Below are 113,507 nucleotides of genomic sequence, written 5' to 3'. Positions count from 1 at the left end.
AGAGTTTAAGAGATTTTTGAATGACCCCGATGTAATCAGTTGCTAACAGTGAAGCTTTTAAGCTTTAACCTTTTTACCTCAAGATGTATAACGTCTGTGGTTTGCTTCACTCCGATCGTTTGTCTTTGCATGCATCACTCCGACTTACCCTCAGTGGCCTCACACAGGCTGTGGTTATGGCCATGTGGGTGTCAGGTCGTAAAGTACGTGAGCAAGAAGATCCGAGCTAGCAAGTGTTAATCAATATCACTCTTGAGTCTTAAGGTCTAAAAGAATCAGATCGAAATGAACAGATACGCATCTTTAAGACACTTCTACTGAAAATGATTACTCACTGTGTTTGTTGAAACAGCATATCTTCAACATACAGTACATGTTGAGATTAGCCAGTGAAGCAACACTCAAGATGGCTCCTGTGTCCTCTCAGTCTCTCCAGCTGTGATGCTTCTTCCACAAAATGAGAAATCAAACTACTTAGGATCCACCTGAAATGCTTAACAAACGTTGTCAGTGTTATCAGTGGCCCTTATTTAAGCACCGGTGTCTCATTAACTGTAAGGAGACTGTTTGACTGTAACTATTTGAGTGTTGTTTTCAAGGCTCGAGTCAGCATATTATCATCTCAGTGAGGTCATATAACAAACAAAACATGTTCAAAAAGGCCTCTCTCATCCGTGGTCTCTTTTATTTTAGATCAACAAGCACCGCACTCTTGACCTACATATATGACTATGATTAAATCCTAATTCTCATTTCTCAGGGTAATGACTCAAAATGATTCAAATCAAGTTGCAGCAACTGAGTCACCGCAGCTGTGTTATTTGACTGAATGAAAGTTGTGATGTGGGAAATGGATTGCCTCTCAAATGACACTGCTCTAGCTGCAAATGCAATATGGAGTATGCTGGGCCAATTGGACTGATTGCAATGTTTTCCCGCTTTGGTATCATGCACTGCACCCTGTTATCTAGCTAAAAATCATACTGCCTTTCTCATCCTACACTGGTGACTAATCCATAGCATCTTGACCTTTTCTCAACAGTTTCAGGCCTTGATATTCTAATTACTTTGGCAGTAAGAGAGCGGTCAAATTGCATATGTGAATCTAAGTATTGCATGTAAATGCATGTGGATTTTGTCCCGCATCATTTACATTGTAAGTGCATTTGGAGGAGATCTTCTAATGGTCAGTATGAACAGGAGGAATGATTACAGCAAGCAAAACCAGTTTCACTGTTCATATGGGCACCTGACTGTTGTTTTAAGGCAAACTTGATAAATTGTGAGCCTATCCTTTAAGTTTCTATCTACCTGTAGCTGCTTAGTGATGGACTGTGATGTCCAGTTGTTTCCCTGCTTTCTACCCAGTTCAGCCCTCCAACACTTCAACTTAAACAGAATGAGCATGTGGGTTTAGTCTTTGTCACAGCTTCTTTGTGAAATATGCTGCCACTGTTTCAAGATCACAGGTTAATGCACACTTTCGCTACATTGCTTTGCTGATTTACAGTCGCGGGGAGAGAGAGTTTTACATAGTTTTGTTCTGTTTTCTGCTGAGAGGCATGTGACCTGTGGTTAAAGAGAAACCATAGAAGCAAAAATGAATCTGTTACAGAATCAGCATGTTAAGGTAATGAACAGACCTTTTGTCTGTTGAAAAAATAGTAATATGCCTCATGCGAGAAGCATCGTAAGAGAAGCAGCAGTAGACATGAAACCGCGTGAAATGCCAGAATAATCTTCTGCATGGACAGTGTTCATAAAGGTGAGTTTCTCATTGTGTATACTGTATCTGTATCTGTATTCTTGAACCTGGGGGCCTGAGAAGGTTTGCGCTCTGTTTTATGCCTGCAGATCAGAACAACACAGCTGGTTATTCACACTCGTCAGTTAGTGGTGTCTCAATCTGCCACTTTTGTTCAGCAGCTTGTTCTCAGAAGAAGATGATCGTCTGATCATGACACAGTCGTTTCCTTGGGCCTCACTGTGGTGCAAACCGAGAAATTGGTAGAAATCTAAAAAGCTGTTGGCTCACACACTCTTCCTCCTGCATTATACATAATTTGCTGAGAATGAAAAATGTTAAATTAGGCCAGGAGGTGAAACCATGAAGTGAAGTGACAAAAACAGCCCTCTGGGCCCACTCTGTCTGCTACAGGGGCCAATATAAACCCAGTTGCAAATGACACCCTCTCACAGGAAACAACAACACTTCCTTTACTCTGGTCATACTTTCAAATCATGTCAATGTTTGCTTTGTAAACTGTTTCGTTGATAAGAATTCATCTCATAATGTATACTCATAATGAGTTTACGTGTTTGTCACAATCAGTTTTGTTTGGGCTTCGAGTGAGACTGCTGGAATGACAGGGACTTTCTTCTATGCCATGTTTTGTGCCACTGTGGTTAGCTATGTGACTTTTATTAATTTCCCTTTACAAAGGGCAGTACCCATGACCTCTGCACTTCCCTGTTTAGGCATGGGTTCTTATTTTTCATGACATATCACATGAATGACCTTCATCTTGGAAGCAATTGGCACTGGAATATGTGCGTTGTTGTTCATAGTGCGGTGCTCATGCATGTATGTATGAACAGGGGTAAAACTCGACTTGAAATATGAAATATGAATCTGGAGCAGTGAAAACAAGGAGACACAGGAAGCTTGGCTCTGTCCACATGTGAAAAGAATCTGCCTACCAGCACCTCTAAAACTGAATCATATCTTGTTTCTTTAATTCATACAAAAACAGTGTTTTTACTAAGCTAAGCTAACTTAGTCTAGCTCCATATTTAGCACACAGACACGAGAGTGGGAGTGACTTCCTTGACTAAATTTCAGCAAGTAAGCAAAGAGGCACACTTCTTAAAATGCCAAACTGATTCTTTTACTGAACTTTTTTTTTTTTTTTTTTTTATAAAAAAGGGGATGTTATTTTTCCTAATAAATATGAGGCATGTTTCGTCACTGCTTGCATGAAAAATAAATTCTCAGAAATTTCACAAACAGACTTCCTTATCACTGTTGACACGCTTAGCTTTTAGCCATTTAGCTGACAATAAGAGAAGGCTCAATAACATTTCATAACTGGGTATGTTGTAAAACGAGACAGAAAAGCTTACAACACCCTAACATCGACTACCTGTTCCACCGCTGGTCTTTAATCACACCTCTCAGGTTTTCAGTTTCAACTATGGTAAGTGCTCCACCTGTGTACACAAAGTGTGACAAAAATGAGCTTCGACTCAGTGAAACTTAATCGACTGTAGAGTGTATGTGGGTGTATTCTCTCTGGTTTGAGCTTGATCGCCGTGGTTCAGTGGGTTTACTCTTTGTCACAGCCCCTTCGTGAAAGGTTCTGTCACAGATTAGTGCGTATTTTGGCCACATTGCTGTGCTGCTGCACAGTTACGGAGAGAAATCTTTAGGTTGTGCACTGTTTCCATCGAGAGGCACGTGACCTGTGGTTAAAGGGAGGTATAAAACTGAGATGAGGCTGTTAACCAGCTGTACTTCCCAAACGAGCAGAGCTGTGCCTGAGAAGTTGATTTCAGCATCAGGTAAGTGATTAATTGCAACGCCACAAAACTGTAGAAAATTTACAGTGCATTCACTATGGAACTTTTAAGCCTAATTTTCACCATTTCATTCATATTTTATCCCTGTTTTACAAGATTAAAATGTCTTTTGGTCTGTTGTTTTATATCGATATATTTTGATTCCTTGTAGATAACATGGGCGATACAACAACATCTACGCCCTTTGTGAGTATTACTTTGGATAATTATGTTTTGCCATTATGTGTGAAAACCACTGAACCGATAACAAGTGCTGTTAAAGAACAGGTCTTTATTCTTTTTTATGTTCTGTATAATTGAATAGGTTTAAAAAGTTGGAATTACCATATAATCACAGAAAGAGACAAAACTCTTCAAATACTGTGTTTTTAGTGCATGTCTGTCCCAGTGAAAAAAGTATGATTTTCAAGAGTGGTGAAATTTAAATCTCAGGACAGTGTGTGACGAAAAAAAAATCAGTCTGTTCAACGCAACACACGCTGACATGATATATTTCATATTTCCGGTATGTCATTAAATGTTTCTAATGAATGTGAAAAAAATTGGATTTCACACTCCAGGTACGGTAGATTTATCTCAAGCAGACATCTGTAAGATACTCAAATGCTACAGTCAGACTTGTATCTGCATCAAATTTTCCATTGTTTTGTGAAAAGCTGAGCCCCAGTTTCACCTCGCTGTTTATCTCTGCCCTACATCTAAACTTGATGTTTCTGGGGTACTAAGTTTGGCTGCAGGCCCCTTTCTGGAGCCCCTCGGGATCGTTTACCCCTCTCAGGCTTGGAAACAGCAGGAAGCAGTATTGTGCAGTAATGTGGTGTGGTTTCTCTGGCACAGACACAACACCTGCACAGTATGGTTAGCTTGTACGTCACCAGCGTTTAATGTCATATCACTTTATCCCCACTAGAAGCATTATTGTTATGAAGCGCTGACAGCAGTTAGTGAGTTGAAAGGAAATGAGAACTGAGAAGAAGAAAAAAAAGACCAGGCACTGTATCTGTTGCACGCAACCCTCTTAAATATCATATAAGATCATTTCATTTTTCTGCTTTTCATTGCAGACCACCCCCCTTGATTTCTCAGACTATGACATTGAGTCTGCTGAAAACGCAGACATGTGTAACAGAAGCTGGGTCAGGGAGTTTCGAGGCCAGTACGAACCACCGCTCTTCGTGATCATCTTCATCCTGGGTGCCATAGGTAACCTGTTGGTGGTTTGGATCTACACCACTCTGAAAAACCGCCAAACAATGACCGACGTGTACCTGCTAAACCTGGCTGTGGCTGACCTCCTCTTCCTGTCCACGCTGCCCTTCTGGGCTGTCGATGCCATCAAGGGATGGGACTTTGGCGTCTTTATGTGCAAAATTGTGTCCGCTGTTTACAAGATCAATTTCTTCAGCAGCATGTTGCTACTCACCTGCATTAGTGTTGACCGCTACATTGCTATTGTACAAGTCACCAAGGCTCAAAACTGTAAGAAAAAGAGGTTTTTCTATGGTAAACTTGCCTGTCTAGGTGTCTGGTTTGTCTCCTTTCTTCTGGCCCTCCCTGAGTTTATCTTTGCCAAAGTGAAGAAAGACCAAAACGATCAGTCTTTCTGTGTTCTGGTGTACTCGAACAATGAAGACAACCAGACTAAGATCCTGGTGCTGTCCCTGCAGATCTGCATGGGCTTCTGCCTTCCTCTACTTGTAATGTTCTTTTGTTACCCTGTCATTATTCACACACTTCTCCAGACCAGGAGCTTCCAGAAGCATAAGGCCCTGCGTGTCATCTTTGCTGTGGTGTTTGTGTTTATTCTCTCTCAGCTGCCTCACAACAGTCTATTGATACTGGAGGCCTCTCAGGCAGCTAATACTACCATCACTGCATGTGACACTGTGAAACGTTTTGATATAGCTGGACAGATAGCCAAGAGTCTGGCGTACACTCATGCCTGCCTGAACCCAATCCTATATGTCTTCATCGGAGTCCGCTTCAGACAAAACCTCCGGCGGAAGATGGAGATGTGTGCAGGCAGGGGCGAAGAAAGGCAAAATTCAATGCAGTTAGCTTACAAAGGTCCTTCTGTCATGTCAGAAACTGACACTTCTGCCGCTGTTTTCTAATAAATCACCATTTTCCTAAAATCCTACTCCTGAGACCTGAACCTGCAGTTCCCCATGATTATCTTTTACATGTTGGGAGTAAAATAGTCTACATTCTGGGAGTGCGGATATCGATGCTTTGTATAAAATGTATATTACTATAAAAACTTTTTTATTTTGTGTTATACTATACTATACTTTTTTTGAGTGTTTGTGTTGTTACAGTCTTTCCATCATGTATTTGTCGTGTGCCGCTGTAAATAAATAAAAAGTCTTAAAATCTTAAGAAGTCTGCAATTTTTTGCCATACCCCCATGAAGACAATGTGTCTCATAGCACAAAAAATGAATGTGAAGAGGATGCAGCTGAGGTTTAAGTACACAGGCTACTATAAATCTATAAATGAATCCAGTGATGAAGTCAGCAGTTTACTACTACACATGGGAAAATAGAGTGCCCTCACTGGTGTAACGTACATAGTGTGGTATGAAACACAGTTGTGAATGTGGCTAATCGAATCCACAGTGTTTTCGGTCTGACTAGATGTCCTGTTGACAGTCTGTGCCATCGTCTGTGCCGACATGCTTAACTGTTGAATGTGGTCTGTGTCGGGCAATGACTTGGCAGTTTCGTAGTGAGTGCTGACGGATGCCCATTCAAACTGGCATGAAAGAAGTTTCTCACATTGACTTCACAGCGGCTGTAGCTCAGACAGGTGATAGACAGACAGACAGGCAGGCAGACAGACAGACAGACACAACTTTACCTGGAGGCACAGGACTCTAGTTTCACCAACTTCAAAAACCAACACACTGCTTGAGTGCATAGTGTTCTTTGCACAAACCTTCACAATCTGCGTGAAATTCAATACACACTCCGGCGGAAGAGAAGCTGTCTGTACTTGTCTGGCCTATGCCACCATCATCTAAGAAGATCAAAGTCATGTAAAACTAATGGTGGGCTGGTGGCCTGCTTTCCGTTCCTCTCTGTTGGGTGAAATGTGGGCCATGAGCTCTGTGTCACATAATCACAGTTTCATGACACCGCGAAACAGAAATTGCTGTATGAATGTGATATAGGTACAGCATTTCAAAATACTGACAGAGATGCAGAGCTGAGGTTAACATCACAGCTTGTTTGGATTGTGTTAGATTCATAACGCAAAAGAAACACACACGCTTGTACTTTAAAAGATCAAGTATGCAAATATAAAAGTGTTGCAGGGTGCTCATTACGTTTGGTTGCTCGGTTGGAGTGTGAAGGTTGGTGACCTGGCAAATAAAGTAAAGACTTGTGAATTAAATCTCAGTCTTTATTTGACTCAGAAAGACAAAAAAAAGAGACAGATGAAGGAAGAAAAAAAGAGGGTACATCACAAAGTACATGTTCGCTACAGTCTGGCACACCGTCTGTAAATAACATCCTGGTGTGTTATTGTGGTCACAGAGGTTGGCCCCAGACAACTGCAGCCTACCTGCTCAATCAGGTGAGACCACAGACATATTTTTTTATTTTCCTCCTTCTTTTCTCTCACGACAGGAACCCATCAAAAACAACATGCTCCTGCTTAACCGCAGAGATGAGGTCTTTCCAGGGCTCACTATGGATGTCCTCAGGGACCCCAGCAGATGTCTTGAATTGGTTTCAACTGACAAACACTGAGGACAATTTAAGCACTTATCTGAGCGAGAGCACAGCTTCAGAGTAATTTGAATTAGTTTGTTTGTTAAATCTTAATCTACAAACCTTGCTTTGGTTTTAACTATGCAAAGTTAACGTAATACAAAATGTATCTTCTTCAATATACTGTTTGGTTTCACAGAGTCAATTCCCTTGTGATCTAATGTGCACTAGAAGGAAGTGCTTCTCACACTTCTTTAAAAAAAAAAAAAGAAACTGCAAAATTGTGTCATATTATATTTTTACGAGCATGGGAATTTATATCATAAGGATAAACCAGATCATCAGAGGGCTTTATTTGACCCCAAGTCATCAGTCTTTGTTAACATCATCAAAGTTAAACGCCTGACGCTTTGATAGCTGTCTGTATTGAATAGGGGGTGAACAGAAAAAAAACAAAACAGGAACAACTCATTATACAATATAATTCAGCACTACCTCACATCAGTTTCTCTTTTTTGCTGAGAACTGATGCTGAGTGTTGCTTCCTTGGCTGCACATTAGGTTTAACGTCCTTTTTCGTTTCCTCAGTAGTTGGTCAAGATTGTATTCATACTTTTTCATACATACTTTTTTAATCTTTTTGTTGGCTTTTTGCTAAAAACTTTTCAGGCTCTCTCAGTCAGTCTTATGCAGTCAGACTACCAAAGTTGGCAGGTTATTGTAAAAATAAATATGAAACTAAAGACATTAGAGTCCCACCACATAGGATTACAAACTGGTGTGATTCTGTAGATGCAGATGAATTATTATCAAATTGTAATTTCTAATGACTGTACATACCGAAGACAAAAATGTATATATATCTACATGTACGGTATGTACTGTACATAACCAACTGTATACACTGAAAGTAACTTATTGTATTAACTGTACTATTTGCGCTACTGTATATAGTTTACAGTGACAGTTTAACCTGTATATAGACATTATACATATGTTGTTGTCCATTGTTGTGTGTGTATATACTTTTTATTTTATTTTATTTTATTTATGTTATATATACAGTACCAGTCAAAAGTTTTTCTTTTACACTTTCTCATTAAAGGGAATGGGAAGGTATGTCCAAACTCTTGACGGGTACTGCATATGTATTTATTTTTTATTCTATAGCCTGCTGTACTTGTGTAGCTGATGTACTGTATGTCTTCTGTATGTGTCTTTTGGTACATTGTATGTGTGTCTGGAAACCAGACTCTAATTCTTTGTGTCTTCAGGCATACTTGGCCAATAAAGCCGATTCTGGTTCTATTTATATATTTTTTCGAATTAGCTTAACTACTCTTCAATCTCTCCTTGTACCCCCTGTAGTAGAAGTACCCCTGTTTGGGAAACACTGCCTTATATTGTAGGGTGTTTCTGTTATTTTGTCCACCCCACTGCATACCACTGTCTGTATAAAAAGCATCAACCAGGCTGTGTTAGAACATACTGTACAGTGTATGCTTTCCTTTATTTTATTATAAAGGCCACTGGTAATGTCAACCACAAGGTGGCGTAGCTTGCACAGCAGATTGAGTTTATGGTTACAGCTTCAGTGAGCAACATACTAACTCCATCTAGTGGTGGTCTGGATGAGAGGCCTGTGTCGGGGAGCAGTATTGGACATCAAGTTTCAAATTCATGTGGTTTGTCTTGTTCTTGCGAAAGAGTCTCATTCCCAAAGAGCAGCAAATAGACAGGCAGATTGATCGTACGCTGCATTACTAATATTCCACGTACCTCATTATCCCACAACTCTGAAGAACTGTAAGTAATCACCACTGGGGAAAACAGTAAAAAATAAAAACTGAGCAGATCTGGACTGTGTGCTGAAGAATGCGAAAGACTCACAAGTAGAGCAGCACCTGTGGTTTGGGAACATCCCATCCATCTTTCTGCACAGGGGGAATTGTGTGTGTGTGTGCACGAAGGAGATGTGAGAGAGGGAGAAAGAAAAAGAGGGATAGAGGGAGGACATGGTGGAGTCTATGACTAATAGGAGAGACAGAGAAAGCATATGTGACCCATTGACATTGAGCAGGCTGCATTCTGGTTTCAACTGGCCTATGGTCTAGTTCTTGTGGCCCATAGAAATCCTCAGGGACAATGGCTTATGTATCAAGAATGACCCACTGGCGTCAAAGACCATTTACTGCTGTAACAAGTCACAAATAGCTCCTCGTGAAAGTTTGGGTCTGGCTCATCTGCAAATTTGAAGCATATTGTGAAAAAAAAACCCAGTAAAATGATGAGCCTAAGAAAGGAAATAGAAAAAGAATGCCATCCTTTATCCAAGCAAACAGGATCTTCATACTACGCCTCGGCGTAAAAAGAAATGTAATAGAACTTGGACCCCCACAATTTCAGCCCAAACAGGGAGCCTCTTATCATCCGCCATCTCTCCCACAGCTAATATTTCACTTCAGCTCCCAGGCCCACAGAATGAGAGACGTTTCCATTTCATGTCAGTCATTTCCAGGCCTGTGTGTTACCTGTGTGGTGATAAGTGTTTGACTGACTGGGAGTGTCGTTAGTCACTGTCCGGCTCCGAGTGACAGCTACAGATTGACGCCGATGATGAGAGGAGAGGCCTGGTGTGTTCAGGGACAGCAGTAATGCACGGTTGATGTAGGGGGAAGGAAACACATTTACACAAACATACCTATATACGTATTTGTCAAAGGGAATTAAAAAAACAAGACATTGTAACAAAAGGGACGACATACTTCCTCATTTGTAAAAATCTGTTCAGTTCCTCTTATATATCATATCTATATCATATTTTAAAGGTGAATTATCTCCATGCTGTATGAATAAACAATACTTTTGTCCAAGAGCTTCCTCGAAAAACTATGAATATGAGATAATACAGATATGAAGGCCTATTAAGGTATAGTTAAAAGACAAAATGATGGATCTGGTGGTGAAAAAAGTATTTTTTTTGTGTGGATAAAAGGTGCAGCATAATGTCATTGAACATATTAGATGCTTCTAATCAACAGTGTAGGCAAATATCGGCTCGTCGGCCAAATCTGGCCCCCTGATGAAAGCTTTTTTCCTTTCATACATCTGCAGATAACAGCAACAGTATGGCAACTGTGCCTCCAAGATATATGAGAGCGCATATTGCTGAAATTAGGTCTAATAAAGTTACCAGATGAATAAAACAAATAGACAACACAAACAAACTACATGAAACAAGGACTCCACAAATTCAAACACAGATTTAATTCCACAGGTTTAGCTTGTTTGACCACAACAGATTAGTGTCAACACTACTTTCATAAGCTGCTGTAACTCTGTTAGCCTTCACTTACAAATGGGAAAAAATGACATCTGCCCACAGATACAATCCTAAAACAGACATCAAAGTTTTTTTTAATAAATTAATTTTACACTTGAATGAATCAAAGTAAATAAACAAATAAAGTCTGCATTCATCTTATGCAGCAGTGATGATGATGTTTGCTATGTTATTTCAGTGTTTCAGAGAGAAATTACAACACACTCAGTTTGCTTTCACCATTAGTCTCACTATGAGCCGACCTGGAAAAAAAAAACAACAACAACAAAACAACAGAAAATAATACAGCACAACAAGGCCAAGAAGTTCAATCTCTGGACATCTCTGGAACACGTTTTCACCCCTCACTCCTCTTCCAAAAGCGAGACAGTAAACCGTGAGAGATGGATGGGGCTGAGCGTTGCAAGGTTTCCAAAAGCGAACAGAGTCTGACTGCTGCTCTACCTGAGGAGCAAAAACAAAAGAGCCATCTCTACCTGTAGGACTGTGGGAGTCGAGGCTTTGATCTGGACCAGAAAGAGAGAGTAGTTTGATGAAATATTGATGCTTTTTTTTAACTGTGTCCTGTGGGAGCTCAGTCTGCTCTCAGGATGTGTGCGCTGATCTACAATACGGCTCTGTGCTTCGCTAGATGAGAATGGACTTGACTATTCGGCTCAAGGAGTCTTATTGGTCCTAATGGGCCTAATGATGACCCCCCACATGGGCTCGAATCGGTCAGGGACTTTTTTTTTTCTGTTGATCAAAAGGAGAATTACTTTTAATCAGTCAACACCCATTACAAAACACACACACAAGTGATGTGTGTCTGACAACATCTTAACAGAGTCTCCACAGTGAAGCCTGCACATGACTTAAATCTTTATTTGGTGTTGGATGGGTAATTGTTGAAACAAAGGTGCAACAGCTTTAAAGGATAGGTTCACAATTTCTTTACGTCTATCCTAAAATAATAATCAGGTGCCCAATTGAACACTGACATGTGATTTTCTTGCTGTAATGATTCCCCCTTGTTCATACCAGCCATTAAGAGATCCCTTCATAGTGCACTTTTAATGGATGTGAAGGAGGCGAAAAATCAGCCCTCCTATTAATTTAGCTTGAACACATGAACCAGGGTTAATGTGACGCATACTTTTTAGCAAACAGGTCAAAACTGATCATCTTAAAATAGCTATTAACACAGTATGTGGTTAAAGAGACTGAGGGTTCTTCACAGTTATACTTTCTTGGCCCAGTATTTAAAACACTAAGGCCTTGTTAAGCCCAGCATCACCATGTAATATGATTTCAACTGGGTGCTCAGAAAGTTTGATTTGAGTTTGTATGAAAGTGACCCACATTCTTCAAGCAACAATGATCTTCGTGCAAGAAGAAAAAAAAAAAATCTGAATATTGATAATTGCCTAGAGTGCTTTTGTCTGAAAGTTAAGAGGCCAACATACTCCAATCAGACCGGAAAAGAGGGTAAAAAAAAAAAAAAAACGAGGGGGGATTTATCACTCTCCCATGCTCACGTTCATACACAGAGATAGACGGCGGGCATAATGACTTCTGTGGCAAAAAAGCAGAGCGATTATTTAAACTTAAAGGACAGAGAGAGGCAAAGAAACGGGTCGAGGGGGAGAGGAAGGAGGGGTCTTAGGAGGAGCCAGGGGCAGGAGATAGTCTGGGAAAGGTCTCGCGTTAAAGTGGAATTAACATGCCTTTCCATTGGAGTCCATTAGATAATCATATTCATACCACACAAGGCTCCAAACCCTCTCTGTTTCATTATTCCCTTTTAATCCACCCTGATAAGGGGGTGCAGGCGTCGTGGTTTTTATTATGTCGTCATTTGGAATCCACATGAAATCCCCACGGGATGTTATCACGGGGAAATTGCTTAAATTGCCCAAGTGGATATAGTTTTGCGTTTATTATTTCTGACGGATTCAAAAATACTGCAAATATCCTTTTCTGATTATTGGGGGCAGAGAGTCTTATCAGTCATTCTCACTAATGGCCCACTCAAGCCATTCGATACCTCCGGCAGTGGGGGGGGTGGCGGGGTTTTGTGTGTGATAGTGTCCTGAATGTACAAGTGTGTACAGGTACAGTACGTGTGAGAAAAGGGGAAGAGAAGGAGAAGGAATCAACACAGACAGAGAAAAAAGAGGTAGAAGGAAAGTGTGTTTTATGGAGGGCACTTAATGAACCCTGAGGATCGATAACACTCTAATACACTCCTGACAGTAGACTAGAGGTCACTGAAGCTCTGCTTTTGTCGTGTGTTTGTTTGGCCCCCAAATCAGGTCCCCTGGAAAACAGGCCCAGTGTCAGGTGACTGTAGTAATTTGGTGGTCGACACACTTGCAATTATTAGAACTGTAAAATTAAACATTAGGAGCAAGCAAACACACAAAAAGTATTAAAATAAATAGTTACAGAATTTTATCTAGGACTATTCTGAAATTGTGTTTCAATGTAATAATGATATAATCATTTGATTTCCCATCTGCACTGAAAATGTCACTTAATTGAAGTATGTAAGTATTATTATATATAAATGTACCAAAAGTAAAACTACTCATAATGTAGAATGCACTGTTATGTATTATATGATATTATTGGATTACTATCACTAATGCATCAATGTATGAGTAGTGTTTTACTGTTGTAGTTGGAGGTGGAGCTAATTTGATCCATTTTATATACTGTTTGGTAATTTAATATATCTCACATTTTATAAACTGATCATATGTTTTGTTTGTAAAATCTTCACCTGTTAAGTAACTAGAAACTCAAACTGTCAAATAAATGTAGTGCAGTAAAAAATACACTATGTTCCCCAGAAATGTAGCGGAGTAGATGTATAAAGTAGCATGAAATAGAAATACTCATGTAAAGTATAAATACCTCGTATTTGTACATAATGTAAATGTACTTAGTTACATTCCACTGCACCGCAGGCAGGTTTGGAGATATCTGTTTCTGATATTTCTGCTTTCACCCCAGTACAACGAAGGTGAGTGGATTTTTTTTTTTGGCACTCACTGCACTGAAACAATTACCTTCAATTTCTCAACATCAACATCTCGTATCAGAATTAGTGTCCCTTTCATTCAGGATAATCCACACACCAAACTATCAACAGTTTTAAGCATTATTTCTTAAGTAGAAAGAAAATATGTTCTTCTTTTTTTGGGGGTGAACAGATCCAGTCAAATGTTTTTTAAAAGAATTACTAGTAATTAAAGTATAAATTCAATCAGATTACTGTATGTGTTACTAGTGGTGGGAAGAAACTACTGTAGTGCTGCTCAATTACTGTACTTATGTACAATTTTGAGATACTTGTTCTTTACTTGAGTATTCCCATTTTATGTTACTCTTTATTTCTTTTTCACTACATTTCAGAAGCTAATATTACACTTTTAACACTCCGCTACGTCTGTCTGACAGCTGCAGTTACTTTGCAGGTCTGAATGTTACATATAAGACGTACGATCATCTTATTAAATAAAATATAATACGTTGTAGTAGAATAAACTACCCAACAGTATATAAGCAGTTATAATTAGCTCCACAATGACAGCATTAAAATCCTACTTATACATGAATGCATCAACGATAATATTCCAATAATATCCTATATGTTAAATATAACACTGAATGGTGACATTCTGCATTACAAGTACGTTTGATACTTAAAGAACATTTTGCGGCTGTGAATGCAAGACTTTTACTTGCAATGTAAAAGTATTTTTACAACGTTACTACTTCTCTACTTAAGTAAAAGGTCTCAATACATCTTCCATCAGCATGTGCTGATAACTGAAGACACTTGAGATATTCCTTTATGTTAAAATACTGCCTCTGTGCTGTGAAAAACACAGGAGCCTCTGTCATTCCTCTGTTCATGCAGCCAGTGCGTTTCCAGCGGCCACATCTGTGTGGATATAATATGCTTATTCTGCCGTATCCATTTCACAGTGACATCTGTCCAGCGGCAAAGAATTAAAGGCAAAAATCCAAATGCCTACACAACATTCTGCCAAGTATTGATTTACTGTTACGCGTGTAACATACACACTACAGCACTACATATCATTTCAGTGAGATCACGGCTGAAACTGGGAACATGCTCTGTCAGTTGGTCATTGACACAGATGCTGATCTTGAAAGCGCAGCATTTATTTCAGATTGTGGTTGTGAGGAAAAGTGACGATATATGAGTGTGTGCATGCTCTTGATTGGTTATTGTGTGTGTGTGTGTGTGTGTGTGTGTGTGTCTGTGTGTTTGTGAGGATGCCTGAGTATCTACCTTAGTGAGTGCACCTCCCTGTCTGTAGATCTCAGGGTCTGGAACAAACAGTAGTTCCTTCTTAATTGGGGTGAGATCTGGGGCTTAGAGGGGGCCAAGAAGGGACCCCGAACCCCTTTCTTTCTCCTCCAGAATCGCTTTGGCTACAGAGGTGCTTTTGATGTGTGCTTTGGCTCTGTGAGTCCTACTTTGGAATATGTTCTTGGGAGACCATTGGTTACTTGCCTCCAGGCAGAATCTCAATCCCCAGGATCCTGGCCCTCTTTGATGAAATACTTTCGGGAGCCGCTAACCCTACTGATGCCCATGTGCAACCCACCCCTCCCTCCTTTACCCTCTTGTTCTCCCCCCCCCCCCCCCCCCCCCCACCGCCCCCACTCCTAACCCACCCACCCGCCCACCCTCCACCTCCACGTTCCTCGGATTCTCTTTGAGAGATTCATAACAAGGACTTTATCTCTGTGTAGTCCAGGCCAGATGAGCACCGCCTGACAAACTGACAGGAGAATTAGTCGTGTCTTACAGAGCACCTTTGACTGTCTCCTCTCTCTGCCCAACTTCCTGTCGTCACGGACACGAGAATTTTCATTGTATTGACACTGATTTATATCACAGCTCATATTCCATCATTGTGCATTTGTACCATTGCTGTATTTATTATACACTTTATTTATAATGTCTGTATTTGGATTTAAAATCATCACATGTAATTTGAATTAACTGCCACGTTTTATGGATAAAAGGGGGAAAAAAATATTAGTATCTGTAGATTTTGTTGATGAAAGCCATTTAATTTTAAAAATAGTTGTTTACAAATCATCATAGTTTGCCTAACTTTGACAACCAAACTCGTCCACATATTCTGACACAATCAGAATCAAATGTTTAAGGAGTTTATTGATGATAAAGATGTTGACAGTTGTGACAGAAGATCATAGGCTCTGACTGATTAAGGCGATAATTAGTCAATGTAGACTTTATCGCTATAATAAGCATCTGGAAAGTGATTATAAAACATGAAAATCTTCTTTATCAAAGAGAAAATTCACTTGAAGGACAGATTTCTGTATTCGCCAACGATATCTGATCGGTTGAGTGTTAAAACTCAGGATAAATACACAAACTGTGACTTGATGGACTTGACCTCTTGGCCACACACACACATTCAAATCCTGGTTAAACGATTAACCGGTGATTTTCCTCTCCAAACTCCCACCTCTTCATTGATTGAAACAGCACCCTAAAGACCTCTCTTACCACATAATTTCCCTGTATATTGATTATGTATATTGATTACACCTAACCCTACAGGAAGACTTCTCTCTGCCTTACCGTTGCATTAGGTATCACTCTGAAGGCTGAGCCCAGGAGACTATTTTAGCGCTCATAAATCGACAGATCCCAGTATGTGAGTAAGATTGCTCTATAATGTTAATTGGAGTTTTTTTTTTTTTTTTTAGGTACATAATTGAGAGAGAGAGGCCAGTGTGGAATGATCAAAATGTACAAAGAATTCACTTATACCTCACTGATAAAGTTCATAACCATCATCATGTCATAATTGAGAAATTAATCAATGTATTTACCTGTATTTTCTTACAGGTAATTTAATTTAAGCAGTTGTTATTTATAAATATATATTCTAATGGGTGAGAATGGGTTTATATCTTTTTCTATGGACTGGCATTACTACTGAATGTAATGATGTCACATACTGTATGTCATATAGGTATTTATGTAACTGTACTCATATTTCTTGCTGTTCTTTAAACTTTTGTGAAAAGTGAGTGACGGCTCTAAATAATAACACAGTTTGGTTCCTGTGTGGATCAAGAAGGTGAAAACATCATGTCTGTTACAAAGCAGAGCCTATGATAATATACACTGCCTGCCCAGGTCCATTAAAACACTCATTACCAAATAAAGAAAGAAAAAAAGAAAGAGGAATATAATGTCAAACATCATTAAAATCCAACTTTCTTCTCAATTTCGCATAAAACATCAATTTATTAAAGGTTTTCTTAAAAAACACCCAATTCTTTCCCAAACCTGAGTCAGTTTTAGACTTATTCATGTGCTTCAAAGACATATCAAGGAAAGGAAGTAAACTGACTTTAAAGTTATGCTCAGATAGTAATAATTTTAGGACTACCCCGGATCAAAGTTTCCAAAAATGTTGGCTCAAAGAAAGGAAGAAGGAAAGAAAGGGGGTACACAAAATAAAAAAAAAAAGAGGGAGGCAGTGAGTAAAGGAGGGAGCCGAAGGGAGGAGTCAAACGAGGGAAGGAGCAGCTGGAGTCCCACACTTCGCCCTCTCTTCTCCTCGAAAAAGCGCACTAAATGTAATAACTCTCCATGCGCTTCTCTGACGCTTATGTTATTTTTACGCACATCTGCGGTCTGCTATCGGCAGATATTATCGGCAGGCTGATGGTGTTAGTCCGGCGGTGGTTGAACACAGCAAACTGTGAGGAGGAGAAAGACAAGCAAGAGGAAAAACTCTGGCAGCGCCGTTTTGGAGTTGGAGTTGCAGCGTAAAAAAAAAAAAAAAAAAAAAAAAAAAAAGTCCCAGGCAACTCTAGAGGCACATCTGCAAGTTAGGAAGAGGAGAAGAAGAAAGAAGACAAATCTTTTTTTTTTCTGAGAAGATCAAAAAAAAAAAAGTCAAGAATTACAGGGGAAATCACCCAGAAAGAAGTAAGTAATCTATTAAAAAAATCACACACACACACATGCGGAATAGACTTTGAACATTGTTGCGCTTATTTGTCTACTTTTAAAGTTTGGGAAAGCCAATCAGACTGTGAAGCAGCAGAGATTTCACTATTTCAAATCCGTGGAATTTCATACAAGTTTAGATGTAGACGTGAAGTGGATTAACTGCGAGAACACTGGTATGAAACACCAGCTTTTTAAAACAACGATGAAAGCTCGGATCTGGATGGCAAAAACAGCTCCTAAAAAACGCAACACAGACTGTGTTACAGTTGGCCTGGGTATGATTTATTCTGTGTGAAATAAGTGTTGGTTGTTAGAAAACCCGGATGGCACACTTAACAAGTATCCGACAGACAGATGTGCATTTTAAAACAAGTTTGAAGTTGCATGAAGTTTGGTATTAATGGAAAAACTTGTTTCTCGAGCTTTGATGTGTTATAAGACAGGAGGAAAAACACATGTTAGTCTGCTGGGAGTTGTGAACTGAAACTTAATGAACTTCTGTAGACATGAAACTTATTGGACCTATGCCTAAAGAAACGCGCGTGGGGGTGGAGGGGGAGGGAAGGGGGAGGGAGGGGGGTGTATGGGAGGAGGGGGGGGGGGGGGGGCATATTTATGTGCATGCGTGATCATATTTCAGTGTCTGTTATTGATTCGGTTTATCCTTTTAGACTTCGGTAGGATTGTTGAAACAGTTAATGAGAAGATACACGAGCATGTTCAGACACTATCTGATTTTTTTTAAAGCATCCGAGGTTGTGGCTGACCCTCGCCTTGACCTTTAACATGAAGACATATTTAGTTTTATAGCCATTATACCACTCAAACATTTATACATCACTTGTCTGGTTTTATAATGTTTGTCCAACTCAAAACCTGAAAGTGAATTTGAGGCCTTTTTTTTTGTTTTGGCAAGAGTAGTGTAATAAATATTTCCTCTGCAAAAATGTCCTTTTTAATATCTCATTTAGTTTAACTTTTGGCATTGAGTTGGTATTTTTAAAATGTAGAAATTATGTAATTGTTTCCAGTGAACTTTATATTTTTCTGCAGAAGCACTGGTCAGTATCTGGAAACCTGACAGAGTCAAAGCAAGTCATCCAGGAGCATGAAATCACTCAACCACAGTACTGCTTGTACAGTTTGACTGGCATAGGAACGTTTTTAAAATTATCTGCTTTATTCTGTCACATAAAAAAAAAAGAATATTTTAGGAGACATCACAGCATGTTTGAAGGCATGTGCATGTGTTCAGAGAAATTTAAGCCCATTACAGTGGGGTCTGTGGCTCTGCAGGGGTCCATGTGGGGAGTTTTATGGGGCCCTGAGCAAAATGGGAAATAGTATAAATTCCCTTTAATTTAGTTTACCTCAATTAATTAGAATGATCATAATTAAAAATGGATATGAATGACTAATACAATCATAGGTTTTCCCTTTCATAGACAGTAATTCATTTAGAATCAACACTGAAAAAAACTCAAAACTCTCACATGAGTGTGTACATGGTGAAAAAAAAATCTCTCTCTAACAGAAGTTTGTGTGTTCATTTGGGGGTTACGGGACACGAAAACGCTTGAGAGCCCCGAGCTTCCACATGTGCAGATATTTGTTTGAAACTTTCCCTCCTGTCCTCGCCAGCTGTTCCACATTTTATCTGCTTGTCTGCTCTCGGGTTTCACACAGACGACGAGGGTCCAAGGTGCTCAGCCATGCGGTGCAGCTCAAATCCTCCTTTTTTTGACACTTGGCAAATTATTAACGGAGGTCTGGCTGCCTTGAGACGGAGCAGTGAATGAACACACCAAATAAGATGTTTAACAGCACAAGTTCACACAGATAAAAAATCTCCTTTTAGCTTTTTTTTTTTTTTTTTTTTTATGAGGTTGTTCCATCATTCATCTTGGCTGAGCATTTGGCTTTGAGCAGAGTTTTTGCAGCTCTTGGTTACATTTGTCTAATAAAATAAAGAAGGGACTGTCACATAAACTGTCATTTAATATTTTCCCTTTTTTATTTATAATAACAAAATAACATTTCACAGGGCATACGAGTGGAAAATTAATCAGTGTCAAAATGATTAAGCTCAGTTAAAAAAATAATAAACAGACAGACAAGGACAGATTTTAGACCAAATATAGTTAAATCTAACAAGACAATCATTTTGTTATTATAATCGTATTTATAGAGATGAAACAAATAGCTCTGTACTTTTTTCCCTTATATGTTCTGCTTTTCATGACTTGTGAATTCAGCATTTTTAAATATTAATGCAAATGAAAAATACCACATAATTGCCATTGCATTCCATAATTGGAGGCCAAAATTATGACGGCGTACGATATTATTTTCAACATATAAGTACTGTATTTTTTCCAACAGTGTTTAATTAAGTGTGATGAATCTAAATTTCAGTGATTGACTGATGACAGAGAAATATATCATGTATTTGAATATTACACACAAGCTGATCACTTTAATTTTAGTTTTTACACCACAATGTAGATGTTAGTCAAATTTCCAAATATTTGTTATATAATGAAACATATAAAACAGCTTCACAATATAAAGAAAATCTCTTTCCACTCTCAAAATACATGTTAATATTCAATGTGTAGACCTAATATTGTTTTTGCTACTATTAAATTGGTTGATACTGACGTCAAACAGGTGCACCTTTACCAAAAAAAAAAAAAAAGGACTTTGTCTCATTATGATGCAGCAGCAGTGATGAATGCAGCAGTGTTTAAGATGCTAATCTGCTGGAATGAGATGCACAACACAGAGCCATTCGCTTACTGTAGCCAGCAAAGATGTATCACTGCCGCTCTCTGCTTCTTCGGCTCCATGCGTGAGGAACAGGCGGATAACGTTTTTTTTCCTCTGCATGAGTCAGTCCGTCAGATAGCAACAGCGTACTGTTTTATCTCAACTTTTAAGCGCTCCTTAAGGTAAAATTATGCATAGCGACACTTGCCCAATACACCCGTGACCTGGCGACCTGGCAGAATAGGGGCTGTCATGTTAATGCAGGGAGATGACATGCTATTAGCTTTTGAGGTATGGCCCTCTTCTCTCTTTTTAAGGGCCTCGGCATTCACAGAAGGCAGGTTCTGTCCTCAGGCCTTTTACACCCTGCAGGAAGAATACCTGTTATCAAGTTTGTATGCAAGAGGCCCTAATGAGCTGTGTTGTTGTGCTAATGCCCTGATCGGGAGCCCTCAAAGAGGTGGCAAATGTTTTGTTAAAACAGGGGTAATGTGAGGGAAGTTGATTTTCCTCAAGATAATGAGGACTAGGGTGTATTTTTTAGTGTTAGCTTGCTTGTTTTGCAGGTTTTTCTGTAGCTTGTGGTTGATTGTGTGTTTTTCCAGCTTTGTGTTTTTTCTAAATTTACTTATAGGGAGTTTACAGGTTATAATAATAGGTACAATTCTTATAACCTTTCATTGTTGGTAGTAAATAAATATCCACTAGCCACTTGACCAATGAAAGTTTGGAGTAATTCCCTGTGTAATTTGATTAGCTGTTGCTTCTCTTGCATATAACTGCTATAGTTGAATAGATGGCCCCCAAAAGAAATCTCTCTCTCACTTTGATGATTTGGTACTTTGATATGTTGACATCAAGTGAAACAGACACAGTGGGGAAAGAAAGAGGACAAGTCAGACAGAGGTAGTGATTGAGGAAAAAAAAAAAGGCTGTGCATGAGAGCGGGCGCTGGTGTGGTTTGTGAGGAAGGAGGAGTGCTATGAAAAGTTGGGCTGAGATGGCAAACCTGAGGAGCGTCAAAACGTCTGGATGCATTTGCGTGCGAGCAGAGACAAGAAGGGGTCTTCGGGTGCGCGAGGGCTTCTCCTTGGCCTCCTAATCCCCAGGCCCAGCCATCCCTTCAGGGCATGCCTCAGATCTGGCTCTCTGGCTCTCCGCGCGGACGACCCAGCTCCGCCAGCAGATTTAATATGCTATGTGTTCCTGCTCCCCCGGCTCCCCTCCACCTCAACCATCATTGTCCCAGAGCGGGACCCCCGCTCCCTGCTTCAAGGAGCCTGCTAAAGGCACCTTTCAAGCTGGGTGATGTCTTTGGATAAGGCATACGGTGGGGGGAAAGTGGCGATGACGGGGGTGTGAGACTCATGATATCATACTGTAATTTCAGATATGTATATTACACACATTCGTTGAATCTTAATACACTCGGGGCGTTTGCAAACAGCATACTGACACAACAGTCATACACCTCATCACACTTGCATGCATGTACATGCATTCTGCTGCTCCTCCACACTTCTCTCTCTCTCTCCTTTTTTTTTTTCCTCCTTCTCTCACTTATACATAAACACACATTTAGTTTTTATTTGGTCTCATTTCTCTTTGTCTGTTTCTCTTTTTCTCTCTCTCTCTCTTGTGGAAGCAACTTTTTTTCATTTGTCTGAAGAAATAGGAAATGGGAGGAAAAAAAAAAAGTGGGAGCTCAAGTTGCCTTAGCAGGGGCTGAGAGAGGGCTGGTTTGTTTTCCATGGCTTTGGCCTTCTGGAAACTCCAACTGGACCTGACAATTAGTCTGGTCAACTGCTCTCCCAGAGTGAGGCACCGAAGAAGCAATAAAAAAGGAAAAAAAAAAAAGAGGAAAAACAGTCAATAAATAAATATGAATCAAGTGATTTGAATTTACGATGGATGAAGTTGTGTTTGACAGCTTTACATAAGCGCAGTTGTGGGTCATTGTAAATTTTATTGCAAAATATGCAGGTTTGCGTGTGAGAATTCAGAGTGTGCCAGCTAGCGGCTGCGTTTTCTTTTCTCACAGACTTGAGGAGAAACAGGACAGGTCGCGCCTGCATGAGGGCGCCGTTCATCCCCTCCTCTGTTTGCTATAGCTGCCGTAAAAATGTCTTTAAGTCTGCGGTGTGAAGTATAGCAGCAAGAGGTGAAGTGCCTTGGTTAGGGGCCCATTTGCTTGCGGGCTGTGTGTAAAGTTGAGCGCCTAAAGACACAGTTTCCCGGGGCTGGGGGTATTATTGCAGATGTGGCATTGTGTCAGCTTTGATGGGAGCCGGTTGTGGCATCCGTGAGGGGGTCTGTGCTTTCTCGTCCGGGGTGGTGATTGGGGGACAGATGAGCCAGCCGCTTGCTGTGAACAATGATCTGTCACTTACCCCTGCTTCTTGATGTGTGAAGCCATGAGTCAGGCTGTGTCTCCTCCCGGACGCCAGTATATGCTCACACATTTTTTCCCTCTGCCAAATCATTTGAACTCAGGAAGGAAAAACCATAGTGTTAACTGTGCATCTTCTGTTCCTACACTACTAATTAAGTTATTTATTGTCATGCAATAACACACAATGTGAACCCCATGTGTTTGCAATCCCATGCTGCTTGTAGTTGTCTTTCAGCTGGAGTTATCCTTGAGTCTTGCTGCATCCTGGAGTGGAGGTCAAGGAGGGGTCTATTGTTTGAATGTCAAATGTAAATCCCAAGGTTAATACCTGAAAGAAGCAGAGGCCCAGACATTCTCTCTGCTCTCCAAACATGTTTAGATGAGTACCTCTTCCCCCACTCTGCTTCTTCATTTCCGTCTACTGCGGACTTGGGGCAAGTTGGAAAAGGAGGGAGAGGGGGGGGCGGGCATCCCGTATAAACCCCTCTAGTGTGTTCTTCTCAGCAATGAATGCTAACAGACCCTGGCTCTAATAATGCCTCATCTTAGAAAAACAAAAGGGGAACTCTACTATCTGAGCAAATTTCTGCCCCAACCTGACAGAGCCCTCCTTTGACAGCGCAGCATTTGAAGACTAATCGTTTTTTCTCATGCAAAGCACACTGTTTTAAGAGCCCGGGCCACGGAAAGAGAGGGGGCTGTGTTTTAACAATACTCCACAGGGAGTGAGGAACAGGGTTTGGGGAGGGGAGGTGGTGGTGAGGGGGTGGTGGGTGGTGGGGGGGATTCCTCTCTCCTTTGCTCCTCAGACAAAGCCCAGTTCCTTTCAGGGTTGCATGGGGGGTAGTGTGCATGGGGAAGAGGAGGGAGCATCCAAGAGTTTGAGTTCCTTGAAAGAGAGGGACTCCAGCCGTTTTTAATGACAGTTTGTCATCATGGCTCCTCTACCTTCCAGGGAAAACGTAGGGCTGGCCTTGCACTGACAGGCCTGGAAAGAAGTGGGCTCGAGAAAAATTTATAGAGAAACAGAAATATTAACGTGTACATGGGGCCCTAAAACGGCTTTGGCTATTCCTGCCAGACGGGTGTTTTTATTAAGAGGGGTCGACATGCTTTGGAAATATATCTTATTCATGAAGAAAGCCAGGTTAGACTTCCCAAAGAATTCATTATATTCCCCCAGATGCGGCTTTGCGGGTTGCAGCCGTCCCTCGGAGGACGTGGAGCGTGGAGCGCGACATTGTAAAGCCTCCCTTAGTGGGCACGGGAGTGCGAAGGGTTCCATTTGTCAAAGGTGCTGGAGTCTTTTTCCCTCCTCAACACTTTCCCGGCTCAGTCTCAAACTCATTGTCTGAGCAAAGGCAGGACATTAGTCACCGCAACACCACGGGAGCCTGCAGGGCTAAGGACCAGTGCTCTGGAGCCCGGGCTGGGACAGAGGGGAGGAGAGAGGGGAGAAGGAAGAATGGAAGGAGGGAGGGACGGGAAAGGTGAGAGGAGGGCAAGAGAGGAGGAGGAAATGTGGGGTACCGTAGGTGGAAAGTGAGGAAGAGAGAAGACGAGAGTGCAGAGTATGTGTGTGGGAGAGGGAAAAGGACCGTGGGGGGGTTAGAGGGAGTGGAGTCTGTAGCTCTACCTCAGGGCTCAGTATGTAAGCCCCTGTCTACCCCCCAAAGCTGCTTTCACAAAGAGATTTACAAGACAGGTCTCCGGTGTGCTTTGCTGCCCTGCATTATGAGTGAGTGAGTGTGTGAGTGTGTAAATGTGTGTGTGTGTGTGTGTTTCTTGCAAAAATGGACCTTTCTGTTTTTTTTTTTTTTTCAGAACTTCTTCTCTTTTTTGCATCATCTATGCAAGAAAGATATTCACCCAAATTTGCCAATCCAAGCAGGTCAGACTCACGACAGCCCCAGTGGAGCAGTGTGAATAACCTATTCCCCCTGGTGGCAGGGTGTGTGTGTGTGTGTGTGTGTGTGTGCATTCATGTGTGAATGTATTTCACAGATTCACACATACAAGGGATCCTGTTAGCTTTTGGAATTATTTATAAAGCCTGGCTTTTGTGTGGCGCTCTAAGTCCCTGTCTCCTCCCATTACTGCCTATGACTCTACCTGGGCTTTTTTCAGCCCCCAAATGCTCCCTCAGCCACCCTCCCAGCACAAGGAACTGAGTTTAGTGTTATATGTGAACCCTTTACAGCTACTAGTTTCCACAGAGAATCTCTTTCTCTTTTTATATGCACTGTATACTGGCTAAATGTCCTGGAAAAGTAGTTTTCTCATTTAGAAAGTCACAATCTGTGGACACAAACACAATCTATACACTTGAGAAAGACACAAAAAGTTACAGCGACCCATCCCATATGGCCCTGATTACCCTATAATCCATGTATGTTTTTTTCCCCTTTTACTTGCACGGACCGAGCGGGGGTGAAGGTTTTAGTGTGTTTGAGATGGTTTATGTTAATGTTGCCTTTATTGAAACAAGCTGGGATGTGATTATAGTCCTGCTCGGTACATATGAGCAGCAAACTGCTCTAGTTTCCCCATCTCCCTCTGGCATAGAGATCAATGCAAACCAGCTAACGCAGGGTAATAAGCCATTAGTACACACATTGTTGGAGAGATTTACATACATCGACCGGCAAACTGATAAACTAGGTTCCGTGTCCTAGAGGTAAGAATGATTGTGTGCGCGAGTGATTAGCTGAATGAACGCCGGGTTATGTGTGTGTGTGTGTGTGTGTGTGTCTGTGTGTGTGAACCATTGCTGGGTGATCTCTTCCCTGTGACTGCCAGTCCTGTGTGATAGGTGCCAGATTGTGTAGCTGGGAGCCAGGTTGTCTCTGCTTGTCAGGAGAACCGGGTGGAGGAGGGGAGATGTGAGGATGATTACAGTACACTGTTCCTCTGATCTGATTCATCACTAACTGTCTCTCTTGCAAAGGGTGAACTTATTATCCCTGTCTCAACTTCCACCGTGGAGCCAGCTGCTCTCCATGCTTCCCAATTAACCCCAGGCACCCGTCAACCGCTCCAATTAAGGCCTACTCCTCCTCCTCACAAATTTATTTGCCCGCGTTAGCCGGCCCGGCTCTGGTCGAGATGCTCGAGTGCGAGGAGGTGAGTGAGTGAGCCGGCAAAGCGTTGAGCGTGTTTGTTTAGGAGCTGTCCTAAGGAATGGCGTTACAGCTCCTAGATTTATTTGAGGCGGGGTTGCAAACAGCTGAAACGAGTAAATACACCCAGATGTTTGGCTTCTTCACGATCAAGTCGGTGGGCCTGAGGGGGCTGCCGGTCTAATGACAGTCTTGTTCTTCGCTCTTTATGTTGGGGATTTTTAGGGGGCCATTTTGTGACTGTGCTCTTTAGAGAGTTTATGGGAAGTTTTTTGTTGAACACTTGGCAGCGCTGTGAGGTTTATAGCATCTCATTCCAGTGTTGTGTGGTGTGATATTGTCTTGGTATTTGACTTGCGTGAGTTTTTTTTCACTGGGCTGAGCGTTTCCTCCCAACTCAGCCTTTCAAATCCGAAATATTCAGCTGTGTGTTTTTGATGCATTGGTTTCTGATGAGCAACAGCATGTGTGTGTTTGTGTGTGTGTGTGTGTGTGTGTGTGTGTGTGTGTGTGTATCTGTACTGGAGTGTTGCTGTAGATGGGATACAGGTTTGGCAGCACTGCCAAATCCTCTGAGACTGCATGTGTGTGAGTGTGTGACTGTGTGTGTGTGTGTGTCTGTGTGTGTGTGTGCGCGTGTGGAGTCTACAAGCCGGCGCAGAGGGATGGGGGGGCTCTGTGGCTGATATGAAAGTGAAGGGAGAGAGTTGTCTCCCGACGCTGCCGTAGGGAGAGCCGTCAGGGAGCTAGAAGTCTCTGGGACTCCCTCTGAGCTTCACTTGTCTTTGATCTCACACCTCCGCTGCGGTATACTCAATAATACTCCATAGAACTCTCTCTCACCTGCCGCCAATCCTGCAACACAGACCCACAGTTCACATCGATGAGAGTCTCAACTTTACTTACAGACCTGCACAAGGGCCAGTGAGCCCGTTCACTGTGTTTACAACTACCAGAGAGGGAAACTTTGAAGACTACAACTGCTAGAAAACATAATGAAAAGACTGAATCACCCTTTTGACTAATCAATCAATTAATGAAGTTCATAAAATGTCAGAAAAATAGTAAAAAAAATGCCCATCAGAAGTTTCCAGAGCCAAAGAAATGTCTTGACTTGTTTGACCAAAAGTCCAACATCCAAAGATATTCTATTAGCAATGATATAAATTGGAGAATAAACAGCAACTTCTCACTTTTGAGTAATTGACAAGAGCATATTTTGGCATTTTTTCTTGATAAATGACTAATCTAATCATTCAACTAATAAACTAATGATTTCAGCATAAAATATGCAGCTCTAATTAATAGGTATTTTGACTAAGCTGATGAAAATGAGCCCATTTTGTCACTATTTTTTATAAGTTTAAGAGCAACTCGACTGCTTTATTAAGTGCATGTACTTTGTATTTAGTACACTCACTCCTCTTTTTACCCCTGTCGCTGACATGTTGAATTAAGGATGGAGTGCTGATAGGATGACCTTATTTTAAGGTATTTTTCAGCCCGTCTGATGAAAGATAAGAAAAATGTGAAGATGCAACAGAATTATCCGTCTCTGCATCTGTGGAATGTGTGACCCACTGTTACCCTTTTGGATATGTTCCCATCCACACAGGAAGTCTAGCATTAAAGCAATGCCATTTTCTTCATTTTCGCTTCCTTGTTTCCCCTTTCTCCCTGCATTCCTTTGACTGACTGTGGCACATTTCAGGACAGCCTCATTCAGCATTCCTTTACATCCCGATTTGTTTGCCCTCCCCTCTCATTTCTTTCAAGTCTCTCTCTGTTTAGGTCCGGCTTTATCATGCGAGAGCCAAACACCAAGACAACTTCATCTCATCCAATTTTCAACCCTTTAATACGGTTTAAATGGCATGGCCGCGAGGGCCAGGACGGGAATTAATAAGAGCCAATAAAGCTCGCCGCTGGGGCATCGGGGCCAGTCTTTAAGTAAACATTATGACTTCTTGAGGGGGGAATCGGGGGCAGCACTTGATGAATTGTGGCGGAGCTTGGGAAGGGCTAATTTCTCACTTAGCCGTCCTGATGGGGCTAGCTAATAGGCCTTGCTTTGCCTGGCTGATTGTCTGCTGGCTTTATTATTGTGCATTATCGCGCTGCCCCCTGGCTGTTGTTAGGGTTCGGCCCCGGAGACGCCAGCGCCCGTCATTAATCACATAGCAGCACTGACTCACTCCACTCCAACACTTATCCCAATGACACAGAGGAATGAAGGGAAGGAAAGAGAGATAGGGAAAGAATAAGTTAGGGAGGGAGTGAAACTGAACTGAAGAGGACAAGAACTTTCAAGTGCAAGAAGTGAGTGTTTCACAATGACTTCATAACCTGTAGCTCACTCATGCCGTGCAGCCAAATAGCACCTCTCTTTGTTATACATGTCTGTCTAAGGCACGGAGGATAAGAGGAGTATGTTCTACAGTCCCGCAGGCTAAGTGTGAAGACCTTGTGTCAAAGCCATACCTGCTGCCACTACACACACACACACACACACACACACACACACACGCACACACAGGACCATCTATCTGCTTGATCCTTCTCTGAGTGCACGTATGAGGAGGAGGAGGAGGAAGAGAGAGATGTGTGTGTGTGTGTGTGAGGTTTTCATCAGTACAGGAATTTCTCTTCCTCCATTCATCCCCTCCCTGGGGTCCCCTCTCTTATTTATGTTCTGCACACAGTGATCGCACTTGCATACTGAGAGGCGTACAGAGCACCTGGTGCATCCACTCCTATACACACTGTCAGGTGCGCACACTTTAAAACACAAACCAAAGAGGCCCTCTTTCTCCCCGTGCCATGTTCACACACACACACACACACATGAGTAACATAGGAACTGCGCTCTCAAACATCGCAGCGTAACATGTTCTCTTTCGCTGCAAAGGATGTTGTCGTACTCTGGTTGTGGCATCGTGCAGAGCGCCTTTCTAAAGCTTCATATGAAGAATGCCTCCACAAACACAAGACTGTTTTCACTGGAGATGAGAGGCCCACTGACAGGATACAGACCTCACTCCCCTTTGCATTACAGTGTATGCCATATGCAGGGGCCACTCGAGGAGAAACCTTAGAGTATATGGTGGCTGCTGCAACAGGCGGGGATTTTTTTTTTTCCTTTGATAAGCTGAATACTGAATGTCAAGTGGCTGTTCAGATGCATAACGAGTTTGTAAATCATTCTTATCTTAATCTCGGCCATTTGAAAGCAGAAACCTTTTGCATATAGGAAAATGTTTTTCTTTTCTTTCCAAGGACTTTCATGATATTTGCCGAAGTAATAATCTGCATTGTTTGCTTTGGCCTCCAGTAAAAGGCTGAACAAGCATCTTTTGCTTCTTTTCAAGAATCAGGAAAAGTGTCTGATCAAACAAATGCTGTATGTTTTAGCATGGGAAGAAAATGAATAAAGCGGGGAGCAGGGGAAACCAATACCGCATAACTGGGCCACCACAGCAACAAAGCTGCCTGCATTATCCATTGTCTCAGTCCTCACAGCCCCACATGCCCTGACACAAGTGGCTCACGAACAAATGCAAAGTCAAAATATATAAATAAACAATCTAATAAGCAGGGGGCTGTGGGGAAAACGCGCAAGATTTCCATTGTGGTGCGTGCTTTATTTGCCCCTTATCTACTGGGTAGCGAGCGCAAAAGAGGCATCGTGTAAGCATTACGATTACATCGTGTGGGTTTGTTACCCAGGAATGTAAGATGCACTCAGCTCATTCTGCTGTGCGGCACATAGGGTCCCTCACCAGCCCTCCAAAGCATCTTAAGTGGAGAGGTCTGAGGGACCAAGACGCACGCGAGGATAATCTTATTAGCTCCGCTGAAAGCTACTGACGGGCTGTGTTGTTGCACTGTTTGTCCTTGACAAAAATATAAACATCCCTCATTTGCACAGGCTTTCTGCTTTCAAAATGTACGCAGCACATTTGTGATAGCAGCTCAAATTGTTTGTTGATTGAAAGCTGTTATGACGCTGTACTTTTAAAGTGATGATACATTATAGGCAGGTAGGCCTTCTGTAAACTTTTGAAGCCAATAAACTACAATATATGCATTCATTTATCTATGCACTAGTCATGAGATGATTTACTTCCTCAACACATGAGCCAATAAATCATCTCAATAAATGTATCAACTTTCATTTTTACAACCTAGTTGTCAGAAGTGGGACTCACACATCGAGGTACAATAATATAGAAACATGTAAATGACTAACAACCTGAATAGCTCAACCATGTCGCACTACACAAAAGGGTGAGAAGGCCTCGCACTAAACCAGTTTGCATGTGCATATCTGGGATTTGATATGTGTGTGTGTGGCAGAGTGTGACTAATTCCTGCTAAATGGCCCTTACTTGAGGGGCTGGTCCCCATCAGCTGTAGGCCAGACTTAGTGCCATCTGGGCACAATGTTAAGTTTCACTTGTGAATGGGAGCCACAACCACCAAATCCCCAATCTTCCCCCTTCCCCTTCCTCTTTGCCTTGCAGGGCCAAGGGGAAGCCATAAGTGCAGTGTTGAACACAGCATGGAAACCTAAGTATGTGGTTTCCTCGGAGAGCCAATGAGTTTGGGAACACCTCCTCAGTAGGGATTTTGAACCCATGACAGGTCCTTTAACCACTAGCAAGCACTTCCACTGTCTCCTTAAGGGGCCTCATCCCCTCACTGACCTTATCCAATGCAAACACATGCAGCCCAAGCCAGCATTCTGTTTTATTGCTAGATTCAGCTAATCTTGCTGAAGGGCTTACTCCTCCTCCCTCTTCGCCCCTCAGTGTTTTAGTTATTCCAGCTGTGCAGGAGCCCTTAATGTTGTTGGCATAGCTGCGAAATGTGCAAAAACACACAAGGTACACACAGGAAAACATGTGCAGGCATGTAGGGGCACTGTGAGGTGCACACACATGCATGCAAACATGAACACACACACACACACGCACACACACACACACATAGTCTCACGCTCCTCCCTTTCTCCATTCATTTTCTCCCCCTCTCATCCCACTTTTGCTCACAATCTCCCTCAATCGTCTCCATCTCCCATCTCTCCCCTCCCCTCTAACTTGCTGCGCTGCGGTGCGTTTGTGCAGTGTTGATAAGCCTAAGATAGCAGATCTCGGTGGTCGCTGATGTAATGATGATGAATGCTGCGCCGCTGCCAGTCTCCCCCCTCAGGGGGCCCTCGACTCTGAACAGTTGCCCTAATGAAATGAACACAAATACAGTACCCCGTCTGTGAGGGGGGGGGTGCCAAATCTAAGAAGACACTTCAAGAGTTTATATAGAAATGTCCCCCAGTTTCTGATTGTGTGTGCAAGTGTGTGTGTGTGTGTGTCATGCATTTGCAAATATGTTCCCAAGCACAGAGTGCAGTGGAATTAGAGTTACACCTTAAGCAGCTTCATAAAATTAGGCTTGTAAAGACGCAGCCTTTAAATAACAAGAGGCAGTCATTTAAGCTTGCATGAAGAAAAAAAAAAAGAAAGACTGATTTTTTTTTTTTATCAAAGGCAAAAGTTTATTTTAGTGTTTCACTTTGATGTGTACAATTTGCAGATGACTTTCAACTCAGTGCCTTTGTCACCAAGGCGTATAATTTATGTTAAATTGATTTGCTTAATGTGCTTATAAAATAAGAATGTTTTTTTTTCTGAGGGAACAGTCTGAATTGTGGTATTTTAAACCTGTTTAATCGCCTCCCTTTCTGTGTGGAAGGATTACAGTTGAGCACAAATAAAGATACACCCTCTTTCTCTCTCCTCTAATTGGGTGTAGGACAGTCATTTCATGGAAAAGACATTAATATGAAATTAACATTTATTTTGCGTAACAACAGCAACCGATGCCTAGTTAATTCCATCTTTTGTGCCAGGCCTCTGTGACACACCACTGAAAAAAAGTCTGTAAGGTATTCCCCATACAGATGGTTATTTCTGTGCTGTCGCATGTAAATGTATATAAAAAATCTGATTTCTGCCTGTAAATAGATCATTTTTTTTGTTTTTAGTGAAGGTTTAAACTACAAACAACAACTTCAAATGACATGACACTAACTAATTTTGTAGGGAATAGGATCTCTGCTCTCAGATTAAAGGAAAAACTTTTTTCTCACACCAAGTCACGTAGTTTTCTTCCTGTACTTCAAACATCACCATGGAAGTGTCTTTGTGTTGATGGATATCTGAATGTTTCTGAGGAGTTGGACGGGGTGAAAATGAGCAACACCAAACGTGAAAGCAGAGACAGGAACATCTGCAGGATTGGGTGTGGGCGTCCAGGTCAGAGGGATTATGGGTGAAAAGGTCCTGCTTTTAATTGCTGCTTTGGAACTGTGGCCTGCCTTGTGGAACACAAAAGACTGGTCAGACACGCTTCAGTGGCTTGGACTTGTGAATATTTCCCCGTCCACTGGAATGCCCCGCTTTCTCCTCACCTCCCCTACAAACCCCGGTCCTGACCCTCATATTCAGCACTACGCTTCCAGCTCTTTCTGCTTGGGTCTGACTCACCTGGGGGCGTCAGCCAGGCGCACACATGCACGTATCCTCCCATACAGAGAGCACAGCCGGGATCTCTCCCTTTTCTTTTCCTCTTTGCTCAAGTTCAGTCATTAGGATGATGTAATGATGGAAAAGGGAAAGAGTTTTCTCTGATCACGCTCTCGGTTCTGCCGATGAAAGGGAAAGGGTGGCACCTATGATCAGTTATCAGCGTAGGAACTTACAAATACGCACGTGCAGACAGACATGCGCCGCACATATTCTAACGATTAATTCGCTCTCGCTGCAAAGACCCCCAGAAATGAAAGCATCCACTCTATCAAACGCGTGCAGCAGTGATTTGAGATGATATCTGTGCAAGTAGGACAAAAATGTCTTTGGTTGGGGATGACGGCTACACATGTATTCATGTTGGAGTGATTAGAGGACGAGCTCTTGTTTAATTCTGTTTTGATTGGTAGGGGTGTAATTGCATTGTGTTTTTTTTTCCTTTCTTTTTTTTTTTTTTTTTTTTTTTTGTAAGCCAGCAATTGCTTACAGATGTTGTTGTCGGGTCAGAATAGATGACAGACTCTGGTTTTTCAGGGGGTTGGGAAAAAAAACAAACAAAGCGCACAGTGTTTGTCTGAAGTTTACCCCTCACCACTTCCCCCTCGCCTTCCCTCCTTGGGGAGTTGGTAAAAATCAGCTCCCCCCCCTCCCTTCTCTTGTAGTTTCAGCAGCACTCCTCTGTTTGCATTATAGCTGACTTTACTGCTGGCCTTTGTATCCATGCATGTTTATAGAGTTGAGTACAATTAAATAGTACAGTTGGGTAATTAGCTGGTCTTTATTGGAAAGAAAATGCTAGTCAGACTAAATATTTCCAGTAATTATCCATGAATTATGGAGTCTAAGTAAAGGCTTTGTATTGGACCAAATGAAGCTGTCCTGTACTTTTGTGTAAATGAGTGACTGTGGTGTATCACCGCGTTGTCTCCATAATCAGAGACCTCCATGACCTAGATAGAGTTGAGTTTGTAGACGGCTGAGGTAGACAGCTCAGTTCAGCTCTGAGGTGCTGAACTGAGCAGCATGTCTGCTAGACTGTTGGCTGAACCCCTTCTAAACCCACAGACAGTATTAACTTGAACCACCTTTATTCTTTGAAAGAAAAATTGCCCGGCACCATGATATTCCCAAAAGGGCCTTCAAACAACCCTTGTTTTTTCAGCACTGTGAATGTTTCTCTCTCTGTGGTATCCCCTTAAGGTTTCTCCTTTCTCTCTGGAAAGACTGCTAGAGCAGGATTATCAGTATATCCACAAGCTGCCTTTACTTCTATTCTGAGATATAAAATATCATCAGGATGTCCTGCCTCGCTATGTTTATAGAGTTGTCGTGCTTTTTTTTTTTTTTTTTTTGACAAGAAGTCAGAAGTTTAGTGTGGCATAGTTCAAAATAAGGTAAGTTAATTTTTGGTTTGGGATATTTAACCAGCAAGAGAAGCAGATCAGACCCTCACAAGCAGATCAGAGCCCAGCAGGTTTGAGTTAAAATAAATCAGGGTGAGCTGGTGGATTGACCTGTGGTCTGCTCTGGGCATCATGAAAAGGGAGGATTGGATCTGAAGTTTTCCTCACATGGTTCTCAGTGTTGAAGTCTTTTCTTGAGGCGTTCTATTGATAAAATGTTTAACTTATATCAAGAAAGAAAAACGTGATTTTTAAACTTAATGTGAAAATCAAACTGATTTATTTTAGTTTAACAAGCGGAGAGACACTTTTTTTAAAACGGACAAATGAAATTGATTCATCTGATTTTGTGCATTTACCTGTCCTCTCCGCCTTCTTCTCCTCCTCCACCAGTTATCCCGTCTCCATGAGGTGTTGAGGAATGAGCAATCGCCATGGAAACCCAGTCCCAGGCCAGTTCAGCAGCTGAGAAGAAGAAGAGGGTGGAGACCATTGTGGCGACCAAAGGCTCATCAGCACGCAATGACATCAGCGAGAAGGCGGTGGCCTCCAGCACCACCTCAAACGGTACGCGCCACCTCTAACTGCAACCACAGCGGTTTGTGTAAAAATAACTTTGGTCTGTTGGAATTACACCCAGTTTTTAGAAGATTTTTTAAGGAGAGGAGATGGGTTCATAAGGGAATGTGATGTGAGGAGACAAGGCACAGACAAATAACTTTCTTCTAATACATTTTCAAAATGTATGAATCTATAGCTCCTAAAATTAAACCTCAAACAACTTAATGTTAATAAAAAAAATCAATCAATCACTCTTAGTTTGTATATTGCTGGTTATCTGCTGATCTCAAAGGCTCAGATTGATGAGGTCTGCTAACCAAACTGTAGCCTTCGTATGTAAATAGGATGTATGCACCATTAGATCACCAAGTTTTCATCCACTTTTAGCCCATAATGTAGCTAAACCAACAAAGCTTGCAAGGTCTCGTTGTCTGGCATTTTTGGACCAGACGTTTTCCAGACTGACGTGTGGCCACAGTACATCACCTACTATCACTCATCGTATTTGAGCGCTGGGGCCACTGATCTGATCTTATCTGATACTGGCGACCGAGGAATGTTTTTGTACCCATGTTCTCATTACTTTAATGTGAAATCGACCTACTCCCAAAAAACTGGATTGAAAGACATGCGCAGATCCTTGCATTAGACTGTTTACTTCCCCCCTATTCTCATGGTTTACAGTGAGTCACATATAATGCTCACTGGTAGCAAAACTTTGGCATGTTTACATAGCAATGTCTTCAACACATGCTATTAAAAGTGGCGTGGAGCTTACAGTTCATTAAGCCTGTCGTCATTCAGCCTTTCATTCTCAATTCAGATGCCGGAATGAGGGATATTAGATTGTGATTTTTTTTGTGTGTGTGTGCTGGAAAACCTTGGGACATCAAGCTAAAGTCATAACAAAACCAGAGTTGAGATCACCACGGCCTAAGCTGCAGCTGTGCTCATTAGCAGTGAGAGGATTTGGAAGGTTTTAGGTATGGAGCGTTGGCTTTGGGAGATGGAGCTGGTGGCCTGATGGAGTTTTCTGTCACCCCCCCACTCCCCTCCTCGGCTCGGTTCATGTCAGATGTGATCGTCCCGAGTGTGAACAGGAGACAAACACTCCAGCAAAGGGTAAATAAATAAGTTGCTGTGACTTTCTCCCCATATGGGAGTTATCACAGGAAGTGGGTAAGGTAATGCATCCTGTATCTTGGGAACACACTCACTCTTACTCATTCCCAGATGGCCAGCACTGTTTTATTAATTAAAGGGGCAACAGTGAAAAAAAAAAAAAAAGTTTGTTGTGGAAAAAGCATGGATGTAATTTGGCTCCGTGATTGTGGATTTTTCTTCGTAATGTGCTGGTAATTACAGCTCTGAACAGCAGGAGGTTTGTCTTGAAAACCTTGCTGAGGAGTCTCCTAAACTGACTTAGCCACGTCAGAAGACATGCTACAACTTTAAGCAATGTTGCACTTCCTAAAATACAGTAGTCTCATAATTCACTGGACGAGGGGAGTGATGATACTTATCTGCAGAGAAAGGTCCCTTTTTAGATCCCAATCTCTCTCTTGGAATCATAAGATAGCTTACACATTCTTTGTGTGGTTATAATTACAGCACATTCCCAAGTCGCCCCCAGAACTCATAACCTCTTATCAGGTGTAACCCTACACTCGCCTCAACTTTAACCCCCGTACCCCCTGCCCCACCGCCTCCATCCAAACAAAAGGTAATTGTGAGCAGCTGTGGAACCCCAGTGACTGGTTCTTCTTAGGCAGGCTCTGCGAAATATTTCCCCCCGTCAAGCGGAGTAGCGGCCCCTGATCTCTGTGCAGCGGAAACCCCGTGGTGCGCCCGGCAACAGCGTGCTACGATAAGTTGTGAAAAGTGGAAAAAAAAAAAAGTAGGAGGGGCAGGTGGAGTGGACATGGTGGATGTTTAGCTTGGTCTTCCCGAAGTAATCTCTGCTACCGAGTAGTACATCTGTGATTGTGATCAGCTGACAAACAGGTATTGATCTGATCAGCTCTTACTGCTGCACAAGCAACTAGTCTGTGACAACTTCTGTTCTTGGAAACTGATTTAACTCCAAAAGTATTCACTTCTCGTGCACTACAGGGATAATTCACAACTTCCTCCTCTTCCACTCTGTCTTTCCCCTCTTGTCCTCAGTCTGTAAGTTTTGTCCAAGTTGAGCAGGCCCAGAGTAATTATTGAGTCCTGGTAGAGCGTTCCCACATGGTTGGCTTAAATGGTGGCTTCATCCTGTGTGCCATTCATCTCTGTGCCCCCTCCTCTTGCCTGACAGCTCAAAAGAGCCGACTGTGCCACAACAATGCTGTGATTGGTGCTCTTTAGGAGGGGTTTTGGGGTAGGGGGGGGCTTACTCACCCCTCCCACCCTCATCATTCGGCAGGCAGGTGGACCACAAAGTCCCCTGATTCTTTTGTTGGGTCCTGAGCTAAAAAAAAAAAAAAAAAAAGATGTCCATGCTCCTTGGCTGAATAAATCCTGTCGTCATGGGATAATTTGCTAATAAAAAAAAAGAAAAAAACAGGGTGGGGGTCAAGGGTTGGTTATTTGCGAAAGAGAAAAAGAAGAGGAAAAGTTCTGGTTGGTTGGACTTTTTTGATATGGGTGCTGCTGATTTGGGGAAAGAGAGGAAGATAGTGTAAGTAATAGGATGAGAATTGAAAAATGGGAAGGAGAAACACTGGACTCCGTTCAGAAAATTGTCAGGGAGTGCTGTTTTAACATAACAGAGCAGGTTATGAAGTGGGTGAGATGGGACCTTTTTGCTTAAAAAGGCAAGAGCAAGGGTCTCTGAAGCAAACAAGTTAAGCCTTTGAGGGCAACAAATGTTAGGCTTTTGTGTAGGTTACCATAAAAATCTCTAAGCAAATGGAAAGCGTGCCTAAAATGTTTAAAGAAGAAAAAGAATACTTGACTGCTTTGAAAAAAAAAAAAAAATCTTCAGACGGGTAAAGAAGAGAGAGGGAAGATTGATACAGAAAGGGGGAGATTTAGAAGAAGAGTGAGGGGCCACCTTCTTTTTAGGCAGCCATTTAAATGATCAACAGTAAATAGAGGGGAATGTCATCTGACAGAAATAAAGTTCCCGTTAACAGCGGGGATGGAAAGTAATTTACAGATACGCTGTCCCCGCCATCTTTGTGCCTTCCAGATAAGGTTTCATTTCAGAAACGGATAGGAGACATTTTCACTTACGGGCCCCCATTCTGGGACACCTGTGATAACAGCTTGTGGACCCCTAATTGAAAATGGGTTTCAAAATGGATTTTCACTTTTCTTCCTCCCTCCTCGCCCCCTCCATTTCCCTCCCTCCCTCCCTCATGACTGCCCCCCCACCCCTACCCCCCACCTCCGTCAACACCCAGCTCCATCCCTTTTTTCCTTGGCGTTCCCTTGTCGTTGGTAGAGGGAAGCAGTATTGAAAGGACAAGGAGGGAGAAGGGAGAGGAAGGGAGGAAGGGAGGGAGGCTCGGGGGGGGGGGGGGGGGGGGGGGAAATGGAGCGTTGGGAGCGGATCATCCCTCAGCCTGTGTCACAGCTATGACAGCTGCGTGATCCGTCTTATTAATGAAATCATTGATCACTTGATGGGACTCATAATCAACTGTTTCTCCACTGTGTCCTGCCCCATCCCCACCTCCTCCTCCTCCCTCCTAATGCTGCCACCTCTGCTTTCCACTTTTTAACCCTGTTTTATTCCATCTAAAGGATGAACCACCTTGGCAATGTAATCTTTTTCTTTGGTGTGACTAGTTAAAAAAAAATTAATAAAATGTATAAATTTAACCAGAACTACTAGAAACAGTCAAGAGGTGAATGCTGGCATGTGATTCAGCATCAGGAGATGTGAAATGTATCTGCTCACTTTCTTAAATTGGCATTTTCCTTTAGAGAGAGCGAGCTGGTGGTTACACTGAGTGGTTTGTGCATCATAACTACTAAAAGGTGATCTCTGCCATCTGTATTTGTGCTGTATGTATTTCATGGGGACCAGAGGAGGAAGCAGGGGCCCCTCCATGTTACTCTGCTCTGGGCTCTGCCTGTGGGGGCTAATGAGAGAGGACTGATGGAGGGATAAGGGACCTCATGGGAGCTCTGGCTGGCCCACAGGTCAAACAGCACAATGGAGGAGGCGTTATATAGCCTGACACACATCACCATACAGGAAAACTGTCTTTTAGTGTCAAAAAAACATCTGTATGATACATAAATAATACATAAAATACACAAAAAACTATTATACAAGTAGAAATAGAATTGCATGACATTTTAGCCATAATAAGGCCTCTTCATAATTGTACAGTAGTTGTGAGCTTTTAGAGATTAAGAGGTATGAAATTTCAAATATACCTGTAGATTAGGATTTGTAAAGTCACACGCACACACAGTGGATGGGCTTTGCCTTCACTAGTGAGCCATAGCCATTTCATGGACCTCTGCACTGAAGGCAATTTCCTGCAGCAGCAGGGGGACAGGCTTTGGCAGAGCCACCTCACAGGGGCCTGAGGCGCAGGATTAGCTTAGCCTCGCTGCTGCTAAGGGCGGAGGGGAACCTCAGCTGCCCAGCCCAGCCTGGCTTCTCTTGTCTGGCAAACTTCCGCTTGCCCAGATCTGCCTGCTGAAGCTCCACTGCTCCTTCACTGCTGGAAGATGCATATAAGCCACTGCCTCAAGACTTTTGCACGCTGAGGAGATGTTGCCAGAACTTAACTGTAGTGGCATGAAAACTTCAAAATTAGCCCTTGAAGGAAATTACAGTTTACTACAACTTCTCTCATAGTTTTGACCATCACTTCTATTGTTTATAACATTGTACTCACTTAGGCACACGGCCACATCACTGAAACAAAGTCAGTTGAGGCAAGAAACACTAGCAGTCAGATGATCAGATATGTTGTATATTAGCCAGAATATTTAAATTATTTCATTTTGAGGCATAAAAGGTAAAGTGAGCGCATCTGTCACTAGTATTTTAGAGCTGAACCAACCAAATGTACTGCTGTTGTTTGCTTTCTCTTCCAGACCTTCAACATCTCAGTCACAGATTTTTAATTCTAATAGGTTGTGATAGTTCATGCTGAACATCACTATGGCTCCTTATAAGTACCTGAGGTCATTTTCACCGACATGCTGAGAGCCAGAAAGGCCTGGGGGTCAGAGGTCACCCGGGTCAGAGACAAGTCTCTAAACCAATGACCAGCCACACAAAGACAAATCAGTCTGCCCTGTGTGAGAGGAGATATGTCACACAGCCTGCCCCTGCTGCATCCCAGCAGTACCGTGGACATGCCTGATCTTACTCCTCTGAGAGAGGGAGGTGCAGGGGTGTCCAGGGGCCCCATAAACTCATAAACCCATAAAGTGGGGAAACAGTAGTTGATTATTCTACCACTCTGTCCATTTGTCGGTAGGCATCAGTGGCCTCCCTCCTGCCAGTAGGAACAATGCAGGAGTGTCCTGACCCTGCCAGGAGGATTTATTGTGGTGTGTTCTTCTCTACGTCCTCTCTGTTTTGTTCACTCACTCACAGCTCCTTACCACAGTTGGGTTCTTGTTGAATGGGGCTCAGGATGAAGTAGCAACTAGTGGCCTTGCCACCAGGGTTGGAGTTGAAAGAATGACTGTTAATGGAGGAGGACAGATACTGATGCTGACCAGAGCTTTTGCTTGATGTATGTGGTTTCTATCATATGTAAAGAAAATCAAGTTAACAGAAAGGTTTTCCAGTTAACTCTTTTGCTTTGATGTTTTAGTTGCTTTATTATCTTACATCATTATGTGGTAAGGACATATAAGACATCTGTAAAAGACTCTTTCCTGGCTTGTGAATTATCTGTGGATTCTGTTATTTGTGGGTTTTCTGTGTGCTTTTGAACATGTTGACAGGTTAACATGTTAAAGCAATGTGTACTGTAATTTTAAGAGCTCTCAAGGTAAAACGAACCCTAAAAACAAAATACAAAGAAGCTTTGTTCAGAAAGTACATATTGTGCCAGCGTAGTTTTATTGAGACAATCTGTAAAATTATTTTCTTGTATAAAGGTTGGTTGCCATCACATAAATTAACTCATTAAGGGGGGGGATTCAGACTGAAAATAGCTCTGTGTTAAAAAAAAACGCAGGAGGCTGCGTTGGTCCAGGCGTGCACCGGTGAGACCATGAAATACAATCCAGGAAGTCCAGTTGGAGTAGCAGATTTATGTGTTTAAAGGCTTATCAGACACCAACACATCGCACAACTGTTTGTAATAGTAACATATGGAATTTTAAAATACTGGAAACACAACTATTTTATCTTTTATCGCAATGATCGAGAGGTAAACAGTGCAAATACGGAGGTAATGTTACAAAGTCATCTACCAGGAATGTGTACTAGCATGTATGTGATTGGCCGACGCAGCACCTTGCTGGATGATGTCATGTTGCATTGCAGCAAAAGTTTAGAGTGGTTTAACTTTTCTGCCGGACGACCCTGCGTTGTTTTGCTGGAGCCCCCTGCGTTGCCTCCATTCAAATGAATGAATGGCTGCGCTTTATCACGCAGGGCTAATGTTGATTTGAAAGTCTTTCTTAATAGATATTTGTTTGATGTCCAATTTAGCAAAACATTCAGAAACATCGAATCAAAGATGGAAACTTTTTTTGTCTGACAGCAGCCCGCTTGAATGTTTCAGGCCACATCCAGCTCTCTGCTCAAAACTCACTGGATTAAATCAAGACATGCTTTCAGGTTTGAGAGAGCAAAAGGCCCTATACCCCCTAATCTCCCTCCCCTGACCTCCACACCCCCTGGGCCTTGACTCTCACCCTTCTCCCTGCTCCCCCTCCCCTTTCCCGCCCAACTCTCTCCCTCGCAGTGCGAAAGAGGAGCTAGGATCAAAGGCCATAAACCATGGCAGTGATTTCTGGTGATTGATTAGAAGCAGAGGTTGAGAAGCAGCGGCTCTCTCCCCTCCATTCTTCCCACCCTCCGGTCCTGCGCACGCATTCTCCCAGGGCTCTCGTAAATAGCTCAGGCTTTAAGTGTGAAAAGAGTTGCCACGATTGGCAGACAGAGCCCAAAAACACATCCGTGCCGGAGCGGCTTGGCCGGTTTTCCTGCCTCTTCCTCCTGGATGGCAGGGGGGTGTCAGCTGATAAGAACCATTTGTTGTCTTGCTTGGATCTGGGGAAGGACAGTGTAATCCCCTCGCCCTGGTCTGTTCGCAGAGCTGGAGGAAAAGAGCAGAGGAGAGGAGGAGGAATTGATTTTCAGAGAGAGGGCATGCGGAGAATTGAACTCAGATGTGTAGCAGAGACAGGGTTTGAAAGAAACATTCTACTTGCGGGGAAACAAATGTCTGTAGCTTACAGCAGAGGGCCGTGCAATTTGAACTTGAGCAAGTCCTTCTAATGTTAATCAATTGCATAGCTGTCTTTCACCATTCTCTCCCCCGCCTCCTCCTCCTCCCCCTTTCCCAATCCCAACTCAGCCCCGGAGGCCTCTTGACAAGCAAGTGGTCCTGTAAAGGCATTTTAATAGGCCATGGTCATTCAGTGGCATTGAGATTAATGCTTGAATTGAATCTCCCACATGCAAGCTTTTGCACAGAGACACAAATACACATTGCACCTCTTTCTCTGTCTTTCCTACCCTATCTGATCTCACCTGGAGCTGTGAGTCTAATGATGTTCGGAGTGTGGGCCTCGCAGCGACAGCTCCAGTCCCGGGGAGATGTGTCTCATGTCAGACTTTGCGCCAGACAGACTCCAATAAGGAAAGGGGGGCAGTGGTGGGGTGGGGTGGGTGTTCTTCAACACAGCTGGAGCAAAGCCAAAACTGAAAGTGCAATTCTCTGATGGTTTTGTTTTTCCACTGTGGTATTTACAAAGTGATTGAGCACATTTTTGAGTGTCATGGAGTATCTCATTACGCTCTTAAAAGCTTTTTATCCATCCACATGCTCTAAAATATGTACACACGCGTTGCATACTGTAGGTACTCAGTCATGCATGCATGCAGACACATAATCTCTCATTTTCTCTCACTTCCCTCGACTGCACCAAACTGTACACTCACACTCGGTGCAGCTGGAGGATGGGGCCGTGATTATTAACTGTTTGGCGACCTCATGACTTCATCTTCGGTGCTGTCAGAGGCGGCCCACATTATGTCTCCGCTCGGCTCAATGGGCTCTTTGTTCTGGCTTGGCTCTGGAGCAGCTCAGCATGGGGCTGCATGAGTCCAACAGTCCCACTGCGGCTCAGGAGGGAGGGAGAAGGATAGATGGAGGGAGGTATAGTGGATGGAGAGAGGGAGGGAATGTGAGGGGAAAAGGATGAGGGGAGATGGAAGGATATTGAAGAGATTTGGGAAATACATGGGAACTGGGAGAGTGTGGGATAAGAGCAGGAAGGTAGGAGAGTGAGATTAGCAGGAAGAAAGTGAGAGCTAGATATATAAGGTGGGGGTTGAGGGATGGAGAGGGGAGGAAGGTAAAAAAGTACGCCACTGGTGAATCCTTAAGTAGCCTTGAATAGGTGAGTCTTTACTATGATCATTTTAAACACTGCTTTCCCTCCGTCACACTTATTCATTCCAATAAGGACACCAGATTATGAAGGTAACATGTCCGCTGAGGTGCAGTGGCCATCCTCATGTGGAATGTGGGATTAATGGGAAAGTAATACAGAGATTAGAGAATGAGGTGAGAGCGGCGAGGAGCGGAAGATTCCACCGGTGGGAGTGACAGGAGAGGTCATACATGAGGAGAGTTCATTACCTAGAGGGGACAGCAGTAAGAGAGGAGAATCAGAAGGAGCGAAGGAAGAAGTAAGTAAGGAAAAATGGATAAAAAGCAATATATTGAGGAAAACTGACAGGTGAAAAGATAAAAGAGATTAAGATAAAGTCAGATAGAGAAAAGTGTCAATGGAATTTTTAAAGATACATACATAGATAATTGGTTAGTTTTTCAGTTAACCTTGTGTATGAGAAATCACGTTTTTGTTCTGCCAGTTTTGTATGGCAAATGGCTCCAGATGCAACAGTATCCATTAGCCTCAGCAGCTGTTGCAATCTAAGATGCCATAAAGTCGAAGCTGTAGTAAAATTTATAATGCTTCATCATTGCATTTTTCAACAAAACTCAGAATCATAGCTGCCGAACTCATCAGAAATTTGCCCAAAATCTGCAAAGAAGTGGTGCAGACAACAGAATCTTAAGCCTAGTGATTGGATGTTTCATGCAACAGTGCTCCTTGGGAGTTTTACTTGACTTCTCTCCTGAAGCTTTTATGTATTACTGACTTTTTTAAATCAAAGAATCAGATTTTTTTTTCAAAGCAGTTGCTCATCTTTTGTACTGAAACCAAAATAGTTTTATGGTCATCCAAGACTTGGAAGCCCCCGAACTGCCAGTCATCTCAAATTGTTTATGGAGAAAATGACTTGTACTTCCTGTTGCTCCGCCTGTTACAGTACTACAGTGTACACCCAGTGAGCAGATCCAACATATCATCCAGACATGACACTTTCATCCAGTATTTTGCTTTACTACTTATCTAATCACATGGAGAGTACGGGGCCTTTTCCTATCCCCACTCACCTCCAACCTCCAGCCCCTTTCCAGCAGACAGTGGTTAAATCTGTTTGACCAACATGGTAGATCCTCTAATCTTCAGAGCTTTCTCTGTCTGCTGCAGACACTGTAATGAAGGGGTCCAGGTCTCACCTGTATTTTAAGGGGGAGAGGGGTGAATTACACCCTGTTTATTAAGCGGGTGCTCCCATTCATATCACAGGTTGGGGGGTAGGGGGAGGTCAAGTCGAGGATTCTGTAGTAAACGTGGCCCAACCTTCAGTCGTAATGATGAGAGGATGTTGGAAGGCAAATGATGAATGACAGGTTTATAAAGGATTCTTTGTGAGGTGAATTGGCACATCCAAGGTCCTGATGAAGAAAAAAAATGTGGAAAATGAACTAATGTTATTTTAAATAATTAATGTGTCAAGCTGTAAAGACAAAAAGTTGATTTGATTAGCCTTGGAGTTTCTTTTTTAACACCAGGTGACTTAATGTGTGCACAGAACAGCCCCTCATTGTGGGAGCAGAGTGAAGGAGTCAGTTGAGTTGTGTTATTTTATATGGCATTTGGCTTGTAGTTTGGAATTCTGATTGTCATGCTCTCTGGTAAAAAGGCCTTATGTCCAAACGTGACGGGTTAGAAACTGTAAGCATTACCAGCTGCAGCATCAAAGGCCCAGGCATGCTGTTCATTTAACCCAGATCCGTCACACTCATGTGTAGCCCCTGATTCAACCTGTAATGTAGACATTCAGCAGAAGGCATTAGACTGAGACTAATGTAGAGTTATGGATGCGAATTAACTCCCAGCACCTCTCTACCTGTGATATGTCAAAGGTTTCTGACTGTATTTGAATATATTTGGCTGAGGCGCTGTTGGAAATGAATACAGGTGTGAAATGAAAAATATCATTACCAGCAAATGTAACCTACAATTCTATGCTGACATGCTGAGGACATGCTTACACTAAGCTGGCTAAATTAATTTTTTTTTCTCAATGTTTTGACCCTCCGTCCCCATTATGCTAACGTGTTTGTGACTATAAATGAAAATAATGGTTTCCAGAATGGCGATGGGGAAAATATGGGGAAAATGTACCAAGAGCAGGAATGTGCCAGCAAATGTAGGGAAGAAGAAGACTTTAAGCTGGTGAACATAGATGTAAACAATGTAGGAAAATCATTAAAATTAATTAAAATAATTAAGAAATAGTTTTTTGAGGATGTGAGGGTTTACTGTTCACCTGGTTAACAGGTAGCTTTATTGACCAGCGTCAAATCAGTATTTTATCCAACGCATATGCGCATAAGAACAACAAAATCATTAACAGCAATATCATGTGTTCAGCAGATGAGGAAACAAAACCAGCTGAGACTCAACAATTTACCAAGTGTTAAGTGATACACACAGATTTATTCTTTGCCGACTTGAATAGGATGAAGAAGAGGAGTTTTCGGTATTTTTGTTGTGGATGGAGACCTTTATGAAACTGGAAACGTTTCTCTGGATGCATTTTCACACCTAAACCACATTTTCAAAAGTAGCCTGCTTAGTATGGACGTGATCTCGGTGGTGTTTAGATCAGCAGTAATGGAGTAGGCAGTGGAATAGACAGGCTGATCTGAACATCCAAAGTCCTAATCACCATAGGAGAGAGAGAGAGAGAGAGAGAGAGAGAGAGAGAGTGAGAGAGTGTCCATTCTGGACTTAGACGTTCACCAGTCATTGATAAAGTGCTTAGCAGCAGGAAAATTAATGAATCCGGCCTGACTGGGAGAGGGGGTTTTGTGGTAAAAAGGGGAGGGTGAGGAAGAGAAGTAGGAGGAGGGCTGTTGGGGGTGTGTGGGGGGGTAATCCTGTTCCAGCTAAATGGCTGATCCCTCTCATTCCTTAGATATCAAATGTCAAAAGTTAAATTAGCCTGCTAGCCTCAGATAGGAGTTAACATGCTTTTAAACGGGGCGGGGGGCGGCGATTCCTGCCCCCTCTGGGATGGCGGGCAGGTGCCTTTGAAGTGTCTAATTATCCAGCTCCTAGTAAGTGCTGGCTAACTATCTTAATGGGGGCCTCTATGCCTCAATTCAGTGCACACTTAAACACATGTACCAGAATGTGTGAATGTGTACTTTTACACACATAAAAGCACACAACATCATGCTATGTTTACATAAGAGTATTCAGATCACAAATGCAGCACGGACATAAAGTTTGAACTATTAAAAAGTTAAGTGAAAGAGCTTTATGATATCTTTCTATACAGTAAGGTGGGAAACATCCACAGTGGCATTTTGGATCATATTTGATGTGCATGAAATTACTGTATTATTTTTTCTATTTTATCCTAACTGTTGGCTCTGTGCTACTTTGCTTTGGCTGGATATCCATTTCTCTTGGCGAGCCGTTCCTAATCTGAGTGCCACAGACTTGGTCCGGATCACTCTGGTGTCAGAAGTGGGATTCCAATGGTGAGGCCCAGTGGAAAGCTGGCCCACTCCGGTCTGGTGGGAAGTGTGCCCAGATCCACCCTAAAAGACCCACTATCCCAACCGGTCATAATTCTGCCCAAGTGCACAATCATTTTATATTGTTACAGAGGACAGTATAAAGAACTAACAGGTTATGGCTGATCATAGCAGGCTTGTGACTATCTGAAGCAATGCTAATACACCCTATAAGCCAATCAGAGCACTAAATGGCATTTTTTGCTTTGAAGCCTTGATCAAATGCATCTCTTGGTGTTTGATTCCTCAAAGAATGCAGGCCAAGGTGCCCTTTGAGTGAAAAATCTTAAAAGCCATAACTATCCATGGTCAAAAACGCATCAGTGTGCATTTTAGAGTCAGGGCTTTCAGCTCTCTCATTGCAATGCTCATTGCTCCCTCACAATGTGGCCCTGATGAAATGGTAGTGGGGTTTCGGGCTACTCTATGGTGGGCCTGTGCCCCTAATGGGTGAATAAGGGGTAGCTAGGGGCAGGCGGGGGCTTGGCACGACACAACCCCGCTGTGAGGCTGATTTGAGGTGAGCGCAGGGAAGAAGGAAGAAGCCAAGCAGGCTTTGATTTGCCCCTCCCCAGCCCCGGGGCCTGGAGGCTGGGACTGCAAGATGCTGAGCTCTGGGTGCGTCCCAGCAGACCCCCGGCGGCGGAGAGAACAGGCTGGGACTGCGGGCTGTGGAGCTGGGGGGTTGGGGTGTGGGCTGCCGAGAGACAAATTGAGATGTGGGAGTCGTAGAATTTGCCTAGATGAATATTGAAGAGGGCATTTGCGGGAGCTGTGTGGGAAATCAGCAGCTGACAATAGACTGCTAACCAGGAGAGGGACCATCCTGACCTGCCCATGCCTCTCTCTCCAATTCGTCCAAACATCAGTCACACGCTGATGGTTAAATAATGTACCACCACGGATTCACTCTGCAGAGACAGAATCAAACATGAGCGCAAAGTTAAAGGGAATGAACTTTATGTTTGCTGAAGTTTTCCCGAGCGCTGACAGATATTTTGACTGGGGATTGCCAACTATCCTGCCCACAGATAACAGGGTAATGACCTGATTCTGCCTGCTGACATTTAGAAGATTTGTTTGTCAAGGAGTTTTTAGAATGTCACCCTTTTTAGGCAGATACAGGAAGCTCCATTAGGACTTGGTAACCTTCACATAATGCAGAGCTGAACTCTGTTGTGGGGAAGGCACCCAGCTCCTTATGGCACTGAGCCCGACAGCCAAGAAGTTGATCAGAAAAATACCTCACACAATTGCAGTAATCCCCCGTGCTCTTGTTGTGTTGGGTTTGGTGGAGTTTGAGCGGTCTCTCACTCCCTCGTCTTTCAGCCTGCACTAATCGTGAATGATTCCCTCTGTCTATAGTGCCAATGCCAGGGCCGGTGAATCAGGTACATAAGCCTAAGCCGCTTGGAGAGGTGCTCTTATTAAACTCTAGCCAGCTGCTGGAATTTTTCTTCCCCCTCTCATTGTTAATTGGGGAGTCTTGAGTCTTTCCCGGGAGTTGATTTGCAAGAGAAAGAAAAAAAGGAGCAAGAGATTATTGCACAGGAGGAGAGGAGCTTTGAAGAAGTGTTTTGTGATTTCACTGTATATCCTCCACTCCTCTCCTCCATGTTCACTCTCCGTGTGCTCCCCAGCCAAAACCTGTTTGTGCCACTGACAACACTGCTTTGAGAAGTTCGAAGGTGGAACACAGCATATATCTGGCTTTGGCTCAGAGGTACAACAACACCTCCTCTGATGTTTAGGCTTTTAGAAAAGGCGGTAACAGGGGGGAAGAGTTGCAATGTGCAATGGGCCTTTGTGCACCCCTGAAACATACATGTCCCAGCTTTAGAGACTCTGACAGAGTTCAGGCTGGAGGGCAAATCTGATGCTTGAGAGTCAAGGACAGATTGGCATGTGGAGGAACAGCAATCCTTGTTCTTAACCTCTGCCTCAGGAAAATACCTTCAAAAACAACAAGCCAAGGGTTTTGTTTCACTTTTCATTTCTTTGAATTGGCCAGGCACCCTTAACTTTAGCCCCCCCTTGTCCCGGAGCCCAACTCTCAGAGGAACTGGCCCCACTCCATATCTCATTATCTCTTTTAAATTTTAATTTTGTCATTGCATCCACACTCTCTTTTATACTGCCATATTAAAGGCCATGCATAGGGTTTTCTCTGAAGGTATTCGGACCAGAGTTTTACAATAGAGACCCCAGACAAGGGGAAAAAGGGAGAAACCTGGGCTTTAGGATTTAATGAGTGGCTTGCTGGGGGTGAAAGAACGAGAGAAAGCAAGTAAGGGAGAGCAAGGGGGAGTGCATTTGTAGAGGGTTAGAGAGAGAGAGGGGAGAAAGAGTAGTAAGGGAGGAAGAATGCAGGAATGGAGCACCAGGTACCATTATAGTGGCAGAGAAAGCTCCTGAAATACTAGAGCTGGGGCGTGTGCTCTGATCAGGACGGCAGTGAGCACAATTACCTTCTTTTCAAATCCTTCAGTGACACTGCGGGAGGAAGGAGGACTTTGAAACTTGAAAGGCAGGAGCTCACTTTCAACCTCAAACGCGAGCAGGAAAGGGCTCTGAAATTTGTTCAGTGCTCCCCATCCACCATTAGCTTGTTTCTTCCTCTCGCCTCCAGGCATTTAAGCGCTTTTTGAAAAGATGTTAAGAAATTCAATCACCATAGAGAGAGAGCGGGATAGTTCTTTTTTCTGTTTTTTTGAGAGGCATGCTTTCCTCTGGTCCACAGAGGACCGGCCTGCTGCTTTTGTGTTGGGCTGAATAGACCTGCAAACTGGTAGAGGACTGGATGCGGCAACCATGGGAAAAGAGAGGGAAATAAAAGAGGAATGAAAAATGAGGGAGGGAAAATGGGAACGGGTCTGTTGGGCGGATGGTCAGAGTTAGACAAGTGTTGCAGGGTTCAACTTTTTAAAGTTGCATGTGTTTGCTTGTGTCTTCTCTGTCTTCATTGGCCCACTTTTTGACAGATAACTGACATGTTATAAGGATACAAAAAGTTTCCACCAGCAGGTACAAGCAGCACAAGGAGAAAGCTTTCTTGAGACTTCTGGTTTTCTTCCACCAGTCCTAGGAGTCAATTGACCCTTGTGCTGCTGAGTGTTTGTTTAACCATTTAAGGTGCTATGAACTGAAGTAATGAAGCCCCTTAAGGTGGTATATGGTAGAATGATGAACCCCCCTGTGGGCTTGCCATGGTAACTGTTGGGGGATGGTGGGACTGTGACACTGCTGTGATTGAACTATTAGTCGCTTGACCTCCCTTGGGGGAGAGTATCTGAATAGCAGCGGGGGTCACTGAGAAAGACTGAAAAAAAAGAATGAAGGAATAAGGTTAGAAAAAGTGAACTAACAAAATTTAAAAAGTGGAAAAAAATAGTAATATATTTTTAAAGTAAGCAGTTGACTCTCTGTCGGGAAAAAGATATATTAGGCCAGTATCAGTGCCCAATGGTCTCCTAACTGCTACACTATCTCTGGCCCCAGTGATGAATCTATTTATAAAACATCAATATCTGTGGTGTGTCCTGGTAGTGGTTCGAATCTGGCTGCGGAACTTTGTTGCATGTCACCCCCCCATCACTCCCTCTCTTCAATTCCTGCCATATCTTGACTGTCCCTATAATAAAGGTATGAAATGCACCCCCCCACCCCCTAAAAAAAAATATATATATATAAAAAATATATATATATTGAAAAAACATCAATCTCTGTATGAAAGTAAAAAAAAATCTCATAAATATGTAGACCGTTTTTACTGTCTCAGATGTAATGCTAGATTTTCTGGATGCGAAAGAGCCTAGAGTACATAGTCCAAGCCTGCGCTTACACACAGCTACATGCTCTACCCTTAGCAGTGCTTGCTCCCAGCATAGTTTATAGTCTCGACTTTCAATCCTTGTCAGGAGATGAACCCAATTCCGAAATCCCTTTATGTTAATATTGCGCTTTGCAAGAGCAGACCTATTAATCCAGCTTTAACCGTATAAATGCCATTATTCCCTTAATAAGATCACTGGCTGTGCAGTATAGGATTAAATACTTATATCATAACTGACACTGTCATTTCCTGCGGATGAGAGCAGCTTGCCTCTCTGGCTGTCAGTTCCGCGTTAAGAATCCTTGAATCTGCTGCCAGTGCTGCGCTGTGGCACGGCTGGCCCGAACACAGGTAATGGATGTGGGAGAGTGAGGGGAATAAAAGCGGGACCCGTGGGTTGCTCCTCCTGCTCTCTCTTCGCCTCTCACAATCTCATTCTCTCTTTCTGTTTCTCTCTCTTAACCTCCCCCTTTTGGATTGCTTCTCTTCTTCTGTGAAGTGGTGCAGCATTATGGCGGCCCTCTTCAGTGCTTAAGGTAGTGCTCTTTAATCTGGCCCTCCCCTCTGTTCTTAGTTGGCAATTGGATGCTGTTGGGTTGCAATGCATAGTGGGGAAGCTGTGTATTGCTAGGCTGCTAATACTGCAGAACCTCTGGCGCCAGCACAGCGGCATTTTGCCAGGTTCTCAGTGAGAGACATAAATGCAGGCAAGAGCACCGGAGTGTACTGATGACCAACATCCTGAAATCATAATTGCATATAAGCAGGGCTGAACATGGAGACCATTCACAGCAGCAGCTAATGAAGGAATCATGGTCTGAATAGAGACTAGACCAGACTGTGTTGATCAGACTGAATGAAAGAGTTGAAGAAAGTAGCTCAGGGAAAAAAGTAAGTTGTCTCACTAAGCATATTATCTTACTCAAGTGCAAAACACTTTGAGCCACATATAGAATATTCAGTTTAAAGCAATATTTAAACACTATATTCAGGTGCATACAATCCAGTGATTATACACCAGTCACACATACATCACCTATAATGAACAGACTACAATATAACAGAGGCCTAGAATTTCCTTTCTAGAGTGCAGTATGCATGTACACACACTGTACATGAACACAAAGACTAAAGTGAGTAACTTGTTACCAACAATCTAATAAAATTTCCACCATGAACACAATATAATACAGTCATCAATTTAGCAGATCATTGCCCATGAATGTGTGGCCATGGGCTAAATAATTAAACATGCAGAAGTTCTTCTATTTCTTTGAACAAATCAGAAACATTTGCCAAAAATAATATATTTCCAAATCTGACATTTGAAAATGAAACTAAATCCCAGAGATGCCATACCAGTTTCTGAGTAAGTCTATATAGTATCACACTACAGAAAAGACTAATACCCGGTCAGAAGGCTAGCTGACCCCCATACATGTCAGTTCAGAGGTCAGGCCAAAGATCAAGGGTTACGTCTTTCTGGTGGAGCTCAGCCCTTGAACTCAACTCCACATTTATCCCTTTTACCCAGCATGCCAGGAAGCTTTCCCCAGAGATCCCACTCCTCCTAATTTTGCCCTCAGACAGAGAAAGAGAGATTTAGTTTGAGAACGAGGGGGGGACAAGAGATTGAAGGAGGGTGGGGTTGATACAACCCATGACGCTGGTTAATGGGCAGCTTGGAATGCAGGCGGAAAGCCTGTGTTGCCTCCTCCATGGGAATCCATTTCTTTATAAAAAGAGCAGACAGAGCTGAATTTTTGAAACAGACTTTTGGGAAATGCTGCCTCGATTGTGCGAAATGAAGAGGTCAGGATTTTTTCATCCACGGTGTCCGTTTGCTTTTACACTGTCTGCCTCTGAACTCCCACATCTGGCTTCGTGGAAGGCAAAACCCAGGCAGATTTACACCCTTAATACCCGGTAGGTTGCAGGTGTACAAAGCTGATCTCCTACTCCTCCCTCAACCCAGTTACTCTATGTGAGCTGACTTCCTCACCATGTATATGGGGGTTCAGACCATGTGTGTGTTCAGCGGTGTGTGTGAGAGAGTTTGATGTGTGTGAAACAATCAGCGAGGGAAAAGGATTCTCACACCTGCTCCCTATTTTTATTCCAATATCTGCTCATTATGAATTTGCAGCCCCTTGTTTTAACATCCTTTCTTCCCGCTTTCTTATTTTTGCAGAAGACGAGAGCTCAGGCACACCTTACCACCGTGAGAGGCGCAATGCTATCAGCTCCCAGGCCCCGACGCCTGGTGCCCATGACAGGAACGTGAGTGAGGAGCCCTCGACTTCCACGGAGGAGCGCCCCTCCCTGCTCAAGAAGGAGCTGCATGGTTCTCTGCCCCATCTGGCTGACCATGCCCTGCCATACAGAGGCACTCTGTTCGCCATGGACCCCCGCAATGGCTATCTAGACTCTCACTATCGTAAGTCCACTAGCCACTAAATACTTACATATTATTTAACTTGAAAACTTATATACTTGTATCTTGTAAAGTAAAGTAAGTACTCAGCTCAAGGACATGTTTCCAACACTGAGGCCAAGTTTGTCTCTTTACTACAGGTGAGAGGCAGGACTGCCAGATACTTGATTAAATCTGACAGATTAGCCTCTCTTTTATGCTCATACTCGTGTCTACACACACACACACACACACTCACACACTTGTGAACACATGCACGCACCCTCGTCTTGTTTTGTGCCTGGGAAGTTAGTATGGGGAACGGCCAGCGTAGCTTCTTAATTCCCTCATTAGGGGCCTGTCTGAACACAGTACTCCGCTTTCTCTCATCAACACACACTTCAAAGCCCCAAAGCAGTGTGGAGTCAAACCTCACCACCCTCTACTCTGCCTCTCTCTCTCTCTCTGGGACTCAGAGACTGTGTGAGAGAAAGGTGGCAAGAAAGAGAGAGAGAGACTAATGTAGATGAAGCCTGAGAGATTGTGGTGAAGGGAGAGCTGTGGCTTGAGTGAGATACTGAAGATAATTTGAAAAAAAAAAAAAAAAAAAGGTGAGATAGACAGTAGTAGTTAGATGAAAGTCAAACTGTGTGTGTATGTGGAAAGACAGAACAGGAGATAGATGATTGGGGAGTAAGAGGCTGATTAGGAGGTTAATTCAGTGGCCACTGTAGCCAGGACTTAGCCTGCAGACAAGGATTTGATGTGATAGCTTGTTTAGTTTGGTTAAATTGGCTCTGAATTGGGGCAGACAGAGTGGGACAGAGTGATTTTAATCCAGAGGCAGTAATGAAAAGTCCAGTGGACCCCAACCGTATACTGTAACTCTATTTATTCAGCCACTTCATTAGCTACTGCTGCCTTGTGCTTGGGTGCCTGAGAGTCACTAAGGTGCCTCTTTAAGGGAAAGGTTACTTAAAACCAGGCAATGGTGTTGTGGACAGGACCCTCGAGGGCAGAACATTACTGCCCATTACATCCTGACCTAACTCAGCAACACTGCCACTTCTCATTTTATATATGTGTGTGGGTATGTGTGAAGGAGCTCTGGAGGTTACAGACCACTGAAGCCTTGGGGGTAGGAGTGGAGAGAGGGGGGTCACTCTGAGGCTTGGGGTCATGTGGAAAAGTCACAGTCTGAAATGGAGAGTTCAAAAGCAGCAGGAAAAGTCAAAAGGGCCGTAGTGCTTCAAGAGGCTTTCTTTGTGCACTGGGATTCAAGAGGCTGGAAGACCGCAATCATATGAGGCAGAGTAGAGTAGAGCACAGTGATGCTTGCTGGGAAGGTAGAGGTTTTATGTTGGTTGGTTTTACTCTCCCTCTACGCTGCTTTTTCCACATTTTAGTGAAACTTGTTGGTGTTATTTGATAAATTGATCATTAATGTATCAGGCAAAATTGCTAAACTTTTGCTAGTGTTAGCTTTTCAAATGTGGGGATTTGCTTTATGCTTTTCAGTAGTTTAGTAGAGTACTAGAATTACACAAAGAAGTTGTAAGCTAACACCGATAAAGACAAAAGAGGATATAAATTTGTGTCTTCTGGTGCTTTTCATTGATGTTTCTCAGTCATTTCTCTGATCCTTACTCTGCTCAGGAAGACTTATGATCTGAGATGAGAGCATTGCTCTGTAAAACACCTCCTCCTGGCCCCAGGTGTTGAGGACATGGGGTGTCCCTAAAGGCAGCGGTCCCATTCTGTCTGATTGAACCCAGTACCAGAGCTCAATCCCCATGAGCTCCAATGGTCTGAGGGTCAGCAGAACGAAAGGGTTCCCCCTAAAACCTATGCTTCCACTCCCTCCCTCTGCTGCTTTGAACCAGAAGCCTGTAGCGTCTGTCGCCACTCCAGCGCCACAAGGTGTAAAAAGCCATTGGCTCCTGTTCTGGTTTCTGGTTCCATACACATGTGAGCACACACATTTTATACACGCACACACACACACACACATGCAGGTCTCACCCCACCGACGGCAGTCCCTCTCTATTATGAGAGCTTTGTAACCTCCTAAATTCATCCCAGGTGTGTGCGTGTGTGTGTGTTTGTGATGGAGAGGGGGCCCTAAGCCTTTGTGCTGTGCTTGCACAGCGAGCCACGCCACGCAGCAGACAGCCAGGTAAATCCGATTACTCTTAGCGCTGGTGTGTGTCAGTGCTTAATGTGCCTAAATGCGACGACACCTGCAGCCTCCCCACACCTGGCTGCTGGGTCGTTAACATGGTGGTGAAGCTCTGGGAGGCGTGGGAGTTGAACAACGAGAAGGGAGCAAGGGGGGGGGTTTATCTTCGGGGTTCTGCGCTCTGGGCAAATCTCTGCTATTCACCCAGACTTGTGATCTCCCACTCCTCTTATGTCCGTGGCCTAAGACTGTGTTTACTCTGGTTTTTACACCCACTTCAGTGCAGAAAAGAGGAGGCACTAAGGAAACATTGCCCCTATTGTTAGCATTAGCTAATCATGGTGATGCCTGAGTCTTAGCTGCTTTTCTTGGGCAAACACTGGATAAGAGTCCATATCCTTCTTACCACAACACTAATACATGGGGCTTTGCTGTGGGATAAGAAGAAAGGATTGAGATGAGGATTAATGAGGGAGAAGTGTTTTTTTTAAACATCTTAATTGTGTAGAAGTGTGAATGGGATGCGCAGCGCCAACATCTATTTACATTGTTCGCCGATTAGTCGGTCAGTGGTCCTGCAGCAACAGTGAGCCCACTTGCTGGCGAAGCATCTCTGCCTCCTCTGAGGGGATCGTCTTCTTTAAAGTGTTTCTTTCTTAAACACTTGCCCTTCTTTGCCAGACTAAACACATCCATGGAGGGACTTAAAGCCCCTCCTTTTCAATGGCTTTCTTGCAAATGTTAAAACTGCACTGAGACACCAGAAAATGTTTAGTGAAAGGAAGGTAACTAGAGGGTAAAGTAAAATCTCTAAGCTTTACAGACAATGCTTAAGCATTTTGGTGCCAAAATGGCATAAGTTTTGCGGCAGTAAGATATCTGCGATACGGTAGGCCTTTCATAGAAGTAAACCAGACACATTAAGTGCATCTCCAGACTGTGATGGCTGCCTATCAGTTCAATAGTCTTTAGCTTAGCCCCTTAAAAAATCAAGCCCAGATCTGGCTGCCATTGTCAAATCCCTACACCAAAGCCTTGTTGTCCTTGACTGATCTCAGAAACCGAGCCTGTTAAGCTTGAGGCAGTGGAGGCATGGATCTCTTAGCTGAAGGATTCCTTCACATGTATCACAGTAACCCTGCTCTCTGAGCCTGGCCAGAGGTGACTGCTACCTGGATCATTCTTGCCCTGTGCTCTGGGAAAGCTAGCGGGAACACTGAGCCATGGTGGAAAAACCGTCCCTTGGTTTTTATGATTGGTGGGGGTGGTGGGTGTCCAGTCACAGGGGTTAAACACCAAACTGCTGTGCAGAGCTGATCTCAGGTCTACTGGGCCGTAGCACGCCAGCCGCTGCCCCGGTGTCAGTCTGTCTGCCTCAATATCAAAATGCAGCTGACCACTGAACTGAATGAGCTACAGAAGCTGTCACCAAACCGAACGTGATCCGCACAACAAAGGCACTAGACTCTCTACAGTTAATTACAGTGCTTGGTCATTCAGTTCATATGGACTGCACAGCACCTTTCCATTTGTCTTGGAAGAGTAAAAGCTGCACAAACAGCAAGAGCAAGCAGTTATAAAGTGTGTGTATGTTTAGGAGGGATAAAGTTACAAACACCCCCAAAAAGACCTCTTCTGAAACTGCACTCAAAGAACAAACTTTTGGGCCTCCTGTTGGTTTTTAAACGTGACAAGTACTGGCTGGTGTGCAGATTCAAACATCCTCCCCCAAAGAACTGGGGAGTACAGAGGAGAGCCTGGGGTGAGAAGACACAGGTAAGGGCAAATGTTTCTCTTTGTGATTGTTTCAATATTGGCTTTTTGAGTATGGTGGCATGGTGTAGTCCCTCAGCAGTGTGCCGGCACAGAGAAGCCTGGGGCACACTGCAGGCAACGGAGAGGGATTCCTTCCATCCACCTCCTTTCATCAAGAAAGAACAACATGGGTCTGTGCTCTGCCGTGGCCCCTTGGTCCAGCACACCAGGGATAATCAGATGATCCCCTTTTATACAGCTTATTAGAGGCATCTCATGCTGTAAGATAGGCCATATTCTCACATGCATGTGCCTCTTTGTAGCGCTTGATGGTTTAAGGGGGTTAAGCAGAGTTTGAAGTGCTAAGAGAACGCACTTTCATACCATCTTAAAGTCATGTGGTGCTCTCGTTACCACAAAGCTGATGCGTGTGAACAGAATATCTCAGAATAATGGCAGTTCTTATTAACAATGACAAGATTAAATATGAAGGGGCTAAAGAAGAATTAAGAAGAATTTCCAGGGAACTTAAGATGTTCAAAGAAGAATACTCAGCATTTCTTGGTATCATTGTAGCAACATCTGTCTGTGTGTTTTACTTCTTTTCATATGAGATTGGTTAATCAGTCGATTCACAGAGGCAAGTCAGAACAATAGCACTTTGCTGATGTTGTGAAGGCTTAAAATGAAGATTTGCTGCATCTTGACCATCCAAAAGGAAAATAAACTGGAGTAAACACCACTGGCAACAATAACATTAAGCGCTATACTATAAAAACAAGATGACTAAATGCTCATGGGGGTTTCTCCTCGGCTAGCTGGTTACAGCTACGATATCTTGAGCTTTTTCTCTCCTCCTTAAGTTACCCTGTAGTCTCCAGTAGGATAATCACCTCCGTGTGCTGTGGGAGAATCAGAATTATTTCACGCTCTTCCACATGTTTGTTGTCTGTGTATCCAAATCTCATCGCTCCTTTTTTTGTATTTGCATTTCTCTCACATAGTGACAAAGATAAGCACCCTTATCCCTTCAGCCAACAACCCGTATCTTGCTCTAGTCACTGGAGGGTCGTAAGTATATATTGTTCTACACGAAGAGGAGGCTGATGAACACAGTATAATTAAAATGTTTCCAGCAGCCTGGTGAAATGTAAGATATCGCTGGTGAAAAGAGAAAGAGAGAAGGGAGGCAGAGCTGAATCTGAGGGTATAAGTGAGACAGAAGGGTAAGAAAAAGAGAGAAGAGCCAAAGAGAGAGAGAGAGAGAGTGGAGAAGGAGGAGGGGGTGTAACAAAGCAGAAAATGAAGAGAGACATAAAAGAATGGGAGCTCAAGGAGGTCAGGCCCATCACAGGCTTTAGTGTTGCCTTCAAAGATGCCTGGGACAGGTGGCAGCTCCAGACAATCTCGCACCACAGAGCAGCATCCTCTCAGGAGGAGATAAGGGATTCCTCCATCCAGGCACCCTCCTCCTCCTCCTACCTCTCCTTCACTCACACTCTCCACCTCCCTTATGCCCACCCCCCTCCCCTTCCTCCCATCTCGGGGCTCTCCCAGACAGGCTGCTTTGATGTGGCTCAGTGTGAGCGGGCAGCTGTAGGCCACAGGGCTGCTGCAACGCTGCTGGGCCACTGGGCCGGCGGACCGTTGGGAGCCGACTCGAGCGCGGCTCAATCAGTGGGGCTCTCCGGTGCCCGGCACTTTCAGGTCTCATTAAAGCGCTCCGGCAGGGTTAATCCTCTTTAAGGTTTACATGGGCCCCAGTTTGTCTCTCTGCCCAGGCTGAGGGAACCCCTGGGCGCCACCTGCGTGACAAAGACTCAAATCACTGTGACACAAGTTCCCTCCGTCTGTTGCCTCACTTCTCAACACCCCTCGTATGTTCTCCTCTCTCTTCCCTCTTTCTCTACGGATCTCACTTCGCTTCCCCTGTGCATTCCGCCTCTGCTATCTTCCCTTTCCCTTGATAGTACCTAGGCCTGGTTGTAAGTCTTTTAGGATTATTTGGGTGGAATCTGTTGACAGGGGTGCAGTAAACGGATTACAACTTTGTCCTTGTTTTGGGATGCTGTGAGGAGGGAAAGGGGAGAGATCAGGAGGATGCGGTTTGAATAATGAGAGAGGCAAAGAGAAAGAGGCAGGCCGAGAACGAGATTAACTGAAAGAATAAGGAGGAGGATGCAAAAGTGAGGGAGAGGGTGAAAGAGAGGGTAAGGTGAAAGCAACGCAAAAAGCACGGAGAGTGGAAAAGAAAGAGAATCAGAGCGTTCCAGATGTTGTTACACTCATAAGACCTAATTGGTCCAGAAGCATCGACCCCTGTCTGGCCCTGCAGAGCCCAGCAGCCATTTGTCTGATTGCTGTGACACTGGGCTTTGTCTTTGTTCTGTGACACACAGTTTCCTCCATTAGCCCAAATAATGGCCACGTACCTCTAGAGGCCTGCACAGACTTTGTCTAATGTCTTTATGGGTTTGGTGGAAAATAAAGGAATAGACTAAAAACACAGGGAGGAATGTCATAAGATTGTAAAATATATTTAAGGGCCACACTCTTTCAGGCAGTAACTGGTTTCCACTAATTTCACTGCAGTATAAAAACAGGTTTGCAGATGGTTCAAACTTGCATGAGGTAGGTCTTCCAGAACATTTTGTCACCGATTATGAACTCATCCTTTTCATGCATTCAAATGATTGCTTTTCAAACTGCAACCGTTTTAATTCAAGAGACAACATGTTACCCTTTTTCTTTGCTTCATTTTGCTGCAGTATAGTTAATGTGTTGCTTTTAGGCTTCACACCCTCAAATCATGGAAGTCAGAGTGCCCTTGAATGCATCACTGAGATTTTTTTGGCTCCCTCTTTTAACCACATTACCATGCGATTATAACATACTTTTGACTAGAAAATAAAGGTGACAAAATGCTCACTGGATGGATTACCTTTCTTTAATCAAAATTAAAGATGATATTCACTACACATAGAGATGAATTGAGAACATTGGCTACCTGGAAATGTCATTTTCCAAATAGAATTACAATAACTTCAGTGGTCACCACCTCCTCAGCATGGTTCAAAATTGAGAAGCTGTCCAGTTTTTTTTTTTTTTTCTGCGGTGTCCAGCCTGTGTTATTATGATGCAGGTGCATTAGCCTCACAGTCACTATCACACAGCCACATGCAGTCTTAGTATCACCTGCATAGGAGCCTTGGGAGGAGCTGTGACATAGAGGGTCAGTCTGTCACAGGATGGTCTGACACAGCTGTGGCAATCATGAACACTGTCACTGATATGGCCTCGGCTCATACATGCTGCAGTAAACCAGAATAAGTTATCATACATTTTCTATGATACAGATATTTAATGTGAAACAGATTGCGGACACTGTAGACACAAATGCCCCTTTTTCATTTCTTTGGTGACCCTCCATACTTAAATAAAGATCTCAAAAAAAGATCAAACCCTAAAGCGGCCTTGTATTTGAGTAGAATAAATCACACAGGGGGAGTTGAAGCAAAATATATGTAGCAAAGTCCTGGTGAGTTAACCCGAGGTTTAAATCAACTCCCTTCTCTCTGAGAGGTATCACTGTTTGGAGAGAAGGAGATAGACAGATGTGAGAGATAAAGAGAGAGAAGGGGAGAGAGGTGTAGCGCCGTGTTTCAACTACTAAACTGCTGTGTAAATCTCTCCCCAGCTGGGTGGGGGAGAGGAAGCTCGAGGGTGGTGTAGGGTAGAGAGGGTGCTGGAGCGAGGGGAGAGGGCCAACGCATAGCGCTTTGTTCTGCTCCCCAGCTTATCCCAATCTGGAGAAATTCACCAAATGTAGGAGATAGATTGGTGCTCCACAGAGGCCTCGTGAAATAACCTTCACTCCCTGATCCACACCGGGATACAGGGAGGAAAGGAGGTGCGTAAAGGAAGAAAAACGGGGTATAGCTGAGGTTGGATGGTGCTGGGGGCCTCTGGAAGACCCGTGTGCGTGCTTAACTCTACTCTTTGCAAGGCAAGGGTCCTTACTCTGGCGTGCAATTTGTTAAGATTGACTTGGCTCGGTAAATGTCTTGCAGATGCTGGTGTTCCATTAAGATATTTTGTGTGACTTATGGAGAAGGAAGGCGGTGAAAGAGGTAACTGCAAGTTACTTGGAGCGCAGCCTGCATCTCGATCTTCATCATTCTGGTTTCTGACTTCTAGACTAAAATCAGGACTTCTTACTGTATATTATTTCAAATAAATGTCTTGCAAATGGATATGTATTTTCCACGGGATAGTCATCTGTAAAAATCTCGGCTTGGATAAGCTTGGCAGCAAAATGTTACACGTCATGTGCGTGTTTATGAGGATAGTGAACTCTTGTCGAATGCAAAAACAAAATTCTTATGTACTTAACGTTGTTATAAATATTAGCACAAAGAGATAACCTGCTTGAACGTCAAGTCCCAGTGCAAATATGCATAGACATGTAGAACCATGAAGAGAAAGGATGGGCATTGACCGACTTGTTCAGTCTAGACAAACAAATTACTTCTGACAGCGAGTAGCGATGGAATGTATACTTGAACAGAGAGCCTGTTATCGCGCATAGCTGACGTTTCTCTTTTTGCCACTCACTTTCTCTTCTCTGTTCGGGTTTTTCTTTTCCACCATGTTAATTACTTTTACCCACAGAAAGAGTGTGTTTGAGGGTGTGAGAGCAGTTAAACAGGAGAGACAGAGAAAGCAAAAAACAGAAGAGGACACAGCGGAAGAGAGGAAGAAAAAAAAAATCTATTGATTTACTGAGGAAGGGCAGAGTGTGATCTGCCAGGCTTGCGTATATGATGAATGGCAGAGAGATTGGCAAGCCAACACTTAACATTCTTCTGTTATTTAACCTCTCTGCTTGCTTTCTTCTCCCCTCTTCTTACCATTGCTCTTTGTGAATAAAGGCCTGTTTTTATCTTTCTCTGTTCTAGTGCCCAAGCATTGCATACAGTAGAGAAAGCTCTGCACAGCAAGAACATTAGGCTAATTTATACAGCGGTAATTAGGCCATTAGACCTGAAACAATCTGGGACCCGTAATTAAGCAAAGCGCTCCAAAAGTCAACAGCAACTCCCATTGAGCTTAGCTAAACAGTCTCCGAAAGTGTTATTTACATGTCCAAACAGCTTGAGGTCTCAGTGTAAGCAAACATGATGAGAGACGGGGTGTGAAGGGATTGATCAGAAGGGGGAATTCGCCTTCATGAGAGAGCCAGCCTCCGAACTATTCCCACTGATCTGAATCTGCATGGGGCTTCTTCATTTCCATCTCCTGCCAGCCAGATAATGATGAGATGTTCAGTGTCACGTAGCTGGAGGAAAGCGGGATCACCACATCACATAGTTCAGACCCATACTAAATACTTGCAGTCATGCTTGTCTGCAGATGTCATGCCTATAATTACCAAGAGGAAAATTCCCTCAGATACACTTAGACTGAAATTTTGTGCACTACGGGAGTTATTTTGTGACAAGGTGTAATTTTATTTTTATGATGGTGGACTGATGAGGATTTCTCAAAAGGGAGTACAAACCAGTGAGTTCAGCAGAAAGCTTTTCATTCTGAGCTACTGACATCAAAACCTGATGGTGAAAAAACTATTAAGCTTAACTGTTGCTATGCTGTGAGTTAGTTTTGATTTTATCTAATGTTTACTTTGGAATACTGGATAGCTTTACCACTTGGCATCCTCATAATTATTCAAATAAAACAACCTGAGACATACACAAGACATGATAAGGGTTTGCAAGCACTAGAGTGTTGCTTCATTTTAAGGGGTCATAATGTAAAAAGGTTTGGAACCACTGCTGTAAGTCCCTCAAGGTGACTTCTTGAAGAGTTAAGTACAAAAACCCCAGTAACAAAATGAGGCCATAACTGCTTTGTCCTTTCTTGTACAGTAAAGTCATGTACATGTGCTTGTATTCACTCCCAGAAGGGAGCGACACGAGTTGCACACACGTGCACACACGTGCACTTGCAAACAGGCAAAGTCTTGAGCATCTTTCACGCACTCTGCAAAGTGTTGCAGAGTTATGGTGTAACTGCAGACCTCGCTGCAGACGAGCGTGCCTTAGCAGTGAGATCATGAGCGGGGAGAGAGGTGGCATAATGAAATCTGGCAGTCACAGCCCCTGCACAGGCTTCATATGTTCCACATTAGCAATTCACAAACCTCGGGAGCAGGCCCCAGCAGCCCTTTTCTCACTCCGCCTTAGTCGCTTATGACAATCTGTCACTGGCTCTTTGTGCTCTTGCAGCGGAGCGTCGATGAGAAGTGCAGTGTTTATGGAAGAGTGTTTCGTCCTCGGCTGCGGGTGACACTCCGTTAGAGCAGAGTCAGTGAACCTTCACCAGAGGAGAGGAGGAGCCCAGGTTTAGCCGTCAAGACAATAAACACACAATGCTGAGTTGACAACAAAAGAGAAAGAAGAGAAATTGTTTGCGTATTATCAAAACCCAAATCAAAATTGTGAGTGACAGCCAAAATTCTCTTAAAGTACCACACCACATAGGTTCCAAAGCACAGAGAAGATCCTTTGTGGTAAAACTTTCATTATGAAAGGAGATTAACCAATAAGGATATTGCAAATGATGTGCTTTAGGCTTTATCCTCTTCTTGTCCTCCCCCTTCTTTTGAAATTATTCAAGTGTCCAATAAAGGACAAGGCAATTACCATCCTCTCTTTAATGAAGGGGAAGCTGGCTTTTGGTCCTGAGCATGGTGTGTTTGTGTTGAATTAGAATTAATGAGCCTGGTCAAAGTTTGCCTCTAATTGCCCTTTCATTAAGACCCATTTGTAATCATGTCTTAATGACTTCCATCCCTTTTCCCAAAAGAAGAAAAAAAAAAAGGAAATATAAACAAAAAATGAAAACTGCTGCTCTAAAAAGTTGCACCAGAGTCATTATAATGTTCGAGAAGAAACATTATGATGAAAAATGTTAGATATTTCAAAAGATGGTTTTCAGGGATCCTGGATTCCTGACTTTCAGCGTATGATTGGCTGAGATGATTTCTTTAATCCCTCTCACTTTCTTTGCCAGTGGCGGTGGCCGTGCAGCCGGGACAAAACCGGCGTGATTACACTTTCCGTAGGAATGCTGGAGCTGCTGTGGTGTGTGGCCGCAGTGGGAAGGTAAAAACTGCGATGCGTCAGTTGGCTTCCTATGTGCCTTCCAGCTGTATTCTGTATTAGAGAACGAGAATACCCCTGAATATCCAGAAGAGCAGGGGCAATTTAGTCCCGGAGTAAACAGTAAGGAGTCCCTACAGGAAACACTGGAGATGGATTGCAGGATGGAGACTCTCTCCCCCTCTCTCCTTCGCCCTCTGTTCTTTGCGACTGTATACATTCCCTCCAGTGACACAGGCCTGTTTGCCTTGCTAATGGAGAGCTGTGCTGGCGTAAAAGAGGTGGCAGGCTCTATTTAGATAGGGCCACGGTAAAGTAAACTTCTGAGTTGGATTTAAATAAACCTCGGTGGAACGGTTTGCCATGCGGCAAAGTCATGGGCCACAGCGAGAGGAGGGAGGGAGGGAAGGAGGGAGGCAGTGAGGGAGGAGCAAGAAAAAAAGGGTCCAGGCTTGGCAGAGAGCTGTGGTTAGTGAGGAGCTCCAGAGACATAAACATAGAGGGGATCTGGGTAATTCAGGGAGGAGTGGCGGATGTGGGAATGAAGGTGTGTTTTGCCGGGGTGAAGGGGTGGAGTCTTTAAAATGATTTTGCAGTTTGTAACCTCTACAGCCACCCCCACTGCCTAACAGGACAAGAGGTTAGAATGAAACTCCTGCAATGTGGGCAGGGAGCAGTAAGATTAGAGAACATGAAGCTTTTACTCCCATCAAGCTCGAACACAGTACACACACACCCCGGTAAACCTGAAGGTTCATTTCCGACTCTTGACAGCCGAGGGCCGACAGCCCAGGAGTGGAGCTGCGGAGAGTAAACAAAGCAGATTCTGCCCTTGTCTACCACCAGCCCATCCCTCCCTCCCTCCCTCCCCCAGCAGCTCTGGAATCAGCCGAGGTGAGCCAAGCCAAAACTGAGTCATCAGGAGGAAACTATCAAACAGACAGAGATGAAGGGGTCAGATACTTGCCAGAGCTGTATGGAGGAGGATTTTACCGCTTATCTCTGCTATTGTGAAAACAGTATGAAAACCCCTGAATAGTTTGTAAAAGTTTTCACTCGTCAAGCACATCACACCATTGCTGTTTAAGCAAACTTTAATTCGCTCTGATGATGCTCGGAATAATAATTCAGGGCAGGTCTGTGCAAGTTAGTGATAAACGAGAGGTAATTAGATAATAGAGACCTTTAATGATACTTAATGTAACACCAGCAGTCTTGTTGAGCAGCATATAATATAAAGGTTTTAAAGTGAATTTGTAGGGCTGTCCTGGATTTAGGAGTGTTTTGTGTCATGGATTGATTTCTCTTGATTCTGTTTGTTCTTGTGACTGCTTATTTTGGGGCCCCCTTAAAAAATAAGATGATACATTTCAAGGGTTAGATACTATTATATTAAATAGGACTAATTTGGACCTGTCTTGCAGCTGTTATCGTGACAGCTGCAAGAGATCAAAAGTGTGCCATCAACTGACAAGAGTAGTCCAGATACAGGTTGATACAGGTTTCTGGGGCATCATTGCAGACAAACAAGTTACCGGTGTTTGGGTCTTAAGCAGAATACAACAGGGCTGGCAGTACTGTTACACATTAAATAGTGCGAGCGATTAAATGTTTAAGACTTAAAGGGACACACCACCAATTTAACGTGTCAAAGTCAATTTACTAGTCACAGGGAGTATTACTCTGCCTGTGAAAACAGCTGTATAATGTTGTAGCCAGGTGTCTCAGCTTGGAGACTACAAATGTTTAACAGAGAGTCTGTGTTAGAGACTGAGGGTGTTGAGTTTGCCAAGCAGGGAGGGCCAAATGAAAGACGCTACCGAGTTGTATATGGGACGTGTAGGATCCAGTGTCTTTAGAGCTTGGCCTATAACAGAGATTAAAAGTCAGGATATCTGTGGTTTATGATGTTTTTCACAATCCTATTTTTAATTTGTCTCTTGGAAAGCCACCCAACTTTGTGGAAGTGACTTGTTAGCTTGTTAGCTTAGATCGGCCGCTAACTTAATAACTTAACACAGTTTATTCAAAAGATGTATTTGTACAAGCGACTCCTGTCTCTTACATAACTGTCTGCAAACCATTGCTCTTTTGTGGGGGAGTTTTTACTCTTTTTTTTTTTTTAAATATATATTTTTTTGGGCCATTTTAAGCCTTTATTGGATAGATGACAGGATATAAGAGGAGAGAAAGACAGGGAATGACATGCAACAAAGGTCCGCTGCTGGATTTGAACCATGGACGTTGCAGTTATGTGTCATGTGTCTTAACCAGTGGCTTACAGGGGCGCGCCAAGAAGAGTTTTTACTCAGATAGAGTATATTGAATAAAAGTGAATCCTGCAACACAGCTAATATCGGCTTCCTCCATTTTTGGACTCTTCAGCTCTCCATCCCCTAAAAGGATTGCACTGTCAGGACTGCTTGCTATTGGTCAGCAGCACAAATTTTGCAAGTTCCCCAAAGTTGCACTCGAAAAAATTTGCACGGATTTTCTTCATCCCCTTCAGCAAATCCACTGATTCCAACAATTCCCTTGTAATCAATAAAAAATGTAGCTGTTTAAATCCTGGTGTGACCAGGGCTTAATGCTGCAAGACCTCAAGCAACACCTGAACTGATCCCCCTCTTAATTGTAGCTGTGCTGGCCCAAGCTGGCAGCGATCATCACGATGAATGAATGAATGATGAGGTAAGCAGACCTGGGAGTTGCAGGGCAATCAACACCTGCTGCGTTGCCCAGCGATGTAGCTGCGTTTGGCATGGACCAAACACTTGTAGAGCTGTTGGGCACCCTGCTGTTTGGCCATCTGCCCTCTTGGCATACGCTGACAGATGTTTACAAGCAAAAAACACATAGCTAGCAGCATCAGAGACTTGCTGCGCGAAGGTACGCAGATGTTGACATATGCCTTGCCTCGGGGTGGTGATACAGAACTTGGCAATGGTCTCAGTAACAAAGTGACATGTGTTTCTGGCAGGGAGGTGTTTGTACAGTATGTGAATGAAGAGGTGATTAATTTGTTGTAAAAAAAAAAGGATCTTGCAATAGTCATTTGTTGGCTCTGGCTTTCCGTACAAGTTTTAACCTATTTCAGTTTCACAACTTGACCCTCTGGTAGGCAGAATTTCAGCAAAATTCCCAACTATGGTTTTACACGTGGCAACTTGTCCGACAGTGGATGCACGGTTGCAACACGGAATTCCAGCTTCAAGATTATGGTGCGGAGTGCAGTTAAAGATAGTGTCAGCGATTCTAATCCAATATACTTTTTGTTGTTTGTAAATCCGTGAATATCTCCTCACACGGTCCGCTAGCTGTCCATTCTGTGTGTGCACTGAAAAAACAAAATCTAGTGTTCGTACACAACGCTGGCTCTGTCAATGGGCATTTAAACACAGTGGCTCAATCAGCAACGGGGGGGGGGGGGGGGGCGTTTGTGCTCGTGCACAGGACAAGGGGAGGTCATCAGAGCAGCTGTCTGTGTGAGGACATGACAGTCGACCCTCTCCGGCATTAGTTGAATGGTGGGAGAGAGAGGCCGTGGCCAATTCACATAGAAAGTGTTTTCTCACGGAACAGATACGCTTCCATTTTTATTAAATATATCAATCCACACTGAATCCGAGACAGTCTTATGAAGACCCCCCGTGTGTTTTTTTACACTCCGAGTCTGTTTCTGTTGCGTTAAGTGAAATGTAATCTGAGCAGGCAGCTGTTTAAATCACACAAATATCCCACTGCATATGTGTTTTCAACTTATTAACCGTATCCATGAATCAATAAATACAAACACTGTCCATTTCTTCCCCATGGAGCTGACATGCAAACTATTTTGGTTCAGTAAATTTCTGCTGTCAGTCAGTCTGGTGAAGGCAGTTTGTCCTCTCAGCTCTCCAGGAGCTGCAACTGACAGACGACAGAGACGCTGAACGCAGGTCGAGTGAGAAGCGAGGAGGCCGCAGAGAGGCGAAGAGTCTGAATGGACTGTTGTGCTCACATGAGACGAGATTGTTTTTCCGCTCGTGATTAAGTGTGAAAGGAATAGAAGTGACTCTACAGCTGACGCATCGCTTTGGATTCCACCATATTTCTCTTTTGGTCGTTGCCTTGGCAATGGGCAACCATTAATTTGTGGGGCGGAGCTTCTGAAGGAGCACAAAGGGAGGGGTGTAGTAGTTTGGGTAGGTTTGTGCAAGTTAGTGATAAACATATTTAGTTGAAACAGTCTTTCTCCAGAATAACTGACTCTACCTTTAAGGTTGGAAGAATATACGAATCCAGCCTGGTGGCAGCACAACAGTTTCTGCTTCAAGGGGTAAAAATAGAGAAAGGCTTGGAAGCTCATATTATGCAAATGTTTTAATGTTTTATCTGGAGGGGGGAAAAGAAGCCTCTCAATTCTTTCTGGCAGTTATGATAAAATGCTGTTTTTTTGTTCTCGTTTTGTACGTGTCATTGGTTGTACTTAAACGTTATCCCTTGTACAAAACCACATTATGCTTGTTTAAGTGAGAAAAATGCCATTTGGCTGCTTTTCTTATGGTTATTTATCACTGTTTATTTTTAGTTCTATCAGCCTTGAGACATTTACAAAGACTTCCTCAGCGAGCATTTTAGAGCAATGTGGCTTTTAGTTCAGTTCATTTAATGAGGTCTCATTTGGGCGGGTCTGCTGAAAGATAGCCATCAACCACTGCCTTTCATTCTAGCTGCTATTTAGATTAGCTGAGGAGGGAATTAATTCGAATGAAATATTTTATAGAGGAACCAGTGGTCCTACGAAATGTAAATAGCAAGATTTCAGTCATGAGTTGATCACATCTCATATTTCTTCTCTGTTTCTCTTTCTGTTATTCTCTACAGCCGCACCACAGTTCTTCCCGACCTTCCATCCTCCTGTGCCAATCGACGACAGACATACCCAGGGACGTTACATCTACGAGCCTTCTCCCGTGCCCCCTCTTCACGTGTAAGTCTCTCAAACCGGTCACACGCACGTGCACACACACAACCAAACAAAATACTGCTGATCATACCTGAGAACACGTTTGATTCAGCTGCATCACGCACATCAACGACGAGTCTGCCGTTAATGGCGATACGGATCGAGCTCCTGAACTTCCTTCCGCCTGTGGGTGTGGAGCATCCTCCTCATGGGTGCCGGGCTCCTCTCTTTGCCTTTTCAGGATCAAAGGCCACGGCCCTGTACGTGCGCAACATGATCCGCATGTCAGAGACACGCAAATGAACATGTGTCAGAGACATGGAAATGAGAGCAGGGTGAGGGGAGCCTGGGAGCGTGCGATTCTCACAAGAGCAGTGATCAAGCCCTGTCAAGAGAAGGAAGCAATGCCTCTGCTGACATCTACCCATCTCTGACAGACACAGATGGGCTCCTGACACATGAAATGTATACAACTAACCATCCCGCCCCATCCAATCACATCCATGCACAGGCAAATACGAAGTAAGGTAAAAACATGGCGTCATGCCTCATAAAAGAGTTGTAAGTGTTTATAAGCAGGTGAACTCTTATTACAGTTGTCTTGTATTTCCCTGGAGTGCTTCTAGCAGAGCTGACCAGGTCAGCAGAGAACTTCAAAGTCCTCCCTCAGCTCACCACTCACATACATTCGTGCACACGGTGCTCTTTTTTTCCCCCCTCACTCTTTTTAGTCACACTTTTTCCTCCCTTTCTGTCTCTTTTACTCTCTCCATCATTTGTATTCTTTGCGTCCAAACAGTGAGCACCACAAGGAGATGCTTCATCGTCCTTGCGCTGCTTGTTTTCTACCAGCAGACACGAAGGAAGCAATCACTGCGCGACGAGGACAAATTGGATGGGGCAGCTACTTGGGCCGCATTATGTTTGATATTCTTCATCATTATCAACTCCCCCCTTTCTCCTCCTCAGGAGTCATATCTCTCCCTTGCTGATGTGCCACTAAGCGTAATGAATTTTTTATGTCACCCTCCGCCTCCCCACCTCCGGCCCACCCCACCTCTCAACCCCTCGTCTCCTGCTCAGGGGGCTGAAGCAGAGAAAAAAAAAAAAAAAAAAAAGGAGGGAGAGAGGCGAGGAAATAAAAAAGGGAGGTGATTGATGCCCTGTGTCACTGCAAACAAAATGGCAAATATAATTTAGCATTTAGCTTATGCGGAGATAATGGGGTGAACATGCGCCGGCAACATAGGCTTGAACAAACAGCCTTGCTTGTTATCCGTCAGGAGCGCTTTGGTACGATCTGGAGCACAGTTTGGGGGTGGGGGTAGAGGGGGGGTGGGCGGGGTGAGGAGGGGTGGAGGGACTACACAGGCACAGGGAATTGAATTAAGGGGGAGAAGTTATGCAGCGCCGGTGTCTTCAGTCACTCTGTCCGGACAGGAGTTATCTGTGCGCTTGGTTTGCTGTCACCACAGACACGGCCGTGCTCTGCTATGCTACTTATGGTCTATTTATCCAAGCCATTAAGCATAGAGCTGTTTAATATGACACGCTATGCTGAGGGAAACTATTTGTCATTATTATAAGACAGCTGCTTAGCGGCCAGCCTTATTTAAATCAAGTATGCGAACTCACTGTCATACTCGCTATCTGTGAATTTACGTGGGTTTCATGCAGAAATGATCTCAACTACTTTTGAGTCTTTGCACAGGGAAGCAGCAATATTGCCTGCTTGATTAAAAAAGCAGCAGTGAATTCCTCAGTGAGTAGAGGCACTCATCAGTTGCGGTATTACAGCTGGGTCCAACCACCTGATGGCAAATTGGAGTTAATTATACTTCCAGGTTCAGCTTTGTGCAAGTTTTAGCTGTGGCTAAACTTTACGACCAGGAGACTGCGGCCGAAAAAATAAACCTCTCTGAGGATTTAAAAAGCGATGCATTCTGCTCGGTAATGTTGCTTGTAGCCAGCCCGAGCAAATAGAGGCAGTCAACGTATAGCTGTCGCTTCAGGGAAATGGAGGACAGGAGGCGGCTTATGGAGAAATATTGAATTGTTTTAAGACAAGTTCTCCTCGGTGAGCAGAATTAATCGTTATTAGCCCTCTCAAAGATATGCCTAAGTACACAGGGACTATTATTGCAGTACTTCCCCATGCAGCCTCTCATTACGGCCTGTAATTACAGTTGGGTTGGCCCTGCGGCAGTTCCATCAATCCAGCCAGCTTCCCCCGCCACGCACACGAGCCAGCCACCACTGGGCATCCGTGGCCGGAGAAAAACACCACGAAAAGCCCAGCAGCTTGTTTCCTCTCTGCCACAATGACACATCCACCATCCATACGTGGCAAATGAACAGAATCATATCCTATTACTGTGAGGGGCCTAATTGAAACATGTTTATTTATGGCCCCCGTTTTTAGACGAGGAGCAGGCGTTAACAGCGCAGCTAACGGGCTCCAGCGATATGAGGCGGTGGAATTAAATTAAAAGCTCATAAAATGAAATATGCTCTGTATTAGCTGTTTGACACTTAATTTGCCTTCAAATGAGCAGAGGAAATCACAAATTAACTGTCCTTTGTTTTTTTTTCCTCTTTACCTCACCTCCCCTATTAGGCAAGGGAGAGCGCAATTACAGACAGAGGCTAATCGTTTAGTTTATGAATTCTTGTGGGGAAGGTACCAATGTGCCATTCAATATTAAAGCCTCAGGGTCAGAAGGGGGAGTGGAGGCTTGCTTTACTGAGGAACTCGTATATTCACATGAAAGAACAGCACTTTACAAGAGTTTCAGTGGTTTGAACTGAAACCAATGCCAACTAACAACAAGCTTCTCAGCTTCTATGACTTTCCAACTTCAGCAAAACCTCAATGTCCTTCACTAAACCAGGACCAGAGATTTGTCTTTTTGGGCACTGAGGTTGGTGCTTTTTCTTCTGTATACTGTACCTCTGCTCTGGAAACAGCTGACCTCCAGCCTCACCAAAGAGAGAATTATCCCTTCCTGCTTCAAAGAAGACGCTTCCTACTTAAATAAACACATTGATCGGTGAAGAGCAGGCTCTCCGTGGGAGCTCTGGTCCCCTCTGCCACCACCATTGTGTGGGACTGGCTTAATAGGAGTTTGGGGGGAGGTTGGGGCCAAGAGAAGAGACCGCTCCTTTCATTCCAGCTTTATTGCCTGACCACGGTACACAGCAAAACAAAACAGCCCTCTCATGCGGCTCAGCGCCGGCTCACGGTCACCCGGAGACCACTCAGAACAAACAGAGGTATTCGTCACAAGTCAATTATCAGCATCAGAGTTTACTCTGGAGTCCCAGGCCCTCGTGCTGTGAATGGGGCCACTAAAACAACAAAACATTCTTATGGGATAAGCAATTGACTCACAACCTTTTGCGCAGTTACCGTATGTGGATTTAGGAAAGAATTAGTCAAAATGACAGAGTCAATTAAAGAGTTTGTAAAGTTGTAAAGCAAAAACAATGTCCTGATCTCTGATCTTTGCTTTCTCTCTGTTTGACTGTGTGTTTATGATGAATTATCTGTACAATATGTGCAATACGAAATGTTTTAGAAAATACATTAATGCCTAAAATTACTTAGAGCCACAAAATGAACATTTAAATTACATAGAAACTAAAGTAAAACATAAACTTACATTCACAATTCCTTCTCTACTTTTCATATCCCAACAAAACACACATATAAAAAGATTAAATATTATATATATATATATATATATGAGGAAACCTCTTAATACAAAACATGATCAGTTTGTCATTACTGTGTTAATGGTATTTTGATATATTTAAAAATATACAATCTAAGGCTCAAAGATGCCAAAAAAGTTTTGTATAAAAGAAAAGTGAATGTCTCAGTTTGACTCATGAATAAAGTCATGGACTGTATTTTCTGTCAGTGAGGAGGTAGAGTGCAGGTGTGAGCTGTGCGGGTGTGTTTCCGTGTTCCCAGCCTGTGTGGTTATTTCATTCAGGATTGTGTTTGTTCAGCTGCGGGCCCCGGCCTGACTGGAAGGTATTCTGGCAGTACCAGGGGAGAGCTGCACCATGTCTCTGTCATTGCTGCATAAGCACCAGCTTTGAAATGATAGTTAATAGCGACCAGGAAGGAGTTAATTGACTTCAAGGCTGTGTAGAGCTGTTGCTTCAGAAGCGTTGTTTTATCTAAAGAGTGCAACGTGGTACCAAAACCGACTGAATCACCTTTTTAACCTCAAAATACCTCATGAGCCAGTTAATTCTTCATTCCAATTTTAGTTTCTGTTGGCAGGATTCTCACAAATTTCTTACAGTTTCCCTGCATTAACTCTCACACGCTTCCTCTCGCTGTCCTCTGCCTTTGGCAGATAGAGGATGTTTTTTTTTTTTCTCTTTTTTTTTTAAAGATGTGTGCCGTGTTGTTTTTGTTATTTACATAAAATGTTGTCAGAGCGCCCAATCTGGGCATAGAGGAGCGGCGTGGTGCTTAGCATAAAGACCAGGGTCTTATCTCAACACCTCCTTCCAGATGGGACGAGGCCGAGCATTGCAATACACACACACACAAACACAGACATACACACACACACATACTGGTAAACAATGGAAAGACAAAAGGGCCTAGTGTAGTTTATGTAGGAGAGGAAAATGTTTGTGGAGCGTACTGATTCATCAGTAGTTGTTTATGGTGTGATTTGCTGTGTCAAGGCCTCATTTAATAGTTGATTTGATCAGTTTCAGGCCATACGTCATCACATTTTTTCATCATTATTGTTTGCATTTCATTAAAAATAAAACACAGTAGTTAGAATTTGTAACTATATATATTTTTTGAGATATGACAGCAACATATTTTATTTTATTTTTAGTAAAATGACTAAAAAATCATAGCCAGTTTGAGTATTTGCCATTAATATTCACATTTGAATATTGTCTAGACTAAAACAGAATGTGAAGTGGAGCCATAAATTACATTAAGAATTAATGATTATTTCACATTGCATCTGATAATCTCTGTCCAGATATGGCTGCTGTCACTGAAAAGCAGCAGGGAAAGACGAAGGCCACTTTTTCATCTTCCTCTCTAACTGTCCAAAACCCGTTCTGTGTGACTTCATAGGTCACCCCTCTCTGGTGCAGTCAGTGGTTACCCCTCCATCCTCCCCCCCCCCCCGCCGTCTCTCACCCCTCCTGCTCCTCCACCTCCTCCCTCTTTAATACTTTCTCTATGGAGTAAGTCGGGGGGACAGGCGGTCACGCAGTAGCTGGCTTCATGATTAATGGTGTTTATTCTTGACAGAAGGCTCCTTTATTTATCTGCATTGCAGTTTCACTGATACTATCAGTCACCTGAATGAAAAATATTCAGTCATACCAATTTTGCAGTATAATTGAGTAGAGTCACTTCCTTTCAGTTTTTTCCCCCCTCGCTCTCCTCTCCCACTCTATCTGGCAGCCTTATCATCGCCACAGTAATTTTCGCACTGCGTTGTTTGATATGGAGAGGCTGGCTTTAGCCGCATTTGACATAAAGCCTCTTCAATTTTCACTGGAGGAAAAAAAAAAAAAAGGGAAGAAAGAAAGTTATGCACCACTCTGTGAAAATGTGCAAGGAGGGGAAAGTATCTTTCTCTTTTTTTTTTTTTTTCTGAGGCAATTTCAGGATTTAGAGAGAAAAGGAGATAAATGCCTAAGCAGAAATGTGGGCAGATTGAAGTTACAGTATATCTATTTTTTTTGTAATACACCAGTTTCAGAACCCTAAATGGGCAGTGTAGTCTTTTTTTTTTTTTTTTTCTTATTCAGCCTGTGCACAGGACCGTGATATTTTGAAGGCACCTGTGTATTTTGAGAGTGATGGATCCAGCAGGTTGGGAGAAAAAAAAAAAAGAAAAAAGAAAAAACGAGTTTGGCACAGCAGATATTTGACAAGGCCTGTAAAGGTTTAAGGGTTGAGTCATTACCTGTGGAGATCTGTTAAGACATGTTCCAAAACTCTACTTACCAGGCTAGGATTACCTACGCTGAGGCTGCTCCCGCCGCTGTGTGTATATTTGTATTTCTCCCTAGTTATTAAATATCACATGCATTTTTTATGGAGGGGTTTTTTTTTTCTGCTCCTTGCTAAATGGTTTTTGACTGAGTATGTCTTAAAGGCAAATGGTAATCTCAACTAAAGAAAAGAATTCATAGTATTTCTAATCTACAAATTATTCAGTACAAAATCAAATCCTGTCTGATTATTTATTCAACAAATATTTCCTGTTCTTTGTAATTTCTGCTGTTGAAATAGGTGGAATTTAATTTTAGGGTCCATTGAAAATATCTTACATTTCGATAAAAGAGGAATACATTAATCTCCAATACAAGGCCGGTGAATTTGCACATGTAACACATTAGTGGATTTGATTTTCTATACACAAGTCATTTGCCCCCTCTTCATGTTTGAGATCTCAATTTGTAGCTCTCCCATGGAGCACAATGGAATACCAGGTCTGAGGGGAAGAGATAACAGGCAGGTGCCAACAGCTCTGCGCTAATGTGTGTGTGTGTGTGTGTTCGTGTGTGTGTGTGTGTGTGTGTGTGTGTTGTGTAAGCATGGATGCACACACACACACACACACACACACATTTTCAATATTTTCTTGTCAGTGTTAAGAGTGTCAGTTGCAATCTTAGCACATTTGATTTGTGTTTGCTATATTTATTTATATTTCTTTTAAAATACAGTATGAATCAAGCAAAATTCAATTCAAATAGATTTATTTGCTATCAGGCTCTTACATGTCACGCTACTTATTTCATCTAAGGCATTTAATAATGTATTATTTGCAGAATAAGGCTTTTATTTAAACATTTAAGTAATTACAAGCTGCTGCATTTAAATATTATTTTCACTATAGATTAATTTGATGATTATATCCCGGATTAATCATTTTGTCTATAAAATGTCAGCAGTGTATAGTGAAAAATTCCCATCACTGTTTAACCAGAGGTATCATATTCATATATAGCTTTTTTTAAAAATCCAACCATCAGTAAAAACCTCAAATAGTCAGTTTATAATGATATATGAAACAGAGAATGTTTGGTTTTAGCTCAAAAAAATGACATTGAACAATTAATCAATTATCAAAATAGATGCAGATTAATTTCCTGGTGATCGACTTAATCGACTAATTGTTTCAGCTGTAATCACAAATGTGAACTGCAACACTCCAGCAACTGTAAAAATAGTGACACCACGTTAATAAAGAGCACATAAGTAAGAGACTACAGTTCTTAGTGGCTTTGATGATAACTTATTTGATGGGTGTGGCAAACTGTCACTTTTATGAGCCGTGCCGGTTCTTAATTGGCTTTGTAAAGGACCCTCCTCTCATTGGTGGGGAGCTATTATAGAACAGCAGTGACTGTCAAGGTATTACCCAGCGCTGGCAACCCGCCGCCTCACATTGTCTTCACCACCTCAGGCAGCCGCTGTTCTTATGTAGGCTTCTCATCACAAATAGTAGTTAGAGTAGCTTCCTTTTTAAAAATGTCAGTTAAAGGGATAGTTCACATTATTTGAAGTGGGGGGTTGTATGAGATACTTATTCATAGTCACTGTATTACCTGCAGTTGATGGCGGTCGGCACACCCCCGGTGCCGCAACAGCACTTTCTGACCCAAACAGCTGATCTACAACGTAACACAGCGTGCAGCATGCGTAGGGATATGGAAGTTCTACTGTTGAGATAATATAGTTCCTAAGGAAAAGGCTGTCTGATGGCAAGGTAAATATAGTGCACACTTAAACTGATATGGATTTTTTTAGGTTTGTCTTTATGGTACGGACCGCCATCTACTGCAGTGTCTCATACAACCCTATTTAAAAAAAAATAAAATCTGAACTATCCCTTTAAAATGCCTAGTCTGCAATTAGAGAAAATGCTGTTTTTAGGAAGGAAATATTTTTGTACAATTCTCAGTTTTTAGTTCAAATATGTCATGCTGGAACAGAAGAAATTAAGAGTCACTTTTCACCATTTTTGACTCAGCCTTGTGCCCTACAGACGTCATGCTGTAGCAGTGTAGAAATGTGGAATTTCCATTACTCTGATCTCTGGGCTCTGGGCTCCAGACCCTGCGATCCCACTCTGGGGGCCAGTTACATCAAGTAACAAGACCAGGGGAACAGGATCATAAATCCTCTCCAACTCTCCTCATTTTCCATCCTCCCTCTGTCCCTCCCTTTCCTCCCTCTCTCGCCTTCACTTCCATCTCTTTCATGTCCATCTCTTACTGCGTTCGGTAAATGATTCGGGCAACCTAAATGCAACAATTTAAAACATTACCACATGTTGGTTTTAAAATGCCTTTAGTCTGGTTAAGGTTCTGCTAAAGACCATTGACAGTTTTAATGTCTTTTCTCCCTGTTTCTGTTTATCTCCTACATCACAGAAAATTTCACTCCTTTTACACCCTCTCCTCACCAATGAAAATTAATTCATATCACATAAAGCGATTCTTTTCTCTCAGCCCTTCGTTATCTCCCTTATCAGATGTGGCGTCCATTACATCTGAAAGCGTGATAAAGAATGGTTTCATAATGTCGTTTGGGATGAGCCAAAAAGAAGCCCTTCACTGCTTTTGTCTCCCATGATACCTCACTTTTTTTTTTTTTTTTTTTTGAGAGGGAGTCAGCTTGTGAAGATTTTTTTTTGTTTTTTTCTCCCCCGTGAGCATTCAGCGGGAGCTGCACAAATATGCGCAGTCATGCACGCAGCTGCAGGATGACCGCACTATTCTTATGAATGTCCACTATTTCTTTGACCTTTTTTTTTTTTTTTTTTACCAAATTTGGGATTAGAGTTTATTTAAATGGTTTAAATAAAGCTGGGAAACTTTTTGTTTTTGTTCCTTAGAACCAAAATAATAATAATAAAAAAATTCCCAAAGCAGGCGTATTAGGAGTTCCTCCCATTCATATCAGTTTTTTTTTTCACTTATATTGCAGGTTTGTGAAACATCCTCCTCTGGGTATATCCAAAATTTCCACCAGTCTGTCTTTAAGCCTCCCAAAGCTTCATCAAGCCTGAGCTTGGCACCACCACGCACTCAGCCCCTTCATGATTAAATATCAAGGAACTCCACTTGACATTTTATTAGTCCAACAAGATGGATGAAATGGCCAGAATAAAGTAGGCTGTGTCTGTTCACTTTCCCAACAGCGCTTGCCTTTCTTCTGTCCGGCTTTCCCTTCTCTCCTCTACAAGAAGTATGTATTAGGAAAACGTGATGGATTTCATTCTGCAAAGGAGATTTTCAGCGCAGAGAAGGAAACATATATTTTTGTGTCTTGTACCTGATGCTCCTGTTCCCCTTCCCTCTGTGTCTCTCGCTCCCTCCCCTCCTTTTTCCTCCCGACCCCCCCCCTTTTTTTTTTTTCTCTGTTGTTCTACCTCAGATCTCTGTCTGAAGGATTAACCATCTCCAGCAGTGTGTCTCTGCTGTCTTGTAGCGCTGTGTATTGTTTGTGATTTGCTCAGGCCCATCCGTGCGGCTGCTCATTTCAGCAGCCCAGTGTGACGTGGTGAATTGAGGGGGGATCATGCGGAGCCGTCTCACGGATCCACGCCGCTCCTCGCAGCCCTGGGCCACACTCATTCTCCTCACCTCCCCTCACCTGAGATGGGCTGCAGACGCGCACGCTCATTACCTGACTTGTCGGGTAGCGAAGGCGATGGGGTGTGGAACCTGAACCCTGTTTGGCTGCAGGCGTCAGCTGAGTTTCTGTGTAAAGGCGTCAGGGCCATCGAGACACTACTTGAGAGGAAAAGGAAAGATAGATGTGCTTCCTTCCTGTTTTCAGAAGTTTAACACTTCAACACCCAGGAGTTCTCTCCTGTCTCCTCTCTAGCCCGAGGCATGCTAGGAGAACTCAAAACACTGACTGAGAGCAGGACTACTTCCACCTGTGCTAACTCTCCTGATGTTTAAAAAAAAAAAAAAACAACAAAAAAACTGCAATCAAGTAATTTGCAGCGAGCAGAGATGAAGGTGAAATGTTCCATGCACATTGCTCTATTTGCAAAAGGGAAAAATCAAGCATGAGAGAGGACCAAAGAGGAAAAAAAAAAGCAACAAGAAAATATTTTTTGGTCTCATGTTTGTTCCCTGATTCCAGCCCCCTTGAAATTACAGGAAAAAAGGCAGGCTCATTTTGTGTAATTTCACTTTCATGTTTTCATTTTCTTGCTATACACTCTGTTGATTCGTTTTGGTAGACATTCTTATCTCGATGGCTTAAATTACATTTAATTGCAGTGTGGAAAAATGGTTTTTGAAACAGCCTGCAAAAACAAAACAACAAACCCTGCTGCGTGGCAAAGCAGAACATAAACTTCTCGAGACGGCGATTGTGTTCGCTTGTAATTCGGAACCTGCACGACGAGTGGTGAGAAGATATGATTCTGTCCTTTTTTTGATAAACCGTAATCCTCTGGCTTTGTCGAAGTGCAAGGAGCGCGGAGGAGCCCTCATCTAAAACAAGACACATTTTTTCATGTGTGACACACCTTCGACGGGTTCATGACTCCTCTGGAGTTCACACACACACACACACACACACACAGCGGTTATAACCACAGCCTCTGACACCTGGACCCGTGTGTTATGACTTGAGCCTGTCACACTCACTGACTCCTGTTGATAAACATATGTTATCACTCCAGTAGCATGGAAGTGATACGTGCCTACAGGGATGTACTGTACATCTCTGTGGCAGGACAAGTGTGTGCTCTCTTTGCTGCTTATATGTAGACAATGTGAGACACACAGGGGGAGGAGACGGAGAGACTGAAGGAGAGTGCTCGGGTATTCAACTGGACAGCGAGTGTGTGTGTTTGTGAACTGACTGTGCAGTGTATGGGAATGTCTGGCACGCCTCCAGAGGTATCCCACAGATAGGGAATCCTGCTTGATGTGACCATGAATAGAAAGCCTTCCCCACCCCCTGAACCCACCCAGCCCTTTGATGTCAGGGGGTCACACAGAGCCCTCGCAGCTCCGGGGGGACATAGTTACTCCCAACGCCTGGCAACCTCCACATGCCCTGCCAGGCCCGCTGTCTGCTCTGCCCAGCCAGGAGAAAAGCTTAAAGCAGAAACTGCTGCTGATCTGCAAGGAGGAAATTCAGATTACATGGACTGTATAACTGTCGATGCTCGTAGACGAGGCCAAAGTACAAGTTCTTGGCCTCAGTTTAGTCACTCAAATTGACTAATCGAGTTCTAAAAATCACATAATGTTCGTTTCATATAAGAGGGCCGCAGCCAGACGACGATTAGAGATTAGATCTCCGCGACATCCGTTCTGTTAATGCGACCTTAACAAAACCCGCTGAGAATTATTATCTGACTCTATGGTTTTAGCATCTTTCAGCTCGTTGTTTTTGCTTTTATAACGTTACTGTTTTGGCTTATTCTCACTGCTCTCATTAGCGTTGTTTCCACACACAACAGGCAGGTGTTTTCAGAATGTTTCCAGCACCAAACAGTCAAAGTTAGCGACTAGCTGGGTGAACATAGCGGAGCATTTAGCAGCGAAAGATATTTTTCTGACGAGTTGTTGAAGACCAAAACAGAGCTAAAAGGAGAGTGAATATTGGACTAACATGGCCAGAAAAATTCACGTTGATGTTACTCTTCGTCCACTGGATGTGTAAATAGTTTCGCCATATCAACTTAAAAGATGATAATATGTTCATGACTTGTTTCTGCTTCCCCCAGTGGCAAAAAAAAACCCTTTGTCATTGCATTTCAGCCATCTTCACCGCCACTTGTACGATGTTTGGCCTCAAGGGTAAAGCTTGGCTCTGTTGCATCGTTCTCTGATTGGTTAATTAATGCCTCAGTGCTGATCACACAGTATAGAAGCAGTCATTGAGATACTGTATTTGTCAGTTTTGTCTACATTTAATTGACCTTTTCGTATTATCTACACTCAAAAACGAACTTTTAAGCTCAAATTTGAATGGATGAAAGTTCATAACAGTGCTGAGGATAATGGAAAGTTTGAACATCTAGAGTGTCATGTGAACTGAGCGAACTCCAGCTGCTGTTGAAGACCAACTAATATGGTCCTGGAACAAGTGAGTAGGTGGCCCTTTAGTTAAGATTGATTTGTCTACTGAGTATAAGGGAACTGCAATTGATCATACCTGCCAAGCGACCAACCTAATGGTAATTTTGGCACTGTTAGGCGAGTGATTTGATCCTATCAACTCTGTCAGTGACACAACTTGTATTGTGTGATCAGCTGTATGGGAAAAACAAAAAAACAATCAAACAAAGAGTCGAAGGCTAAAGAAAGTTGGTTTCTTAACATAGCCTGGCAAGCAGACATACGTCAGTCATGTCTCTGAAAGATTTATGACGTGACAATCATATGTCAGCATTTTTGGAAATCTTTATTCGCCATCTGCATCGTGCCACGATACCATCATATCAAACGTGTCCGCTTTGGAGTGTTTTTGAAAAGCTTGGTTTTGGGGGTAGGAATTGCGTGGAAAAAAGATGTATTTTTAAATGTATCCACTTTAGTTGGGATGTCAATTCTTTATTTGCTGAACCAGCCAGATCCAGAAACCAATGCGTTGACTAAAGGTACATTAGATCTAAAAATAAAACTGAGTTAAATTTAAGCTGCTCTGTAATATCCATGACTAATGTGGAAAATGAAGTCATCGGAATGTGCTTCAGTGGCAGAGCCTAATGAAGACTTTCCCATCTATTCATTAAGCACCCACAATATATCCACCTTCTTCTGTTTGTGTCTGTCTTCCAGTCTATGTCTGTCTTCTCTCTCTCCCCTTGTCTCGGCTCCCTTTTCTCTCTCCTTGGGTCTCAGCTGGCTCTGTTCCTGTGGCCCTTTGATCTCAGTGAAAGGGTTTGGAGCTTTAAAGTGCTTCTGTTTCCGCTGTCAGGAGCCCCTCTCTTCCTCCTCTCTGGTTTAGGCTTTCAGAGCGGTGGCAGCCTTGCGCTGTAGCTGGGTGGGTTAGGAGGTTGGGGGGTTGGTGGGTGAATGGGGGGGGGGGTGGGTGGGTGGGGGACAGGTTTCTATGAGGTGGTGAGATTGAGGTGAGGTTAAGGGGGGATGGGCGTGTGATGCTGTCAGCCTCGGTCAGGAGAGGACCTGACACCTGACTGATTCCCGTTCCCTCCAAAAACCCCCAGTTCCCAACTCACTCAGCCCCTTGTGGCCACAGGCGTAATTTGTCAAGAGGAGACACTGGTACACCTGGGTTTGACTTAAACCCTCGTATTTTTATTCTACCTCTTCTTACTGTATATTTCATATATATGAAAACACCTTCTTCAAAGTGTTGAACATCCCTCCAGTACATTGCATTAACATATTGTGCAACTTGGCTGCTATAGCATTATTTAGTCAACTCCTATTAAGAAAAAAAAAGTGTAACTTGGCTTTTGCCATAATACAAAATGATGTTATTCAGTGAAGTGCTTTGGTAGCCAATCAAATATGTGCAAATGCACATCGAGCACTGTATTTCTACTGTTTACCTAGCAATTGTTGCAATGCAAAAAAACCCAAAAAAACATTGATAATTTCAAGGGCAGTAAAATCCTTCATCATAATATTTATAATAATAATAATTATAAACTAATGTGCAGTGTTTTGCTAAGCCACCATAATGGTGTATCTATTGGACTCTCTGTACTATATTTAATTGTCTCACCAGTGCCTGAAGCACTTCCATAAACACAGCACCATGCTTTTTTAAAAAAAATGCAATTATTTTAAGTGCTGTTATTGGTCTGAATGTGCGCTTACTTTGATAAGGATTTGTTCTGCAAGTCATGCAGGTCCCCCCGTACCAAACCCACTGAATATGTGCCACGTAGGCATACATTTAGTGCAGTCATACTATGTTAGCTAACACTAGGCTACATACATTTAACTGCCTGCTCATCATTTTCACTTACAGTCAATGTAAAACAAACCAAAACACAACACAGCAAATAACCACCTGTATCAAGTCAAGGTAACTTGGAACGTATAATTAACCAACACAAATGCAATGTTTGTAGCATTGAATCGTATCCATAGCAACAAGTGTCATAGTGGTGAAGTAGGCGGTTGTGAAGGGTGCTTTTGACCTATATATACTATTTAAATATCAGTTATATAAATAAATAAAATAAATGAGACCATGATATTTTTTTTTTTCTAAAATTAAGACCATATTTTCATTTCTGTTGCTGGTTTGCAAATCCAATTTAGTTAAGAGGATAAATATGTTGGAAGTGTTTCCATTGAACTTTCATTATAATTTGCTGTGGTAACTTTTAATGGCCGTTGCTCAAAAGTCTCAATATTAATTTTGTAAAGATTTATCAAGATTAAATATGATGCACTGTACTGTTTGTGAAATATAAGGACTGGGTTTAATCTAACATCTGTTGGAGTTGGTACATATTGTGACTCAGCTTTTTTTTAATTTCATTTTAACTCTCCTCTTTGGACTCCAGCAGCTACACAGTTCTTGGATTATTGGATTTGGACTCTCCTATTTCCAGAACACTTCTGTGAAGTGCACATCAAGAAATTTTCATTTTATTTCATGCGCAACCATTTCATGCCCGAGCTATAAGTATTTTGCAAAGCACAGTTTCCTGTTTTAGCTGACCGCTGTGTCACTACCATCAGGTCTAACTGCTGCACCACAATGATACCTTCTGTGCTTCGGTGAAGTCATCAACCGTTCACCGCAACTGTGTGTTTCAACTGCAGCGCTGACCAAAAAACTTATTAGTGTTGATATAACCTTGTTCCAAGCAAAGATTCAAGGCCTGTTTACATGAACACACACCCCTCCATGAAACCTCAAAACCTTATGGGGGCATATTTACATTTGGCAAGTACATATTCATCCAGTGAAATAAGACGACAGTTAAAAATCCACAGACTGCCCCGTGTAAACATGCAATGTCTTAAAGAGGCGCTGGCTGGTTTAAGTCTGGCCACGTGAAAGGAAATGGCTTCCATATGTCAGGAGCTCAATCTTTCCTTGTGCCCTGTTTGCAGGATGTCTTCTTTTGAGGGTTCATACAAATTATAAACCTACGAAGGGAAAGTAGAGGAACGGAGGAAAAAGGTTTTTTCTGTGGTAAGAAGTAGCCTGCAAAACCCTGCGGTAGAGCTTTGATGTAAATCTTAAATCAGGTGTAACTAAGACGCTACTTCTCTGGCGCACACCTACGCTCGCACACAGGGCGAACATTCATGCGCACACACACACACACACATACTGCACGTTGTCAGATTACTTCCTTTCGTCATGTTGATTAATGCATACTGGCAGATGCTAAGGCGATCACGGCCCTGCAGAGAGCGGCTGAACGCCCAGGATCGGCCGTTCCCTTGCTCTTTCTCTCACACATACAGACACACCGCACTCCTCCAAACCATCCATCTCTCTCCTGTCCTCCTCAAATCCCCTCACACCTGGCTCTGCGCCCCTTGAGACCTCTTTTTCTCTCCTCCTCCTTTTACTCCCCCTGTTCCCTAACTCTTCTCTGTCCGCCCTTCCCTCCCAATTCATAGTCCATATCTTCACACGCTCCCTCCTTTTCCACCTCCCGACTACTGTTCGTGCCCTAACTGTTCCCACTTTCTTGGCAGCCCTCCCTCATATCCTCTCTCCGCACCTTCCTCCTCTCCCTCTCTTTCTCTCTTCAATTGTTTCCCTCACCTTTCAGCGGGCTAAATTCTCCCTCTTTCTCATGCCACCACCCTGACCATCCCTTTTTTTCTTTCTTCCTCTCTCAGTACTCCCGGCCTGCCAGTAGGACTCCGTTCTTATTCGCTTAGTTAATTGGAAAAACAAGGCAAGCAGAGGCATTTAGCCAGGGTCAGTGTAGGGAGACGCAGCCAACGCATGACAGGGTTAATCAGTGTCATGGCAGCCAGAGTGGGTGTCTGGCTCTCCTCAAACAGGCATGTGGAGGGCCAGACGAGGGGAAAAAAAAGTCATTACATTTTTCTACCTTTCCTCCTGGGTCCTTATTTCTATATCTAAAATGTCTGAAATGTCATATGCAGCCATTTCAGGCACACAGGAATATTTGTCCCTTATATCGTGCAGTGGAATGCACTCTTTAACCCTCCTCTAGAGTTTTAAATGTAAGTTGCATTCGATGAGATAGATTTCATGTGCAGGATATGGTTAAATGTTTCTGTTTCTGTTTCTCCGTCTCCTCTGTTCTGTTTTCTGTCGTCATAAGTGACAGAGAGTCTCCCTCTTCACTTGCGTGTGCTCCTTTGTGCAGGAGTGTGTACGTGTGTGTGTGTGAGATGCTTGGTCAACCATGTGACATCAAAGTGAGCGTCACTCTGCAGCTGTGTTGTGATCGGTGCAAATGAGGCATGTAATGGTGGCGTGTGGGCACATGACTTGCTTATCATAAACACACACTCTCTCTCTCTCTTTCTCTCTCTCTCTCTCCCTCTCTCTCTCACACATACACACACACACACACACACACACCTGTTTTTGAAGTGCACAGTTGCCCTCAGCATGGCCTGCTCGGTGTGGAGGAAGTAAAACATTTCTCATGAATTGTTTGACAGGAGACGTGCAGAAATGCACGAATCGAATGGAGGTGGGAAGAAAAAACATTCCATGACCATTGTGTTTTCGGTGTCAGATACAATCCCTAAATCTGTCACCTTCGCGCACTTTCACACAGCGAGGATTCCTCTGAGATTCCTCTCGGCCTTTTCTCATACACCTGCCTCAGCATCACTGAGACATGTTGTCACACACTTGACGCAGTGAAAGCCTTGAAAATGGTCCCAGAGCCCCTTTTTGGGCTAATTACAGAAAGGCTCCTGAAGACTAAAGTTTGTGTGTGTGAATGCCTGTGTACACATATGTCCTCGAGTGTGTGTTGTTTCCGCTCCTCGGTGCTCATTATTGGCCCTGGCCTGAGCTCTTTCATTAGGGGGGCTGTGAAGTGGAGGGACGGCGGGGCCGGTAGGGGATCAGGGGACGGGGCGGAGGTCGTAATTGGGCTGTTCCGCTCCCCTGGCCTTCCTCAAGGTCACTGTGAGACAAACTCTGGGCCAGGTCTCTCACTCTTTCCTCCCCTTTTCTCCCAGCTTTTCCCACCCTTTTCCTCCATCTCACCTCCCTCTTGAAAAAACCTCCACTTTTTCTCTCCCTCCCTCCTTTTCGCTCATCCTCTCCTTCTCCTGGGGTCTTTTGTCACAGTAGACTGGTCCACCGGGGAGCGGCAGAGAAGTGGAGGGGCTAATTCAGTCTAATCTCTTAGCCTGTTAATGTCTGGCTGATATGTGGATTTCTCCACATCCTCAGGGGAAGGCCTTTGTGGTGAAGGCCATCATTATGAAGTTTCCTAGCCCTCCTAGCCAATTATAAGAAGGGAGACAAATTAGTTCATCTCAAACTTGGCTCTTAAGAAGTTTTCCTGATTGTTCTCAACTTTATTTCACATCTCGGGCCAGAGAGACAGTTCACAGGAAAGGTTTTTGATAAAGAAAATAGCCCGATTGTGTTCATATTTCCTATTTTAAGGAAGATCGTGAATTTTCTCTGAGACTCAATGGTGGATTTTCGCACAGCGTTGTATCCACCACGTGCAATTCTGTACACAGTTTCAACTCAAAGCCAAGTTTGAAGCCATCTGAGTAAAGTGGTGTAGCGTTGCTTGTCTGGTGCTGGTCAGCGGTGAGCTCGGTCTAACATTTCCCTCTGATTAAGATGCAGTGGTGAAAGCTGCCTTTGATCTGAGGAAATGTCTGCGTAGGGAGCAGTTGGAATGCAGCGCTCTCCTCTCTGCCTTGCAGATGGAGGGAGAGAGATAGTGTCACAGTCCATTTGTCTGGCCTTGCCACCGCCAGTCCACCCACGGTAGCAGAATCTGTTTGTTCAGAGCCAGCCAGGCCTAATGAAACGAGCGTGTTGTTGCTTTTACATGTGTAAATGTGCGGATTCGAGTGGCTTATTGATGTTTTATCTTTTGTTTATATCATGTCGGTCACACAAGAGCTGAATCAGTGCATAATTCAAGATGTTACTTAATTAGTCTGATTCCTGTAAGCACATTTCAAAACGTCCAGCTCATTCGTGTCGCTTATGATCTAACTATCCTCTTATGAGAATTATCTATCGCAGGAATGTTTACACTAGCTTCAACTTTCATTAAACTTCATTCAAACTTTCAACTGAAAATGAGTGTTCCTGTGATTACTGTCTAAAAGTCACTCAAATTAGCATCACTGTTTACAGCACTTACACACATTTTCCTCAGTAAGTGCTCTAAGTTTTGAAGCACATTCAAAACATGTACTCACTTCCTTTCTATATTTCCTTTTTCTCTGTGTTTTTTTCTGCAGGCCTCCTGCGCTGGCGGGCAGTCCAGCTTTCTCCGACATCTCCCTCATCCGGATCTCGCCCCAGCGGAACCCCTCCGTGGGGGCGGAGTCGCCCTTTCACCCCTCGCACCCCTACATCAACCCATACATGGACTACATCCGTTCACTTCACAGCAGCCCCTCCATCTCCGTTCTGTCAGCCACCCGGGGCCTCAGCCCTGCAGATGGTGAATAAAGTGAAACATACACCGACGCACACAAAGCTCAACGCATATACACACACACTCAGGGGCGCAGATGCACACTCAGCACACACATGCACATCTGCACACAACCCCAGCGGAGCAGAAATAGACGATAAGGACTCAGTAGACCCTTAAAAATAATTGTTGAAATCGATTAGTTAGGTTCGATTGATAGTAGGAGGGAACTCGATTCTCTGGATCAGTTTAATTCCTGTTTGAGATCAGAGGAGGTCAGGTGAGAGGCAACCAGATCCATCTCTATTAAGACTCAGGGGTTGGTGAGATGTTATCTGAGGGAGGGAGTGTGTGGATTGCAGTATTATGAGTGTGGCGTGATCCGTGTGGGTGGGGGCGCAGGTTGGAGAGAGGCTAATCCTTTTGATCTGTGAGTCATGTCAGAGACCTCTGGAGGATGCATCAGTGAGCGGCAGGGTCACGTACAGTTACACTGTGCACACCGGGGGAGGGTCGGATTCAAGTTCAGGGTTGGGGTGTGTGTGTGTGTGTGTGAGGGGGGGTGGGGGGTGGGGGGTGGGGGTTATTGTGTTCTACAGGAGGGAGCATTTGTTTCCTGCGATCTCAAGATGGATGTGGACTGGGAAATCAATTACAGTGGACACCAGAACCACTCAAATTAAAAAGATTTAAAAAAAAAAACCCCAAAACAATACAAAATAATAATAAAATCCAGAAGGAAGAACTCCAGCTTTAAAATAAATATGCTAAAAGCTACGCTAAAAGCAGCTTAGTGTTGTTTTGATGATGATTTTAGTATTTAATAGTGCTGAAACAAGAGGCTCATTAACTGACTTGACAGAAAATGAATCAACAACATCTTTGATCATTTTGAAGACTAATTAAGTCATATATTGTTTTGTTTTATATCATTGTAAACTAAATACTTTGGGTTTTGTGACTGTTGGTCAAACAAAACACCCAACATGAAGATGTCATCTTGTCTGGCATTTTTCACTGTTTTCTGACATTTTAAAGGCTAATTTTTTGTTCATAGATTAATGTCCAAAATAATAACTCTATAATAAAAAAAAATCCTTAGTTGCAGCCTTAGTTTTTTAAGATGATGCAAAGGTGTCTTGTACCATCCAGAGGTAAAAAAAAAAAAGAGTCAGAGATAAAACTGCTGTAAATTTTCCACCATTAAAAAATAAGCTGATCAAAGAGCTTATTTGCCAGAAATCTATCTTCACCTTGAAGGTCTTGAAATGGCCCGATGACCTATTCCGGCACTCATGTCCTCAGCCATCAACCTTTTGGCACTTCAGCAGCAGAGACCCACTTTAACTCCCCATCTTGTGTTGAAGTGTATTTCTGAAACGGCAGATAGCTGGGGCATTTCCTCCACACCAGCAAACTCCACTCCATCTCACCCAGGTCTGTTAAAAGCTGTATCTATGTGAAAACTACGAGTCTGTGCTCGCAGCCTCACTCAACCCCTCTCGTGCACTCTACTCTTTCTGCGAACAGGAAGTGTATACTCGAGCTGAAACTCTCTACCCGCCAATTTTCCATTACCACAACATAATGTGCACCAGTCTCAGCTTGCTTTAAATCAAAATAGTTTCTCCAACCTACCACGCGATCCTCTTTCAATTCATAAGGCTGTGAATTGTGAATGAGCCACCTAATTACTCCTTTAATCAATCTGGTGATTAATTAACCCATCAGCTTTTGTGTTGTTAGTATATCACCACGCTTACAGGGAGCCTCCTACTTCAATATGCAAAGATTTTTTCTTCTACCAAAAAGTACATTTGAATAATGATGAATTAATTAACAGAATCTAATGGAGATTTAAAGTGGGTGGGATTTAGTGCCACCCTCTTGCTGCCACACATTTGCTTTCACATCTTTTTTTTTTTTTTTTTTTTTTTTTGCTCCTCCCTCACAATATTTCTCTCTTTTCCGTGTGAGTTCAGAGGTAGGCTTGCCCCTGATCCTATTGTTGTGCTGAAGGAGCACCCGGTGGCTCACCAAGTCCTGAGGCACGTCTCTCCCTTCTCCATGTCGAGTGCCACACTGACAGCCTTCCCCCACTCCCCCCTTTTTTTGCCCCCAGGATCGCACTCTGATGCCAGCATTTCTGATTTAGAAATTCTGCAAAGCCCTTTTCTGTGCGTGGATACTGAATGGGCCACATTATGGTTGAATGCAAAAGCAAAGCTAAGGCGGAACAGTGGAGACAATTAAGAAACTCCCCCTTTCCACTGAAGACATAATACCCAGATCGAATTAATTTAGAATTTTTTCTTACATTCATTCAACCAATCATGGATGCATATTGCAGGCATACAGGCCAGCCTTAAGAGGAAATCTCCTCATACAGTGTTTCTTTATTTATTTCTTCAATTGGGGAAAAAAGAGCAGCAGCACTCTGTGGGTCTGAACCGATTCCATATTTGCATCCAAAACCACAGTGTTAGTCTTTTCCCTCTCTCTTTCTTAGAATATTTGCATAAGGAAGCCCACCGCCAGATGTTTATTTTTAGGCTACGGTTCAAGGACTTACAGCACTCTATAACTAAGGGAATGACTTGGAAAAGAGAGGCATTTAGAAAAAGAGAGAGAAAGTAAAGTGGAGGCAGAAATCGTTTGCTGTATCTTTATGCATGCAGATCTATCTGGGCAGATTTAGGCCTTTTGTTTTCCTATAAGGGAACAGAGTCGAGGAGCAGGTTGCATATCTGCAGACTGCAGCCCTGATGTGTACGACGCACAAGCACCATCTCTGGCATAAGATGTGTCAGCCCACATACTCTTACCACACACACACACACACACGCACACACACACATATATGTACTTGTGCACTCTCTCCAAGTGATCAAGGAACAGAAAGAAGAGGAGAAAAGGCTTTTTAAGAATTGTATTGTAAGACGATCAGTTATGCTGTGCTCGGCATGAATGCATCAATCAAACACTAATGCACACTCACTGTAATCTCTGAGCAAGCATCCCGTAATCCCCAGTGAGACTCTCTACTTCAGGTGACGCTCCCTGTGCAGCTGTTTTGCTTAACTTGATGGTGTTGCTAATGTGCTCATTACTGTTCTGCTGAGCTGATTATCATCTAATGTAAATGAACACAAGTTTATAACGCAGTGCAGGTGCTTTCCCTGTCATGTTTTTCTCACTACCTAATTCTTTTTTTCTTCCCCTTTATCTTCTATCTGTTCCTACCTTCTCTTCTACAAATATTATCTCTCTACCCACATCTTTTTTTTTGAAAATGTCCTTCTCTACATCGTCTTCATCTCCTCACTCTTTGGTTTCTTTGTTTCCTCTTTGCTGACCGGACCGTCTCTCCCGCTCCAGCTCCTCACACAGGTCTGACCACAGCTGAGTACTACCACCAAATGGCTCTGCTGGCGGGCCACCGGAGCCCGTACACGGCCGACCTGCTCCCCTCTGTGGCGTCCACGGCCGGCGCCAGCAGCGCCAGCGCTCTGCACATGGAGTATCTGCAGGCGATGGAAAGTAAGTCTGCATCGATCTCACGCATGACTCATGAACCTCTCAGAAGGTGTAGCGACACAACCCACGATCGTATTACTATTATGACATGAGATCCAAAACTGATCTTTCAACACTTTACCTTGGTGATACTAACACATCGGCCAAGTTGAATTAATATAATACATCATTCGGCTTTGCATATAGTCGCCGTGCTGTGAAAACCATGTATCTCCTAGATGTTTTCAGCTTTGTGAACGTGCATTTTTCAGATTATCCAATAGGTCTTTAATTTATTTATTTTAAGAAGTAGGATACATTTCTCAAACTCTACAGCAACATGTAAATGAATGTTTTTATCTATGCCATTAAGTGTGGAAACGTGTAGGTGTCGATGTTAAAACAGATAAATATGGTTGAAACATTTTTACACACATCTAGGCTACATATAACTGCTATATATTTTAGTATGTGGAAGGTTCTGACTGCACATTAAAATGTGATCATTGAAATTATGTTTTTTAGGTAACTTAGACATCCAAAAAACTTTCACCAAAAATGAGCCTTGGTTGAAAGACGCTTACCAAATCCACGCCCACTGGGTTTGCACTTCAAAGTATTATTAGTGCACACATGCATATTAAAGCATGGGTGGCCCCAGTGGGAATTCAACCCTTAAACTGCACTTTCATAACACACCTAGCTTGTCCTATATATAGATCAAGCTACAGCTCAACCGCAGCGAGGAGAGACCTGCAACTTCACTGTGACATGATTTAAATGAGCCATTGTCTTAATGTGTTGGTCTCAGGACTGTGTGCAGAGGACTTATGCTAATGAGTTATTTTAAAGTGTAAATAGGAAATTAAACGCACACTGAATCTTAGAAAGGTCGGACAGCCTCACCCCGCTCCCTTTGATGAGAATGTATTTAGTCAGGCAGACGCCGCTTTCATGGAAATCCGGGGTGAAGTTCCCCGTATTCCTCAGAACAAACTAATTAAAACTAGCCAAACTTGTGCGGGTATCAGAAAATTAATTGCTATTAAGTGGGAATTGGAATGTCCCACCATTCATCACTGGAGAAATCCTTTCTTCTTTGTCACTTTTTAAGATTAATAGACCGAAACAAAACAAATAGGGCCAAATTTAAGTGGAGATGCAGTGCTCTTCACTTAAAAATCGCCTGTGATCATTGCTGGTAATAACTCATCATGTTTCAACAATGTGTGTTCCAACGCCTGAAAAATTAACACTTTAAAGCTTTGTTGGATTTGAGAAAAAAAAAAAAAAAAAAAAAACATACAAAGAGCAGAGTCTATCAAGAGGCTTCCACTGATAATCTGGGCTACCATGTTACTGCGGCTATTTTAGTCTATTTCACATCAGTGTAATTACCTTCAGCGAGAGCTGTGCTAATGAAACAATGGGCCTGTCCTGCCTATTTGCGCTTTAATGGGCTATTGTCTACGTTCTTACTGCCTAATTAGTGCCAAGGCTCTCATAGATCACTAAAGTCTGTATTTGTGGTCTTTATTAGATCATTTCTGTGCTATATTTTCCTGTATTAAGGTGTTTTTCTTATTAATGGGCTCACTTTTCGTTACATTTAAGCATTTTGAACACATTTTGTATAACAATCCAATTAATTGTAATTATTAATTATACTTTGTGAACTGTAATTTTAGTAGACTGAGAGTAATTTTATCTATACAAATGTTGAGACAAGTCTTTGTGTTGAAAGGTAATTAAAATATTATGTTAAGAAACAGTATTATTACCATTTTTCATGTCCAGAAGTGTCTTTACTTATCTCCTAAATCAACTATTCTGTTACACAAAAAAATTCCGGTCAGCCTATTTACACTAGAGGCCTCCCCTGCGACAGCGTCCCTCTGAGGTGGCCCCCAGGTGTGACGACGAATGTTCAACCCCAGTTTTGGAACCAGCTTTTATTTCCAACGCCGTCAGTCCGGCCTGCCTGAACCCTCCCTGGCCGTGAGAATTAATGACGCGGCACGTAACCAGCCGTCCCGTCCATAAATCAAGAGGAAATTAGAGGGACAGTCCTGCTACGAGCCAGGACGCTCCTCTCTCTGTCTCCCTGGTTGGCCGATTTATCATTTGGGCTGCGCATTAATAAACACCAATCCCATGAGGCTTTGTAGTGGTGGGACGCCGGCCCTCTCCTCAGCAGTACCCCTCTTCTCCTAATTCACCACAAGTGGAGGCTGTCCCTCACACTCATGTGGATTCCACTTGTTAAAAAAGTGTCAGGTGTGTCAGATTTTGGATGTAGAAGGTTTTATTTTGCTCAATCCAGGAGGATAAAGGACATTTTTTTTTTGCAAAGGGATTAGACATATGATTCAAGCTGAATGAAACGGTGAAGCAGACATGTCAAGGAACGTCACATGACAGTGGACTGAATTGTATTTAGTGATTGTGTACGCTCAGGGATTTGTATGTGTGTACACCCTCCTCACGAAGACATGAAGAAAAAAAAAAAAGACAGATTTTCCATACAATGACAATGTAAAGGGGGTGTTGCTCTCCATACAGCTTCATGCTGTAGTCGAAACTCAGGCCTACGTATGCCAGAACACCACCGCTGCTGCCACAGAGGCACACACACACACATTCACATCCACACACTCTGATTACCATGTGAATGGAGCGTTCTGTAATCGTTGGATGTGTCAAACGAGAGATGGAGCATTTACGTTTGGGAGATGGATGGATTGTGGGGGACGTAAATATAGAGGGGGGTTATCGGGGCTGCGTAAGCTGGTTTTGTCTGCCTTTATAAAATAACTCAAAATGTTTTATTTCCAAGTCTTGAGTCACAAAGTCATTGTGTCAGTTCACGCACAAAGCGCGACATCCCCTCGGTGCTTTTTTCCCCTCCTTCCATCTCCCTCTGTTTTTCTCTGTCTTGTTTGTGACATCTCCATGTGAAAAGACAACAAAAGTCATGTTTTAATCTCTACCCGTGGCTCATTGTATGTGCAGAGAGAATGGTTGTGCCGTTTCCGCCTTTTACCTTTTCAAACCCCCTTTTAGTATTTCCAGTCAACACTGATTGCATTTGAATAACGAGTCAAATTGGACTTGATTAAATATTACCATACACAGTCAGAGCATTTCTCCAACATAAAAGGCATGTTTTCTCATGGATGAAATGCAAGCAGTGCATCAAGTGACAGCTGAACACTCATTCAGATGAGCCTTTTGTCTGATGATTGACAAAAATGTCATCTGTTAGGGTTAGATTAGGTTAGGGTTTGGATGAAGTCAAACAGGAAAAGTGTATAAACCCGCAAATGCTCTCTTTTGATCTGTAACACATTTTTAGGAATTTAACAGACGCTCTTCTCCAAAAAAAAGCCTGAAACGAGGGAGCAGATAACGCTTCATTTACAGCTTTATCAGACATTTAAACGTTGCGTTTTCACTTGTTCTCTCCTTGTACCTTACTCTTAAATAAAATCTCCTCTTCCCTTTATCCCGCAGGCTCTCGTTTCCCGAGCCCGAGGCTGCCATCACGGCCCAGCAGGAAGCGCCCCCTGCCCATCTCGCCCCTCTCTGAGCACAGCTTTGACCTGCAGACCATGATTCGCAACTCGCCCAACTCTCTCGTCACCATGCTCAACAACTCTCGCTCCAGCTCATCCACCAGCGGCTCCTACGGTCACCTCTCTGCCGGAGCCATCAGGTAGCTGAATGTGATTTGGAAATGATCCTGCATGTATTATTCTTAAAGCTCCCAGTTCACGTGGTTATATATCTCAATGATTAGGTGCTTATGCTAAATTATTCTGCACTATACCTCCTAGATATGCTATATGATTTTCCTTGTCTATTCAGATACTGCTTCTGCTACAATAACTATGTGTTTTATTGAATTTATTACAGACATAACCGTAAAAATATCTAATTTAACTTTGTAAGAGGTTAATTTACTCTTAGATATAAAGGTTTCCAGTCAGGATAGAAAACTGATGCTGACTGTCCCTTCCTGCATTTAAGACTATTTTTTAAAACCCTTATTTATTGTAATAAAGGGGCATTCCACTGATTTCACACATGAAGTTAAGTTTTCTCCCTGCAAAAATGACTATACAGCCCTTTCTGTTGCTGTTGAGGGAGTTTTCCAAAGACATAATGTCATCATGGGGTATCTAGGATTGGGCTTGAAACAACATTACAAACTGGAGGAGGTGTGGGCTTTGAGGAAGTAGGGGGGGAGGTCTAATGACAGATGTTATCAAGTGGCATTATGGAAATTGTAGGATCCAGTGTTTTTGGGGCTTGACCCATAATTGAGACAAAATCAGGAGAAAACTGAAAATCTATTGTCTATTGTGAGTCCTCGAATTTCATGTAAGTGCAATAAAAATGCTGAATGGCCCCTTTAAAGTTATGAAAATAACTTTTATCCTGTCAGGATGTCTTACAGAAGCTGTGATTGACTGTTTCTTTCAAGGTGGCCATTCAGGGACTAACATGCCAATAATGAATCAAACAGCAGGCTCTCCCAAAGCGATGAAGTTCTAACTCATTTGTCTAATATCATTGATTGGTATTTTTCATACAGCACTCTTGCAATACAAAACCTGTGTGTCCTCCCTCAATATTAGCATGATACCCCCTAGTTACGTTGCAGTTTTTTGCATGTGTGTCTGAGAGTAAAGGGGAAAGGAAGTGTGTGGTGGAGTGAATAAGTGTCTGTGTGTGTATCGTCCATGTCAAACCCCCATGTGGGTGACGATCTCCCAGCCAGCCAGTCAGCCTGCCTCCCCGGCGGCTCGTGTCAGTCATCTAGTACACCTCATGGAAACATCACATACATCACGCCCCGGTACCGGAGGCGAGCGAAGGGAAGCAAAAGAAAAGAAGAGAGGGAAGGGAAAAGGAAAGATCCATCGCCCCACCCACAGCCATTGATCAGCGATCTGTAAGAAGAGCCTGATCAATCACACTGTGCGCTCAGCCACTGTCCTAGTGACAGGACCCAAATAGCCAGAGCCAACAGACTGATGAGTGATATGACAAGCGGATGGGCCCCCAAATGTGTCTCGGTCCATTGATTTCCACTCGGCTCGTAATAAGATCAGCAGACATATGGGTCGCGGGGAGAGCGAAGCGTCAGAGCTCAGGATGAATGGAGGCCGCTGCTGTCGAGCCACACAGATCTGTGTTTATCTGGTGGTTCACCTGTGGTTATTGGAGACCCCAGAGGAGGTTTGGTGGCTTCTGAGATTTTTACTTTACACCACAGGGTCAACAAAGTTAACTCACGTTAAAGGAAAATAAACTACAGGAGGAAACAACTCAGTAACAGGGACATAATTCTGCTCTATTTACAAGGCTATATGATACACTCCGAATTATTTATCAACTGTATCATTTGCCCAGTGGAAGAATGACATATTGTTTTACACAGACCACATGATAATTCACAGTGTGTTAACAAGCTGAACATTCATTGGCAAGGATTTGCCGCCAGCCCTGTGGTTCCAGCATTACCACACCATCTCCTGTCAGATTGTCCTCAGGGATGAGGAGCTATCCAGAACAATCCATTTATTCACTGTGTTTCTCCTCTTTTGCCTCATTGCCTTTGCAACTGATGTTTTAGCACAAAGTTATAATGTCATTATTCATATCTCACCCAAAACAACCTGTTTTCATCTCTTTTCAGCCCAGCGTTAAGCTTCGCCTATCCTCCAACCCCGGTGGCTTTGCACGTGCACCAGCAGCTGATTGGCCGCCAACCAGGCATTGTGGGCTCTGCCTTTGGCCACAGTCCGCCATTGATCCACCCGACGCCGGCCTTCGCCACCCAGAGGCCCGTACCTGGCATCCCCCCCTCTGGGCTTAGCGCCAGTGAGCGCTCAGCCGTCTCCAACGACTCCTCACAGGTGAGAGCGGCGGCAGGCGCCTGTGCGATTCATCATCGCAGGTAATAGATAGCAGCGTCGCATGCCAGCCACATCTCCGCGAAATGTAGCGAGCTAACATGGTACAGGCAGGACCCCCCCTCCGAGCACTCATCTCCTGGGAGTTTCCTCCTACTTGTTTTGTCTCTTGTTTTTAGACTGCCGAGCACGGCCCAGAACGTGCCTGCAGCAAACAACAAGGGGCTTGTTAGCATAGAATCCCACTGCTGACTCCATTAATCACTAGAGAGAGAACAAGGATATAGAGTGGGAATATTGACATGGATGGATGGATCCAAAGGGACTTTTTCTCTCCTTCCTAGACCCTTACTGTATGTGCGGGCCCGCATTTGAAGTAAATATTCAATGTTTATTACCAGTCCTTCCTGCTGTTTCCCATCACTTGAATTTTGTGTTATTGGGAATGAGGCTTCATTCAAATTTAGCACACCAAAATTGCCTTTTCCTTCTCTTGAATAAACAGAATATTGCTTTGGGGCCACAGCTGAATCTCATATGTTTCAGCAAAGATAGCAAGACAAATGTGTTACATGTTGCAAAAACCGAGAGGATTGCTACAATTCTTAAGTGTCCTGTAAAAAACTAACAGCATTTTGGAAGTAAACGTTTTCCTGAAGCGACCAGGAAAAACCAAAGGAAGCCTGTCTCCTCTTCCAGAAGTTTAAAATCCACTACTTCTTTTTTCTATTCTGGCGAGCTGGTATGTAACAAGAATTCCCCTAAGGGCAAATTTAAGCCAGGGCCAAAGTCAGGTCATCCATTGGTTCAGCAAATGGTTCATTGAAATGGTTCATGGGTTTGTTTTAATTGCAATGATTAGGGTAGCTAATGTGATACACTGAATTGCATAGTTTTTCATTTGCACAGTTAAAGCTGGGACTAAGGGTACGGAAATCATTACAGTTCAACCATAGTTGTTTTTGCTGGTTGATTAAGTAAATGATTAATTAACTTATAAGGATCACATGCATTTTTAATAATACTGTAAAGGATAACAAAAGAAATATAAAAAAACTTAATTGTCTACATAGTCAACGCCATGCCAGGAGAAGCTGAAAAGGATGAAATTGAAGTTGGGAGTTTTTTCAAATATTTCCTGTTTCCACAGATCAAACCAACAAGTGAATCTGCAGTGAGCAGCACAGGAGACCCGATGCACCACAAACGCTCCAAAATGAAACCAGAGGAAGAGTTGCCGAGCCCGGGCGCAGTGAGTGTCCAGGTATCTACAGTAGATTTATTAACAGATATCAAAAACTTTACTCAGTTACTGACTGTGTAGAATAGGAGCCTGTTTAGTTATGAGGCAAACGCCCATTTGGCAAAATTAATACACTCAACACCGGTTGTTAAATCCCAGAATCCACTAGCAGGTTTTTATTTTTAGATTTTTCCACTAGAATAGGAAACACATATAATGGCTGGTGGTCACCTGCCAGAGTTGCTGCAGCAATAAACAAGCTCACCAGCCACAGTCTGTATTTACCTGTATATGGCTGTTTGTTGGTGTTAGTTTCCCACCCAGCTCTTATTACTTACAGTTTCCGAAGCAAACAATCCATTGATCTTTGGGACACTACGAGGAAATTGTTTTTGTTTAATCAAAAATTTAAGTGGCTGGAAAAATGAAAGTGAAATACAGTAGGCAGACGGTGTGTTTGCGTCTGCAGGAAAAACCTTATTAGAGTCGATACTCAGCTGTTCCTCCGTCAGGCAGCAGCAGATACAGCCTGAGGTGTGTGTGTGGTGGAAGCCCGGGCTCTCCTGCGTTAGCCCGCACCCGCCCTGCTCTACTCAGCCACCTAACTGTGACAGTGAAATATGTCTAGGCTAATAGAGCAACCTACAGCAGGAAGAGGGGGTTAGATTCCTTAAATACTCGCCCCGGTCCTGTCGTATAACAACCCCCAAATACAGAGCGGGGCTTTCAACGCTACATTTCCGCTCTCCAGACTTCTTTCCCAGGCAGCCATAGAAGGCCAGATTCACAGGGGCTCAGTGGCTGAGACCTGTTACCAAATCAATTATGGCTGTGCCTTTCATGTGAACCAGCAGGGCTGTGAAACAGTATTTATATGACAGGTTTAGATGGTGTTACGGAATCCTTTCTAGTGTTTTATCTGGATCCTCATATAAGGTCACATCATGCATTTTATATTCATGACATTGTTTTGCCTGGTGTTTTGCTTTGTGTACAAGAACTGTCCCCTTGTTGTTTTTTTAGGATCACCCTGATGGGATGACGCTGGTGAAAGAGGAAGGAGACAAGGATGAGAGCAAACAGGAGCCAGAGGTGGTTTATGAGACAAACTGCCACTGGGAGAACTGTTGCCGCGAGTTTGACACACAGGAGCAGCTAGTGCAAGTGAGTATTTAGTAGCACAAAAACATACAAATACTATTAAAAAAAACAAGCTGCTTTACTAATGTCCAACTCCAGCAGAGACTTGATTGCCCATGTAAAGTTGCACCAGGCATTTACCACATGTTGGCAGCTCCAAATGACAGCTGCAAAATTTCAATATCCAGAAATCCTGTAATGGTGTGTCAGTAAATTGGGCACATTATGTTCATTTTTACGATTTAGAAAGTCTTTGAGATGCTTTATATAACGGGTAACAAAGGAGCAAGAAAGGCAAAAAAAAAATCTGCTTTCACTGTGTAGCAGATAGTTTGCTCTTTCACTCTTAGGTGAAACATGTGTGGGCAGACTCAGGTTGCACTCCAAGAGCAGATTTTCATGTAGGCAAACAGGGAGATTCAACAGTGTGTGTTTACAAGAAGCAAACAGAGGATCTTCTGCATTGCAGCCCACAGTGGTTTGAAATAGACGGGGTAAATTCTTCCATAAAAAATATTTGCAGCTCAGAAAACACAAACAGAAACCACTATGCCTTTTGCTTTGTATACTGTGATTGTTTCAGTAGTTAATGTCCTCGAGCTCAGTGGATCCCAGCAAAAACTACAGAAGCTGTACTATTTTGGACAATGCCTCCTATCAGCCCACAGCCTGCCTGCGCGTTATGTGCAGCAGCAGTCTATAGTAAAGTCAGAACTGCAGCCATTGACTGATACTGCTGCTGGATTCCTGATTGGATCCAGAGACGGTGGTAATGGGCTCAAAAGCTGGAGAGCACATCTCACAGCTGAACGGTGCTAACTGATTTGGTGGGTTAAGCCTCCCAGAGTCAGGATGTGAGCTTTGTGTACTACACTGGACCAGCCCTCCTCCCGTCTGTTATCAGAACTCTCACACAGCCCGGGAGATGGATGGCTCTCATCGTGTTGCGCCTGAGGGCTCACTGTTAAACTAAATATTAATGACATTATGGTTGTGTCGCCCCGACTACGGCTACTTACACTGACGCTATTAGCTCTGCTGCTCTCACGCGGCCTGTGAACTGCACAGCCGAGAAAGCAGACTGAAGTTGGAGAAGTGGTGAAAATACACCAATATGATGCTGTAAACAAGGGACGCCAGAGTGTACACACACACACACACACATGCACACACATGTGCACGTGAAATACACATCACCACACATCTGATAGAAAGATCCTCAGCTCTCCACAGCTGTCTATTTGCCGTCTTGACATTGCAATCCTTAGCTGCGGTGGTAACCCCTATCTATAATTGATATCCTCAGCGCGGAATGGGCTGCCTCCCGTGTTTGAAGGGCTCGGCTCAAAGGTTGAGGATCTTGACAACTTCTTGCCCCTGTTTCAGGGGCGGGATGAGTTAAGGTGGTAGGAGAGGGGGGGGGGGGAGGATGGCTTCTTAATAGAGGAAAAGCTTGCTCACATCCTCCCCCTACTGTAGTCACACCAGGTGGCCGTCTGAACAAAGCAACGTCCTCTCATTCCTCCACTTATACTATCCAAACTAACCTTGCCAAGCTGCACCTATTATCAGATTGCCGTGTAGACAGACACCAACAAAATCCTTATTAGTTTTCCATTTTTTCCGTCTTGGAATTGTTTTTTTTTTTTTTTTTCTTTTTCTGGCATTTGACTTTCTGATATTGCATTTTATTTCTCATTTTCTATGCACATGCAGATATGCAGAGAGATGCCAATAAAAGTCTTCGCCTACAGAATCCCTGCCCTCTAATTCAGCAGAGCGGACGAGAAAATGCTCTTATCTCTCCGCACCCCCACCCCCCTCAGTAATAGGATAAGTACAGTATTTGGACCACAGTGGCTCTCCTCACACACTCCGAGGGGGCGGGGGGAGGTGGGGTTGGTGGGGGATTTCCATATAACCAAACAATGGAGCGTCCCTTCCCCCGTACTTGTCTTCTGAAATGGCTTTGGGGAGAAAACATGATGAGAAAAAAATACCAGTTTCTCCTTGGTTGTACCCGTTTTAACCATCGGCTTATGAAAGTTTATTCATTCATATAGCAAAACAGTTGATCACATGGATTCATATTTGGCAACGGCAGTCATAGCATGTTCAAAAATTTCACTGCTGCGTCGACAATCTACGTCATGAATTAAATGGCTTTATGAAGTATTAAAAGTAACGGCTGCACTGATTCAAATATCCCTTTTTCCTTTGTGGTTGGCCTAATTTTAGAATTAAGCCTTCACACCACCCTCATCGCTTTCCACCTTGTTCAAAAGCACTCCTGCCACGCTCTTGATGCATATTTTTACACTCTCAAACATGCTCTCACCATGACATGCCACAGCGTTCCTTTATCATCTGCGTTTAAGCGCTCTTGGTGCAGGCGATAAGATAAACATCAGATCTATGCAATTTAGCTCACTTATCTGGCCTACCCAGTCAGCAAAAGCGAGGCGGGTGTCAATTTTAGTTTGCTGTATTTATTTCATTTATTACATTTCAACTTCTACCTCTCCATCTCCCTCTCCGCTCGGCTCGACATTCTTTCGCTTCCCCCATTTTTGGGCATAAACCCTCTCCCTCTCTCATTTTCTCTTTCATTTTCTCTCCCTCCCCTCTTTCCCCTCGGAGGGAGTACTTTTAAAGATAAGGCCTGGTGGCTTCTTTAATGTCTCTCTTGAAGTGGGCTTTTTTTTCACTCGGGTTTGTCGCCAGAGATGCCAACCCCACACTCCCGTAACTCCTTAATGTGGCCCTGCTCAACAATCTTTTATTATTTCTCATTGATCTATTACTGATACTTCACCGCTGAGAAATCTACAAGGCAGCTATGCATTTTCACTGCCCTTGTATGAGGAAAAAAAACAAGCGTAAGCCATATTGTATTTAGTAAAAGGAAGGCGGTGTTATAAGTTATTTGATATGGGGGGAAAAAGTCGTCTGATTCTGAGGTTTTGACAAAATACACAGCAATTTGTTTGAACGTGAATCAGCATGAAAGTTGTTTTTGATATGCTGAAATTAATTAGTGTGATAAAATGACTGTCAGTATCATTTTATAGTTTATAGCTTTCATAGTTTATTTATCTAAAGGTTCAACTTTGACCTCTGAAAACAAATTTGTGATCTTGTGTGTTTATAACCCTCAACGGTTGAAGCATTTCTGGCTTGTAAACTTGGAAAGTCTGTTCTGTCATAGCAGGCCTGCTAGTAACAGATGGGGAGGGTGCTGTAGACTGGGATTGGGTTGGTGGTCTGTATGTGTGTGTTCTCACAGCTCATCAGGCCTTTCCTACCCTCCGCAGTTACTATTCTGTTCCAGGTCATCTGCATAGGTGGCGCTGTGATGTCCTTGTTCTTAGATGTGGAGCCGGCTCTCCCTGTGTGCAGCCTTGTTGAGGCGGCTGCTGTTCGCTTCCCCGGTGTTAAAGGGAGATAAACTCGGGCGCAGTCTGAAGGCAGCCCCCCTTTCTGGCTGCTGGCGCAGGCCTTTAATTGGTAAAATGCAGATTTTTTTTGATCAGGAGAAGGATTAGGCCCCTTATCTGTCTAGAGTATCTTACTCTAAGATGAAAAGACTGTGCTGAATTACACATGCCAATTCTAGCTCCCTGCCCCCTGCTCGCTCACTCACTTACTCTCCTCTTCCCTCCTTCCCTCCCTCACTCAATCTTTCCCCCTTTTACTTCCTCCCTCCCTCCTTCCCTCCCTTCTTTGCCTTTTTCATGCTCTTTTTTCCCCTTCACACAAAGCACTTCAGCAACTGACATCACAAAAGAGCATATGATTTATTAGGCGGTGTTTGATAAAGCTAAACGGTGTTGCGGGTCCCACGGCTTAGTGAAATTGCCTTGTAAACAGGCCCTCTTTTCATGCACGCTTGCATTCTAATGCATGAGGTTTGTGTCCCAGAGAGAGTTTGATAAGGAGACATGGAGATGGATACTGAAGTGGGCAAATGCTGGGGAAAAATGATAGGATTCTGTGTATTACAGTAATGCGTGGGTTTGAGCGTTGGCATGAAGGGACAGAAAATAATTTGAAATCAGAGGCTTTCGTTTTCTAGAAAACATAAAAACACCAATCCAAGTGTAAAATTGTTTTTGTGTTTTAGTGCTTTATATGTTTAGTTGTTTTTGCCATCAACCCAAGCAGCAGGGGTCTGGACCAAGAAAAACAGCATCTGTGTATATACAGTATGTGTGTCTGTGTGTGTGCACCTCTCATACGTCACAGATGGCTTCAGTGTCCCCTGTGTCCGTGCGCCTGGCGCTCCCTGTCGTGCGACTCCCTCCTAAATCCATCTTGGTGGCGTTTTTACAGTTGTTGGCCGATAAGCTGGCAGGGGGAAGATGAATAACCTGCCGCACCGCCGCTATCAGCACCTGTTTGTCGATTTAGCCGGCCAACGGGGCCTGTCTGCTCAGCATGGAGATTATTGATTCAATAAGAATTGCCATTAGATCATGCCATTAGGTTTCTCGGCGGCCCCTCTCCCCGTGGTGTCTGTCCCCCTCTCTGTCAGCTCAGAGGCTCATGCATCACACCCGTCAACGACCTCCTTCATTTGTACAAATACGGCGCGAGTGTGTATCTGTGTGTGTGTGTGTGTGTGGGTACGTGCGCGCGCATACACTCGTGTTGTGCCAGCCACCAGCGTGATCCAACACCACAGCGCTCTCCCATCGCTCTCCGCCAGGAGATATTGAACGCTGCTCACAACAGACCGATCGCTTGCCACAGGGATTCCCTCACAGAGAGGAAGAAAAGGAGAAGACGAGTCAGGTTTTTCTGAGGCTCTGACCGAGGTGGGGAGGAGATCAATCTTGGGGAAACTTCACTAACATCTGTGGTCATCCAGTCCCCAATCATTTTCCATGGAATTAGTCTTGTTTTGTCACTTTAAAATGGAAAAATTTCAAGTGAGAATAATGGAGGTCCTTTGCTTATATATTAGTGTCAATTTTACTCGCACCCTCCTCTTGCTGCGCTGACTCGTGAGTGCAGTTTCGCTGCAGTTAGAAGAGGTTTAGGGTCAAAACGTCTTGAGGAAAGATTAAGAATAGGGTAGTTAGGTTTCTAGTGGATGCCATAGTCATGGCTGTGTATGGGGGTCATGATCTGGCCGAGGGGCGGGCATTGGAAAGTACAAAGATGCCATTGTCAGGGCAGTGACAGGCCAAGAGGGGATCTGACCCTGGATACTTTTCATTTTCTTTGGTCCTGCATGTTTTATATAGCAACAATCTTGTGAGTAAGTGCTCAAAGAAAGCACATTTCCCCCCAGACATTTAAGAGTGTTCAATGTCAAGTCTCTATTTATCCCCTTCCCTTCTTTCCTCTTCGCATCCGTCCCCCTGCATTTACCCCCAAGGTAAAAAAGACTTCTCCGCTGCTCAGGAATGTAATAATACCGGTTTCTTTTGGTCAGGATATTGTGTCTGTCTCTCTGGGTTTAAATTGCTCTCGGGGAGGCACTTCAGAGGCCACCACACACTGTTGTCTCTGAAAGAGAGCCAGATGTTGACTTCATCCCCAGAGGGTCTACGTCTGTATGTGTTTTTTTTTTTTTCTCCTCACCTCCTTCATTCCTCTGTTAACATCTACCACTTAGGCCGTTTTTATAAGACAGTTAGTGAGGAAAAAAAAGAAAGACAGAGAGAAAAGGAGGAGAGATGGGGATGGAGCAAGAGAAAGGTGGTGCTCACAGATATAATGCTTGGCTGGAGTTGTAAAGCCTTCGCATTTCAGATGCCTTGACTGAACTTTTGATTTTCTCTCCCCATCTCCTCACCTCCCCTTCTTCCTAAGCCTCAGATTGGAAGTTGCCACGGCAGCACAACTGTCAGCACTTGTCACGGAGGGGCGAGGGCCCAATGTGATGCGAAGTGACAGGGTTTTATTTGAAAATCCTGTTCAAATCGGACACTGAGACTCACAAGTCTGCTTTTTTTTTTTTTGCCAGTCTTTTTGCAGATTTCAACAGAGTTAGGGAGACAAAGACAAAAGCTGGAAAGGAAGGAAAGAATTAAGAGACGAAATTAAAGTACCACATGAAAAGAGAAGGAAAACAGGAAAGAAAATGTTATATGTGCTTCTTATGCTGCAGAGCAAAAACTTCCTCAAGCTGAGCAACAAATTAATTCAAGGCGAAATAACACGGCACTTACTGCAGCTCTTCCTTAATTCTCGTTTAAAGACGCAGCAACTGTTTATAATAATACAAGAATTGCTATGATTCAACTCCTCTCATCTTCTTTTCTAGCACATCAACAATGACCACATCCACGGGGAGAAGAAGGAGTTCGTATGTCGGTGGGAGGAATGCTCTAGAGAGCAGAAGCCCTTCAAGGCACAATACATGCTGGTGGTCCACATGCGCAGGCATACTGGGGAAAAACCACACAAGTGCACAGTAAGGATATTTGTCCACGTTCTGTATCTGCAGATGAAAAGTTTCTTTGTATGTAACCTGCTAACACAAGGGTCAGGTAATAAAATATAAGATGTGTGAGTGATGGCCTCCTCCTCTTCTCTCTCTTCCTGCAGTTTGAAGGCTGTGCCAAGGCCTACTCTCGTCTGGAAAATCTTAAGACTCACTTGCGTTCCCACACAGGAGAGAAACCTTATGTGTGTGAACATGAAGGCTGCAACAAGGCCTTTTCCAATGCCTCAGACCGAGCGAAACATCAGAATCGCACACATTCAAATGAGGTACTGGAAAAGAAAGTTTTCAGACAGCCATGTTTCCTCGACTTGATTGGTGTACATACTGTATGTGACTGCTTTCTCACTGCTCCTCTCTATCATATTATTTCTAGAAACCGTATGTGTGCAAAATCCCGGGCTGCACCAAACGCTACACGGACCCCAGCTCCTTACGCAAACATGTTAAGACAGTGCATGGGCCCGAGGCACACGTCACCAAGAAACAGCGTGGAGATTACCCACGCCCTCCTCCCCAGCCCCGGGAGCCTGGGGGCAACAGTCAGGGCCGGTCTCCAGGCCAACTGCCCCTGGGTGGGTATACGGACCAAAGGGAGTACAACCATGCTACCTCAAAACAGGATGAATGTCTGCAGGTCAAGTCCATCAAGACAGAGAAACCCATGGTAAGACTTCATTTCAGGTTGTATACAACTAAACATTTTAATATTATTTGGATTCATTTAAGTCCTCTCTAATACTTTTACTACCAATTCCTTTTCTTTAATATGACAATTTAAATGCCTAACATGTAGGTTTGTGTGTGAATTAACACTGAACTGGGGGCATGCATATTTAACACCGAAGTCTTCTAATGAGTAAATGTTTTTTTCTATCCAATGCTTCGGCATTTCTCTCCTTCCCTTTCTAAGGACAGTGGGTAATCAGGTGAGATAGGTATCCTTTCGCTTTCTTTCCAAATCTCACTTTTTCCTTTCTTGCTCATTATTTTATTGTCTGTCGGACTTTTCTCATCTCCATCACAGCTGCTTGACACTTTCACCCCAAATGTGCCAGATTTGTTCTCATTGTACATTTACCTCATCACTCATATTCATAAAAAGTTTATTCTTTATATTTCATTGTACAACACTTTGAAAAGTGGCAATGATATTTACCAAAAGTGATACACTTATCTAAACTATGCCCATGCCTTAGGGCAGAACTGAAAAAGTATGCCTGATACTGCCCAGGGTTCCACTGTGCAGCCAAATTCATTCAATAGTAAACAGGGTGAATACTCTCTAAACACTGCGGACACTTCATGCCAAAAAAAGTGATTCTATTATTCCTCAGTGCAACATAGTTCCTAAAATTCAGTAAACAACCTAATTAGGCACTAGCTGGTCTCACAAGAGGCCTTTATCCTATTTGCCTATCCTCTGAAAACAACCCAAAACATGATTTTCTCTTCTGAAGCGTTTTTTGTGTGTCCCAACTGGAGCACAGGGGGGAGGCATTACTTATGCCCCAGTAACGTACTAAACATTGCCTATCAAACGCTGCTTTTTTTTTCTAAAAGAATAAAGCTGGCAGTTGGTTATTTGGTTTGGCAGCTAAAACTGCAATGATTATACATGATAATTATATGAACACATGAATAAAGTGATCTCTCACAATGGTCAAAGTTTTATGAATAATTATCATTGCCTGTTGTTGTAGGAAATGCTCCTGCATTTCATGGTATCATTGTTTGTAGCGTATGACACTGTACACCTGCCCTTGTGTTACCAGGAATAAACGTGATAATCATCTGCTCTCTTATATATATTTTTTCCTCTCCTACCTTCTTCAAATCTCCTGTCTGTCTTTCTTTCCTGGTCTGTGTCTGTCAGACGTCTCAGCCAAGCCCTGGCGGTCAGTCTACATGCAGCAGTGACCAGTCCCCCATCAGCACCTATCCCAGCAGTGGAGTCCAGCTTGCTGTGAGCGCCGGACGCTCGCCAGGGGAGGGGCTGGAGGAGGACGATGAGAAAGAGGAAAATGAAGAGGACGCAGAGGAGGAGTGTGAGGGTGAGCCAGCCCCCATTATGGACTCCACAGTCTCCACGGCAACTGCAGCCATGCTGACCCTGCAGGCGAGGCGAAGTGTTGGCCGCCCCCTGCGCTGGATGGAGCACATCAAGATGGAGAGGCTGAAGCAGGTGAATGGAGCACTGCCCAGGCTGGGGCCCCTGTCCCCAACACCGCCCCCCAAAGTTTCCACACTACCCAACATCCTGGGGAAGGGTAAGCATAACTTTTTATTTTGTTTGAAAACTCTTGAATTTGATGTCTAAATGCATATTCAAACCTTTTCCCAAATGCTCTTAAAATGTTTTACCAACATCTACAATCCGCACAAATTTACAACAGCATGTAGTAGCATTATTTTGATGCACATTCAGTTAAAAAACACCTGTACACTGAATTTACACATCACCACAAATGTGCATACAATTCACACTTGAGAAATGAATTATCCTGAATTCCATCTTGCCAGTTTTGGCTGAAGCATTCAGGCAAAACAAATGCTTAAAATTTACTGTTCCGCTAGAAAATGGTATCATAACCATATCAAGCTGTATATCGTATCAGAGAGAATAGCATGTAACAATGTTTCATGGTCAAGTGCTTCCAGTTGTCTCTGGCAACATCTGTCTGAGCAATCTCTCCCCACTTATACTTAACTTATTTGGCTTTTTCTCTCTCATCCTCCTGTAATCTCACTCTCCACATAATTTCCTTGTTCTCTATCGGTGTTCAAACTTTCTTCATTGCTTTTTCTGTCTGTGTTTCTCCCCAGGATCCTGTCTAGGCAGGCAGTGGGGGGTGTCTGCTCCTCAGCCACCTGCTCATGCTGAGCTGGGTAGCACAGAGCTAACAGTGCTCAATTTGCTCCTAGACCGGCGTGACAGCAGTGGTAGCGCCACCAGCTCAGCCTACCTGAGCAGCAGCCGGCGCTCCTCAGGCATCTCCCCCTGCTTCTCCAGCCGACGCTCCAGCCAGACTTCCCAGAGTGAGGGTATGACGGCAGCAGCCCACCACCGCCGCCTCCACAACCTTAGTTCCACCGACTCTTATGACCCCATCTCCACTGATGCCTCCCGCCGGTCCAGTGAGGCTAGCCAGTATGGAGGTGGGGCAGGAGGATGGGGTGGTGTTATACCCTCAGGTGGGGGCTGTGGAGGTGTGGGAGGAGTAGGCATAGGAGGAGGAGGGGGGTCACGGGGGATGCTCAATTTAACCCCAGCACAGCACTACCACCTGAAAGCCAAGTATGCAGCAGCAACTGGTGGCCCACCGCCCACGCCTCTACCCAACATGGAGCGCATGAGCTTGAAAACTCACATGGCCATGATGGATGAGGGTGGCAGCAACAACTCATTGCCACCTCTAGTCAGGCCACACCGCTGCAGTGAGGGCACCAACGGGTACACCAATGGGTATACGGGACACACAGGTTACAGGAGGAGGGTCCTCTATCCTGGCGAGGGACCAATGAATGGGAACCGGAGGGCCAGTGACCCAGTGCGGACGCAGGCTCCTGACATTTGCGGTTTGCCCCCAGTGCAACGCTTCAACAGTCTTAATAACCTCCACCCCCTTCCACCTCTGTCTCATCATTCTACACCTGAAACTCGCAACTTTAGCCTACAGAACTACACTCGCTCAGAAGGCAACCTGCAGAGAGGCCTGCAGCACTCGCCATACACTCCCAGCATTGCAGAACACGCAGCCTTAGAAGCTCTAGCTATGGAGGATGATGGGGAGGCAGGCCTGTTGCTTGGGGATGAGGACATGCTACCAGATGACCTGGTACAGTATCTCCACTCCCAGGTTCAGACAGATGGTGGCTCCTACATGCACATTGAGGACCAAATAGTTTCTAGCCAAAGGGACACCTCCCATCCATCAATGGAGGCGACTGAGCAGACTTCAGGGCTGAACCTGGTCTTCCGAGGGTCCCACAGCCTCCAGCAGCAGCAGATGCTGGCGAGGAAGAGCCCCAGTAAGCTTCCCATCCAGTGGAATGAAGTGAGCTCCGGAAGTGCTGACAGATCTCCTCAGAGAGAACAGAACCACCAGACACAATGTGGAAGGTGGTCAGGTACAGATCATGGACCCATATCTGAACCTTTTGGCAGGTTTGGAAACATGGTGGTTCAGCAGCAAGTTCCCCTTGATTTCCAGAACAGTTGTGCCCAGGCTAACCAGTCTCAAAGTGCTTGCAGTGTCAACCCTGGGGTGAAGCTAGAGACATCCCCAAACTCTTGCACGGAGATAAGAGTATCTGGTCACAACTCTACAAACACCTTTGGCAGGCCTCACTTCTCCCAGATAATTGATGGGCCTCTTCCGCAGGGCTTCAAACAGCAGGCCTCCAGTGGACCTCAAAAACAGAGCCACTTTCAGCAGAACCACAACAGTAGCACCTCTTGCCAGGTTGGAAACAACCTAATCCTAAATAGGGCCTCCATGGACAACGTCCCCAGCCTCTCCCAGGGAACTGGTCTTCATCACAATCGGCAGGTACATGCCCCTCGCCCACCAATCAACAGTTACAGGAACTTGGTCAGGACCCAGCAGTATCTCAATCCTGAGAGCTCCAATGAAATCCAGGCTAGCCTCAATCAGCAACAACAACTACAGAGGAATGGGAACCACTGTTCCCTTGCACATCAGGTATCTGGGCTGAAACTGGAGGCCCCAGACCATGGATACTTAGAGCATGGCTTCAGTGATCGCCTTCCCTTTGAGCCAGCAGATCCCAAGACCTCCTCGTTCTCTGTCCTGGAGGACCAGTGCTTGCTAGACTCCATGGCTGAGTCTGTGGGACAAGATGGTGGCAGTGGCAGTGGGGACCCTGTTGCCCTTCTCTCTCCTGGTTCAGACCAGGTGACCAGCACAGTGGATGGCACTGTGCCTGGTGTATTGGACGATGGGGTAAGTCTGGACTTTGGTGCCATGCTGGAGGATGGCTATGACCAGGGTAGCCTGGTCTCAGGGGTGTTGAGTCCCTCCATCTTCCAGGGTCTTTCCAGGACCTCATCACGGCTGACAACCCCAAGAGCATCTGCGAACTTCCACAGTGTGGCCCCTGGTTTAAACAACATGGCCATTGGCGACATGAGCTCTCTCCTCACCACCCTTGCTGAGGAGAGCAAGTTCCTGGCTATCATGCAGTAGCTACTCTCTCTCTCTGCTTTCTCCTCCCTTAGGAAAGATGGAATAAAGGAAGAGAAAAACTATGGTGTATGTGAAGATTAAGACAAAAGTGGCAATTATGAGAACTTTAAAATATAATTAAAGTGTTCTGGCAGTCTTCAGGCAGTTGCCAAACCCATTTATTTTGTAAAAATGACATCCCACACAGAAATGGGATGGGTCAAAAATTATGTATAGATAAATAGTTATATTCCTTTTCTGGAATGAAGGCTATTTTTGAAAGCCCTTCTCTTTGTATTACTATGTGATAGTGAGCAAAAGCTCACTTCTTTAAAACAGTATTCTGTGTATTGTCACTGTTTTTGCTGTACACACTGTTGGTAAAAATGCATGTATTCAAGATGAAACATGAACACTGTCTTTATAAGTACATAGCCCATGTGCCAAGTATCTACCGTTTTGATCCAACAGGTACAAAGACGTCAAATCCATTCTTGTTACAGCAGGTCAGATGGGATTATGGGTCATGTGTCAATTCAACAGGCCCTGATGATAACTTTATATATCATAGGTTTTAATAAGTGGTATATTTACATTTGTTGTCATTTTGTTTGTATGTTACTTTGGTGAATCTGTAAATGTTTCAGTGCTTCTACCAAGTTTTACCAAGTGATGTTTTTTGTCAAGAGAAACTGCGGTATGGTATCGAGTCCAAAAAAATGGATAACGCATCCAAGTCTTAAAGGTATCATAGATAGTTGTCTACTTGATATCTAAATGGCTTGAGTTAGTTAGTCTGGTAAGGTACTCAAGTGTATATAACAGTGTTTTTATATTCTGTTTGTGATAATCTGATTTTTGACGTTGGATTGCACGGTTGTTTGGAGCTGATGTGAAAATGGACATTTTCTCCTCGATGATCAAAGGTCCCATTTGGTGCTTTATGTATGCTTACATGAATAGATATGAGTACTTCATGTTTTAAATCTGTCTTAATGACCAACAGTGGTCCACAGCACATGAATTCCCCTCTCATGATGATAAATACTGTAAAGTGATGTGTTTTGTTTTTATAGGAAATCATCCGTATTGTTTTCTCCAAAGCTCTTAAATTCAGAATGTGTACTGCCATCAAGTATTGCAGTGACTTTGTCAACAGTGTTAGTATGCCTTGCAGTCTTATGTGACTGCGCACAGAATATTAAGTAGTTTACCTTTTATTCAGCGTCAAAGCAATGAGGTACAAATTGTTTTATTGTTCTTTGGTACTTTTGTCATTTTTGTAGCTGTGCATTGATGGTGTTTTGCTTTTTCAAAGAAGTAGAAATGATTTCCTTTGAGAGAAGGAAATTACATTGAGGTATGTGCCTTATACGTATCTGCCTGTCAGTAAAGAGAAAGATCACTGCCAATCTTCCATTGTGAATTATGAAAAAATAAAAAAATAAACATGTAAAGTGTCTTGTGAGACCGGAAAAAGATAAAAATGACAGAACATTTATATAAGAAAAGTGAATATGAGAAAAGTCAAGATTTGCGTAATGCACTCTACTTTTCTTTGATTTTGTTTTGTTTTTTTTAGTTTTCACATTTATTGTGCTTTTATATATGTGTACATACATTACTCTTTCTGTAGGTTTAGCAGAGGAAATGGGGAGTATCCTGGGGCCAATAAAGAATTGACTTTGAAAGCAGGGATTCCCAGGCCCTGGGTAGAGGCCAGACAGATCTGGCTCACAGAGGAGCTTCAAGTGCCCAGCACTGCCCCTCCGCCAGAAGAGCCACTTTGCTCTTTTATAACTGACTACAAATGTTTGTATGGTTTTAATAAAAATGGAAATTATATTTTAAGTCTCCTTTCTTCCTTATGTGATGGTTTTGATAATAAGACAATTTTATTTGTTTAAATTATATTTTTGTTTTTATCATGACACCATGACAGAGGATGAAAATATTACTTCTATAATTGTGCACAAACACCTCAAATTACTACAAATCAAACTGATTACCTCATCAAACCATATCCAAAGGAACAATGTTATGCAACTTGATAAAAATGCTGTGCCAAGACAGTAAAAAAAAAAGTGTAATCTGATGTCAAATTAGATTTTTGTTTGAGTATATACTCCTCTTACCAACAATTAAATAAACTCAATTTAAGGTCGTTAGTGCCAAGTTCCAAACTCAGTCACCATCTATAACTTCATTCATGGAGCATAGCTAGTGCTGCTGATGCCCTCTTCTGATCATCATGAGAAATTACAATTACGTTGTTGGGAGCTATGCAATGAAGTGTGAATTCCACCCTCAAGAATTTGATAGCATGGTTATAAATTACTTGTTTGGTTACATATTCACATTATGAGCAGTCATGCCCTCGTCCCTGTATGCCAAGAGATTAAAGCCAGTAGGTGTTACTGTCCCTGCTCAATCACACTAACACCTTTACCAATGCTTATTCCGCTATAGCCCACATGTATTTACAGACCCTTTAGGCTGACAGCCCATCAGCTCATATCAGAAGTCCTTTTAGTGTGCTCCATGCAATCACAGAGAGA

At 43.3% G+C, this 113,507-nt stretch overlaps 2 protein-coding genes across 2 annotated transcripts; both read left to right on the top strand.

Moving 5' to 3' along the window:
* Nucleotides 1-2,705: 2,705 nt before the first annotated feature.
* Nucleotides 2,706-5,955, top strand: ccr9b (chemokine (C-C motif) receptor 9b). The gene is made up of 3 exons (XM_067578435.1): nucleotides 2,706-3,561; nucleotides 3,731-3,765; nucleotides 4,644-5,955. Exons 1-3 carry the CDS (start codon nucleotides 3,492-3,494, stop codon nucleotides 5,691-5,693), a joined length of 1,155 nt encoding a protein of 384 aa, XP_067434536.1. The 5' UTR covers nucleotides 2,706-3,491; the 3' UTR covers nucleotides 5,694-5,955.
* A 10,944-nt stretch (nucleotides 5,956-16,899) lies between these two features.
* gli3 (GLI family zinc finger 3) lies at nucleotides 16,900-112,794 on the top strand. The gene is made up of 15 exons (XM_067578755.1): nucleotides 16,900-17,641; nucleotides 34,329-34,502; nucleotides 52,615-52,860; nucleotides 68,800-68,905; nucleotides 87,308-87,513; nucleotides 90,865-91,026; nucleotides 94,516-94,717; nucleotides 96,707-96,926; nucleotides 98,074-98,187; nucleotides 99,190-99,330; nucleotides 105,581-105,730; nucleotides 105,865-106,029; nucleotides 106,137-106,427; nucleotides 107,637-108,030; nucleotides 108,587-112,794. The coding sequence occupies exons 2-15, from the start codon at nucleotides 34,370-34,372 to the stop codon at nucleotides 110,968-110,970; spliced, it is 4,914 nt and encodes a 1,637-aa protein (XP_067434856.1). The 5' UTR covers nucleotides 16,900-17,641; nucleotides 34,329-34,369; the 3' UTR covers nucleotides 110,971-112,794.
* Nucleotides 112,795-113,507: the final 713 nt, after the last annotated feature.

Source organism: Thunnus thynnus, chromosome 21, assembly GCF_963924715.1.
Source record: "Thunnus thynnus chromosome 21, fThuThy2.1, whole genome shotgun sequence".
NCBI lineage: Eukaryota > Metazoa > Chordata > Actinopteri > Scombriformes > Scombridae > Thunnus > Thunnus thynnus.
This window is presented reverse-complemented; position numbering and strand designations above follow the sequence as displayed.

What these genes read in the sequence shown, in the direction of transcription:
- ccr9b (XM_067578435.1), top strand. Translation starts at nt 3,492, where the DNA reads ATGAGGCTGTTAACCAGCTGTACTTCCCAAACGAGCAGAGCTGTGCCT. An exon ending in GAAGTTGATTTCAGCATCAG is followed by an intron (nt 3,562 to 3,730) that starts GTAAGTGATTAA and finishes GATTCCTTGTAG; the next exon opens with ATAACATGGGCGATACAACA. An exon ending in CAACAACATCTACGCCCTTT is followed by an intron (nt 3,766 to 4,643) that starts GTGAGTATTACT and finishes TTTTCATTGCAG; the next exon opens with ACCACCCCCCTTGATTTCTC.
- gli3 (XM_067578755.1), top strand. Translation starts at nt 34,370, where the DNA reads ATGGAAACCCAGTCCCAGGCCAGTTCAGCAGCTGAGAAGAAGAAGAGG. An exon ending in CGGGCGCAGTGAGTGTCCAG is followed by an intron (nt 98,188 to 99,189) that starts GTATCTACAGTA and finishes TTGTTTTTTTAG; the next exon opens with GATCACCCTGATGGGATGAC. An exon ending in AAAAACCACACAAGTGCACA is followed by an intron (nt 105,731 to 105,864) that starts GTAAGGATATTT and finishes CTCTTCCTGCAG; the next exon opens with TTTGAAGGCTGTGCCAAGGC.